The 144,179-nt window shown below is 35.2% G+C and overlaps 6 protein-coding genes and 1 pseudogene across 6 annotated transcripts; 3 read left to right on the forward strand and 4 right to left on the reverse strand.

The window, feature by feature from the left end:
- Positions 1-27,173: 27,173 nt before the first annotated feature.
- On the reverse strand, positions 27,174-37,985 carry LOC108204486 (uncharacterized). The gene is made up of 7 exons (XM_017373953.2): positions 37,390-37,985; positions 35,699-35,777; positions 34,560-34,702; positions 32,934-33,057; positions 32,629-32,814; positions 28,361-28,432; positions 27,174-28,250 (listed from the first exon to the last, which is right to left on the reverse strand). The coding sequence occupies exons 1-7, from the start codon at positions 37,782-37,784 to the stop codon at positions 27,441-27,443; spliced, it is 1,809 nt and encodes a 602-aa protein (XP_017229442.1). The 5' UTR covers positions 37,785-37,985; the 3' UTR covers positions 27,174-27,440.
- Positions 37,986-46,522: 8,537 nt separating this feature from the next.
- LOC108218403 (uncharacterized) lies at positions 46,523-80,786 on the forward strand (annotated as a pseudogene).
- LOC135151193 (uncharacterized) lies at positions 55,313-58,195 on the reverse strand. Its single transcript, XM_064088908.1, has 2 exons — positions 55,490-58,195; positions 55,313-55,334 (listed from the first exon to the last, which is right to left on the reverse strand). The coding sequence occupies exons 1-2, from the start codon at positions 57,505-57,507 to the stop codon at positions 55,313-55,315; spliced, it is 2,040 nt and encodes a 679-aa protein (XP_063944978.1). The 5' UTR covers positions 57,508-58,195.
- Positions 80,787-82,067: 1,281 nt separating the features above from the next.
- Positions 82,068-84,367, forward strand: LOC108205358 (uncharacterized). The gene is made up of 2 exons (XM_017375296.2): positions 82,068-82,225; positions 82,523-84,367. Exon 2 carries the CDS (start codon positions 82,678-82,680, stop codon positions 84,037-84,039), a length of 1,362 nt encoding a protein of 453 aa, XP_017230785.1. The 5' UTR covers positions 82,068-82,225; positions 82,523-82,677; the 3' UTR covers positions 84,040-84,367.
- A 1,957-nt stretch (positions 84,368-86,324) lies between these two features.
- LOC108205359 (early nodulin-like protein 20) lies at positions 86,325-87,099 on the forward strand. The gene is made up of 2 exons (XM_017375297.2): positions 86,325-86,499; positions 86,765-87,099. The coding sequence occupies exons 1-2, from the start codon at positions 86,325-86,327 to the stop codon at positions 87,097-87,099; spliced, it is 510 nt and encodes a 169-aa protein (XP_017230786.1).
- Positions 87,100-94,431: 7,332 nt separating this feature from the next.
- On the reverse strand, positions 94,432-97,554 carry LOC108204589 (trihelix transcription factor DF1). The gene is made up of 2 exons (XM_017374108.2): positions 97,046-97,554; positions 94,432-96,584 (listed from the first exon to the last, which is right to left on the reverse strand). Exons 1-2 carry the CDS (start codon positions 97,345-97,347, stop codon positions 94,985-94,987), a joined length of 1,902 nt encoding a protein of 633 aa, XP_017229597.1. The 5' UTR covers positions 97,348-97,554; the 3' UTR covers positions 94,432-94,984.
- A 40,311-nt stretch (positions 97,555-137,865) lies between these two features.
- Positions 137,866-140,454, reverse strand: LOC135147042 (uncharacterized). Its single transcript, XM_064079316.1, has one exon. It carries the CDS (start codon positions 140,452-140,454, stop codon positions 137,866-137,868), a length of 2,589 nt encoding a protein of 862 aa, XP_063935386.1.
- Positions 140,455-144,179: the final 3,725 nt, after the last annotated feature.

Consider the following 144,179-nt stretch of genomic DNA (forward strand, 5'->3'; position numbering starts at 1 on the left):
TTAGAGACTTTACCAGAGAAAACCTTTATAAATGAATCACATAAAAAGCTCCACTCTTTACGCATATAGCGCCTAAGAATCTGTCCTAAACAAGACAAATCACCATTATAGTGCATATCTCTTAGCATACTGACAATTTCATTATCACTAGGCAACCTATCAGTCGAGTTCTTGGGTAAATGAAGAGCAGCCCTAACAGTTTCACCATTGATATTATAACTAGTACCATTAATGGAAACAGATAGAGTTTTAGAAGTTGAGTCATACCTCCCAGAAGTCCACATTTGTTCAACAATCTCACAGTAGATAGTTGGAGCATGTAGCATAGCATAAGAGAGCTTACACTCCTTAATAAAATCCATCATGGTGTGGAAGGCTGCAGAGTGTTTCCCTTCTTTGTCCACATAGGCTACATGATTGTTCTGCTCATACACGAATCCAGCTTGACTAATGATTTTGACAATAGGCGCCATTGAAAAGAAGGCTTAAGAGAGGATTAGGGCTTGTAGGATTTGAGAGAATAAGAGAGAGTTAATAGTTTGCAAATGCAGGTGAGAGAGGAAATGAAATTAAAGGCAAACTATTTATACTCTCAGTAAAAGTAAATAAAGTAACCGTTCAAAAGTAGCCAAGCGTCACCGATCGATATATACACATATGTATGTATATATCGATTGATAATTAAATTGGGAACAGACGATCGCTATTTTAACATATCAACGGCTAATCAAAATAGCCATCGATACGTCAAAACTTTATTTACTTATCCAGTGATATATGACACACTGTCAATGGCTAAAGAGCGATTGATAAAAGATATCGATTGATGGAACAAAGACTTGTGTATCATGTATCACAGGCTGCATAACAAAGGAAAAAGGTTAACTAGAGAAGTTTAACATACCAAGTTCACTTACTAATCTTGTGAATGTAGATTCATCAAGTGGTTTGGTGAAAATATCTGCTAGTTGCTTTTCACTGGGAACAAAATGAAGTTCAATAGTTCCATTCATTACATGTTCCCTAATGAAATGATACCTTATATCAATGTGCTTTGTTCTTGAGTGCTGCACTGGATTTTCTGTTATGGCAATGGCACTTGTGTTGTCACAGAAAATGGGAATCTTGGAAATAGTCAGTCCATAATCAACCAATTGATTTTTCATCCACAGTATCTGTGCACAACAACTGCCAGCTGCAATATATTCAGCTTCTGCAGTTGATGTAGAGACTGAGTTTTGCTCTTTACTAAACCAAGAAACCAGTTTATTTCCTAGAAATTGACAAGTGCCAGTGGTGCTTTTTCTGTCAATCCTACACCCTGCATAATCAGCATCTGAAAAACCAATTAAATCAAAGCCAGAATCTCTAGGGTACCAAATGCCAAGATTTGGAGTACCCTTAAGATATCTGAAAATCCTTTTAATTGCTATTAAATGAGATTCCCTAGGATCAGCTTGGAATCTAGCACAAAGGCATGTGGCAAACATTATATCAGGTCTACTAGCTGTTAAATACAAAAGAGAGCCAACCATGCCTCTATAACTTGAAATGTCCACTTTTCTTTTCCTTAGTATTCATTTCAAGTTTAGTGGCAGTGGCCATGGGAGTTTTAGCAGTTGAGCAATTTATAAGATCAAACTTTTTCAATAAGTCATAGATATACTTTGTTTGACTTATAAATATGCCATCACTAACTTGTTTAACTTGAAGACCAAGAAAATAAGTTAATTCTCCCATCATGCTCATTTCATATTTACTTTGCATTAGCTTGGCAAACTTTTTACAAAGTCTTTCATCTGTAGAACCAAATATGATGTCATCCACATAAATCTGAACAAGTATACTAGAACCATTAACATTTCTATAAAACAAAGTTTTATCAACAGTACCTCTTGTGAAGTGATTTTCAAGAAGGAACTGTGATAAGGTATCATACCAGGCTCTAGGTGCTTGCTTCAGTCCATAGAGAGCTTTTAGGAGAAGATATACAAATTCTGGAAAATTTGGGTCTTCAAAACCAGGTGGCTGACTTACATAAACTTCCTCTTCAAGCTCACCATTTAGAAAAGCACTCTTGACATCCATTTGATAGACTTTGAAATTGGCATGAGCAGCATAAGCAAGAAATATTCTTATGGCTTCAAGTCTGGCTACAGGAGCAAATGTCTCATCATAGTCTATTCCTTCTTCTTGACAGTATCCCTTAGCAACCAGTCTTGCTTTGTTCCTTGTTACCACACCATTTTCGTCCATCTTATTTCTGAATACCCATCTTGTACCAACAATTGCTCTATCTTTGGGTTTGGGTACCAGCTTCCACACTTTGTTCCTTTCAAACTGATTCAGCTCCTCTTGCATAGCTAAAATCCAGTCAGGATCAAGAAGAGCTTCTTCAACCTTTTTAGGTTCTTCCTGAGAGAGAAAACTGCTGTAGAGGCATTCATCCATAGTAGCTCTTCTTGTTTTGACACCAGCATTAGCATCTCCAATAATAAGCTCAAAGGGATGATCTCTTGTCCATTTCCTTTGTGGGGGAAGATTTGATCTGGATGAACTGGCTTCATTTGTAAAGTCAGTTTCATTTTGAGAGGCTCCCCCTAAATGTGTGGACCTAGAGTTACCAACCATTGATGAACCAGTATTGGATAGATCATTAGCCATTGATGTAGATTGAGTTACATCAACTGCTGTTCTGGTATTGACTAAATTGTTACCCGTTGATTGAGGATTTGTACCAGAATTCACCCTTTCAACACAGTCATCATCATCACTTTCCAGTTCAATTGTTCCTTCAGATTCATTTTCAAATTGAAGAATATCATGAAATCCTTCATCATCTAAGCCTTGAATTTTCTTGTCATCAAACATCACATGGATGGATTCCATAACAATATTCAATCTTAAATTATAAACTCTATAGGCTTTTCCAGCAGCATATCCAACAAATATTCCTTCATCTGCCTTTGCTTCAAATTTGCCAAGATTTTCACTTTGATTCCTTAACACAAAGCATTTGCATCCAAAGACATGTAGAAAGTTTAATGTTGGCTTCTTCCCTTTGAACAGTTGATAGGGAGTCAATCCTTGTGCTTGATTGATCAAGGAGATATTTTGTGTGAAACATGCTGTATTGACAGCCTCAGCCCAGAAATAAGTAGGCAACTTTGATTCTTCAAGCATTGTTCTAGCAGCTTCAATAAGAGTTCTGTTCTTTCTTTCAACCACACCATTTTGTTGAGGAGTTCTTGCAGCAGAGAACTCATGGTGAATTCCTTTATCTTCACAGAAACTCTTCATTACAGAGTTTTTGAACTCAGTTCCATTATCACTTCTGATCCTTGAAACTTTCCTTTCTGGATCAATGTTGTCAACTATCTTGATATGATTGATGATGATTTCACTTGCTTCATCTTTGGAGTGAAGAAAATATGTCCAAGTGAATCTTGTGAAATCATCCACAATCACTAGACAGTACCTTTTCTTTGAAATGGACATTATGTTGACTGGTCCAAATAAATCCATATGTAGAAGCTGTAGAGGTCTATCAATTGATGATTTCAGTTTGCTTTTGAAAGAGGACTTTCTTTGTTTTCCAATTTGGCAAGCATCACACAAACCATCCTTGGAGAATTCCAATCTTGGCAGTCCTCTAACAAGATCTTTTCTCACAAGATCATTCATAGCCTTGAAGTTTAAGTGAGACAATTTTTTATGCCACAACCAACTCTCATCCAAGCTTGCTTTGCTGAATAAACAAGTGAGAGAATCTGCACTTGTTGAGTTGAAATCAGCAATGTAGACATTGCCTTTTCTATTTCCAGTTAGAACCACTTTGTTATCTTTCTTATCAGAAATAACACAGGCTTCTGTTGAGAACCAAACTTGATGTCCTCTGTCACATAGTTGACTGATGCTAAGCAGATTGTGCTTAAGCCCTTTCACTAGTGCAACATTATCAATGATGACATTCCCTTTTGAAATAATGCCATATCCCAAGGTGAATCCTTTGCTGTCATCTCCAAAGGTTATACTTGGGCCAGCTCTCTCCTCAAAATTGCTGAGCAGGGTAGAATCTCCAGTCATGTGTCTTGAGCATCCACTGTCAAGATACCACAGATTCTTTCTATTTCCCTGCACAGATTCAAGATAACTTAAGCTGATTTTGGTACCCAAGCAGTCTTGGGTCCAGTTTTATTAGACACAACCTTAGGTTTAGAAGAGTTATTCTCTTTGGATTTAGAGGATTTAGAGACAACTTCATCCTCAGAGTTAATCTTCTTAACTTTAGGGATTACAGCAGAGTTAGAAGAACCAACATTGGTAGAGTTCACAGAAAATTGATTTGCACAAGCATGATTCATACTATCATGATAATTGGGCATAGCAGGCATGTTAAGAGCATTAAAGAAAGGATTAGGCATGAAAGGCATATTAGCATACTGAATAGGAGTAGCAGGGAACATAGGCATGTATGGCATGTGAGAGTTCATCATAGGATTAGGCATGCAATAATCAGGTAGAACATTTTTGCAATTAACAGCAAGATGATTGACACTACCACATTTGGAACAAGTTTTTCTGACAGCATATTTGTCAGGAGTGTAATCATTCTTTTTGTTGATTCCAACTTTGCCATTCCTAGAGCTCTTCTTCTTCCCTTTTTCAGCCTCCATTCTTACTTCACCATGACCAATTCCTTCTCTTTCAATTTTCTTGGAACTACCAGATTCCTTCACAAAGTTCTTTTTGATGGGCCCATATTTGTTATTCAGTTTTTTGAGTTTGTCTTCATCAACTGCTGTTTGATTCTTCGATGGATAACTTTCATCCATTGATTTAGAATCTATCAATGGATGATCACTATCCACTAAGAGATCAGATTCATCCAACAACTTTTTGTTCTTTCTCCAGGCACTCTTACAAGTTTCCTCAAGAACTTGTGTGGAGCACATGTTCTCAAGAACATTCCTAGAGTCCTTCCATTTAGCAATAATCTCTTGTTCCCTTTCCAATTGCTTTTTGAGAATCTCTTCTCTTTTAAGAACAGCCAACAACTCATCTTTGGCAAGCTCAGAATCCTTTTTGAATTTACCCATTTGGATTAATTCAGTTTCTAGCTTCCCATTTTTCTCAGTAAGCAAATCATTAGCCCCTTTGATTCTAACATTTTCTTTTGTTAGAGACTTAAGAGAGACTCTAAGATTATAGATTTCATTAGACATGTCATCTATGATTTGTTTACATTCAGATTTAGTCAAATCAGATGTGTTGGTTGTTTTTACCTGTCCATTGCTGGTGATAGAAGAATCAGCATCATCTCCAATTGCCATCAAGGCAAGGTTGACATGCTCCTCAGTGTCAGAATCACCTTCATCAGCAGCCCAATCACCATCCTCAGTTATGAATGCCTTTTCCTTGCTTTGCTTGAGTAGATCAAAATATTTTCTTCTGTAATCCACATTATCTGAGGAGGATCCTTTCTTTTCAGCAGAAGGTCTTCTGCACTCATTAGAGAAATGTCCAGGTAGACCACAGTTGAAGCATTTGAATTTTGATCTGTCAACCATACCAGATGGTTTAGACAGATTTCCTCTGTTGAATGGTCTAGAGCTAGCAGCATTTCTTTTGAATTTGAGTTTGGAGAATTTTCTGGCAAGAAATGCTAGATGTTCATCAAGATCATCTAGCTCATCTTGAGCTGAGAGTTCTTCATCTTCCTCAATGGCTTTTCCTTTCTTCTTTCCATCATCCTTCTTTCCATCACAGACAGAGCTGCTTGAAGCTTTTTGTTAGGAATCAATAATTTTTGATGATAACATAAACATTTTTGTAACATGTCTTACTTAGAATCTTTATCAAATTTCAGTTGTAATTGTTACATTTCTTGTCTTTGGGAATTATCAACGGATGGGTAGAATAGGATGGCTAATTGTAAATATCCAATGCCATGTAATTTTATCTAAGTGAAGGATATTCAACTGATGAGATGTAACTGTTCAACTGATAAAGACTGGATGATGTTTCAACTGATGAAAATCAAGCATTCAACTGAAGACAAAGTACTCAACGGATAATGCTGAGGAATTCAACTGATGAGACTGGAACAGCATTCAACTGATGGAGTTTGTAATTCATTCAACTGATGAGCCAGGCATTCAACTGATAAAGTCAATAGCAGTTGAAAGCAACCAGAACCTTCAACTGATGAAGCAAAGAGCAGTTGAAAGTGACTAGAGCTTAAGTCTGACAAATCACATGGATCGAATTACACTAAAATAGACATGGAAGCCTAATTAGGAAAGTAAAGAAGAAGCAGAAACATACTTATCTCATGCAGTGCAATCTGGATCAAATCAAGATGATGGTCAAAGATGAAGACATCTCAGAAAGCATGCATAAGACAAAGTTGTGCAGCATTGTTTTTAGATTAGAGTGCATTTTGTAATCTAGCTAAAAGCATTGTAAAACTTGGAGTATATAACCAAGTTAGTAGCATCAGTTGAACTTGTTCAAATTACTTGAGAGAAAAATTCTGAGAGTTAGAACTTGTTTTGAGTGATGAACCAGCAGCTGTGCGAATTGTAAAACAATCCACAGATTCTTCTATATAAAATCTCACGGGTGGATCATTCAATCCACCCGTATTTTTAATACTTGGTGTTTTCCTGTTTATTGTGTTCTTAGTGTATTATTCTTGAATCTTTTAAATTTGTAAAAGATTGTATTCAACCCCCCCCCTTCTACAATCTTTCTCATAGTTGGTGTAAAATAACAATTGGTATCAGAGCCAGGTTCCCAACAAACAGGGAAAAAGATCAACACTGCTAGAGAAAGATGGGAAAGAAGGATGCTGGAGTGAAGATTCCTGTTCTTGACAAAGACAACTATTTTCACTGGAAAGTGAGAATGCATCTGCATCTGTTGTCCATTGATGAAAGCTATGTGAACTGCATTGAAAAAGGACCTCATGTCCCCATGAAGGTCTGCACAAGTATGGGAGCTGATGGTGAAGACATGGTAGGTAAGATGATTCCAAAACCTATCCATGAATATTCTCAAGAAGATACTGAAGAAGTGCACAAGGACAAGAAAACCATGAACCTTCTGTTCAATGGTTTGGATCAAGAAATGATTGATAGTGTTATTAGCTGCACAAGTGCCAAAGAAGTTTGGGACACCATCAGGACCATCTGTGAAGGAAATGAGCAAGTGAGAGAGAACAAAATGCAGCTTCTGATTCAACAATATGAGTCATTCCATTTCAAGGCTGGTGAAAGTTTGAGTGATACATTTAACAGATTTCAAAAACTGTTAAATGGTCTAAAGCTCTTTGGAAGAGTATATCAAGTTAAAGACTCAAACTTGAAATTCTTGAGAGCTCTTCCTAAAGAATGGAAGCCCATGACAGTCTCTCTCAGAAATACACAAGAGTTTAAAGACTATACTCTAGAGAGACTGTATGGAACCTTAAAAACTTATGAGCTTGAAATGGAGCAAGATGAAGAAATTGAGAAAAGCCAAAGGAAAGGACATTCATCTGTGGCTCTAGTTGCATCTCTGGAGGATACTGTCAAGGACAAGGGAAAATCTCAAGTTGAAGAAACTGAGAAGTTGGTCAAAGAGGAGAACTCAGAGTCAAGCAAAGGAAGAAGAAAGGAGAAAGAAGTAGCTGATTCTGGTGAAGAAAGTGATGGAATTGATGAACATCTAGCCTTCCTGTCAAGAAGATTCTCCAAACTGAAATTCAAAAAGAATTTTAATTCTGCAAAATCTTTTAAAGGCAATCCCAAGTCTGATAGAAGCATGGTAGACAGATCAAAATTCAAGTGCTTCAATTGTGGGAATGCAGGTCACTTTGCAAATGAGTGCAGAAAGCCTAAAGTTGAGAAGAAGTCAAGTGAAAACATTGACTACAAAAAGAAATATTATGAACTTCTCAAACAAAAGGAAAGAGCATTCATCACAAAGGATGATTGGGCAGCTGGAGATGATTCTGATGAAGAGGAGGAGTTTGTCAATCTAGCTCTAATGGCCAACTCCACAGATCAAGAAGAAAACACTGGAAGCAGTAGTCAGGTATTCACTACAAACCTAGTTGAGTTAACTAAAGATGAATGCAATGCTACCATTAATGAAATGTCTACAGAATTGTATCATTTGCATGTTTCTTTAAAATCCCTCACTAAGGAAAATAGTAGAATTAAGGAAGCTAATACCTTTCTTAGTGATAGAAACAGTGTTTTGGAAGCTCAATTTATTGAGTTTGAGAAGCTGAAAATTGAGTGTCAGACAGCCAAGGATGATCTCTTGGTTGTTCTGAAAAGAGAAGAGATCATAAGAAAGCAGCTTGATAAGGAACAAGAGATTATTGCCAAATGGAAATCTGGTAGGGATGTTTCCACCAATATCATCAACATGCAAGGTAGAGAGACCTTTGTAGAAAATGAGTGGAAGAGGAATAAGAAAGTGCTTGAGAAATCTGGGAGCAGTTCAGGTGATGAGAATACTGATGATGATCATCAGTTGAAGAACAAAGTCTCAACTGATGAGAGTCATCAGTTGAACAAAAACTCATCAGTTGACAAGAGTGTTCTCAAGAAGCTTAACAAGAAATATGGTCCTGTTAAAAAGAATTTTGTTAAAGGTGAGAATAGTTCTTCTGAGACCAGTGATAGTGTTAATAACACTCTTCATTCCAGTAACAAGAACAAGAAGAAGTTGGATACTAGTGAGCATAAATCTGAGGAGACTAAAAAGAAGAAAGGAAATAGAAATGGCAAAATAGGAGTTAACAAGCACACCAATTACACTCCCAATGCTAGTGCTCTTAGGAAAACCTGCAGTAAGTGTGGTAGTGTAAATCATTTATCTGCTAATTGTAAAACTGTGGTTGCTCCTAATTTATCCTTGCCTATTCCTATGACATCTGTTCCTCACATGAATTTATCTGCTATGAATATGATGCCTGGTTTATTGCCTCACAATCCTTATTCTCAGCCTAACATGCCATATATGTTCAATCCTTATTTCAATGCCTTTAACATGCCTCAATTTCATTCAAACTTGCATGGAATGAACAATTTATGCATATCTCAAAGGCCTGTGTTTGAAAACAGAGTTGATGTTCCAATTTCTCAACCAAAACCAAAGATTGAACCAATTCAATCCAAGGAAAAGGTTGAGAAAGTGGAAAAGGCTGCTAAGACTAACAAATCTGGACCCAAAGCAATTTGGGTACCAAAATCAACTTGATCTGTTTGTAAAATGTGTGCAGGGAAACCACAAGAAGAATCTGTGGTACTTGGATAGTGGATGCTCCAGGCACATGACTGGTGATTCCTCCCTGCTCACAAAGTTTGTGGAGAAAGCTGGCCCTAGCATTACCTTTGGAGATGACAGCAAAGGATATACTATGGGATATGGCTTGATTGCAAAAGAGAATGTCATCATTGATGAAGTTGCATTGGTGTCTGGTCTCAAGCACAACTTGCTTAGCATCAGTCAGCTCTGTGACAAAGGTTACAAAGTCAGTTTCACTCCTGCAGCCTGTGTTGTCACCAAAGGAGATGACAACAATGTGGTTCTGATTGGACAAAGAAAAGGAAATGTGTATGTAGCTGACTTCAATTCTGTCAAGTCTGAATCTATAACTTGCCTTCTCAGCAAAGCAAGCTCAGATGACAGTTGGCTATGGCATAAGAGATTGTCTCATCTAAATTTCAAAACCTTGAATGAGTTAGTAAAGAAGGACTTGGTAAGAGGTCTACCAAAGCTGGAATTCTCAAAAGATGGACTTTGTGGAGCCTGTCAGCTAGGAAAGCAAAAGAGAAGCTCTTTCAAAAGCAAGACTCTTTCATCAATTGTGAAACCCCTTCAGCTCTTGCATATGGATTTGTTTGGACCAGTCAACATCATGTCTATTTCAAAGAAGAAATATTGCCTAGTGATTGTTGATGATTTTTCAAAATTCACTTGGACTTTCTTCCTGCATTCTAAGGATGAAGCTGGGAAAATCATCATCAATCATATCAAGGCATTAAACAACAATCCAGATGTCAAAATTGGAAGGATAAGAAGTGACAATGGGACAGAATTCAAGAACTCAGTGATGAAAGAATTTTGTGAAGAAGAGGGAATTATTCATGAGTTCTCTGCACCAAGAACTCCACAACAAAATGGTGTTGTTGAAAGGAAGAATAGAACTCTTATTGAGGCTGCAAGAACCATGATTAATGAAGCTCAACTTCCAACCTATTTTTGGGCTGAAGCTGTGAACACTGCTTGCTTCACTCAAAACATTTCACTAATTACCAAACCTCATAATCTAACTCCCTTTCAACTCTTCAAAGGAAAGAAGCCAACAATTAGCTTTCTTCATGTATTTGGATGCAAGTGTTATGTTCTAAGAAATCAAGGTGAAAATCTTGGAAAATTTGAGGCCAAGGCAGATGAAGCTATTTTTGTTGGATACTCTGATGGAAAATCATTTAGAGTATATAATCTGAGAACCAACATTGTTATGGAATCAATCCATGTGGTTTTTGATGATAAGAAGATTCAAGGATTTTCAGATGAAGGATTTCATGATAATCTCAGATTTGAAAATGAAGGTGAAGGTGATCTGTATGACAGTGATGATGATGATGACATTATTCAAAATGTTGGAATTAATCCTGGAATTAATATTCCAACTGATGACCCTCTGGTGCAAGAAACAACTGCAAGTGGAAATTCAACTGAAGCATCAGTTGAAACTACATTGGAGGGATCAGTTGAAACACCTCAAGGATCATCAGTTGAAAGAATGTCTCAAAGTTTCAATCAGTCTAGAAATAATGAGATGTCAAATTTAGGGGGAGCTTTCCAACATGGAAACCTGAACTTCAATAATGAAGCCACATCATCAAGGCAATCACTTCCACCACAAAGAAAGTGGACAAGGGATCACCCCTTTGAGCTAATTATTGGAGATGCAAATGCATCTGTACAAACAAGAAGAGCAACTCAAGATGAATGTTTGTACAGTGCATTCCTTTCACAGGATGAACCTAAAGTCATAGAAGATGCTCTCAAAGATGCTGATTGGGTTCTTGCTATGCAAGAAGAATTAAATCAATTTGAGAGAAACAATGTATGGAAGCTGGTACCCAAACCTAAAAACAGAACTATTGTAGGAACAAGGTGGGTATTCAGAAACAAGGTGGATGAGAATGGAGTTGTCACCAGAAACAAGGCAAGGCTTGTTGCTAAGGGATACTCTCAGTCTGAAGGAATTGATTTTGATGAGACCTTTGCACCAGTTGCAAGACTAGAAGCAATAAGAATCTTCCTGGCCTATGCTGCTCATGCAAACTTTAAAGTTTATCAAATGGATGTCAAGAGTGCTTTTCTAAATGGTGAACTGGAAGAGGAGGTATATGTCAGTCAGCCTCCTGGTTTTGAAGATCCAGAATTTCCAGAGTATGTTTACTTGTTATTAAAAGCACTCTATGGACTAAAGCAAGCACCAAGGGCATGGTATGACACTCTGTCTCAATTCTTGTTAGATAATCATTTTTCCAGAGGAACTGTGGATAAAACACTATTTTACAGAAATGTAAATGGTGCCTTTATTCTGGTTCAAATTTATGTAGATGATATAATTTTTGGTTCTACAGATGAGAAACTTTGCAAGAAGTTTGCTAATCTAATGAAAAGTCAGTATGAAATGAGCATGATGGGAGAGCTCACCTACTTTCTTGGTTTACAAGTTAAACAAGTAAAGGAAGGTATATTCATAAATCAAACTAAGTACATTTATGATCTACTTAAAAAGTTTGATTTATTGGATTGCAAAGAAGCCAAGACTCCCATGCCAACAGCCACTAAATTAGAATTAAGTCCTAATGAGAAATCTGTGGACATCTCTAATTATAGAGGCATGGTTGGTTCTCTTTTATATTTGACAGCTAGTAGACCAGATATTATGTTTTCTACATGTCTCTGTGCTAGATTTCAATCTGATCCTAAAGAATCACATCTTATTGCTATAAAAAGAATATTCAGATATCTTAAGGGAACACCAAATCTTGGTATTTGGTACCCTAAAGACTCTGGATTTGATCTAATTGGATATTCAGATGCTGATTTTGCAGGATGCAAAATTGATAGAAAAAGTACAACAGGCACCTGTCAATTTCTTGGTGACAGATTGATTTCTTGGTTTAGCAAAAAGCAAAATTCTGTATCAACCTCTACAGCTGAGGCTGAGTACATTGCAGCTGGAAGCTGTTGTGCACAATTATTGTGGATGAGAAATCAATTACTTGATTATGGATTAAATCTCTCAAAAATCCCAATATTTTGTGACAACACCAGTGCTATTGCTATAACTGAAAATCCAGTACAACACTCAAGAACCAAGCACATTGACATCAAATATCACTTCATAAGAGAACATGTGATGGCTGGTACTGTTGAAATGCATTTTGTTCCAAGTGAAGAACAGATTGCAGATATTTTCACAAAGCCTCTTGATGAATCCACATTCACAAGGTTGGTAAGTAAATTAGGTATGTTAAATTTCTCCTAATTTAGAGTGAATTTTTCTGTAATTTGGCAGCCAGAAGTTGATTAATTTTGATTTATCAAAATTGAATTAATTCTGGATAAAGTCTATAATATCTCAACTGATGAATTAGTGAAATTGTTTCAACTGATGCTTGAAACAATATCCTCTTGCGTTGTTTTTTATTCAACTGATGACACCAGTTGAAGACGCCTTCAACTGATCCTCATCAGTTGAATAGGAAGTTTAAAGAGGCACTTATTTCATCCGTTGAAAGTATTATCAGATCTGAGCCGTTGAAATTTCTTTTGTCTCTCACCTACTTTATACACACGATCGTGTGTGTAATTTTTGTAGAGATAAATAAGAGTAATTTCTTCTCAACGGTAATTTCTCAGCCAATCACAGCAATTTTCTGAGAAAGTATTTAAGTGTTTTAATTCATTTTTATTTCTTTTCATCTCACTCTTTCGAATTCTCAAAGCTCTCTTCTCTCTCTGTGCAAAAACAAGTTCTAATCTCTCTTCAAGCTTTCTCTGTAACTGCAATGGCACCAATGAAGAAGTATACTGCACCGAGTGGGTTTATCTATGAGAAGAACAACTTTGCGGCATTTGTGGATACCAAGGCCGTGGAGGAGAAGGAGTATCACAGGATGATGGAGTTCATCAAGTCAAGCCAGCTCTCTTATGCTATGACTGAAGCTCCCATCATTTACCATGAAATAGTGGAGGAGATGTGGACCTCTGCAGAGTTTAATAGTGAGAATGAAACTCTAACTTTCTCTATTAAAAATGAAACTCATTCTGTTAATGCTGATATTATGAAAGCATGCTTTAAGATTCCTGAAGATACTGTTTTATCTTTGCCTAGTGATGTTCAGTTGGTTAATTTACTTTATGCTATGAATTATGTTTTACCAACTGATGCCTTAGGTAAAATAGAAAGGAGGGGTCTTAGGAGAGAATGGAGTTATTTATGTGATGCTTTTATTAAGGCATTTTCTGGTAAAATCAGTAATTTTAATGCTCTTACTTCTCAGATTTTACAAATGCTTTACATGTACCTGACTAATGAATATTTCAACTTTGGTGGTTTGATGATCCAAGAAATTGGGGAGAAACTAGGTGATAAAACTGATAGACCTAGGAATATTTATTATGTCAGATTTCTTATGATGCTAGCTAATCATCTCAATGATAAGCTAGTTATTACTAACAAGGAAGCCAAGCTTCCCAGTTTTGTGCAGGAAAAGAGAGTCTTTAAAGACCTCTTTAGGATGAATTTATATCCTTCCTTGGAGGTGGTGTACCTGCCAACAATGGAGGCTGGAAAGCACAAAGAGGTACATGGCTTTCCTACTACTCTTTCTCAACCCTCACCTTCTTTGCTTTCTGCCATCAGGGCTGTTGAAGAGGCCCATCAACAGTCCACACAAGTGGCAAAACCTTCTAAGAACAAGTCTTCTAAACCAACCTCAGATGCCTCCCAAAAGACATCTGTTGTAAAATCCAAGAAACACAAACCTGAGGGGAGTGTGATTGGAGGTTGTGAGGGGGAGGGAAAGGGTGAATATAAAAGAAGCCCTAAGAATAAGGATGGAGAGATGTGTGTTAACCAGCCAAGCCACTCTGCAGTCTCCCAAAAGACTGTAGATGTTAATATGGAATTAAACTCATCCCTGGCAGCATCCTCCCAAAAGGATGTTGCTATTGAAAATAGTCCTCAACCAGGGACACAGTCAAAAAGGGGGAGGGACACCACTTCTTCACCAATAAAAGCTTATGGGAGAAAGAAGCTGAGAAGTGAAAAACTGAAGCACTCTGCACACACACAGGCATCCATTCTGGATTTTATGCCTTTAACTTCTCAAAGTCAGATTGATGTGACTCCAATAAATGTGGAGTCACAGCCCCTCTCTTCATCTCAACCAATCACCCATATTTGTGATCTTACCATTTCTACTCCTCAAACACAATCCCCAACCTCCTCTGTGGATGTGGAATTAATTCACACCACACTTGTAAATTCTCCATCTTTGGATTTCATGGAGAAGCCCCCATCTGAGATTGATCATCATCATTTTGATGATTTGTTGGATCTTTCTCTTCCATTTCCTTCTTCTGTGACAGTGTGTTCTGTGGATTTTCCCTTAAAATCAATCACCACAGACTCAACTATCACAGCTTCTAAACCTATTTCTTCATTTTCTTCAACTGATCTCCCTCATCAGTTGACAAGTGTTTGTCCTTCAACTGATCTGCTTAACAGCGCTCATCAGTTGAATGCCTCTTCTACTCATGTTTCAACTGATGTCTCTCATCAGTTGACAACTGCTGCTACTTCAATTAATTTACCTCTTTCTACAGCAGTTGATCACATGGTAGCACAAACACTTTTAGGATTGAGTGGAGTGAGCTATGGAGTGGAGAGGCAGCCTAGTGAGCTGGCAAAAGGAGAGGGTGTGGAGAGTCTGGCATTTTCTTCTAGCCAGGAAAAAGGAGAGGATAAGAGTGACCCTTTAGTAAGGGTAAGTGAGGGAGAGGTGAGTTGTGTGGTGAGCCAAGGGGAGCCCTTGATGCAAGAAAAGAGAGAAATTGAGAGAAATGCAGGTGTCAATGAAGGGTTTAGTGAACAAGAGTTTCAAGCTGAATACAGATCCATATTGGATGGTGTTTCACTAGACCCTGAGACTTTTACTCATGGGATGTCCTCCATTCAAGACTTTGCCAGATTGGACAATCAAGCAGCTGAGAGGCACCTCAATCTGATTCACACTACATCTTCAATGCTTAGAGCAAAGGAGGCATTAACAGCTCTGCCTGCCAATGCTGGAGATGATTTTCATTATGATGATAGTGATGAAGACCTCAATGATGCTCTTGAGGAATCCCTTGTTGAACAACCTACAACTTCTCTACCTTCATGGCTCTCCATGCAATCTGCAAATGCAATTGTTGTTAGCATGGAGCTGGAAAGGCAAGCCTCCACTCTTCTTCAATCACAACCTGGAAGCTCATCTTCCTCTCAAGCCATCTCTGCCACCATTGCCAGTCAAGCTCTAGAAAACCTCAAGCTTCACAAATATCAATCCCTCCACTTTCAGAAAGAGATAGAGCATCTCAATTCTCTCATTGCCTCTGTTAAGACTGATCTGACCAAACAAATTGATGAAAAGCTTCCAGCTCAGGTCAAATCAGCTCTTTCTGGTTCTGAGCAAAAACAACTGCAATTGGAAAAGCAAATAGAAGCTCTGGAAGGCAATGTATATATCTTAAACTCTAGAATGGATGAGATGTTGCAGCATCAAAGAATTCAGACTGGACTCCTTCAACATCTTCTTCTTGCCTCTGGTGCTTCTCTTCCCAGTCCATCCCTTACACTTGCTGCTAACAAAAAGGGGGAGAAAGGATTACCAACTCCTGCAGAATTAATCAGTCAAATTCCTCCTCCTTTCCACACTGAAAGGGAAAAGCAAAAGATTGAAAGGATGAAAGAATTGGACTCCATTGCAAAGAGAGTGGCTCAACTGGGCAAGAAATCATCTACATCTTCTACAGCAACCACAGCTCAAATCTCTTTTCCAACCACAACCACAATTCTCAGGGTAATTACACCTGAGATTGTTATTCCCTCCAAGACAGAAAAGGGTGAGCCATCATTCTTGAATGAGTTCAAGCCAATTCTGTTTCCAAACAATTGTGGTTACTCCAGGCCTGGAAAAGACTCAAGCTCAATCTACTTTCCACTAGCCAGGCCTGACAAAAATGAATACAAGCTTCTGGGCCAAGAAATCAAAAGTTATAAAGATTGTGCAGATGTGGCCTTAAAAGCTCATTTTGCCATCATCCACAGAGAAGGCCAGAAGCTGTTTATTGGAACTGGCCATCCTCACTACTCATTTGCAAAAGCTGAAGAGGTGGCCAGAGAATGTGAAAAAGAGGAGTTTGAATCCCAACTCTCTTTGAACCAAATAGAGGTGGATGAAAGGTATGCTATTGAGCTGGAAGAGGAGTTGACAGCTGAGCTTTTAAATGAGAAAGGATTGCCTCTTGAATCTTCTCCAAAGAAAAAGAGAGTCAAATCTAAGACTAAGATGCCTGAGGCAGCCAAGAGAAGAGAAGAAGTACCAGAAAAGCCTATCTCAAAGCCTTCTTCTCCAATCAAGGACACCACAGTAGTACATCCAGATGTCAACTTCCATGATGAGCCAATAATGCCAAAGGAGGAGCCAATTGACTTGGAAGATATCCCAATTCCAGCTTTTCTTGTTCAAGAATCTTCCAAGCCAAAGAAGAAAGTCAAGTCTGTTGCTAAGAGGATGGCCAACCCTCCTAAACCTCCAAAAGAACCTGAAAATCCTGATGACTATCTGATCATTGCTAACATTGAAGAAATTTCTGAGTTAGAGCTGGAGCTGGATGATCTTCAAGAAGTGAGAGGAATAGAAGCAACTTCAAAGTTACCTGAAAGATTGGTATTCTCTTACAAAAACAAGGGTGATGTCATCTGGCCTCTTCACAGAGTTCTGAATTCTGAAGGATTCAGTTCTCTAACAAAAATATATGGATCTATGAAGAGGACTGGAGGATTTACACCACCTGCCAAGCAAATGGTACTAAAGAGAATCCTTGAGATCAGGAAGGAATGGAACTCAGATGCTAGTCTACAAAGAAGGCTGAAAATTCCCTACACTGGAAAGAAAATTCATCATGAACCTACTCCAGTCATGGAATTCAGGGACAATCAAGGTGTTAGGAGATTTTTCAGACCTAAAGATCAACTCAAGGTTGCTAGCTTGAATACTCTGAAGACTCTTCAATCCAAGCTCAACAGACAAGATAGTGATGAAGAATGGTTCTACAGGATCTTTCAGAAACAGATCAATATTCTTGAAGAAAAACTTAAGTCCAGAAGAAGAAGATCTTCTAGGAACAAGTAACTGCTCAGTCTAGAGGAGCATAATCATCTGTAATCTTTTCTAACTCCAGTATTTAAATTCTGCATTTTATTTTATTAATGTTTTGTTATCATCAAGTGTAGAATTTATGTCTGCATCTTCTCCAGTCATAAATTGGGGGAGATTGTTAGGAATCAATAATTTTTGATGATAACATAAACATTTTTGTAACATGTCTTACTTAGAATCTTTATCAAATTTCAGTTGTAATTGTTACATTTCTTGTCTTTGGGAATTATCAACGGATGGGTAGAATAGGATGGCTAATTGTAAATATCCAATGCCATGTAATTTTATCTAAGTGAAGGATATTCAACTGATGAGATGTAACTGTTCAACTGATAAAGACTGGATGATGTTTCAACTGATGAAAATCAAGCATTCAACTGAAGACAAAGTACTCAACGGATAATGCTGAGGAATTCAACTGATGAGACTGGAACAGCATTCAACTGATGGAGTTTGTAATTCATTCAACTGATGAGCCAGGCATTCAACTGATAAAGTCAATAGCAGTTGAAAGCAACCAGAACCTTCAACTGATGAAGCAAAGAGCAGTTGAAAGTGACTAGAGCTTAAGTCTGACAAATCACATGGATCGAATTACACTAAAATAGACATGGAAGCCTAATTAGGAAAGTAAAGAAGAAGCAGAAACATACTTATCTCATGCAGTGCAATCTGGATCAAATCAAGATGATGGTCAAAGATGAAGACATCTCAGAAAGCATGCATAAGACAAAGTTGTGCAGCATTGTTTTTAGATTAGAGTGCATTTTGTAATCTAGCTAAAAGCATTGTAAAACTTGGAGTATATAACCAAGTTAGTAGCATCAGTTGAACTTGTTCAAATTACTTGAGAGAAAAATTCTGAGAGTTAGAACTTGTTTTGAGTGATGAACCAGCAGCTGTGCGAATTGTAAAACAATCCACAGATTCTTCTATATAAAATCTCACGGGTGGATCATTCAATCCACCCGTATTTTTAATACTTGGTGTTTTCCTGTTTATTGTGTTCTTAGTGTATTATTCTTGAATCTTTTAAATTTGTAAAAGATTGTATTCAACCCCCCCCCTTCTACAATCTTTCTCATAGTTGGTGTAAAATAACACTTTTCCAGCAATCACAGACATTAATGTCTTCTCCTCTTCCTCTTCCTTTTCTGCTACAAGAGCCACAGATTTCTCCCTTTTGGAGTTCTTTTCCAGTTCTTCATCTTGCTGTATTTCAAGCTCATATGTCTTAAGAATACCATATAATTTGTCAAGGGAGTATTCATTAAAATTCTGAGCCTGTCTTAGAGCAACAGTCATAGGTTTCCAATCTCTTGGTAAAGCTCTCAAGAATTTGAGATTAGAATCTTTGACCATGTAGATTCTACCATACAACTTTAATCCATTTAACAGTTTTTGAAATCTGTTAAATAAATCATTCAGAGATTCACCAGATTTAGAGTGAAAACTTTCATACTGTTGAACAAACAGCTGCATTTTGTTTTCCCTAACTTGATCAGTGCCTTCACATAAAGTTTGAATGGTATCCCATACTTCCTTTGCAGTTGGACAATTGATAACACTATCAAACATGTCATCATCAATACCATTGAACAAGATGTTCATGGCTTTGTTATCCTTGTGCACTTCTTTTTCATCTTCCTCAGTAAACTCAGAAGGGTTCTTAGGCACCTCAACATCTTCAGCTTCACTTCCATCAAGTCTCAGGGCAGTGTTGATTTTGACTGGAACATGTGGTCCTTTCTCAATACAGTTGATGTAGCTAGGATCCAAGGAGAGCAGATGCATCCTCATTTTTACTTTCCAGTGAAAGTAGTGTTCTTTGACCAGCATTGGAATCTTGACTCCTTCATCTCTTCTTCCCATTGTTGATTGTCTTTAGGACCTGAAACTTCTTGTATGTTAGAAGCCCCGCTCTGATACCAATTGTTAATTAGACAATTCAAACAACAAGTTAGATTGTAGAAGGGGGGGGTTGAATACAATCTACAAAAATTCAAATTCTTTTTGTATGACAGATCATATTCAAGATACAAGAGAATATAAAACTAAAACAGAAATTCCAAAGAACAAGGATCTTAAAAATTTCAGGTGGATTGTTTGATCCACCTGAGAGATTTTTATATCAAGAACCTTCCAAGTAAGAATACTTGGCTGCTTACAAAAGAATGAAGAGCAGAAGCTTACAGTTGCTTGCTAATTTTCTCTAAAAATGCTTTGCTCTTCAGTTCTTGGTGTTTGATAATTTACAATGTGAAATCACAAAGTGAATATATACTACTACAAACAAAACTAGTCTGTAAAAGTATTTTCCTACACATTTTCTAGCTGGTACAAATATAGAATTTCTTGGACTTGATACAGCATTTGGCAGCTTGAAATTCTTGTTGCTTTGCCAGAAACGGTAGGCTTCGAGGTTCTCAATATTTGACTAAACTCCTTTTGATTTAGCTTCCAAAGCTGGTGCAGCACCTGTCACATCAACCCATGTGACCTTTGTCTTTTGCCTGATTTTCAGTTGTCAATTGCTGATTATCAATTGATAATTTCATCAATTGATGATGCACTGAAATAGCAGTCGACTGTCTCCTTTGAGTTATGGGATGATCATGATTTTGATGTAGCGATTGATAATCTTCTTTCCAAACAGCCATTGATACTTTATGTCATCAATTGATCTTCACTTCACTTGAATAGATTACATGACTTCTCATATTTACAATTATGTCACCCTATCTAAACATCCATTGATAGATCAACTGCTAATGTAAAAGTATGCATTATTTCTACATCAACTGCTAAAATGCTCCAGCTTTGTTACAGTACCTCATCATCCGTTGATGGGTTAATCTGATCAATTGATACTGCCTTAGCATACTATCAATTGATCAGCTACATTTAATTTTATTCTAAGTAAGAATAAAATACCCTGTATCATCAAGCATCACATATTCCTAACATTTTAATATCATAATTGATGACGTGATATTTACTACAGATCTGCAATGGTTCAACAAATATATTCATATACAAAAATTTAACTAAAATTATAATAAGAGCATCTCCAACCATGAGAAGCTTTTAGCTAAAAGTCTAGGTGGCTTTTCAAAATTAAAATTTTTAGCCAATATTGACAAAAAACACCACTCCAACCACAGCAAGCCCTTGTCTATAATTATAGCCATCCTCCTATGGATGGCTATATTTGTCGAACCACTACAGATCTGTAGTGAATTCCATATCATCTCCCGCAATTTATTTTCCTCCTTCCTGCTGATTACATATAAATTATTACCATATTAAACTGATATATTCTATTTATAACAATCTAAATATTAATAACATACTATTTTTAAGTTATAACCAACCAATATAGCCAATACCATTGAAGAACAATGTCTTACAGGTTCGGCAAATTTTACATAATATTTTACAGATCCAATTTAGCCGACGATTATAGTCAACGCCGTTGGAGATGCTATGATTAAATTGATAATTTTCATGAGATTATCTCTATTTTTTATTTTTAATATACCAACTCTAATTTTAGCTAAACAAAATTCTATGATTCAAGTGGCTCTCAGCCAATATAAAATCCATTTAGAAACACATGATTCGTTTCCTTTCCGATAAAATATCTGAACTGTTCGGTTTAGATTTCGCCTCTACCTTACAATAATTAAAAAGAAAAAAAAAATTCGGCTCATCTTTACAAATTCTTTTGTTTAAACCAAAGGGCAAGTGGAGTTCCAAAAACGTGTGTTATGATCAGTGTTGTAAAAAACGGAAATCGGACAATCGGAGATTAATCGGAGTGATTAATCGTAATTAATTTAATATTATTTTTTAAATTATATATATATATATATATATATATATATATATATATATATATATATATATATATATATAGGGTCGAGTTCTAGGGAGACCTTAGCTTCTGAGAGACCCAAGAGACTCAAGATCAACCGTTGATTAGATCTGTATAGTCTAAAAATCATCAGGGACACGCTTGTCAAAATGATGTGCAAAATACTAAAAACAAATATACATATACGATCCTTGTACAACGGCTATATGGAAAGACTCGACTGTTTTTGGCTGCAAGCGTCAATCATGGATTTTCTTATTTCTGGAAACTCTTGCACAGCTGTATATTAGAAAATACAATACCATTATCATATCAGAGGCGCAAAACAAATTTTCACAGAACCCTAGTATCAAACTCAGAGTGCATCAGCCATGGATGGAAGAAGGTTTCACAGAACCCTAATATGAAATAGTATCCATATTGTTAGACAATCATCATCGACACTCATCGCTGCAACTTATCTTCAAAAGCCGGGTTCGAGAAGCATTGCAGATTCTTGTCATGAAAAAAAGATGAGATGACAAGGTAGGAGAGTTACATGATTCTATTGTATGTTCTTACCAGACTCATATGGATGTGACATTGGGTTAAGATTTGTCGAGATTATCGAAAAAATAGAACATGCTTTCAAAACCCGAAAGTTCAAGACTGGGGTCATTGATGGATCTTCTCCAAAAACACCTAAATAAAAAGTCAGGTTTTGATTATATATTACTTGAATAATGAAGTTGGGTGTTTTTTGTGATCCTTATATTTTTCATAGTTATATAACCTTTTAAGAATCTAAACATTGAACATCTTTCAGCAACGTTTTGTTCGATTTCATGGAGATGGATATGGGGTTGTATTGATGTAGATGATATGGCAAAGCTGAGGCGTCGAGATTCAGTGATGTTGGTTTGGTTTGCTTATAACTTTATGCTTTTCAAAAGCTTGTATGTATCTTCCATTATCCTGATGCAGAGAGTTTGCAGCTTGAATTGGGTAGTGAACGTCTCATTGATTTGTGGTGGTTAGGTAGTCAAAGTAGATTGGTAGCAATAATATTTTTTTCTATTTTTGTTATGTTGCTTTCTTAGAGGTGGTTCCAGAGAAAGTTTTGATATTGTGAGATTTTATTTTTTCTATTATTTTCTCTTCCAAGAGTTTAAAATGTGTTCTATATCGTGTTCTATCTAGTATTCTAGTAACTATCTCTAAGAGTTTATTAAAATACTTATTAGATCAAACACCTATGGAATATTAGAAAAATATTTAGTGATAGCAATAATTTTTTCTCAATTTTTTATGCTGCTTTTTTGGAGATTGTTATGGGAGTTATGATGTAGTGGGATAAACTAAAATTTATAATTCTTAACACTCCATTCACGAACACCTTAATGAATCTACCAATAATTTCTTCCCACCTTATTTTATTAAATATAATACAAGAGATTTAATCGTGAAATTTTTTTGGTGTGCCTAAGGAACACCTTAAAGAATCTTGAGAATTTAAGTTAATAATTTAATATAGAAAAAAAGTATAAGATAGTTAGTAAAATATAATAATAAACACAATATATTTTGGGAAATTACAAGTAGAATCTCATTGATTTCATTGTAATTTTATTTTATTTTGATACTAAAATGTATTTATTTTTATCACTGTTATAAACACGTTATGGAATCTTCATATAAATTAATACATTAAATCATTAATAGCAAAATTTTCAATTCTCTACATAAAATTCTTCTTTAAAGGAAAAAAAGATTTTCTTCATTAAACCATAATAGGAATAAATACAATAGGTTTTGAAGACATTACTAGTAGAATTTTGTTGATACTATAGTAATTTTAATTTTTTTTAATATTAATATGTAATGATTCTTGTCACCTTCATGAACACGTTATGGAATCCCCTGAATAAATTTTTATTTTTTACAAAATGTTGTTAGATTTCTCATTGGAACCTTAGTATTTGAGAACACCTTAGTAAATCTCCATATTAATCAAAATAATAAATCTCTATTAGTAAATTCTAAAAGAACACAACCATGTATTTTTATTATACTCTAACATCTGAAAAATTTAAAATTAGCATGTAAGATTGTAATAAAAGTTCTACTAATAATACATATTACATTAATTCTTTTGATATAAAATTTTTATCATGTGTTTGAGGAATGCCTTAAAAAATCTTGTGAAATTAAGTTAATAATTTAATATAAAAAATATAAATTAATCAATATAATATAGTAATAAATACAGGAGATTTTACAGATATTACCAGTATAGCCTCATTCATATCATTGTATTTTTTTAATATTGAAATGTATTTATTCTAATTACTGTCATGAACACGTTATGGAATCTCAATATAAATTAAAACATTAAATCATTAATAGCAACGTGTTCAATTCTCTACATGAAATTTTACATTAAACGGTAACAAAAGAAAGCAAGATTTTTTTCTTTAAACTATAATATGAATAAATACAAGAGGTTTTGCAGATATTACTAGTAAAACTTTTTTGATATTATTGTAATATTAATTTCCTTTAAATATTAATATGTAAATATCACCTTCATGAACACGTTATGGAATCTCCGGTATAAATTTTTACTTTTAAAAAAAATGTTGTTGAATATCTATATATAGAATCAATAAGAAAAAAAATAAATTTGAAAATATAAATTATTCAGTAAATTGTGTTATATTGGTGAATAACTCATTGATTAATATAATTCTTATTGAAATAGTTTAAAATATTTATACTTTGTCATCGAATTTTTAATAAAACAAGATATTTAATATTGAAGTTTTTATCCTGCGTGTAAGGAACATCTTAAAAAATCTTGTGAATTTTAATATTAAAATAGTAATAAATACAGGAGATTTTGCGGACACTACAAATAGAACCTTATTGATATCGTGATAATTTTTATTTTTTGATTTTAATATTAAAATATAATTATTATTATCACTTTCACGAACACGTTATGGAATCTCCATATAAATTAAGTGTTTCACTAATATATTATGTTTCTAATTTTTTAACATTAAAAATATTTATGCTATATTAATTATTATTATATTATTCTCTAACTACATTAATATTCTACTAAAAAATTTATTAGATGTTCCGGAAATCGGTCATATATAATATTTAATTTTGTAATGTGTTCTTTTCAATTAAAGTTGGATTTAATTTTAAATAATTTAGTGATTCATTGTTAAAGATTCTACTAAGTGAGACATTAAACTTTCTATGTAATGACAAATTTTTAATAATATTATTAAAATTGTAATACGGGTTCTACTATGAATAAATGTTACATCAATTATTGTGATATAAAATTTAATGTGTTTTTCAATAAATATTTTGATTTTTAAGTTTTATGCATTTTCACTTATCTTATAAAGACTTATTTTGGTGTTCAACTATAAAAATTCATTTAGATATTATAGTATGAGATTCAACATTTATTATCTTATAAATATAAAGCGTATTATTTATTTAAAATAAAAATTCTATTAAGAGTATAAAATATTTAAAATAATACAATTCTAGGTGTACTTATGAACTCAACGAAGAACATTAATAAGAACACTAAATCCTATCACTCGTGTGATTTCCAGAGTCATATTTTGGATTCAATAATCACTTTAAGAACACGATCACTTAATTGAGCATTTTATCTTAGTCATGTAGCATCATCAATTTATTAGAAAAAGTAACTGAAACAAATTATAAGGTAAGTAATTAATGACATTAATGAATATAGCTAATATATGGGAAGCCTGATATATGCAAGCGATTGCTTGAGCTGGTGAATCTTTGTAATCATTACAAATCTTATAAAAAAGGAAATATACTGATTGGATACATAAATTGTATACAAAACAATACGTATACTTTTGGTTTCACTATAGCTGTATTAAATGAGAATAAATAGAAGTTAATATTTGATTTATCTGGACCACAGGATCAAATTTTCATCAATGGTTAGATTCAGGTCTCTCAGGTCTCTCGCTGGTATCCGGTCTCTTTTGAACCTCCCCCTATATATATATATATATATATATATATATATATATATATATATATATATATATATATATATATATATATATATATATAGAGTCCTACTCTAATAGAAACCAAATTAGCCTAAAAACTAAAAACCAGTTTCTGGACAATTTTTTATCACTATATTTAACTACAGAAATCACTAATTTGTACATAACATATCACTAATTTATATATAGCATATCTCGCGAATATAAATATATATATACACATATATGCAACGTATATGACCATCATCTTCACACAAATCGTAATAATGGACCTCTTACCACCATTACCAAATGTTTCTATGACTTGCCACCATTGTCTATCATCACCAATAGTCACATACACTTTCCATCATAACTTACAAAATTAACAACTACTTACCATCATCATACAACTTCTCTTGCGGTTTTTTACCTCCAAGAACCTTCCTACGGATGAAATTAATGATCTATACTCGATTATCAATAATTTAGATAAGTAGATTTTCTCAATTTTGATGATAAAAATCGTTGTTTACATACTATATAAAAACAGTGATTAGTGCAGTATAAATTAGTGATACCCGTAGTTATAAATAGTGGTAGGGAAACTGGTTTCTAGTTTTTATTTTAAGAGTGGTTTCTATTTGATCATGAGCCTATATATATATATATATATATATATATTATATATATATATATATATATATATATATATATATATATATATATATATAGGGAGGGTTCTGGTACAAACTTACAAACTTACAAACTTTTTTTGTTCAACACATATATAACTTGAGTTCAACATTTTTTTAACATATTTTGTTGAACATCGATTAAAATAGTGGTAGAGAAGTACATAAATCAACTTTTAAATGTAAGAACTAAGGTAAACATGTTATATAACTAATATTTATGTTTCTAGACCCTACCCAAACCGCAGAAGTATAGTTTAAACATCTTTTTAGATATATTCAACACAATGATAATTAGTGTTCAACACCCGATGTTGAACCTCAGTTATAAATGTGTTGAAAACGCGATTTATTTATGCGCTATTTTTAAAAATTGTGATGTTTTTTGAAAAATTTTCAACATGGATACTTTATATAACTAAGGATTAACACGATGGGAGAATAAAAAAAAAGTTTGTAAGTTTGTAACTTAAAAAAGTTTTTATTTGATCTTATCCCTATATATATATATATATATATATATATATATATAGTATAAATTTACAGTCATATAAAATCAAAAGATTGATGATTTCTTATAACACAAAACATGATAAAAGTCCAATCATCTCATATATAAACTTGAATTTGATTGAATTTGCGAAGTAAGATATTGCAAATTTATGTAATTAGAGTTTATAAACTAATATTGAAAGAGTGAAAGGTAATAAAAGCAACTTTAATTTATGTGTTTTGTCAATTCCATGCCTTTTGTTTTATTTAAAATTAAATTTAAAATTTAAATTTTATTTTTTACTTTTTATTTGAAATTTTTTTAAATTCACTAAAACTTTTTCCAAGTAATCCCTACTTTTGACCGATTAATCCCGATTTTGGTCGATTTTCAGAAAAAACGATATTTTTCACCGATTAACGCTTAATCGAGACGTTGGCCGACCGAACAGCGATTAATCGGCGATTAATCCTGATTAATCGCCGACTTTTAGAACACCGGTTATGATATGATATTCGACACCAAAACTTCCCTGATCAACCAAGAATGTGAAAATGCAAAATGATTTTACATATTTCTTACAACAATTCTCTCACCGGTAAATAAAAATTTCTGACAAACTAGACATTATTACATATGCCTAGATGATGTATTCTATGCATGTATTTTGGAAGAAATTGAGGAAATGAAAAAGAGATACTCTGTCCTGGCTAGGTTCAAACTAAACTTGGTCACTATCTTCCACCCAGCTTCATCCCCATTCACGTCTGAAATTTGTGTCCCTCGACATTAAATATAATCAAATGAAAAAACCAACTAAACTATACTTGGCGAGTCCCCTTGCCAGTTGCAAACCGCACGTGGCCAGCGTGTTCTGATGCAATCAACTAATGGTGCATGCTGAGCCGGCTCAGATTTAGAGACTTCAATATCTTTGTCATTTGTTGCAGAGGCAGAGGGCCCATCAGCCATAAATTCCTCTGGAGTCCATCTCGGGGGAACTGAAACTTTCAATCTTGTGAGTCTGGGTCTCTGTATTGGAATCTCTCCTCCAAAAGACCCTTGGCTACCATTGGGAACTGATTTTGCAATCCCATTGAAATGGTAAAGGTCAAATACCTTCTTCCCCATTAACCCAGTTGAATCCTTCACGCCCCCCAAGTTCTTGTCTAAATTCAAAAGAACCTGCCAAAAATCATTCCACACGATAAAACCTGCACCGCTTAAATTTTCAAGTTTCTCGCTTGGAAGGTTAATATTTGTTTCCCGGAGGACTTGATGTAAGCCTTCTACGCTAATAAATCCCCCGCCACCACTTTGATCTTGTGCATCAAAAGCTCTACGAATCTGTGTTTCTCTACCCTCGAGTTCATTTTCCTCTTGGACTTTAGTATCAAGAGCAAATAAGACCGTGTAATGGGATTCACTACCAACTACCCATATTGGCCATTTTGGGCATTTAAGATGCTGACCTACTTTACAAAAGTTGAGGGACTCTAAAAGAGTAAGAAAACCAACTTCCACATTTGTGGAAATGCCATTCACAAACATCCCTCCACCTAAGTCCATTCTACCATCGAAGACGTTGGCTACAGCTTGACCGGAAAGTAGTAGGTTAACAATCTCCTGCTCCACGACAATATTAACAATTACAATTACTTAACTAACAAATAAATAATCAGTCAACCATAATGAAACAAATGTTGACAAAATCAGATGCTATGAATTTAATATACCTGAGAAGCATGCCCAAATGGAGCGGTGACTAAAGGTTGACTTGGATCATCCCTGTCAGCTTGAACAAATTCCTATAGTATAACAATAAAAGATCCCGGACCAACGGATCAAAAACTTCAATTAGAACACATCTTAACTAGCAAATTGCACAAGTAGGTGAATAGATAAACCAAATAAAACATAAAATACATTAATTCAGAGTAAACAAGTACCAATCATTGGCAACATATTACATTTCTAATGACATGAACCTCACGTCAGAAAAATTGTCTTTCAGCTTTAGCATAAGGTACCTGCCTATATTCACAACTTACATTGCAAACACTCTATATTGATGAGACAATGACTACTGGTACTGTTATATCTCAGGGGGTGTTTGGTTCATGGTTAATGCAGTGTTATTAAAGCCAAAAAGCGCAGCGAAGCGCAAGGGGTCTCTTATAACTTAAGCGCGAAGAACAAAGCAAAGCGTGGGCTTTTGTAAAGAAAGCGCACTTACTGATTAATTGATTTATACACACACACACACACACATTGGGGACGGGGATGCGCACGCATTATTATGCTCTTGTAAACTATAGTTCTGTAACTTATTTTTAAGATTATTCTTTTCTGAATAAAAGTTTAGATGTTAAATTTTTATTCAGAAACAAAAAAATCTTAAAAATAAGTTATAGAACTATACTTTATAAGAACATTGAAATGCGTGTCGAGCATTAAAATGTACAAAATTAAATGGGACAGAGGGAGTATTTGGTTACTGGCTATCAACTCGAAAGAAATACTAGACCCTTAGTACTACTCGTACATACATACTAAGAAACTAAGAAGTGGAATAGTTGATAAAATTTATATTTCTGCATCAACATCTTCTTCGCTTTCAAGATAATCGAAATCATCATCAGAATTGGTATCATGATGCTTTGTTGAGGATGTGAGAGGATGACTGATGCAGCTACGGTTTTTTAGGTGTATATATGAGTAAAAGTGTAATGCATATATTGACTAAAGGTTTTATTAGGCTCTAAAGCAAGCCCAATAAAACAAAATATTGACCCACCTTTTACAATTTTGACCAGATCTAATGAAATACCTATTAATACAAAAGCGCGCTTTTTATAGCTTTTTTGAGCTTTGGGCTTCAGCAAAAACCACACTTTTTCCGGGGCTTTTGTAGTTACTCCGCACTTCAAAAAAGCAAAGCCCATCAGTTGCGCTTCGCTGTGCTAAAAGCGCGCATTTGATAACCATGGGCTAATGAGACAAGTTAACGTCAATCGTAACTTCAAACCCATGTGTTTGGTGTTTGGATTAACAATTTGTTGTATGGAATGGGAACCCCATTCCCACTTGGTGGGTAAATCATTCCTTCTATACCCCTTGGGATACCCATACCCTTCATTCCCAATCCCGATTCCCATTCCCATCTTCCATCCAAACGACCCATCAATATTTCTTCATAATAAATCATACAATATGTATAAAATCATCCTGTGATATCCTCACCAGAATCTGACACCAAGTATCAACTTTAATTTGCTAAACATTTAGTCAAGTATGAAACTCATTTTTTGTTGTTTTGCTGTATCTTCCTATTTTATTCATTACAATCACATGGCTACATAAAATTGCACCTTTCAAAGGGCAAAATACAGTCTCAAGTCAGTTTTGCCACAAAATCATATTCTATAATTAATAATAGGCAAACACCACGGGAAGAAACAACGGGAGGGGTTCTTAAAACTGTCATTATTCCAAGATTTCTCGTAGTACAGTATGGTACTTAATCCAATGCATCGATGTAAGGTTCTCCAATTAAAAACAAATGTAGATCACGTTATCATCATTTTATCAAGACATGGTTTTCCTGAGATAACCTACAAATTTAGCTTAAGGAACATAAGTCCTACTGATGGAACAATTACAAGCTCAAAGAATAATATTGACAAATAGCTCTGAAATTATTCTAGTTTAAAAAAGGTCAAAAACCATAATACTGCAAAGGTGTTCAGGCAGAATACTAGAACTTAAGTTTGCACTTTACATATATATATTATATTTGCTACCAGCAAAGTGATTCACGAGATCTTACATATATTACTCCAACTAAATTCACGTTGTCCATGACAATAGATCTAATCCGCAGGGACCACACACAGAAAATTACCAGTAACTACCTGATTAGGAGGTCGTTTGGGTGAGCTTATGACTTATGGCTTAACGTAACTTATGACTTAACGTGACTTATCTGATAAGCTGGGAGTTTAAAATGTCTGTTTGGGTAATTTTGACTTATTAACAGCTTATGGGTTATTAAAAATATAATAATAATAATAATAAAAGTGTTTCATGAGTAACTTATGACTTACGGATAATTTTTATCAAAAAAAAAGTTCAAAAAAATTAAGTCACTGAAAAAAGTATCTCAAACTAGCTTCTGACTTTAAGTCGGCTTCTGGCTTATTTCTGACTTTAAGCCGGCTTCTGACTTATTACACAAACAGACATTTTTCAGTTTAAAGTTGGAAACAGCTTTAAGCCCCAGCCTAAAGCTGCCCCAAACAGGCTCTAGGACCAAACATGTTAATCGAGAAACCTATGCATTTTAGGTCCCAATCTAAGCCTGTATGTGTAGGATAAAATTCTCTTTAGGTGAGAAATAAACCACAAGTTCGCACAATAATCCCTAAAACTAAACTGACAGCCTGACGCCTAAATTTTAGCTGCATGATTTCCTACTTCCAAAAACATAGCCCACTACTGCCACTAATTGCTAATAACTAACAGACAGCTAATTATTAAAAATAAAACAAATAACATATACTCTGTGTTCTCACGCAAGTCAATCTGTTTAAATTTATCAATATACGCCTATTTCATTCGATCCTTGTCCTCAAGGTTCAACTTCAAAAATCTCAGTGGTGTCGCATGTGAAACTGACTTTGCTTACACTAGTAGGACACTCTTCAAGCAGCAAAAGCTGTGATCCTCGACACCTATCACCTATGGCCACCGATAAATTTATCATTGCAATCAAAACACAGCCCTAGAGCTCTTCATTTCTGCATTTTGTCCTGAGGTAGTCACTTCATTGTGGTGTCTTGTTATCATTCAATTTCAGGTGGGTTAGTGAGCTCTGATTGTCTTTGTGTCTCGTGAGTGCTAAAGCTTACGGCTTCTTCCAATGATTTGCGTTTAAACATTGGTGCATTCTGCAATCTCAGATCTGAGAAGGTTCCCACCAATGCAATTTTGGATGAAAAGATTGGGCGATTCCCACAACATCCTCTCTAATTTCCTCCTTGTTGAAACGAGATGGACCATTTCGACTAGAGTTGTTGTTCCTTGTTTGCAACAAAAGCTTCACACAACTTGTGATAGTTTCTTCCAGGTGGTGTACCTTGTCATTACATCAAGTTCCATTCTGCTCGGGCCATCTTAAAGTCCAAGTGCAGCCTCCAAGCTCTCGACTCTTTCCTTATTCAATGTCATTGTTAACAAAGCTCTGACACCGAAGTTAGATCCCAATCGAAGCCGGTATATGTAGCATAAAATTCTCTTTTAAGAAAGAAATGAACCACAAGTTTGCAAATTATTTCTCTCCTTCTATTCATGCATAAATCTCTTACATTGATTACACAGCAACACTAATAACTGATACCTAAAACTGACTCCTAACTTTAGCTACACGACTTCCTACTTCATAAAACATTGCCCACTACTGTCACCAACTAACAGACAACTAATTATTACTAAACATATAATATTTACTCTCAAGCAAGCAGTCTGTTTAAACTTATCACTTTTGTCATACTTTTGCAGGGATCATCAACTTTCATAACTTCTCCTAAAATTTATGTTAGCAAAGAGCTATTGCACAAGACTGAAGGCTCTGATTAATTAGTGGTCAAAACAGAAAATTTCCCACATGCATATATATCTACAATTTAGATTATATCAGGAAAAAATCTTTCATACTAGACATTCATAAAAACATGTATAAAAAGCAAAATTCACATGCTATCTGTACTTCAGATAAAATCTTGATGAGGTGAACAGAGTACTGGAATACTCTAGCTTCGAATCTTATGATTAACTATGTGAAATTCAGAAACCATAGACATTAGCTACATAGTATTTCAAATTCTTTACGTTTTCCGTAACTCAAGGGGAAAAGGGAAACCCTAATTAAAGGCCAGGACAACAAATAAGAAAGGTTAAAAAAATTGCACCACAGAAAAAGTATTCTCTCAATTGAGAACCATACCAGTCCTCGAGAAAGCAAAGCAGATATTAAAAATAACATTGCCCCCATACGGCTCTGAAAAAGAGGAATCATTTCCTCTATCCTTCGAACTGCAGTATCCATTGAGGTGTATGTTGTTACTCTAAGAACTTTCTGAAAATCAGAATCTGTCTCTAGTGAAAGGCCTTCGAGTGCTTTTCCAATGATCTGACAGATGTGACATGAAAATTGGCAAAGAACATTTATTATTTCAATTTGTAAGAATTATCCTGGTTGACTGAAATAAATTAACTTCTAAAGACAAAATTTAATTTAATTATATTTACCTCGTCCTTCGGAATATTGTTAGGCCCCTTGACTTCAAAATCAAGAATACTCAGTGATGCAATTGCAGCATGTTTGTTATTTCCACAAAGAAACAACATCTCAGCTAAACTTCTGATCAAGGCTCTATAAACCATGATAAGACATTGTAAGAATCTCATTAGACACCATCAGAACTAGGCCTGTCAATGGACCGGAGCTCCGCTCCAGAGCCTTCTTAGTGGATATGGATTCGTAAAAAAAATCCTATCCGATAATAAATGGAGCGGATATGGATTTAAGATGATCAGATCCGTTAATGACACAATCCGGTAGAATACACACACACACACACACATATATTATGAAAAATATTTTTAATTATAGTAATTATAATTTAGAATTAATGAAAATGTATCAAGATTGCATCATGGTGTCTTATTTAATCTTGTCATTTCCGAACTCAAAGAATCGTCAGCATGAATTTTTCCCCCCTTCTAAAATGATTTTAATCTATATTTAAACTTCTAATATTATGTCAGGAGTTTGTGTTCTAAACTTTATATATTGTAATTCAGTTACTTCGTTTTTGATTTCAAGACATCATATAATTGTTCACTTTTTAAAAGACTTCCAAATGTAAGTTAAAAAAATCAAAAAAAGTTAAATGAATCTGAATATCCGATCCGTGATCCGATATGGATAGGCTTGTAAAAAATCCGCTCCGGATCCAATCTGAATCTATTAAAATAAATGGATATGGATATGGATTTAGGCTAATCCGATCCGTTGACGGGCCTAATCTAAACACCAAAAATTAATAATATATCTGAAAATCTTCTTTCATATAGAAGCCATATTATTCCTCAATGACAGCATCGAGACGCTTCGCTCGAAAGAAGCAAAACCAAACTTCTAGTCCACCTCACATCAATTTTCAACGGAAAGATCTTATGAACGTCAAAATTTTATAACTAAAAAGGTAAGGCATGTACAAATAATACAAGTTCACTAACTACGTGATTTTAAGAGCTATAGCACAACCAATACAAAATATTAAAAGAATGGCTTGCATAAGTGTCATGATTACTCTTGTTTTAGACACAAATTTACAAAATCATTTATTGTAATTTCTTTGTATGGAACAATTTTTAACACTGGTCATTTAGTTTTTTTTGTGGAATATTGACAACTAACGTGTGCCATGTAACTACCAAGACTCGACGGCACAATTTATCAACAGTAGAGGAGTCACACCTACCAACTAATTATATAATAAGGACCAAAGATCCCCAACTATCAGAAAGGGGGTCTCACTTATAGACACCAAGGTTCCCACATAATTAATTATTTATAATTTATAACGCAGCCCGGATAGGCCTCAGTAACAGTACATCTTCAGGTTTTTCATAAGTTAGTTACTTGAGAAGACATCAGAGCTCAATTTAGAAATGGGTTTGAAGTTGGGGTCCAACCCCCATTTGCTTAATTTAATCATCTGTTGACTGTTCCTCAGTTCAATCATACGGTTGACAGGGACCATTGAATAAAATATGATCCTATTAAGACCTCCCTTTTAACACCTTACGTTTTTAGATGAGTTAATTACTAAACAGTAGACGTATAAGGTATTGTGTCAAGATACTAACCTTAACTTCCTTTCTTCCGTTAGAGATGCAAATATGTCTGGATCGACACACTGAATTCTCCTTGATTCAAAATCCGTTGACACATTTAATGTCGCCTGTCCAAGATCCTCTTGAGCGAACAGAAGATGTTTGAGAAGAAACGCCTATACAAGTAAACATAATTTCAAATGGGATATTAGATTATGACATCCTTAATATTGATACAAACTTATACATCACATTTTTACTTTCAAGCTCATTGGTTAGTCCCCCTAACACACTTCTAACTGTGTCTGATTTCACGATTGTACAAACTATTCAAACACAAGGTTTATGATTTATTTTGTTTCGGTTTGTAAAATACAATTTTCAATCCAATTACGCCTCCTTAGTAACAGATCTTTGATTTGAGCCTCCACCCCCAATTGTTTAAACATATGTGTGCAGATTTGTTTGTCCACTCATAGTGGAGACTTTAACATGATATAGGATCCATATATCATCCAAAGGTTTTGAAGAGCTCGAAAATCGCAACTTAACGTAGATGTTCTGGTAAACTTGCCCGGGGCGAAATTTATGCACTTCTATTCTATTAGGATATTGTGGAACTTTAAGTAACACGGACAAATGTAAATAACGACACTTATCTAACTATATCTAGCACACTAAAAATGGAACATAGAGAATGGTCAAAGTGTGACAACCAAGCTGGAGAGCATAAGATTTCCTTTTAGAGCATTGTTTACTTGCAACTTCCACTTTTAAAACTGACCTTTAGAAAACATTGAATGCACATCTTTACTTGCATTGATAATTAAAACTTTCAGTTGTATAAGAAACCTGCAATCAAATTTTTTAAAGGTAGATTCCTGTTGCATTTTGAACATTCTAAAACGTATGAAAACATGTCAAATAGAAGTAAGAAATGGGAAATAAGGATAGGCAGATGTCTACGATAGAATCTCTTATCAATAACAAAAGCACTCAAACCATCAATGCTACACCCTACTTGTACACAAAGAATAAAATGTTATACACTTGTACTTCACAAAATATACTCGTTTTCCTAGATCAAGGATGGACAAAAACCCCTGGTCCTGTGGTTCAACCACTGCATTATACTATATGCATGGGAACTAAGAGATGTGTAGAAATTTTACTTGAATAGTTGCCAACACACCACAAGGTCCGCCTTCATGTTGCACCAAACCCATAGATGTTTCGGTATCAGAACTAAACCTGCACCAGAATAATCACATCTTAGCCATTATAGTAACAATAACTACTTTATATACAGTAACTTACTGGTGAAGACATTTAGAGACAAGGTGATAAGGCATTTATTCATTAGAACACTCTTTTTGATAATCCTACATGAAGGAAAAGAATGAAGGAAAACATTTCTTTTTAAATGGGGAGGTGAGCAGTCAGTTTATGTTTAATTAACCTGGTAAATGGAATCAGTCAATCCCATGTGTAGTGTTTGTATGAGCAATTTGGTTGACTGGAATGCTTACTTCATTCCCCATTAACAGTGGACAAATTATTCCATACATATCCCCTGGGATTCCAAATCATTCTCATCAGTCCATGGTTAATAAACCGCTTAATGAGAATTGGAACCAACCATGTATAGTGTTTGTATGAGGAATTTAATTGACCGGAATGGGTACTTCATTCCCCATTAACACTGTATAAATCATTCCATACATAAACCCCTTGGATTCCAAATCATGCTAGTAATGTAGTTCTCATAACCTTCATTGATCATTCACACTCCCCATTACCATCAACCATCCAAACCGCCTCTTATTCTTTCTTCGCATCTATCCCGAATGAGTTTTAAATGATTATTAACCTTAATTAGAGTGTACAACTGGACATTCAAATTTTTGTGTTTAAAACTTCGAGCCGCCTCATGTTAGATCAAAATTGAGTGTATAAGCACAACAGCACTACATAGGCAACAGAAAACTGTACTTATTCAATACATGCATTTCAGCTATATAATCAAAAAAAAAATGTAGAGATAAATTACAATTATCAGTAATAAAAATCACAGCTTCAAGGTGGTAGAACTAATAACCTACTTCAAGGTGGTAGAACTAATAACCTACTAGAATTACAATAACAGTTAAACAGTCAATTGTCATATTAATTATGTTGTTCAAGAATTACAGAATTGTTTCAATTACGTTCATAAGTTTCTGCTTGTCAGCAACTGTACATAGTAAAAGCAAAAGACCCCATGCAAGTATTTTATGATCTTCGATAACACAAGAGAAAAAAAAAACTAAAAAACAATGAGAGTGTCAAAATAATACAATTTTGCTCGAATTTATTTTTTGTTTCGCTAATTGAGAAGCTTGTAATTTGTTGACTAGTCCATCATAAGTTTATAGACAATAAGTAGCAATAAAAAATTATAAAACGCCCTACTCTATAGCATACCAAACAAGTATTTTTGGTGCATTTAAGGCTTTAAACTCATCTGACATATCCCCTTTTACTAACCCATCAACATATGTGTTTAAACCCAATATAATCTCCACTTGCAACATGCATTACACTTTTCAACAGCATTGAACACTATACTAGAGCTTGAACTACATCTACAGAACAATCACTATACTTAAAAATCCAAAATCTAATCCTCTAATACGATAAAAATGTTATCTTTTGTTTTTTGCTAAATGATAAAAACGCTATCTTTAAACCTCTAACCATACACAATTAACGCAAAATAAACAACTTATGAGAGTACCAATAACACATCACATAATTCAATGATCACGAAAACCAAATCAACCAAACAAAAACCAGTACATTATCAAAAGCTAATAATCCGTACCTAATCCCCTGATTACTCCACTGAGCTAGAATATCCTTACTCACTCCCTCCCCAAACACCATCGAAAACAACATTGCCGCCTCCGCCGCACTAATCTCACTCCCGCACACCACACTCTCCTTGTTCCCTTCCACTCGAGCACTCGAATTCGCCGCACTCTCACTAATCTCCGCCTTCTCGACTTTCGAAATCAAAGCCTCTCGAGACTTCTCCCCTCCTCTCGCCGCCATCATCCGCTTCTCCGCCGCCGCCGCCATCAGCTCCCTCGGCGACTTCCGGCCACTCTCCGGCGAGTCTCCGGCCGAATTCTCCCGCGGCTTGCTCCGCTTCGGCTCCGGCGGCTCATTCATACTCATCCTCAACGCCATCTGCAAATCCTCATCTTCATGATCCATTAATATATGTATGTAAATGTGTATCTATATATCTAGGGTTTCAATAACTCAATTCAACACTCAATCACAGTGAATCATGTATATATACACACAGCAAATGTATATACATACGTATTTTGTGTCTGTATATAGAAGTGAATTGATTAAATTAAATTAGAGCTTGGAGAAGATTGTGTATACGTACAGAATTTGTATCTATACAGGAAACCAAATCGTTCAAGTTTACGACATAAATCAGGGTTTATTCAAACGACAGCGTTTCATTAACCTCCAGTGTGAAAAGACTGATTTGTTCAGTGCTGTTGCTGGTTGTTTGTAAGAGAAGAGTAATTTAGAGGATTGTGAGGGGTAGGTTTGTAATTTGAAGTGAAGTACCCGGAGATGCTTGGCTTTAACGGGGAGGAAAGACAGAAGAGGTGTGTTTTTTACAGTTTAGATTCGGAGTAGCGTAGCTGGACTGAATCTAGTGTTGTTAATTTATGTTTTTTCTTTTTTTTTGGGTGAATTTTTTATTATATTAATAAGGGATAAATGATTAAACTAGAGACAATTTTCCGTTGAATGCACCCTATGTAATAACACCCCTGCATATTCATCAAAAATTTAGGCTTAAACCGTCTAATTGTTTTTTTCGTTGACAGTATGCCCTGATATTGAATGTCCGGATCCAGACCCTACCTATTACATTTGAATATATGAAATGAAAATCGAGCAATATCACTAAATTCATTAAAAAAAATAAGAAGAAGAATATGACAATTGTAGGTTATGTCGAACACCGTAAACAAGTTCATATCAACTTTAATATTTAGCTCAAATCAGGGACTAATTGGAAAGAGCTAGTTATAATAACTGGAAATACTAAAAGCACATAATTTGGTGGAGATTATAATGACTAGTATTGTAGAGTTTCCTAATCAGAACCTAAAATTCAATAATGATTAAGGATATATTTAATTCCATAAGTATACCTAAAGTTTTGAATATACGTAACTCTAAATAAGTCTAGGCAGGAATCAAGGAAAAGTGAAGTAAGTTGATTCTCGATAACGTAAGAAGGAATGTCCGAGTGAAGTTGAGCTATAATTTAACAAACGTCACTGATTATACTTACAAATTTAATAGCTGCAATTTTATTTAAAAGACATGAAATGAAAAGCATAGTTTTCTCTATATCATTTAACCAAATATAAGTTTATTTACAACGGGTAATATTTTGTTTCACGAGTAAATTAGAGTCTTTTTAGGTCAGGGAGGTTTTAAAAATTTTAATCATGGAATAACACATATTCTTGTTTATAAAAATAATTGGCTAAATCTAGTGACTAGAACTAAAAAAAAAGGTATTATAAAAGGAATACAAAATTGTGGGTTTTAAATCACCAACTAATAATCAGAATACAAAACAATTATGCATGTATGTCTATGCATCGGGTTCAAGGTTGTATACGTTTTCAAAGCATGCAGTTGTTACTAGTTTCACTTGACGATTACATTATTTATTGTACAGGCGCTGTTTGCTTCTCTGCAAGTTGTTTTTTGAATTCATAGGCCTACAGAACTCATCTCCAAATTATAATCTTTCATCTTGTCAAATAGTCTTTTATTAACTTTGTTTCAAATTTTTGTCATTTAAAAAGACTTTGTTCCAAATAAATACATATATGCATGGCATATAGGAGTCTCAACTTTGTATCAATTAAGTTTATAATATTTCATAGGCTAAAGTAATTGGTTAAAATTAGCGTCTCCTATACTCCAAGGCTACATTGTTCGATGCAGGCAAAATAGAAAACTTTGGACACCAAAAAAGGTATTTCTTTGTTGTTTTAAATTCAAGTCACTTTGGATTTTGTCTTGTTAGTTTTGTTGCTTCACTTACTTTGTATTTAGTTCCTATCAAGATCTTATATGTAGACTGAGTTTGAGTACTTTATATACTGATTGTAGTTTTGGCCTTATCTTGAGTGGAAATATGTAGACTAAGTAGATGAAGTTTTGAGTACTATTTAGATGTTTAAACCAAAGGATTTCCTTTGGTTTGGACCTCTATCCTCAATATGTGTACACTATGTCTTGTTTCTTTTATTTTTTAGTTTTCCCTATAATTATCGCTTGTCTTTTGTTTATATATAAAATCCTTTGTTAATCGGTGAAAATGTAGATTATTTGGTCTTAATTTGCTATTTCTAGATCACTGAGATTTGACACTTTGTGTTTTAATTTCAGGTTGCTGAGAAGAAAGGTGCTTTCTTATCGGACATTAAGGTTTTATTATCAAAATGTCCCCGGTCATCTTGCATGTCCGATGGTTAGATGATAAGCTTTCTTGAATGAAAGGAACTCCTCAGTCAAGATCTTACCGAATCTGCTCGTTGAGATTTATTCTCATTTTTAAAAAAATGATTAAATTGTGAGTTTTAATTTGGAAGAATCGGTGGAAAGTGGTAATTACAGCTGTGATTCGGTGGTGTTATGCAAAAAGTAATGACATAAAAGTTAATCTCTATTGATTTATAGGGGTGCATTTAATTAGAATTTTAACGGATTTTTTTCATTCTTGAAATCCGAGGGTATTCGATTAGGATTGTTTAAAATCCATTAAAATCATGTGGTATTCAATTGGGATTTTAAATTATACTTCAAAATCTTGTGGTATTCAATTAGGATTTTAAATTATACTTTAAAATTCGAAAGTATTCAATTGAGATTGTTTAAAATCCATTAAAATCTGATGGTATTCAAATGCCGACGGATTTTTTGGATTTCATAAGATGATAGAATTTGTGAGATTCTTTAGTGTAATTTAAATTTTTTGAAATCTCATCAGACTTCATGAGATTTTGAAGCATTATGCTTAAATCCTAAAGAATCTATATCAACTTTACGACATTTTATCAAGAATCCGCACAAAAGCAAATTCACATACAATCCATTAAAATCCATAGACTAAATACAATCCATTAAAATCCCAATTGAATACACCCCCGTTAGCGTATAATCCCGGGAAGTTTATCATGCGAAATGTTATTTTCTCGTCTAATTATTTCCTTTTAATTGAGATTTCAGAGCCACAATTTATAAATTATTCAGATTCCGGTATATAAATTTTTAAAAAATATTTAAAAAATGTTCAAGGAAAAACATTCAAAATATCATTGTATAAATATATTTTTAAAATAATATTGCTCACGTGTCTTGTTTTTAGAATCACATTTTCATTACCTGTATGTCTACCTCCTTTAATTAATGAATAATATTATATCAGAATACATGAAAGCGTAAAGTTGTGTAATAATTTTTAAAATTATCATAATCATCATTAGGAATTTTGATTTCCAACTAGAATGTAAGACACGATATCTATTTAAATGTTATATTTTCACACTAATTTAGAATGCTTTGTTGAAATCAAGTTCAAGAAAATTGGTGAAAATATATTTCCATACTTCAAATAAGGGTTTTTAAAAAGTAAAAACAACAAGGTTTAATGCTCATAATACAAGTCGTTTAATTAAACTACATGTGAAATTGTACAAATCCTCCATGTCCATTACTAGCATAGGTGTGATATACTTCTAAAATTTTTCTCCAAAACAAGCTTTTAAGAAATTTGTTGAAACCGGACATATAGCTCTTCTACTGTCAATAGGGATGAAACACATAATAACAATGGGAAAAAACATACACATCAAATCCATACTTGATTCCATTTTCCTTGTAAAAAGCGAATATAAGAAATTGTTTAGCAATTAGTATGATCTTATCATAACCAGGTTATTAATACCATAATCTTTATATTAAGTCGCATGCTCATGGTGTTCATGAATCCATGATCATGCTAAGAACTTGATATAAAGATTTGTTAAATTAATCATTGTAAGAGAATCATATAAAAATGTGAAACAATAATGTGCCATCATGAAATTTTTTTACTAAAATCACACAAAACAATTTACAAACACCTCATTAAAATGCATAATATATGTACACATAACAGAATTGTAATCCAGAATTGGATATATGTAACATTGTTTCCTTTGTCGAGTATGTGATTGAAGGATAGCCTAGTACGTGATTTCTTTATATCTACATTATTATATTGTATTTATTGTTGAAACCACATCGATTTTAAGAATTTAGCAAGGCCAATTAATTTACACTATTAGAAGTCATGCCTATTACGAATACGTGAACCTTGATGATAAGTCAAAACATATATTGTAATTTTGCATAAGTCAAATGTACGTAGATGATTAACGGATAGGATATTATCCGTAGTATCCGTTAATCAGGTAACCATCAACGGATGAAGTTTTTATAACAAAATATGTACTTTACCGTATAGTTGATGATTAGATAAGTTGATCAACTAATATATTTGTTGATCTATCAACGGATGTGTAATTAGGATGACAAATTATAAATATTCCAAGTCATGTAGATTACCCAAGTGAAATGAAGATCACCTTCTAAATCTAAACTATCTACAAATAAATAATAAGGATTCATCAACTGCTATTCAAACCCATCAACGACTAGTGAAAATAAGCTATCAACCGATAAGATAGAAGCCATTAACGACTAGTCCAGAAAGCTATTAAAGGCTACCCGAATGACTTCTCAACGGATGTTAATTAACAATTCAATTATATAAGAAGATTGTAGAAGAGGAGTTGAATACAATCTTTAAAATCTCTTGCAAGTAATCATATGTATTCAATATAAAGCAAGTAAACACAAGTGAAAAATGAAATTCAAAATAAACAAAAGCTCTTTCAAAATTTCAAATGGGGATTTCTTCTCCACCTGAGTAATTTTCTATACCAAAGAACTCTTTTGTGTTTCTCAACCTGCTTACAAAGATTGAAGAGCTAAGTGTCACAAGATATTTCTTTTCTGCACTAGGTTGCTCTTATTATCTAATTCTAATATAACTTAAAATGACATATCAACACTTGGTTATATATCCCAAGTTTACAGCTTTTTCTAGTCTAAGAATACAATAAAATAACTATTCTAGAAATAGCTGTCATTCATACTCTTTTTCTTGGTTACACATTTATGGAAATATTTATCTTCTTGATAAAGTAGCTTTGTTGAATATTTTCATGTTATGTAGCTTGAAGTGGTAGGCTTCGAGTTCATCAACATAAGACTAAGACTGTTTATAGCATAACTTCAAAAACAGTTTGTACTTTTTCTGTTCAACCCATGTGACTATTTTCCTTTCTTTGTGATGTAACTGTCAATTGATAACCTCCAAATTTAGCAATTAATGAGTCAATAAATAGCCATTGATAGCTTTATGGACTATTCATTGATGGCTTTTTGATATATCAGTTGATAGTTCATTCTTCACTAGTTGTTGATGGATTGAGTAACAGTTGATGAATCTTTTTTTGCTCATCCGTTGATAGATTGATTTAGCCGTTGATCTTCATTTCACTTGTGCAGTTTACATGATTTAGAATATTTTTAATTCGACATCCTAACTACACATCTGTTTATAGACCAAAAATCTAATTAGTTGATCAACATATTCTATCATTTATAGACCAAAAATCTTATTAGTTGATCAACATATTCTATGAATTGTTAATATTATGAAGTACCTATTTTGTTACAACACCTCAACCATTGATGGATTATCTGATCAACAGATGATACATATAGTATGTTATATTTGATCAGCTACATTTTTAACACAAGTAAAAATACACTAATGCCTGTTTAGAAACAAGAATTTCAGAAATTCTGGATTTGATCAAATAACTTGTTTGGGAATTTGGATTTGGATTTCATTTGAAATCCAGACATTCAAATACTAGTATAAATCTGAGAATTTGAAATGACAACTCAAATTCTGTCATTTGAAATCCATCATTTCAAATGAAATGAAGGTTTCCAAACGGCCTCTAAGTGTTTTGACTTACCATCAATATTGACATATTCCTAATAATATCCCTTTATTTATATCTAATAGAATTTCTGATATAAATTTGGGTCCTTGATGACAACAAAACACTTACACACAATTACAACATGAGACATCATAATTTACTTGCATAAAATTGAAATATTAACATAGAGTTGATAACTGAAGATTGAAAGATGAGTTTAGAAAAATACAGAGAAGTTAAGTTGCTCTTCTAGCCTGAGGAGATCAATTTATTTTTCTTTTGCTTTCCATATCTTCACTTCTCTGACTTCTTATTTACCTCACTTATCTATCCAACTTGATGTTAATGAACCTATGTGGACTTCTAACGAATGCATCTTCTTCCACATTTGTTGGATCTAGTTTGGACTGCATGAACTTGAGTGGGTCTATATTAGCTTTAGAAGCATGATCCTCCATTCTGAAAAATCTTCCCACACCTTTGAAATCCATGAACTCCAACAACTGGTATGGTTGAAGATGCACACTTCTGCTAGTATTTGGAAAGCTGAGTCTTTTAGGTAAGCCTTTTGTAAAATTTCAACTTTTTTATGTTGCAGATTTTTGTTTTGTCTATACTTTTTTGTGTAAACAGATCTAAAAAATTGTAGTCTTGATCAAACACTCAATGTAGTGGCCATTGCTTTCTATATCCTCCTTCGTAATAGAATTCCAACCTCTCAGACAATCTTCCCTTAGGTGCCAGCCTTCTAACCATGTCAAGTTCACTTATATACAAGTCTATCTTTGGCTGATCTAGATAAGTGAACTGCATAAGCATAGTCAGAGTTAGGCTTCTTTACTATGTCTGGAACTCTAGGGATTTCTATGGGCTTTGATGGAGTTTGCACTTGAGTAGGACCCTCCAAATCAAATCTTCTACAATTACCACGACTTTTATTCTTATGGATGTAACCTCCTTAGATTTAATGGTTTCACCTTTAGTCTCCTTCTTCTAAGACTCTTTCCTTATTTCTTCTTTTGACATAAAGAATTTTGAAAAATGAGTTTTGAGATGTCAAATTTAATAGGCTCTTCTTTTGGCATTTTGGGGAGCACATCTTCAAAAATGATATTTTGTAGAGTTGACTCATTTGCAGGCAGCTCTTGCTTGTTGGACTCTTCCTCTTCATCCAATCTCTCTTTTCTTTCATCTTTTGTTTTTTTCTTTTTCTTGGAAGCCTTTTTCTTCTTCAAATTTTTATTGACATCCAGTAAAAGCTGTTCTTGAACCTCTATAGGATTCACATTCTCTACACCACCACCAATCTCATCCTGCAATTCATCCTCCAATTCAAATGCTAGCCTTGCTACTATTTTATCATCTGCACTAGGCCCTCTAGTCCTGACTTCTTCTTCTTTGACTTTAGAGTATAGAGGGTAACCAGAAAGCACACAAAGGACAACTCCATTCCTCTCTATGAATGGATTTTATCTTCTTCTAATTTTGTCATCAACAAATGTTCCAAAAGTAACATTGATGTCTTCCTTTTTCCTCCCAAATTTGCCCTTGTCTATTTTAGAAGTTGAAGCCACCACACTCACAACAGGCATCCTTATTGCTCCTATACCTGTATTTCTCTCAATATCTCTCTGTTCTTGCATTAGGATCTCACCCTGACTCACTACACACTCATTTTCACCTACTAAGGTGATACTCACAATCTCTCCTTTTGTCTGGGTGGAAAAAATACGCAGCCTCTCACTTTCTATCTCCCTTTTACCTACATTAAAGGCAACCTTTTCTCAACCTCACTTGCACTCAATCCTAAAAGGGCAAAAGCTATTATAATCTCACCGATAACGGCTGATGTGACTGTTAGATGTTCAAGCTGAACATCAACTACTATGAAAAAATCATTCATCAATGGCTGTGAGATAGTCATGCAGGGTTCACTTGTAGCTATTAATAGTTAATTTTTGTTAAGCTTGTCTGTTGATGGTTCTGCACATGTCAACTAATGAGAGATATCGGTTGATGGATTAGAAGGAATAACCGTTGACATTGTAATTGACTTCACATTAGAGTATTGGGAGATTGATTTTAAAGATGTAATCACAGGCTCTACCACTGCATCAGAAATGAATATTTGGTGACCCACCAAAGCTTGAGAAAGTTGATCACCAATTATAGAAATTGGCTCCTCCATAAGATGAAGAGATAGAGAATTTGGTTGGGGTTTTTGTAAACTAAATCAACATCCCCTATTTGGATGTCTGGGCTAGGAAAGATGTTTCTGAAGACTTGAAGGGGGCTGATATTCCACATTTACAGGAGCCACATGAATCCGAATTTAAGATGACACTAACACACAATCTGTGATCTTCGTCTGTGTAGTAGTGTGTGACTGGTGTCCCTTTCTTGGCTCTCCTTTTATAGACTTGGGGTTGTGTTTGGCTAGTAGTGTCCCTTACCCACTTGTGTTGTTATCAAGATTGGGAGCTCTTTTCAATAGCAACATATTTTTCACAAGATGTTGTTAGGGATGTGCTAATTTTAATATTATTCACCCACATCTTTTCGAGAAGATGTGTAAGTGGTGGGGGGCTCGCTTGGGCCCCCCACCACTTACACCCTTCCCTTAGGTTATGTATGTTTTACCCAGGGTCGGTGATCAACCGGTGCAGTCAGCCCAACTGCACTGGGCCTAAAATTTTTTGGGGCCCCCAATTAATCCAAAAGGCCTAGTTATATATATATGCATCAGATAAAACATAAATTAGTTTAGGAGAAAAGAAAACACAGTACACATGCACAAAATAGAGACACGGAATAGACGCAAACTTCTTCTCCCTCATGAGTCGTGAACATGGCTGGAGCTTTAATCATTCTCCTCCTACTTCAATTCACAAGGAACGGTAAAAAATTCTCTCCTATATATACAATTTATAACCCATATTATTTTCATTATTTACATCTCATCGTAATCTCACTTTTATATTTCTCTTCTTCTCAATTGCTTACAGTGAAAATCTCTACAAGAGTCAATTAACAAATAAAGGTTTTTCGGATTGGGGTCATGTTGGCATGAGACTTAAAGAACACGAAATAAGCATAGATCATGTAAAAAATATGGTCACTTGGTATGACTTGCGTCTAAGATTTCAAAAAAATCAAACTATTGATAAGACGGCCCAGAGATTAATTGAGAAAGAAAAAAAAACATTGGAAGAAAGTGTTGGAAAGAATGTTATTTAGATAATACAAACAATAAGTTAGATTGTAGAAGGGGGGGGGGGTTGAATACAATCTACAAAAATTTCAACAACTTTTGCACAACAGATTATATTCAAACTACAAAAGAACATAAAAGCTAAAACAGAAATTTAAAGAACAAGGGTCTTAAAAATTTCAGGTGGATTGTTTGATCCACTTGAGAGATTTTTATATTAAGAACCTTCCAAGTAAAAATACTTGGCTGCTTACAAAAGAATGAAGAGCAGAAGCTTACAATTTCTTGCTAACTTTCTCTACTGCTTTGCTCTTCGGTTCTTGGTGTTTGGATACTTTGAAATGTAAATTACAAAGTGAATATATACTACTACAAACAAAACTAGTCTGTAAAAGTATTTTCCTACTCACTTTCTAGCTAGTACAAATATAGAATTTCTTGGACTTGATACTGCATTTGGCAGCTTGAAATTCTTGTTGCTTTGCCAGAAATGGTAGGCTTCGAGGTTCTCAATATTTGACTAAATTGCTTTTGGTTTAGCTTCCAAAGCTGGTGCAGCATCTGTCACATCAACCCATGTGCTCTTTGTCTTTTACCTGACTTGTAGCTGTCAATTGCTGATAGTCAATTGCTAATATTATTGATTGATAATATTCAAAAATAGCAGTTGATAGTCTTCATTGAATTATGGAATAATGGAGTTGATGTAGCGATTGATAGTTTCCTCCAAATTAGCCATTGATACTTCATAATTAGCGATCGATCTTCACTTCACTTGGATAGATTACATGACTTCTCATATTTACAATTATGTCACCCTATCTAAACATCCATTGATTGATCAACTGCTAATCTAAAAGTACACATTATTATTACATCAACTGCTAAGATACTCCATCTTTGTTACAGTACCTCATCATCCGATGATGGGTTAATGTGATCAATTGATACTGCCTTAGCATGCCATCAATTGATCAGCTACATGCAATTTTTTTCTAAGTAAGAATAAAATACTTTGTATCATCAAGCATCACATATTCCTAACAATCTCCCCCTATTTATATCTGTAAGAATTTCAGATATAAATTTGAGGTGCTTGATGATTACAAAACACACAATAAAGAAAACATATATCTTTGCATTAAGAAAAGAATTTTAATTGCTGAAAGATAAGAGTTTTACAATGATTGGATTTTGCTCCTCTAGTCTGAGCAGATGTTCATGGTTTCTTTTTCTTTTGTCTGACCAGTTTCTTGTTTATCTCCCTCTCTAGATCTTGAATGAACTTGGCCTCTTCTGTGATCTTAGAATTGAGCTTGTTCTGCATTGCCCTCAAGATGTCTACATCAGCATTTCTAGCATGATCCTTTAATCTGAAAAATCTCTTAATGCCTTGATCATCTCTGAAAGTCATCAGTCTTGAGGGATGATTGTGAATGCAACTACCAGTGTCAAGAAGAGACAACCTTAAAGGGAGATCAGAGGGTTCATTCCATTTCTTCCTTATATCTTCAATTCTTTTAAGAATTTCACTCCTGATTCCTTGTGAATATGAGGTTCTGTTGTCCAGCTCCAAGTACACTGTCCTCAAATCATTGTAGTCTTGATCCAAGATCCTTTCTAGTGGCCATGCAATTCTTGCTTGAGATGAGTAGTGGAATTCCAACCTTTCTGGAAGTTTCTTAGTCCTTGTCAAGGCCTTTACACTTAGTAATTCATTCAGATACAGCTCAATTGGAGGCTGTTCACTGATATGAAATGCATAAGCATAAGTAGATTTAGGGACCTTGACAATCTCTAGCACAGGAGGATTCACTACTTCTCTTGAGGGAGACTTGACCTGAACAGGTCTAACTGGATCATGCTGATGTGCTAGAAATATTACCTTTAAATCGCAAGCGCACGATCTTCGTTTTAATATTTATGATTCGTCCACAGAGATTAAAATTATTTTTCGCTAACCTTTTATTTTTAAGTCTAGGCGAATTAGAACATTAATTAGTGAGGAGTGTATATTTTTAAAACTAATTGTGATTACTATAAATTATGATTTAGAACAAATAATCTAATTTACCCTAATTAACCAAAAGTAATTACCAAATTGATTATAAAATTAAACTTAATTAAAAGATCAAAGTGGTCGGCTAAAACAAGATTTTAAAACAGAAAATTAATCACAGAAGGCAACCAAATTTGTTACAAACGAATACAACCACATGCGAACTAAACATCCTAATCCAAAACTACAACCATGACTCTGAAATGAAGCAGTTTAAAACAAAACAGCGGGGCCTCTAGCACAGTCGCACTACACTGCAGATAACCGAAACTCTAGGACCAAAACAAACTGGCTAGGATTTCGCGACCCAGGGAAGACTCCGCAAACAACTTCAAACAAAACCCAGCAGAAGACAACTCGACAAACCGCAGCAAATTACTCAAACTAGCAGTAAACTCAAAACCAGAACTCAAGCAGAAACTACAGGAACAATTCGACGGAATACCAGGCAAACAACTCGCAACTATACAGGCTTGCAGTAAAACTCGGTGGCGACTCGGCAGTGAAAATAGACTTAAATGAACGCTAAAACTCAGCCAAGGACTCGATTAAAACTCAGCTGCAGACTCGGTTTAAATAACCCGACTCAAAAAATGACTCGACATAACACACTCGAAAACACTCGAAAAAGACAGCATCAACCCAGCCACTTAACTCGGTGCTTGACTCAGGAAAAAGAAGCAAAAACGCAGCAAACAAAATAGAACACTGGTCTCTTGAATAAAAACATACAACTAAACTCAGTAACCACAAACAATCGACTCGACAGTACAAAACAAACCCAGACTCGGTCTGAGGCTGCGACTCGGTCAGAACTACACAAACTCAGAATACTCGACTCAGTGCAGAAAACAGGGGACTCGGGACAGGGGTTTTCGACTCAGTACTACTACTCAGCGAGCTCGGACAAAACTCGGATAAGGGAAAGAAAACGCATCAACTCAACAAAATACGAACACATAACTCGGCGAAATGAAGAAAACAGAGCTTTGGGGTTTTGTGTTTAAACTAAATACCAAGGAGATGTGTTTGTATAAAGGAAGACAGGGGAACAGTGGTTTTGTGATTATTTTAAGAAAACGAGAAACAAGTCCTGTGCATTTGTTTTAACAAAAACTAAGATAAGCATAGTATTGATAAGAAAGACAAAGAGCTGCTAATAAACAAAACAAGTGCCGAATTAACAAGGTTGAAATCTGGAAATATAAAGCTTAAGCCCCTACACAAATCATCTTTTGTGCTAGAGCTTAAATTTCTACTAAAAATTAAATCTAAAAAGTAAGAGATCTACACTAATCACAAGCTTAATGATTCTTCATTTCCCAAAAGCTTAAAAGCATGTGGTGGTACTTAGAAAAAATCATTCAACTTGAAGAACATAAATTAAAAAGACAATACAAGATTAAACTAAAAGAGATTTGCATAGAAATTAAAAAGTGTATACAAGCTTGGAAAGGAACTTGGGGCTAGCAAAATATAAATCTATCTAAGATACTAACTATAGAAATGACTAGGTAGAAAATGTGGGTAGGTGGCTAGGTTACTAGGTTGGTAGGTTGGTGATTACAAGTAAAAGAAGAGGGGTATTTATAACTAAAGAATTAGGGTTTAGGGGTAGGGTGGCTCCATCTTGACCATCCATGTGCCTTGTGTGTTGGGAAGATTGTGGCCCTCCATGTGTCCCTTAGTTGCCAACTCTTTTTTTTTTTCTTTTTCTTTTCCCTTTTCTTCTTTTTCTTGCATTTTCTCTTCCTTCTTTATTTATCTACAATTTCCTGAAATAAAATAAATAAGCGATTAATACTACGAAAATAAACAAAAAATAGGCACTTAAATATGCAAAAATATGGACTAATCAAACTTCCCCATACCTATCTTTTGCTCGTCCTCGAGTAAAAATCAAAAGAAAAGAAATAAACTAAGAAAACTAAATGCGATTCATAGGCTCCTTTTCGTAGGCGTGACGGGTGATTTTAGGTTCACCAACCCGTTAAACTCGTAGACGATCTCTACAAGAGGAGTTTTGTCTCCTAAGGGTTTACAGAAGATATACCCATAAAATCTTTGAGACATTCTAGCAAGTGTCTACTCGACTCTACTCTAATTTCGTTGGTGTTAACAAAAAGCGTTTTTAAGGAAAATACGACTTAAAGACTCTTTTACTAATAATTAAGATACAGTTGTCTCTAATCTACTTGACTCGACACAAAAATTTACTAGAAATCCAAGGAGTGTAATGAATTTAAGGCCTTTGATGGATCCTAATTGTCTAAGAACATTTTCTCTTTTTCAACCAATTTTGAACTGACCCAATCTCTATCGAAACAAATATCTAGCCAAACTTCACAAACTCTTATTCTTCTTCTTTTTTTTTCCTTTTTTTCCTTTTTTTTCTTTTTTTTGCATTGACTTTATTTTGTCCGTTTTCTTAGGCAAACAATGTTACCCATGTAGCGAGCTTTAGGTCAGTGACTCCCAAACCAAACGGTCTTAGGGCACTAGGTTTTAAAATCCCCCTACGGACTTAATTGCTCGAGTAACAAAGGCCACAAAACGAGACTAGTCAATCTACTTTTGCCCATTTATCTAAAGATTTTATCTATAAAGAACAATGGGTATTGAAGTAGTTATTCCTTTTTTTTTTCTTTTTCTTTTTTATTCGCAAAGGTTCGATTCGACATTGTTTCAACATGTGGGTTCTCTCTCAGGTATCGAATAATATCACTAGACAATCTCTTCATCAAAGGTCTCGTGCAAAGTGTGTGCCAACTTGGAATTTAGAGTACAAATCGGTCGATACAAGTTTCAAAAAGACAACCTTACTCAACTACGTTCAAATTATCTAAAAGACACTACATATATATATTTTTCGAAAACATGCTAACACCAACTACTCCTAAAGTTCGAGTGAGGGAAAGACAACTTAGCTAAAAGAATCTCTATTTTTGGATTTTTCTAATTTTTCAATTTTTAGGAATTTTCATTTTATTAGCATTACACTAAAGCCCTCCCCATACCTAAATCATGCATTGTCCTCAATGTATGCAAAAGAGAGAATTGAAATGAGAGAGTGAAGAGGAAAAATACCTGAATAGGAGATGAAGGGATTTTTATTAACTACTGAAGCAACTTACATGATCAAGGGTCGATGAGGTTGATGACCTCTTCCTCCGAATCAACAGGCAATTCTAAAAATGGTTTAAGACGTTGACCATTAACTTTAAAAACATTACCATTTTTAGGATCCTGAATTTCAACAGCACCGTGAGGAAACACAACTTGAACAATGTAAGGACCGTCCCATCTAGAACGCAACTTACCGGGAAACAAATGAAGCCTAGAATTGTAGAGAAGAACTTTCTGGCCGGGAGAAAAGGATTTTCTCAAAATGGTCTTATCATGGAATGCCTTAGTTCTCTCTTTGTAAATTTTAGCATTTTCGTAGGCATCATTTCTAAGTTCGTCCAACTCGGTCAATTGCAACTTCCGATGACTACCGGCGGTGGGTAAGTCGAAGTTCAATTCTCTAATGGCCCACATGGCCCTATGCTCTAACTCAACCGGCAAATGGCAAGCTTTACCATACACGAGTCTATAAGGAGACATTCCTAAGACGGTCTTAAAGGCGGTCCGATAGGCCCATAAGGCATCTATCAACTTGGTGGACCAATCTTTCCTATTTGAGTTGACCGTCTTCTCTAAGATTTGCTTAATTTGCCGGTTTGACACCTCTACTTGGCCACTAGTTTGAGGATGATAAGGGGTAGCCAACTTATGAGTGATGGAGTACTTCTTAAGAAGTGACTCGAATTGACGGTTCTTAAAATGCGTCCCTTGGTCACTAATGATAGCCCTAGGAGTTCCAAATCGAGAAAAGATATTCTCTTTAAGGAATCGAAGGACAACTTTGTTGTCATTGGACCGGGTCGGGATGGCTTCTACCCACTTGGAAACGTAATCAACCGCGAGAAGGATGTAAAGGTGGCCAAACGAACTAGGAAATGGGCCCATGAAATCTATGCCCCACACATCAAAGAGCTCTATAACAAGGATTGGGCTCATAGGCATCATGTTCCTCCTAGTGATTCTTCCTAGATGTTGACACCTACTACATGCGGAACAATACTCGGCGGCATCCTTAAACAAACTAGGCCAATAAAAACCGCATTGGAGGATTTTAGCGGCGGTCTTCTTCGCACTAAAATGACCTCCACATGCTCGATCATGACAAAACGAGAGGATGCTATGAAACTCACTATTTGGGACACACCTCCTAATGATTTGATCGGGACAATGTTTAAAGAGATACGGGTCGTCCCAAAAGAAATGTTTTACTTGAGAAAAGAACTTGGCTTTATCATTCTTGGACCATGTCGAGGGAATGTCACCGGTTGCTAAGTAATTGACTATGTCGGCGAACCAAGGGAGAGTGGAAATTGAGAGAAGGTGATCATCGGGAAATGACTCGCTTAAGGGCAAGTCGTTAGTGGATTCAACCACTAATCGAGAAAGATGATCGGCGACGACATTCTCACAACCTTTCTTATCCCTAATCTCTAAGTCAAACTCTTGGAGCAACAAAATCCATCTAATTAAGCGGGCTTTTGAGTCTTTTTTAGAGAAAAGGTACTTAAGAGCGGCATGGTCGGTGTAAACAATGATTTTAGACCCGATAAGATAAGAGCGAAATTTTTCTAAGGCAAAGACTACGGCTAGAAGCTCCTTCTCGGTGGTAGAGTAATTGAGTTGGGCATCATTTAAGGTCTTACTAGCGTAGTAAATGACATGAGGCCTCTTATCTATTCGTTGTCCTAAAACCGCTCCTATGGCATAATCGGATGCGTCACACATGAGCTCAAAAGGTTGGCTCCAATCGGGAGACTTCATGATCGGGGCCGAAGTCAATTTTCTCTTAAGGTCTTCGAAGGCATGAACACACTCGCTTGTGAACTCGAATTTGACATCCTTAGCTAGAAGGTTGGTCAAAGGTCGGGCCTTTTTGCTAAAATCTTGGATGAATCTACGATAAAATCCCGCATGTCCAAGGAAAGAACGAATTTCCTTAACGGACTTGGGAGGAGGGAGATTAGCTATTAGGTCGACCTTAGCCTTGTCTACTTCGATCCCTTTTTCAGAAATTTTGTGTCCTAAAACGATTCCCTCCTTAACCATAAAATGACATTTCTCCCAATTTAACACTAGATCCGTTTCCTCACATCTTTTCAAAACTCGATCTAGATTGTTAAGGCATTGGTGAAAAGATGGACCAAAGATGGAGAAGTCATCTATGAAGACTTCTAGAAAGTCACCTATCATTTCCGAGAAGATGCTAGTCATGCATCTTTGGAACGTGGACGGGCCCGTGGTTAGGCCGAAAGCTAAGCGTCTATACGCGAAGGTTCCAAAAGGGCAAGTGAAGGTGGTCTTTTCTTGGTCCTCGGGTGCGATTGGGATTTGAAAATATCCCGAGTAACCATCTAAGAAACAATAAAACGCATGACCCGCTAACCTCTCTAGCATTTGATCGATGAAAGGCAAAGGAAAATGATCTTTCCTAGTGACGGCATTGAGCTTCCTAAAGTCTATACACATTCTCCAACCGGATTGGACACGGGTTGGAACTTGCTCATTGTTCTCATTGGTTACCAAAGTAATGCCCGACTTTTTAGGCACTACATGGACCGGACTCACCCACTTGCTATCGGAAATGGGATAAATGATCCCATTGTCTAAGCACTTAAGGATTTCTTTCTTAACTACCTCCATCATAGGAGGATTCAACCTCCTTTGAGGTTCTCTCACGGGCTTTGCATCTTCTACCAAATGAATCCTATGTTGGACAATCGCCGGGCTAATCCCTTTAATGTCCGAGATGCTCCACCCTATGGCTCCCTTATGCTTTCTAAGGATTTCTAAAAGTTCTTCCTCTTGTGACGTAGTCAAATTAGAGGCAATGATAACGGGATAAGACTCGTTAGGGCCTAGAAAAGCATACTTAAGAGTGTCGGGAAGAGGTTTGAGTTCTACTTCCGGCGGTTGTGACTCAACGGTTTTCTTAGGTAAAGGCAAATGCTTGGGTTCAACATCACGCTCTTGACTTGTTGTAGGAATGGTGGATTCTAACATTTGGTTGACCTCATGTGTGTAGTCGGAAACATCCCAATCCTCTCCAAAATGTTTTAAGCAAAATTCAAGGGCATCTTTGGGATTCATGAGATCTTGATCAACTATTTCATCAATTAGGTTGACGTCTAAAGGTTGATCATAGAAATCATCGGATTGTTTCCCTACATGAAAAATGTTGAGGTCGATTGTCATGTTACCAAATGTTAGCTTCATTAAGCCGTTCCTACAATTAATCAACGCGTTGGATGTAGCTAAAAAGGGTCGTCCTAGGATGATGGGAATTTGATTCTTCGGGTTCCTAACCGGCTCGGTCTCTAGGACGACAAAATCTACGGGAAACACGAAATCACCTACTTTAATTAGTTCCTAAGGGAATGATCGAGGATGTGCTAATTAAAGTGTGACATTGGTTTGTCGGAGCTCCCCTAAACCTAAGGCTTGGTAGACAGAATATGGAAGGAGATTAACACTAGCCCCTAAATCAAGTAACGCCTTATCCACAAAAGTTTCTCCTATGACACATGAAATTGTAGGACAACCGGGGTCCTTGTATTTCACGGGAATTTGGTTTGAGAGAATCGAACTAATGTGAGATGTAAGGAAAGCTTTCTTAGGGACATGGTTGGTTCTCTTATGGGTACATAACTCCTTAAGACACTTAGCATAGGAAGGAATTTGTTGAATTGCATCTAAAAGGGGTATGTTGACCTTGACTTGCTTAAACACTTCCAAAATCTTCTCCATTTGAGCCGATTGCTTCGGTGAAATAAGTCTTTGTGGGTAAGGGACTCTCGGTTTATAGACTACTTCACTTTGCAACTCGGGTTCCGGGTTTGGGTCACTCGACTCCTCACGGGCTTTTGAACACTCGGGTTTGTCATGATTAATGGTAGTGCGGGGTGGACTTGGGTTAGAAGTCGAATCCCCTTTCTTACCGAGGTTCTCACCAACTTGGGTATCAACTTGTTTACCCGACCTAAGAGAAATGACCGAATGCACATTATCCGGGGGTCTTTGATTAAGTGGAAATTTTGGGTTCGGCTCCGGTTGACTTGGGAATTTGTTCTTTTCTCGTTCACACAACGTGCTTGCTAATTGACTCAATTGGGACTCTAACTTAGAGACGGCTTGCACATTAGAATGCAAAAGTTGCCTATCTTGAGTTAAAGTTTGCATGAAAGTTTGTTGGGATTGGGTCAAGTTAGTTTGCGATTTCACTAAGGCCTCTATGCTCTTTTCTAAGGAATTGAGTCTCTTATCCGAATCATTAAAACCGGGAGGATTTAACGGAGCTTGACTCGGGTTTTGATAATTCGGAAAAGAATTGGGATTGGGCCTAGGGAAATTAGGTTGTGGAGTTTGAAAATTTTGCCCTTGGTTCCACGAGAAATTCGGGTGATTCTTCCACCCGGGGTTGTAAGTAGGTGCAAAAGGATCATTTCTAGGCTTGGGTTGGAACATTGCGTTCACTTGCTCAAAATCGTGAGATTGTTGGATCTCGGGATGGGGAGCATTATAGTTCGGGAACATAGGCAAAGATGAGGGGCCACTATGAGACTCTAAAGCCTCGAGTCGCTTAGTAAGGGTTGCTAATTTGGCATCGGTTGCCACATTGTTTCCTATCGAGTGCAAACCCCTAGAGCTAGACGCCTCGATCGACTTTTTAGGTTCCCTAGTGGACTCCCATAACATTGTTTTCTCGGCTAAGTCCTCGAAAAATTCCCACCCTTGGTCCTCATCTTTTTCCATGAACTTGCCTTGGCACATAGACTCTAACAAAGCGGTTGTTTGACTATCTAAGGCCTCGTACACAATCTTACAAAGTCTCCATTTCTCTATTCCATGGTGGGGGCATTGTGATAAAAGATTTTTGAAACGATCAAAAAATTTCCAAAATGACTCATTTTCCCTTTGATGGAATTGATTTATTTCATTTGTAATTCGAGTCGTTTTATGGTTTGGAAAATACTTTTTAAGAAACATTACCACAAACCCCTCCCAAGTGGAAATAGAATTGACGGGTAGACTATACAACCATTTTTTAGCATTTTCTTTTAAAGCAAAGTTGATTAGTCTAAGCCGAATGGAATCTTCGCTCAATTGTTGGAGTTTTTGCAAACCGCAAACCTCCTCAAATTCTTGAATAAAAAGATAGGGATCCTCACCTTCACTCCCTAAAAATTTAGGCAACATACTAATGTGATGTGCCTTAATCTCGAAATTATTCCCATTAACAGGAGGAAGGGTGATGCACGAAGGTTGAGCGGAACGGGACGGGTAACATCGGTCTTTAAGAGACAACGCCATGTTTACTATCGGTTCGCTAGCTTCTATGGGTTCGGAGTCCGAAGAGGACGAAGAAGGAATTTCGATGATCGGTCTAATTAATCTAGAAGATTCGTTCCTAACCCAAGTAGTTCGCATAAACTAGATAGTAAACACGTAGCAAATAAGTGCGAAGAAATAAAACAAACAAAAGAAAGGGTGTAAAAGTGAAAGAAAAACTTAATTCTAGGGTTCCCTAATAAAAATGAACTAGACCTTGCTCCTAACGTTAAGGACCACCAAAAACTCGATAAATCCAAAATTATTCGGACCGGTCTGGCCAGTTTGGAGCAGGCATTGCCAAGAGGCCAATCTCCGCGCTTAGACACCAAACCTTAATCGGCCAGGTAAGCTTTCGCTTGCCTTAGACACCGAAGAGTCGGAATAATTAAAGATTACCTCGTTCTTTAGGTACCTTCCTAATTGAGCGCGAAACCTAGGGGCTAATGTCTAATTCAATTTTATTAAAAGGCTAGGGAATGCAAAATGAAGGATTAAGTCGTTGTGGGCCAAGGAAAGAGTGATGAAATCCCTTCCCTTATCTTGTGAGTGGGTTTTGCCCTTAAGATTTATTTAAAATGATGCACCACACAACGAGATAATAAAAGCTATAAACAATTATGGATGCTCTAAACTACGTGTTTTAATCTAGAGAAAAGAAAGAAATTAACGCACCTTAGGGTCCTCCAGCGATCACCACAATTAAAGGTACGAAAATTTAAAAACAAAAATTAAAATCTAAATGATGTGCCCTAAGTGTAAAAATGCATGATGCAACACATAAGTAGTTCTAACTAGTATTTTTTGGGATTTTAATTTTTTTGATTTTTTTGTGTTTTTCAAATTTCAGATTTGTTTGTGATTTTCTAAATAAAAACGAAAGATAAAAGTGGAGAGATACGAGATACCAAAGCAAGCTTCCAAATCCGAGCAAAATTTGTCCACTTTACTCCGTGATTCTCGAATATTCCTCCTCGAAATAAAGAACAAAAAATAGTGAGAAAACAAGCTAATCCGAAAGATTAAAAATAAAGGAGCGAAAAATTAATTTTAATCCCCGGCAGCGGCGCCAAAAACTTGATGTGCTAGAAATATTACCTTTAAATCGCAAGCGCACGATCTTCGTTTTAATATTTATGATTCGTCCACAGAGATTAAAATTATTTTTCGCTAACCTTTTATTTTTAAGTCTAGGCGAATTAGAACATTAATTAGTGAGGAGTGTATATTTTTAAAACTAATTGTGATTACTATAAATTATGATTTAGAACAAATAATCTAATTTACCCTAATTAACCAAAAGTAATTACCAAATTGATTATAAAATTAAACTTAATTAAAGGATCAAAGTGGTCGGCTAAAACAAGATTTTAAAACAGAAAATTAATCACAGAAGGCAACCAAATTTGTTACAAACGAATACAACCACATGCGAACTAAACATCCTAATCCAAAACTACAACCATGACTCTGAAATGAAGCAGTTTAAAACAAAACAGCGGGGCCTCTAGCACAGTCGCACTACACTGCAGATAACCGAAACTCTAGGACCAAAACAAACTGGCTAGGATTTCGCGACCCAGGGAAGACTCGGCAAACAACTTCAAACAAAACCCAGCAGAAGACAACTCGACAAACCGCAGCAAATTACTCAAACTAGCAGTAAACTCAAAACCAGAACTCAAGCAGAAACTACAGGAACAATTCGACGGAATACCAGGCAAACAACTCGCAACTATACAGGCTTGCAGTAAAACTCGGTGGCGACTCGGCAGTGAAAATAGACTTAAATGAACGCTAAAACTCAGCCAAGGACTCGATTAAAACTCAGCTGCAGACTCGGTTTAAATAACCCGACTCAAAAAATGACTCGACATAACACACTCGAAAACACTCGAAAAAGACAGCATCAACCCAGCCACTTAACTCGGTGCTTGACTCAGGAAAAAGAAGCAAAAACGCAGCAAACAAAATAGAACACTGGTCTCTTGAATAAAAACATACAACTAAACTCAGTAACCACAAACAATCGACTCGACAGTACAAAACAAACCCAGACTCGGTCTGAGGCTGCGACTCGGTCAGAACTACACAAACTCAGAATACTCGACTCAGTGCAGAAAACAGGGGACTCGGGACAGGGGTTTTCGACTCAGTACTACTACTCAGCGAGCTCGGACAAAACTCGGATAAGGGAAAGAAAACGCATCAACTCAACAAAATACGAACACATAACTCGGCGAAATGAAGAAAACAGAGCTTTGGGGTTTTGTGTTTAAACTAAATACCAAGGAGATGTGTTTGTATAAAGGAAGACAGGGGAACAGTGGTTTTGTGATTATTTTAAGAAAACGAGAAACAAGTCCTGTGCATTTGTTTTAACAAAAACTAAGATAAGCATAGTATTGATAAGAAAGACAAAGAGCTGCTAATAAACAAAACAAGTGCCGAATTAACAAGGTTGAAATCTGGAAATATAAAGCTTAAGCCCCTACACAAATCATCTTTTGTGCTAGAGCTTAAATTTCTACTAAAAATTAAATCTAAAAAGTAAGAGATCTACACTAATCACAAGCTTAATGATTCTTCATTTCCCAAAAGCTTAAAAGCATGTGGTGGTACTTAGAAAAAATCATTCAACTTGAAGAACATAAATTAAAAAGACAATACAAGATTAAACTAAAAGAGATTTGCATAGAAATTAAAAAGTGTATACAAGCTTGGAAAGGAACTTGGGGCTAGCAAAATATAAATCTATCTAAGATACTAACTATAGAAATGACTAGGTAGAAAATGTGGGTAGGTGGCTAGGTTACTAGGTTGGTAGGTTGGTGATTACAAGTAAAAGAAGAGGGGTATTTATAACTAAAGAATTAGGGTTTAGGGGTAGGGTGGCTCCATCTTGACCATCCATGTGCCTTGTGTGTTGGGAAGACTGTGGCCCTCCATGTGTCCCTTAGTTGCCAACTCTTTTTTTTTTCTTTTTCTTTTTCTTTTCCCTTTTCTTCTTTTTCTTGCATTTTCTCTTCCTTCTTTATTTATCTACAATTTCCTGAAATAAAATAAATAAGCGATTAATACTACGAAAATAAACAAAAAATAGGCACTTAAATATGCAAAAATATGGACTAATCACATGCCTTTTTGGATTTCCTCCTTTCTTCTTGATGTTACCAGGCATATGTTTGGACTTGCTTCCAGTTTTACTTTTCTTTGGCCTCAAAGAATCTGCCAGCTCATCCTCTTTAGTCACAAAGATTTTTGGAAAGTTCATGGATGAGATGTCAAACTCTACTGGCTCTTCTTTTAGCTCTTCTGGATTTATAATTGGTTCCGGTTGAACAGTAGAAGTAGGGGGTGGATCCTGTCTTGGAGACTTGACTTTTTCTTCTTCATGCACCACAGTCACATTTGGTACATTTTTCTTCACACCAGCCCTAGACTTCTTTCTAGCTTTCTTCTCCAGATTCTTCTTGGCTTCATCCAGAATTTGTTGCTGAATAGCAATGTTGGACTCATCATCAGCCAAATCACCAATTTCTTCATCCAGTTCTTGTAAAAGTTCTGCAGCAAATTTTTCAATACCTGCATCTTCATTTGCAGAAGGCCCTTGGGTCCTCTCTTGTTCTTCTTTGGCCTTAGCATACAAGGGGTGTCCAGGGGGAACACAAATAATTTCATTGTTCCTTGTAATGTAAGCAAATTCAGATCTCCACACAGAGTCTTTGGCTTCTTGTTCAGCTCTTTCCTTCTCAGCCTTCTCTCTTTCTCTCTTTTCCTCCTCAGTTTCATCCCACTTCTTGCCAAATTTACCCATATGAATGGCAAGACCAATTAGCTTAGATTTGTCTGATTTTGGCATTGGAAAATCTTCAGCTAACTTGTTCTTACCATGTGGCTTTCTTGGAGATGGAGGATCAATCAGACAAGGTCTAAACTCATTGACTTCAGATGACTCACCTTGACATCTTATACTTTTGACTATGACAGTCTTGGCTTTCTTAGGTGGCATCTTCTTCTTTGAAGCTGGAGGAGCCTTGGGTTTTGGGACTAGAGCAAGTTGCTCCCCCTTAGTTGTAGACTCCCCCTCAGTTGTAGGCACTTGATCTTTGGAGAGTAGAGGAAGAGTTGTAGGATTTTCAGGAATGGTTGATGGCAGAGCACTAGAGGTGGCAATGACAAGTGTAGATGGAGTTGATGATGGTGGTGTAGTAGAAACCTTTGGTGGCAGAATAGAGGTTGTAGTTGGAGCAGTAGTAGAGATAATAGCTTTTGTGGACTTCTCCCCCTTTTTGGAATCAGCAAGCACATCACTGGGAATGGGAATGTTCTGAGCTTGGAGGAAAGTGAGAAGTAACTTCTGTTGAGTGTGTTGATTGATGATCACTTGATTAAGCTGACACTCAACATCTGAGACTCTCTTGTCTAGAGCATCAATGGAAGCAGCCATGGGAGACTCTTGATGCAGCTTGGATCTAATGTTGGCCATGGTGTCATAAGAAATTCTAGCTTCCATATTTTTCTTGTTATCTTGTTTGACATCTGACACAGCATTGTGAAGATCCCCAATCTCTTGCCGGAGCTGAGTAAGATGAGATTTATGAAGTCTCAAGTTATCCTTCACAAACATAGACAGGGTTTTCTTGATGGGATCTGCATCTTCTGCCCACTCCATAGCTCTCTTATACTGCCTTAGAATTTCCATCTTCGTGTCACCAAAATTAAAGCTTTGACCGAACACCCAATCTGGCATTTCAGAAGGCCCAGCTACTTCTTCTTCTTCATCATCATCTTCATCAGCTAGGGAGTCATCATACTTGAAATCACCCTGTGTAGAGTGCATGCCCTTAGGAACAGCAGCATGTGCAAGTTGTGCTCTCTCCAGTGCTTCAGATGTGTGAAGCAACCCCAAAGTCTGTAGGAACAATCGGACCTTGGCCTTGCGTTTTATGATACTAATTAAAAGCTCGAATAGAATATTAACCTTAATCGCTACGGCGCAAGCGATTCAAATCCACGTCTTCTACTGTATTCTCTGATTCTCCTTGGACGAAGTGTGGCCTTCGATCTCCCAAGGTGTGCCTCTCCTTAAAGCTCCGAAAACCCAAAACCCTAGCTGTCTCCTTGAGAAAAACGTCTGCCTCTCTCAAACTCTAGGATGAATTCCTTTTGGTGTGTCTTTCAGCTTTTGGAGAACGAGAATATATATAGGCTACAGTAGGGATCATGGACCATTAGGTCAGGCCTTCCAATGACATTCCGGGCCAGGCCCAATGTCATTAAATATTAATTCAATCCACTAAAGAATTAATATTTGCACTACCTTTCCTAATTCCGTAAATTAATTATTTAATTCGGCTCCCATATTAATTGCTTATAAATTCCCCATGTTTAAGATATCGCATGTCCATTAATTAAATTAATTTCTGACAATTAATTTAATCAATATCTTTTATCCTTGATCATCCACTCAACCTTATAATTATGCAAGAACAAATCTGCCTGCAGGACTAAAGCATAATTATCTTTATGAGCTTTCAGGAGGACATCATCACCCGAATATATTTTTCGGACACGGTTTCCTTCTATAGTCAATATCCCACTCTGTATATAATGTCATTGCCCAATACATAAATTCGTAATTTAAAATAAATTACTTATCTTATGAGTCAAGGCATGTGCATTAAATACAAGTGTCAATCACTATATCCGGATTAAGAACCTAAGCATTAATAACATCATAGAATCTTAGTTCTTTATTGTCAGAATTAAAGAAACAATTATTCTACTATTTTGATCCCGTTCAATATACACAAAGTATACAAGTATTATTCAATAGTCAAGATAAACTATTTTCAAATAATACTTCAGCCGTTCCAGTGGTTTGTCTAACACCACCTCGACTGTGAACCTTTATTATATTATATAAGGAACTCGACAATCTAATCCTCTGCTATCCCATTTGATACTAGATTGTCTACAATATATAATATACGGACAATGTGAAAACATGCATTCAAGATTCTCAAATAATTGTTATATACTTCAAATGAATATTTCAGTATAACCCTAACAATCTCCCACTTATACTCAAGATATTCTTTGAGTATATCAGTGTTTATTACAAGCAATCCACTACCAACTATAATAACTATGTGACCAAGTATCTGACTCCTATCGCTTCCACGTGCTCCTGAAAAGCCTTAGCTGGTAAGCTCTTCGTGAAAGGATCTGCCCGGTTATCCTTCGATGCTATGTCAGCCACAATGATATCTCCTCGCTTAACGAACTGTCGTATGAGGTGATACTTAAGCTCTATGTGTTTCGCTGCCTTATGGGCCCGTGGTTCCTTCGTATTTGCCACAGCACCAGTATTATCACAATAAATCGTGATTTGCTGAGGCAAATTAGGAACCACATCCAAATCCAGCAGGAAGTTTCGGAACCATATAGCCTCTTTGGCTGCCTCAGAGGCTGCCACATATTCGGCTTCCATGGTTGAGTCTGCATTGCATTTCTACTTCACACTCCTCCATATTATGGCTCCACCTCCCTAAGTAAAAACACATCCCGAGGTGGACTTTCTCTTATCCTTATCTGTTTGGAAATCCGAATCGGTATATCCCAGAGGCAATAAATCAAAGGACTTGTAAACTAGCATATACTCCTTAGTCCTTCGCAGGTACTTGAGTATTGCCTTTTACGGCACTCCAATGTTCTTGTCCTGGGTTTGACTGGTATCTGCTAACCATGCCCACGACAAAGCAGATATCAGGCCTCGTACATAACATTGCATACATTAGGCTCCCACATGCCGAAGCATAGGGAACTGCCTTCATGTTCTCTATTTCCTTAGGTGTCGAAGGACACTGCCTCTTTGATAGAGTAACTCCATGTCTGAAGGGTAAATTGCCCTTCTTGGAGTCCTGCATGTTAAAACGAGCTAATACGTCATCTATGTAGGGCTCCTAAGATAAAGCCAACATCCTTTTCTTGCGATCCCTTATAAGTTTGATCCCAAGGATGTATGCTGCTTCACCTAAGTCCTTCATTTCAAATTGTTTGAACAACCATGCCTTTATTGAAGACAACATCTTAACATTGTTTCCAATGAGTAAAATGTCATCAACATAAAGCACTAGAAAAACCACTGCATTTCCCTCACATCTCTTATACACGCATGCTTCGCTTGGACATTGATCAAATCCGTACGACTGGACTGCCTGATCAAAGCGAATGTTCCAATACCTAGAAGCTTGTTTAAGTCCATAAATAGACCTCTTCAGCTTACACACAAGATGCTCTCGGCCTTCTTTAATGAATCCCTCTGGTTGTTGCATATAGATGGTTTCCTCAAGATTTCCATTAAGGAAAGCTGTCTTGACATCCATTTGCCAAATCTCATAATCGAGATGAGCTGCTATAGATAAAAGAATACAGATTGACTTAAGCATGACTACTGGCGAAAAGGTTTCCTCATAATCGATACCTTCTTTCTGAGTATACCCTTTCGCAACAAGTCTTGCTTTCCAGGCTTTCACCTTTTTGTCTGATCCCCTCTTTTTCTTGTAGACCCACCACTTACGTCCAATAGGTTTTACACCTTTGGGTGGTTCCAAGAGCTCCCAGCCTGATTAGAATACATTGATTCCATCTCAGAATCCATTGCCTTTTGCCAAAGACTTGCATCTTTGTCTTGTATTGCCTCTTCGTATGTCCGGGGATCATCATCATGTTCACCAGAGACCAAGTCCGAAGACTCTCCCAAAAACATGAATCTGTCGGGCGTTCAAACAACCCTCCCACTACGACGAGGAACTAGTGCGATATTAGTAACCGGTTGCACAGTCTGCTGTGGTTGTTCTACTTGTACTACAGGTTCATTATTCGTCCCTCCCACTAGTTCCTCTAAAACGATACTACTCATGGGTTTGTGATTCATTATATAGTCTTCCTCTAAGAATCTTGCATTGGTGCTAACAGTGACATCCCGATCCTTAGGACTATAAAATAAATAACCTTTTGTTCCCATGGGGTAGCCTACAAACAGCTTTACTTCTGTACGGGATTCTAGCTTAGTCGCGTTCTTGTTCAGCACATGTGCTGGACAACCCCATATCCGAATGTGTCTTAGACTCGGTTTGTCCCCGGTCCACAATTCTAAAGGGGTTTTAGGAACCGACTTAGAAGGTACTAAGTTCAGAAGATAAGCTGCTGTCTCTAAGGCATGTCCCCAAAATGACTTGGGTAAATCCGAATAACTCATCATCGATCTAACACTCTCTAAAAGAGTCCGGTTGCTTCTCTCTGCTACACCGTTCTGCTGGGGTGTGCCTGGTGCAGTCAACTGGGAATCTATCCCATTCTCTGATAAATATTCCCTGAATTCCCCAAGCAAGTATTCGCCACCACGATCAGATCGTAGTGACTTGATACTTTTATTATGTCGCTTCTCCGTTTTAGCTTTGTACTCTTTGAATTTCTCAAAGCACTCAGACTTACGGCGCAACAAATAAACGTACCCATATCAAGAATAATCGTCAATAAAAGTGATGAAATACTCATAACCACCTCTTGCTTGGATATTCATAGGTCCACATAAATCAGAGTGAACCAATCCTAACACTTCTTTGGCTCTATTCCGCTTTGCCTTGAAAGGCCTATTGGTCATTTTACCTTCCAAGCAGGATTCACAAACTGGAAATGGCTCCACTGCCAATGAGCTTAAAGGCCCGTCTACTACTAGTCTTTGATCCTCCTCAAGTTAATATGACCTAATCTCAAGTGCCAAAGATATGTTTGGTTCAAACTCGAAGGTTCCTTTCTTTTATTAGAGGTAGAAGATGTGTTGTTCAATACCCTATGTTGTAGTTGCAGTGCGGGTTGACTAGGATTAATTATATACAAATTGTCTTGCAATGTACCAGAACATATAATCCGTTTATTCATCATAATAGAAATATTACGATCCAAACAAACATTATAACCATCCATAGCAAGTTTAGAAACCGAAATCAAATTCCTTCTAAAAGAAGGTACATAAAGACAATTGTTCAAAACCAAAATCCTATCAGAACCAAAAGATAAATGAATAACACCTACTGCAACTACTGCTACTTTCGTAGCATCTCCCATGAACACATAGATCTCACCATCTTTAAGCATTCTGGATTGCTGGAACCCCTGCATAGAGTTACAAACATGATCAGTGGCTCCAGTATCTACACACCAAGTGCTCGTAGATATAGCCGCTACAAATGTTTCTGTAACTAGAGAAAGAGACATACCAGTATCGTTTGTCTTCTTAGGAAGAGGACAATCTTTTTTCCAGTGACCCGACTGCTTGCACCGGTAGCACTTCCCCTTAGGCTTTTTCACACCACCTTGAACTCCCACTGCCTTCATAGCTTTCTGTGTCTGAGCCTTTTTCTTCTTCTTATTGCCTTCCGGCTTAGAGGAAGAAACTTTCTCAGCCACATTCACTTGAACACTCTGGCGAAATAATCCTTCAGCTGCCTGAAGTTCTGTCAGCAGTTCCTCAAGACTATACTGCCTCTTGTTCATGTTGTAATTCAAGCGGAACTGCTCAAAACTCTTGGGCAAGCTCATAAGGATAATGTCAATCTGGGTTTCCCCGTCAAGCTCAGCACCAAGGATCTCTATCTCATTCAGATGTGACATCATCTTGAGAACATGATCCCTTACAGGTGTACCTTCAGCCATCTGAGTGTTCATTAAAGCCTTCATGGCTACTTGCCTAGCAGCCCTATTCTGATCTCCAAAAAGTTCTATCAGATTAAAGAGCATATCCGAAGCAGTGGCCATAGCCTGATGCTGATGCTGCAAAACACCTGACATTGCTGCCAGAATGTAACATCGCGACATCTCATCAGCCTTTATCCACTGCTTATAATACTCTTTCTCCTCATCAGGAGCATCAGCAGCGGGCTGCTCAGGCTTGGGTTCATAAGTGCAAAACTTGTACTCCTCAGCAGTCAACACAATGTCCAAATTACGTTTCCATTCAATATAGTTAGGTCCGGTAAGTTTGTTATCCTTAAGTATGGTGAACAGTGGATTAAAGCCCATTTTATCCTGAGAATCATGCATGAAAAAATCACATTACACATAAAGAAGGGTGCATTAAAAATTAAGACCTATTGGTTCCTCTAACAATTATTAAAATTAAATGCACTAACGTTTAAACACCATAAGTTTCTGGTACGTCACGATGGGTGACATGTATACCACCTAAATTTGTTTAAACGTTACTTCGGTCCTATTACTAAACAATAAGCCACGTTGGGGTGGTCTATATTATTTTTCATAGCTAAGTGTATACCATCATCAAATCTTAAATTATCCGAAACCTATGGAACTTGGTACGCCACGATGGGCGGCATGTATACCTTCCAATATTCCTTGAATAGAATACTTCGATTCAATATTCGTGTCTGGTTTGATTTCTAGGCAGTGGAGGAGTCACATCGGTCTCACTTAATACCCATAAGCCTTAGAAATCGTCCCAAATCAGAGATAATGAAAATTCGTATCTATTCGTATTAATTTAAGAAGTTTGTTCCAGTAATATCTATAACATTCTAGACACCATAAATTACATGCCACGATGGATGACGTATACATAATTTATATTCGTCTGTATGTTAAATTACATACAAACAATGATGGAGACCATGGGATTTAATATCATATTAATTCCCTCTCCCACTTAGAATTTACTTTGAGGATTTTAATCTAGATGCATCGCCCTATGTTAGTTCTTCGAAGTCCACATGCATACTATCATGGTCATAGCAACACAAAGAACACATAACATGGCAGCATACTATCATGATTAACGCATTAATGGAAAACATCCTTATGTCCATGTCATTCTAGCATGCGAAGGGTTAGTATCACTTGGCATAACAACAAAGACAAGAAACACATAATGACAATAATCAAGGATTATGTAAATCATAATAAAACACATCCACTATTATGGCCCCGGAAAAATCAGCTTCGAAGTCATCCTTCGAAAGATTCCAGAAGACTTCGAGAGCCCGTTTGGAGGCCTAAACGGCCTAAGAATGCCTCGAAAAATTCCGAAAACAGCCTCGAAAACACCTCAACCAAGCTTTGCCGGGTTATAACTACCTCTGTCTCGTTCTGCCGTCTCCGAAAAGTGCTCGTTCGCCCAAATCGGACATCCTATGCAAAAGTTACGGCCAAAACAGTGCAGCACCCCCCGAAACCCTAATCGCAGCAGCGGAAGATCCTTGTTTCTTGCAGCCCCGTTGATCAAACAATTACATACAAATTGTACAGACGAACCAGCCTATTCTATTACAACAGATCATAATCTAAAACAATTACAAATTGAATTACAAGATCAAAACTATCACGATCAACCCTCGTGATTTACAACAGCCACGATAAACCACGTGGAATCCAAACATAACAGAATAACCACGATAAACCACGTGGGATCCAAAACACATAATTAAAACATGGCCATAATAGTGGATAACAACCTGCATCACCGAACCACTACATACATGCATATATATAATCATGACATGGACTACATATCATAAAACGCAGAACCGCAACCTCGCTCTGATGCCATTGTAGGAACAATCGGACCTTGGCCCTGCGTTTTATGATACTAATTAAAAGTTCGAACAGAATATTAACCTTAATCGCTACGGCGCAAGCGATTCAAATCCACGTCTTCTACTGTATTCCCTGATTCTCCTTGGACGAAGTGTGGCCTTCGATCTCCCAAGGTGTGCCTCTCCTTAAAGCTCCGAAAACCCAAAATCCTAGCTGTCTCCTTGAGAAAAACGTCTGCCTCTCTCAAACTCTAGGATGAATTCGTTTTGGTGTGTCTTTCAGCTTTAGGAGAACGAGAATATATATAGGCTACAGTAGGGATCATGGACCATTAGGTCAGGCCTTCCAATGACATTCCGGGTCAGGCCCAATGTCATTAAATATTAATTCAATCCACTAAAGAATTAATATTTGCACTACCTTTCCTAATTCCGTAAATTAATTATTTAATTCGGCTCTCATATTAATTGCTTATAAATTCCCCATGTTTAAGATATCGCATGTCCATTAATTAAATTAATTTCTGACAATTATTTTAATCAATATCTTTTATTCTTGATCATCCACTCAACCTTATAATTATGCAAGAACAAATCTGCCTCCAGGACTAAAGCATAATTATCTTTATGAGCTTTCAAGAGGACATCATCACCCGAATATATTTTTCGGACATGGTTTCCTTCTATAGTCAATATCCCACTCTGTATATAATGTCATTGCCCAATACATAAATTCGTAATTTAAAATAAATTACTTAACTTATGAGTCAAGGCATGTGCATTAAATACAAGTGTCAATCACTATATCCGGATTAAGAACTTAAGCATTAATAACATCATAGAATCTTAGTTCTTTATTGTCAGAATTAAAGAAACAATTATTTTACTATTTTGATCCCGTTCAATATACACAAAGTATACAAGTATTATTCAATAGTCAAGATAAACTATTTCCAAATAATACTTCAGCCGTTCCAGTGGTTTGTCTAACACCACCTCGACTGTGAACCTTTATTATATTATATAAGAAACTCGACAATCTAATCCTCTGCTATCCCATTTGATACTAGATTGTCTACAATATATAATATACAGATAATGTGAAAACATGCATTCAAGATTCTCATATAATTGTTATATACTTCAAATGAATATTTCAGTATAACCCTAACAAAAAGTCTCCTCTGCTTGGACATTGGATTGGCCAGCCATAACTTGATAGGCTGACACTGGATGAACAAAGTGAGAAGCATCCAAGAAGTCCACAGCAGCTTCTAACCATATGTCTCCTGTACCTGCATTGCTCTCATTTTCTCTATTTTCTTGCATCAGGGTCTCACCCTGGCTCACCACATGCTCACCTTCAACTTCTAAGGTGGAACACACAAGCTCTACTTTTGCCTGGGAGGAAGAAATTCCCAGCCCCTCACTCACAGCCTCTCCTTTTGCCTGTCTGCAAGACAGCCTCTTCTCTAGCTCACTTTCTCTCAATACTAAGAGTGCAGTAACAATGATAAGTTCTTCACTAGCAGCTCTTGTGACAGCAAGATGATCTAATTGAGTGGCATCTGCTAGTGGAACTTCTTCTATCAATGGCTGAGGAATAGCCATTGATGCTACATTGTCATTCATCAACGGCTGATTGCTGTTAAGCACATCCGTTGACAGAATTGCACTTATTGATTGGTGAGAAATACCGATCGATGATGTGAAAAGATTAGCAGTTGATGCATTAGCAGTGACAACTAGAGAGTCTGTGAAGAGTGAGGGATTTGGTAATTCCACAACTTCACTAGTTGTTAGAGAAGGAACAGATTGATGACCCAACAAATCCTGTGAAGGATGATCATCAATTTTAGAGATTGGATTCTCCAAGTGCAGAGTTGGAGAATTTGGGTGGGGGAAGTTGTATAGTAAATCAACTTCCTCCATTTGGAAGTCTGTTCTTGGAAAAAGTGTTTCAACTTGAGGGGGCTGTGACTCCACATTTGCTGGAGCCACATCAAACTGAATTTGAGAAAGGTTTTGTACTGTCACAAAATCTGTGATTTTGGACTGTACAGAGGTGTGTGTGTCAAGTGCCCTCTTTTTGGTTCTCCTTGAAAAGGTTTTGGGAGGTGTTTGGTCAGTGTCCCTTCCCCTTTTGTTCTGTGCTCTTGGAGGAGAGCTCTTTTCAATAGTGACATCTTTTTGGGAAGATGTCACCAGAGATGTGTTAATTTCCATATTAATCACCACATCTTTTTGAGAAGATGTGGGATGGCTTGGCTGGATTTCACTTACCTCACCTTCCTTATCCTGGGGGCTTCTTTGATGTTCACCCCTCCCCTCACCACTTACCTCCTTCACACTCCCCTCGGGTTGTGTGGTAGTTGTTACAACTGGTGTCTTTTGGGAGACACCAGAGGTGGGTTTCTTAGATTTGGATTTAGATACTTTCTTGGGTTTGACAGCTTGGGTAGGAAGTTGTGGGTTCTCAACTTCCATTGCTGCACTAAAAGTAGAAAAAATTTGAAGACTGGAGGAAGTAGTAGGAACAGAAGGTACCTGCATCGGTGATGGTAATGACAAGGGTACTTGATCATTAGCAAGTATCCTCATCAAATCACTGCACACCCTCTTGCTTTGCACCCAGCAATCCAAAGTGTTGTCTGGCTGTGCTATTGCTAAGTTCTTGACAAGATGGTTAGCCATAATCATCAAGAATCTAGCAAAATAAATATTCCTAGGAATGTCCTCATGAGGACCTAACTTAGCTACAATCTCAAATAAAACTAAGTCACCAATATTGAAATATTCATCAGTTAAGAGCATATGGAACATAGTTTGCATAGACATAGTAAAGGCATCATAATTAGATACTTTACCAGAAAACACCTTAATAAAGGAATCACAAAGAAAACTCCATTCTTTGCGCATATGGCGCCTAAGAATTTGTCCTAAGTTAGACAAATCACCATTATAATGCATATCTCTAAGCATCCTAACAATCTCATCATCAGTAGGCATTCTATCAGTGGAAGGAAGTTTAAGAGCAACCCTAACAGTCTCACCATTTATGTTATAATTAACATCATTAATCATAACAGTGAGGGTTTTAGTTCCAGAATCATACCTGGCAGAGGTCCACATTTGCTCCACAATTTCACAGAAGATAGTTGGAGCATGAAGCATAGCATACGAGAACTTGCATTCTTTAATGAAGTCCATTACAGTATGAAAGGCTGCAGTCTTGTTGCCCGTCTTGTCGACATACGCCACATGATTATTTTGCTCGTAGATGAACCCAGTAGCACTTGTAACCTTCACTATAGATGCCATTTGATGAGAGAACTTGAAGAGAAGATTAGGGCTCGAGAGAGATTAGAGAGAGAAGAGAGTTAAGAGTTTTCAAATGCAGATGTAAAGTGAAATAAAATTAAAGGCAAACTATTTATACTCTCAGTAAAAAGTAAATGAAGTAACCGTTCAAAAGTAGCCAAGCGTCATCAACTGATATATATACACACGTGTATGTATATATCGATCGATAATTAATTAGGAACTGGCGGTTGATATTTTAATATATCAACGGCTAAATAAAAGAGCCATTGATATGTCAAAATTTCATTCACTTATCCAGTGATATGTGACACACTATCAATTTCTAAAATAGCGATTGATAGTGGTCATTCAGATTAAGATAACACAATATCCCATATGTCACATATCACAGGCTGCATAAAATAAAGTAAAAAATTAACTAGAGAAATTTAACATACCAAGTTCACTTACTAATCTTGAGAATGTAGATTCATCAAGTGGTTTGGTAAAAATATCTGCTAGTTGCTTTTCACTGGGAACAAAATGGAGCTCAATTGTTCCATTCATCACATGTTCCCTAATGAAATGATACCTGATGTCAATGTGTTTTGTTCTTGAGTGCTGCACTGGATTCTCAGTTATGGCAATAGCACTTGTGTTGTCACAGAAAATAGGGATTTTGGAGATTTTCAATCCATAATCCACTAATTGATTTTTCATCCATAAAATCTGTGCACAACAACTTCCAGCTGCAATATATTCAGCTTCTGCAGTTGATGTAGAAACTGAGTTCTGCTTTTTGCTAAACCAAGAAACCAGCTTATTTCCAAGAAATTGACACATGTCAGTGGTGCTTTTTCTGTCAATTCTACACTCTGCATAATCAGCATCTGAAAAACCAATAAAGTCAAAACCAGAATCTCTAGGATACCAAATGCCAAGATTTGGAGTACCCTTGAGATATCTGAAAATCCTTTTAATTGCTATCAAATGAGATTCCCTAGGATCAGCTTGGAATCTAGCACAAAGACCAGTGGCAAACATTATATCAGGTCTACTGGCTGTTAAATATAAAAGTGAGCCAACCATGCCCCTATAGCTTGAAATGTCCACTTTCTTTTCCTTAGTATTCAATTCAAGTTTAGTGGCAGTGGCCATGGGAGTTTTAGCAGTTGAGCAATTTATAAGATCAAACTTTTTCAATAAGTCATAGACATATTTAGTTTGACTGATAAATATGCCATCACTGACTTGTTTGACTTGCAAACCAAGAAAGTAAGTCAATTCTCCCATCATGCTCATTTCATATTTACTTTGCATTAGCTTGGCAAACTTTTTGCAAAATTTCTCATTTGTAGACCTAAATATTATGTCATCCACATAAATCTGAACAAATATACTAGAACCATTAACATTTCTATAAAATAAAGTTTTATCTACAGTACCTCTTGTGAAGTGATTCTCAAGAAGAAACTGTGATAAAGTGTCATACCCTCTAGGTGTTTGCTTCAGTCCATAGAGAGCTTTCAAGAGAAGATATACAAATTTTGGAAAATTTGGATCTTCAAAACCAGGTGGCTGACGTAAGACTTCTTCTTCAAGCTCACCATTCAGAAAGGCACTCTTGACATCCATCTGATAGACTTTGAAATTGGCATGAGCAGCATAAACAAGAAAAATTCTGATTGCTTCAAGTATGGCTACAGGAGCAAATTTTTCATCATAATCTATTCCTTCTTCTTGACAGTAGTCCTTAACAACTAGTTTTGCTTTGTTCCTTGTCACCACACCATTTTCATCCATCTTGTTTCTGAATACCCATCTTGTACCAACAATTGCTCTATCTTTTGGTTTGGGTACCAGCTTCCACACTTTGTTCCTTTCAAACTGATTTAGCTCCTCTTGCATGGCTAGAATCCAGTCAGGATCAAGAAGAGCTTCTTCAACCTTTTTAGGTTCTTCCTGTGATAGAAAGCTGCTGTATAGACATTCATCCATAGTTGTTCTTCTAGTTTTGACACCAGCAGCTGCATCTCCAATAATAAGCTCAAAGGGATGATCCCTTGTCCATTTTCTTTGTGGGGGAAGATTTGATCTAGATGAACTGGCTTCATTTGTAAAGTCAGTTTCATTTTGAGAAGCTCCCCCTAAGTGTATGTACCTTGAACTACTAGCCATTGAAGGACTAGTATTGGATAAGTCATTAGCCATTGATGTAGACTGAGTTACATCAACTGCTGTTCTGTTATTTGGTAACTTATTACCAGTTGATGGAGGATGTGTACCAGAAAATCATGTTTTCAACACAATCATCATCATCACTTTCCAGTTCTATTACTCCTTCAGTTTCATTTTCAAATTGAAGAACATCATGAAATCCTTCATCATCTAAGCCTTGAATTTTCTTGTCATCAAACATTACATGGACAGATTCCAGAACAATGTTTAATCTTAGGTTATAAACTCTATAGGCTTTTCCAACAGCATATCCAACAAATATACCCTCATCTGCCTTTGCTTCAAATTTACCAAGATTCTCACCTTGATTTCTTAACACAAAACATTTGCATCCAAAGACATGTAGGAAGTTCAATGTTAGCTTCTTTCCTTTAAACAATTGATAGGGGGTCATTCCTTGTGCTTGATTTATCAGAGAGATATTTTGAGTGTAACATGCTGTGTTGACAGCCTCAACCCAAAATTAAGTTGGCAACTTTGATTCTTCAAGCATTGTTCTAGCAGCTTCAATAAGAGTTCTGTTCTTCCTTTCAACTACACCATTTTGTTGAGGAGTTCTTGCAGCAGAGAACTCATATCTTCACAGAAACTCTTCATAGTAGAGTTTTTGAACTCAATTCCATTATCACTTCTGATCCTTGAGACTTTTCTTACTAGATCAATGTTGTCAACTATCTTAATATGATTGATGATGATTTCACTTGCTTCATCCTTGGTATGAAGAAAATAAGTCCAAGTAAATCTTGTAAAATCATCCACAATCACAAGACAGTATTTCTTCTTTGAAATGGACATGATGTTGACTGGTCCAAACAAATCCATATGAAGAAGCTGTAGAGGTCTATCAATTGAGGATTTCAGTTTGCTTTTGAAAGAGGACTTTCTTTGATTCCCAATTTGACAAGCATCACAAAGACCATCCTTGGAAAATTCCAACTTTGGCAGTCCTCTAATAAGATCTTTTCTCAGAAGGTCATTCATGGCCTTGAAATTCAAATGGGAAAATTTCTTATGCCATAGCCAGCTGTCATCCAAAGTTGCTTTGCTGAACAAGCAAGTGAGAGAATCTGCACTGCTAGAGTTGAAATCAGCTATGTAGACATTTCCCTTCCTATTTCCAGTTAAAACCACTTTGTTATCTTTCTTATTAGAGATAACACAGGCTTCTGTTGAGAACCAAACTTGATGTCCTCTGTCACATAGTTGACTGATGCTAAGCAGATTGTGCTTAAGCCCTTTCACTAATGCAACATTGTCAATGATGACATTCCCTTTTGAAATTATGCCATCTCCAAGAGTAAATCCTTTGCTGTCATCTCCAAAGGTTATACTTGGGCTAGCCCTTTCCTCAAACTTGCTGAGCAGGGTAGAATCTCCAGTCATGTGCCTTGAGCAACCACTATCAAGATACCAAAGATTCTTTCTTCTTCCCTGCACAGATTCAAAACAATTTAAGTTGATTTGGTACCCAAGCAGTCTTGGGTCCAGTTTTGTTAGACACAACCTTTGGTTTAGAAGAATTAATTTCCTTGGATTTAGAGGGTTTGGAAACAACTTCATCCTCAGAATTAATCTTCTTAACTTTAGGCATCACAGCAGAGTTAGAGGAACCAACATTAGTAGAGTTCACAGAAAATTGATTTACATAAGCATGATTCATGTTATCATGAAGATTTGGCACATCAGACATGTTAAATGCACCAAAGAATGGATTAGGCATATTAGCATATTGAATGGGAGCATGAGGAAACATGGGCATATAAGACATGTGAGCATTCATCATAGGATTATGCATGCAATGATCAGATAGAGCATTTTTGCAGTTAACAGCAAGATGATTAACACTACCACATTTAGAGCAAGTTTTTCTAACAGCATTTTTGTCAGGTGTGCAATCATTCTTTTTATTGATCCCAACTTTGCCATTCCTAGAGCTCTTCTTCTTTCCTTTTCCAGCTTCCATTCTTACTTCACTGTGACCAATACCTTCCCTTTCAATTTTCTTGGAACTACCAGATTCCTTCACAAAATTTTTATTGATGGGCCCATACTTCTTATCCAACTTCTTGAGTTTGTTGTCATTAACTGCTGTTTGATTTTTCAATGGATAGCTTTCATCCGTTGATTGAGTATCTATCAATGGATGATCACTATCCACTAAGAGATCAGATTCATCTAACAACTTTTTGTCCTTTCTCCAGGAATTTTTACATGATTCCTTAAGAACTTGTGTGGAGCACATGTTCTCAAGAACATTCCTAGAATCTTTCCATTTAGCAATTATCTCTTGTTCCCTTTCCAGTTGCTTCTTGAGAATTTCTTCTCTTTTCAGAGCAGCCAGCAACTCATCTTTGGCAAGCTCAGAAGACTTTTTGATTTTATCCATTTGGGTTAATTCAGTCTCAAGCTTTCCATTTCTTTCAGCAAGCAAATCATTAGTCCATTTAATTCTAATATTTTCTTTTATTAGAGATTTAAGAGAGACTATAAGATTATAGATTTCATTAGACATGTCATCAATGATTTGTTTGCATTCAGACTTAGAGAGATCAGATGTGTTGGTGGTTTTAACCTGTCCATTGCTGGTGGTGGAAGAATCAGCTTCATCTCTAATTGCCATCAAGGCAAGATTGACATGTTCCTCATTGTCAGAATCTCCTTCATCAGCAGCCCAGTCACCATCCTCAGTTATGAGTGCCTTCTCCTTGCTTTGCTTGAGTAGATCAAAATACTTTCTTCTGTAATCCACATTTTCTGAAGAAGATCCTTTCTTTTCAGCAGAAGGTCTTCTGCACTAATTAGAGAAGTGTCCAGGTAGACCACAAGTGAAACACTTGAATTTTGATCTATCAACCATACCAGATGGTTTGGATTGATTTCCTGTGTTGAATGGTCTAGAGCTGACAGCATTTCGTTTGAACTTGAGCTTGGAGAATTTTCTGGCAAGAAATGCTAGATGCTCATCAAGGTCATCTAGCTTATGTTGAGCTGAAGATTCTTCATCTTCTTCAATGATTTTTGCTTTCTTCTTTCCATCATCCTTCTTTCCTTCACAAGCAAAGCTGCTTGAGACCTTTGCAGCAATCACAGATTTTAATGCCTTCTCCTCTTCCTCTTCCTTTTCCTTTTCTGCTACAAGAGCCACAGTTTTCTCCCTCTTGGAGTTCTTTTCCGGTTCTTCATCTTGCTGTATTTCAAGCTCATAAGTCTTAAGAATACCATAGAGTTTGTCAAGAGAGTATTCATTAAAATTCTGAGCTTGTCTTAAAGCAACAGTCATAGGTTTCCAATCTCTAGGCAAGGCTCTCAAGAATTTGAGATTTGAGTCCTTTTTTCTACCATACAACTTTAATCCATTTAACAGTTTTTGAAATCTGTTAAATAAATCATTTAGAGATTCCCCAGATTTAGAATGAAAGCTCTCATACTGTTGGACAAACAGTTGCATCTTGTTTTCCCTAACTTGATCAGTGCCTTCACATAGAGTTTGAATAGTGTCCCACACTTCTTTTGCAGTAGGGCAATTGATAACGCTATCAAACATATCATCATCAATACCATTAAAAAGAATGTTCATAGCCTTGTTATCCTTGTGCACTTCTTTCTCATCTTCTTTAGTAAACTCAGAAGGATTTTTAGGCACTTCAACATCTTCTGCTTCACTTCCATCAAGTCTCAGGGCAGTATTGATTTTGACTGGAACATGTGGTCCTTTCTCAATACAGTTGATGTAGCTAGGATCTAAGGAGAGAAGATGCATCCTCATTTTTACTTTCCAATGAAAGTAGTGTTCTTTGACCAGCATTGGAATCTTGACTCCTTCATCCCTTCTTCCCATTGTTGATTGTCTTTAGGATCTGAAACTTCTTGTATGTTAGAAGCCCGGGTCTGATACCAATTGTTATTTAGACAATACAAACAATAAGTTAGAGTTGTCAATATTTGACTAAATTGCTTTTGGTTTAGCTTCCAAAGCTGGTGCAGCATCTGTCACATCAACCCATGTGCTCTTTGTCTTTTACCTGACTTGTAGCTGTCAATTGCTGATAGTCAATTGCTAATATTATCGATTGATAATATTCTGAAATAGCAGTTGACAGTCTTCATTGAATTATGGGATAATGGAGTTGATGTAGTGATTGATAGTTTCCTCCAAATTAGCCATTGATACTTCATAATTAGCGATCGATCTTCACTTCACTTGGATAGATTACATGACTTCTCATATTTACAATTATGTCACCCTATCTAAACATCCATTGATAGATCAACTGCTAATCTAAAAGTACACATTATTATTACATCAACTGCTAAGATACTCAAGCTTTGTTACAGTACCTCATCATCCGTTGATGGGTTAATCTGATCAATTGATACTGCCTTAGCATGCAATCAATTGATCAGCTACATGTAATTTTATTCTAAGTAAGAATAAAATACTTTGTATCATCAAGTATCACATATTCCTAACAAAGAATCTTCTCAGTTTTTAAATTTTTAGCTAAGAATAATTTGTCATTTCATGGTTCCAAAAAAAAGATTATATGAAAAAAGCAATGGTAACTTTTTAGGTTTAATTGAAATGTTAGCTGAGTATGACCCAATTATCCAAGAACATGTTAGTCGTATCACTAATGATGATATTTATATTCATTATCTAGTTAACTCAATTCAAAATGTGTTGATAATTTTGCTTGGTTCTGCAATTAAAAGTGAAATCATTAGAAGAGTAAAACGTGCAAAATATTTCTCTGTGATACTTGATTGTACACCCGATGTAAGTCACCAAGAGCAAATGTCTTTGATATTAAGATATGTGAATGTCTCATCGAATCCTATTACTGTTGAAGAATCTTTTTTAGGATTTTTTGGATGTGAATGATACAACTGGACAAGGACTTTTTGATGTTTTACAAAATGAATTAAAAATGCTTATACTTGATGTGTGAAGACAAGGTTATGATAATGGTTCAAATATGAAAGGAAAACATCAAGGAGTACAAAAAAAATTATTGGAAATTAATTCTACAGCTTTTTATACTCCTTGAGGTTGTCATAGTCTAAACTTGACATTATGTGATACGGCTAATACATGTGGTAAAGCTAAAGATATTTTTGGAGTTATAGAACGCATATACACAATTTTTTCATGTTCTACAAAAAGATGGTAAATTTTGAAAGAAAATGTGGGATTGACTTTAAAGTCATTATCATCTACTCGTTGTGAGATTCGTGTTGAGAGTGTCAAAGCTATAAGATTTCGAATGTTAGATATACGAGAAGCTTTGCTTCAAGTAGCGGATATTGATAATGATTCAAAAGTGAAGAGTGAATCTAAATCGTTAGCAATGAATGAGCTTGGTGATTTTGAATTTTTAGTTGCAATTATTATTTGGTATGAAATATTACATGCTGTTAATATTGTGAGTAAATTTTTGCAATCAAAGGACATGCTTGTTGATGTAGCTATTGAAAAAATAAAAGGGTTAGTATCATTTTTTGAGGACTATAGAGAAACTGGTTTTAACGATGCTTTAAATAGTGCAAAAGAACTTGCTACTGAAAGAATGTTGATCCTGTATTTCCCCAAAAGCGTGAAATTCGAAGGAAAAGGTTCTTTGATGAAAATTTGGACTCATCATCAAGTGCTCCATTATCCGCAGAGGAAAAATTTAGAGTTGATTATTTTCTTAACATAGTTGATCAAGCGCTTAGTTCTCTAAATAGAAGATTTGAGGAATACAAAAATTATGAAAATATTTTTGGGTTCTTGTTTACTTATAAAAAGTTTAAGTCATTGGATGATAAGAGTTTGAAAAATTCATGTGTTCAAATAGAAAATGCACTAAAAAATGATGAGTTATCTGATATTGATGGGAATGACTTATATATGGAATTGAAATTGCTTAGAGACTTTCTTCCTGCTGACATTGTAGGAGCTACTAATGTTTTAAAATATTTGAAAGATTTGATTGTTTCCCCAATGGGTTTATTGCTTATAGAATTTTATTGACTATTCTTGTGACTGTTGTATCTGCAGAGAGGAGTTTTTCAAAACTGAAGTTGCTGAAGACTTACATGCGCTCCACAATGCTACAGGAAAGACTTAATGAATTAGCGATGATAGCAATTGAAAGTGATCTCTTACAATATGTAGAATATGAATATTTAGTTGATGATTTTGCATCGAAAAGTTTTCGAAGGATGTCACTTTTCAAATAAAATATGTAAACTATTGTGAAGTTATGATCAATGTAATAAAAGTTTGATATTTCTGTTAAGAATGCAGTTAATTTTTTGGTTTAGTGTATATTTTTTTTTCAATAAATGGGCCCCAAATTTAAATTTAGCACAGGGCCTCTTCTTTGATTGAGCCGGGCCTGGTTTTATCATAGGTATCTTTTGGGAGACACTTAAGGTTGGTTTCTTAGATTTGGACTAGACTAACCAATGCTAGTATACACTTTCGATATTCGAATTATATTGTGTTAGTACGATTTATATCATGTTAAAATGAGTTAAATAAAGGTCTCTTTGTACTATGAATATGTTTTTACGGGAAATATGGATATTATTAGTCAGTTTTCATAATAAAATAATATTTAAAATTAATAAAAACAGATGTATCATCAAAAATCCAAATTAAAATATTAACTAAAGTAAATAATCATAAAATATATTTTTATAAATGACAGGTTCTTATCTCACACAGTTGTAACGTTGGTTCATATCGCACAGGTTTCAAAGTTATATGCTAATTATCATAATAATAAATGATAACGTGTATATAGAATTTTGGTTTAGGATTTCTTGCATTTTTTTCAAAATTAAAACATGAATATATAATCTTTTATCATCAAAGATTATTATGAAAATTTTAAATATTTTACGGATTAAAGACTACTTATTTTCAAATCAAATATTATTATCTACTTTTAATTTTTATAGAATTAGACAATATATTTACCAAATTTTGAGATTGTAAGGAAATCCAAGTAACACCGTGCAAAATCCATGATTACGGGGTTGTTTGTTTAAGAGAAGCAGACGCTGCTTCTGACTTCTGCTTTTCTTGACCCGTTTGTGTAAATAAGCAGAATCACTTTTAAGAAGCTGGAAATGTTAGCTTCTCTCTCAGAACTTCTGCTTCTTTTCCAAACATTTTATTCACTTATTTATTTCTCACTTCTTATTCACTTCTGCAGTTTAAGCAAAAAGTCACCTTTTTTAAGTTTGCCCAAACGGCCCCCGCATCTTCCAACTTTTTATTAGTACCGCAACTGCAACTGTGATACATATTGGGCTGTACACTTTTGTGTTCCCCTATGTTTTTGTTTCATTCATGTTCTTGAGTGTAGATATACACCAGCTTTTGGCCTCTTCTGCCTTTCTTCTGTAGGTGTTTCATTATAAAAAATTGAACTGGCCCCATCAAATCCTCCCCATTCATTGAATCTGCATTCTCATTTTTTTTCATCCGTACAATCACTTAAATATATAATACTATATGATATTAATATATCACAGAATTTTCTTATTTTCTCCATCTTCTCTGAAGCTCTGTACTTTTTGGTCTTCACCACACTCTTGGAGCTTACTTTCAAGAACTTGGCCTTGATTGTTTCTCAGCTGTCAACTTTTGTGTGCTTTTACTGATCAAGGTTATTTCTTTCAACCCTTTAAATAGCTCAACTCAAAAAGGCTCTTTTTATATATATAAAAAAAGGAAAGGCACCTTTATAATTTTGCAGTTATAAAGATTGTATCTTTATATTCTTCATGTTCCTCTTTGATTTTTATTGATGATTGTGGTGTGTGTTTTGGTGTTTGATTTAGAGGGGTCTTTTTTATGTTGCTTTTTTGCATGATTGATATGTTGCTTGATTCTAGAATTGTTTCTTGAAAATGAGCTTATGGTGTAGGAGATGAACTAGGTTTTGATTGTTTGTGCATTGTAGATTGAATAACTATATGGAGTTTTGGATTACATGGATTGGAGATACTGGTGATTGATGGGATTGTATGTATTGGCATATAGTTCTGTCAAGGTATTAGATTAGGCCTGAATTAGGGTGGTTGTTTTAAGTTTGTTTCTAGTCATTGGGGGCGAGAAATGGAAGGGAATTTGCAATCAGGAAATATGTTTTCGGGAATGGGGGCTTATGGAGGAGGAGGGGGACTTGACTTGCAGGGGTGTTTGGGAGTACACCATCATCAACAACCATCTTCACTGCAACAACATCAGCAGCAGCAGCAGCAACAGCAGCAGCAGTCTGATTGCGGGCAAGGGGGCATTCCTCATCCATCAATCCATGACAATTTTCCCCACGCAACTGGAGGCAGGCAAGACTATGATCAGACAATTTCAATGGCTGAATATTCTAGGGGCAAGCATTCCGCAAGTGATGAGGAGCCCAGTTTTACAGATGATGCTGCTGACGGTCACAGTTATGGGAGTAGAGGAAATAATGTCCCGCACTGGCATCGTGTGAAATGGACTGATGTAATGGTGAGGCTAATGATAACAGCTGTTTCGTACATAGGCGAGGAAGTGGCTGCTGAGTCTGGTGGTGGGGCAAGAAGGAAATATGCCAATTTGCAGAAAAAAGGTAAATGGAAATCAGTTTCGAAGGTCATGGCTGAAAGGGGCCATTTTGTTTCACCTCAACAGTGTGAGGATAAGTTTAACGATCTTAATAAAAGGTACAAGAGACTGAATGAGATCCTTGGGCGGGGAACAACTTGTGAGGTTGTTGAGAATAACTCACTCTTGGAGGTGTTGGATCACATACCAGAGAAACTGAAAGAGGAGGTTAGAAAGATTCTTAGTTCAAAGCATTTGTACTATGAAGAGATGTGTTCTTATCATAATGGGAATCGCCTGCATCTGCCTCCAGATCCTGAATTGCAATATTCTTTGAGGTTGGCTCTTAGAAGTAAAGATGATCATGAGACCAATGAAGCAAGGAAGCACCCACACAATGACATTGATAATGATGATCAAGACATTGAGATGGAAGAGCAGGCTAATTCTCTGGACAGGCATGCATCTCAAGGGGAGCGCAGGGAAACATATGGGATCCCAGGGGCTTCTATGAAGAGAGTAAAACAATGTCAGGGTCATGAAAGTAATGCCTATGGTAATTCCCTCACTTCTTTAGATTGTAACAAAGGTTTCAGCTCTCAGGCACAAATTGCTCCTGTTGATATGAATCAAGTATTACCACAAGGTGTGAATGCAAACTTGTCGCAAAAACAGTGTATGGAACATCACTCGATGCAGATTGAAAGACAGAAGCTACAGATTCAGGCGCAGATGTTAGAATTGGAGAAAGAACGGTTCGAGTGGCAAAAAACTTGCAGGAAAAGAGACAGGGAGCTGGAGATGATGAAAATGGAAAATGAGAGGATGAAGCTCGAGAATGAGCACATAGCACTAGAACTGAAGCGCAAGGAGATGGGCGCAGACAACTGATTGCTCAGTAAAATTCAAAATTTTCGACTAGTTTGTGAGGTTTTAGTTTTATTATGCTGACATTTCAAGTTTCTCTGATTACAGAACATTGGTTCTGAGACCTTGTTGAGTTTATATCCGTACTTGTGTTGCACATGATAAATCATGGTTGAATCTGGCTTGTGCTGCAGTGTTTGATCCTAAAATATGAATTTTTGATGTGCAGTACTTGGCCCTCTTTTTCATAGACTAGGTTCTGGTGTGACACTTGAGCATGTTATCCTAGACTATGATTTTTGTTTGACGGTGTTTAATTTTGACTTGATCCTTATAATTTCTTTTCTTTGTACTTGAATTTGCTTTGCACATCCTCTCTATTGTATGGAAATAATGCGTATTATATGACTACCTCAAGGGGTACAATCAGTGTTTGGTTGTCTATAAATTATATACCTGTACTTGAAATCATAAAAATTTTATGATTCACCACATTAAAATCAGGTATCTTATAATTATCTTGTTGAGGTGAGCGGGCAGAGCACAACATATCAAGGCCTCAAGTACACTAGCAGGTGTTTACCTGGTGATTCCAGTTTCATTTGGAAAGAAAAAGCACTTACCTGCTAGCATACGTGAGACCCTGACATGTTGTGTGATAGGGACTTCTTGCAGTAAGAAGCAACTTAGATGGTTGCAGGGCCGGGTTTAGTTTGTTATAGGGCTGACCTATTAAATTTGTGCAAATTTGCCATGCATCCACTATTCTTAAGCCTGCAACTGCAAATTAAAATCGTGGAACAAGGTTTCCCAGATATATTAGTGAAGTGTTTTTATCATCTTTCATCCAGATAGTTGTGTGCTGATTTTATGTTTATCAATCCATAACAGTTTCCAGAGAACTCTTACTATCAAGCATTGTGCAAACCAGTAATTACATTCTTGAGTTCTAAATCATGCAGGAGTGTTGATGTAAGTCTACTTCACTAATAGGTTGCGGACATTATACTCGTTTCTGGTTGGTGTACCAGATACGATTTGCATTCGTTCCATCCTGGTAATCACTGATAAATGTCTTGATTAGTTTAGGAAGAGTGCCTTGCCCCTTTTGGATGATCTCTAAACCATATATCTCTACTGTTCCTTTCTTCTCTTATAAACTTTATGTAGTTTTTGGCTGGGCTTTTAAGGAGTTTATAATCTGAAAAATGTATGTCTTTTTTTACTCAATAATATATTCTCTAGAGCTGTCCTCCATTGGTTGGGGATAAAACTATTTGCGTATTCAATACTATTTCTTTTGTTCGCTTGAAAGGTTTTAAGTATGCATAAAATCCAAATAAAGCTTTAAACTTGAATATTGCTTTGAGCTCTTCACAATGGCTATATACTGGTAGCTTTGTTGTAGGAATATAAAGGAAAGCTAGAGCCCTCTGCACAGTCTATTTTGTTGAAGCTGATGTGATACATCATGAATCAAGAAGTAGCAGTCCTCATATGGGTTTCTTATTGATTACTGGTGTTAACCCAGACAACCTTTGTTTAGGTGTTCTTTTAGCGGTAGCTGCTGGCTTGGTTTGTAATCTTTTGATGCCCACAAGGTAGTCTCTTTTGAGGCATCTTTTAGGAGGTTTTTGTCTTTCTCGTTGTTCGCTTCAATATCATCTCAAGTCTCAACCGTTTATCTATGTCGTAGTTTTTTACAACATGAGGACTGAGACGGAGAATGCTGTGCTTTTTTTGCTGTTCGGTTTATTGACAAGTACTTCATTAAATATTCATGTATATGGCTTGCTGTCTAGATACATAAATCTTCCTACAATAAATTTGCCGCTTTATAACATGCTCTGTGCGTCAATATTGTTTGTGCCTATTTTATAGAAGAGTTTACAATCTGAGCAAACCCTGTTTGATTAATGAGTAATTCCTCAAAGAGTTTGCAAGCTGAGCAGCTGGTTCCATTTGTACACTGGGTAGTTCTGAAAGTTAGACTTGGTTCATACCTACTGGATGAAGTTGTATATAGAAAGAAATTAGGTGATAAAGTAATTCATGCAGAAATAGTAGATTAAACAGAATGGCAAATTGGCAACAAAGGCATGAGTCTGTTTGTAACAATATTGGGTCTGTACTGTACTTGTGTGTCAGCTCAAACTTCATCACTTAAGATGTGATATTGCTACCAGTTAGGCAGTTAAATTATTGGTAATACATAGTTTGAGTAGATAATAGGGTAACTGATATACATTTCTCTGGTGTTAGAAAGATAGACCGATATTTTTAGAGAGTGATTCACTTACAAGTTACAGATGAGGTGGAATGGAGTAATGTGGTGGTTTATGGTGGCAGCTGTAGTGGCAACGACAACGGGGGGGAAAGAACCAGAGCTGCACAGGGTGGGAGGCAAACGAGGGTGGACTGATCAAAATGTAAATTACACAGAATGGGCAATGAATCAGACTTTCTATGTCGGCGACTGGCTCTGTAATTATCTCTTCCTCACTGTATCTAACTTGTTTTCCTGGCTTCATAATAATTTAAACAGTCTTTGTTTTTATACCAATACATACATAGAAATTTTATTACATCTGCATGTCAAGTGTTTGTTGACTATGATTTGATTTGAGTGTTTTGGGTCTCCAATAAAAAACTTTGAGTGTTATATTCCTTACTGCTATGGTTTTTAGTGACTCGAATTCTCAATGTTGCTTCTTGGACTCCATAATTACTGATGTCGATGTATGGTTAGATTTTGGATTTGACAAGCGCAAATACAATGTGCTAGAGGTGAACCAAACAAGCTATCAGCAATGTAATGACAAAGGTTTTATCAAGAATATTACAAGGGGCGGCCGTGATGTTTATAATCTCACAGAAGCGAAGCTATTTTACTTCCTCAGCAGCGGAGGCTACTGCTTTCATGGCATGAAATTAGCTGTCGATGTTGTGGAATTTGTGCCCTCTTCGGAAACAGTTCTGTATGACAATGGCTCTCCAGTACTAATGGCAGCCACAATAGGCAAGCCGTCCCTCTTGCATTTGATCTGCTTTGGTCTTACACTTAGAAGAATACTAAATTATTAGTAGTTGAACAGAAGCTACTCAGCTTACCTGGTTTTGGTCATAACTTATGCAGTCATTTTAGTCTGAATGACAATAGTGTGTGATAGTAGACAAAATTCAGTCTGAGTGCAAATTACTACTAGCATCATAGTTCTGTTCTGTAAGTAGTTTTCGAGGAACCTGCATTATGAATCTGTGGAGTTTCATCACTTGAGACGAAATGCAGAATAAACCTTGATACGTTCTTCACGGATACATGCTGATCCTCCATGCTAATTTGAAACCAGAAAAATACTATTTAAGAATTGTTTTGTAATCTTTGTAATGATCTTCTATCCTACTATCATAAAAGGGCCTAGAGCTTATTGAGCTTGCTTAACATTAATCATGCAAATAGATTTGCGTTAAAGATGTTGTGCATTGCTTAGTCTCTTTCCAAGCTTTTAGAGCTATTGTCAGTCTGTCTGGTTTGTCATATCTACATTTTTTGTGGCTTTCAAGTCTTTCTATTTGAATGTGTTTTTCGATCTCTGAGTGAAGAGAACATAGACACTCAGTCTAATACGTAATGTTTATATGTTCTGATGACTTGCTTATGCTTACATTTATGGAAGATGATTAACTATTAACCAATAGAGTGCCCAGTAACATTTCCACATTAATAGTCCTTCACTAAGAACTGGCCTTGGCTCTATGCTGTTATGCCTGATATTTTATTAATCTCTACTTCTTGGGACCAAATAGGTCAATACATTGCCAAATTGCATGTACTTACCACCAATGCCCTTAGCATAGAAGCCTTATATTCACATTTATCTTTCTTCGGCGAAAGTCAACTCAAATAGTGAAGCCCTCGCCCCTCGACTCAGGCTCAACCTCTCGTTACCAAGAGAAGAGGATATCCGCGCAATATACACTTATCGCGCTTGTTTAAAATGTAAAATGGTCACAGGTGAGCATAACTGAATACAGTCTGCTTCAATTTGGATCTGTCATTTCTTATGATTGGCAGTAGTAGACTAGTAGTATGAGTCCCACTGTTATGTGGTCACAGTCCTAACTTGCAGATGAGCAGTACATGGGCTTCTATATAACTACACATCAAATGTGTCAACTATATTTCTGCACCTGCATCTCCAAATCCCTATATGAATATGTACTCGAATATATTATTTTAACTTATCCATTTAATTGCATGAATCATGAGGCATGTCCTTCATTTTGTTTTTAGGCTGATGATAGTTGCCCACAATAATTTAGCATTAAATTTGACTCTGACCTACTCACACGCAGAGAGACATGGCAACTCTTGTTGGTCTGATATGGAAAAAAGAAAAAAGAAACAAATTTTTTAATTTTGGTTTTGGCCAAAGTGGATAACTACTTCTGGGGATGCTTGGATTTCTCTTACTATCTTGTCAAGTAAAATAGGCCGACCCCTGAGTGCACAGATGCTCCTCCTTTTTTATTATTTGTTCTTTTCACTTTTAACATACAATTTTAGGTCTTTTAGTGCATATCTGATCGTTTGTTATAAATTAAAAAAATTTCAAAGCACCTAAATCACCGAAAGTCAAGATGTTCAATTTCTAAATAAAAAAACAGAGGGTGCACATAATTTTTCCAGGAAAATGGTATTTGTTGAGCCGTTCTTTCTGTTTACCGGAAACTTTGTACTCCCTCAGTCCTCGTTTACGTTCACTCTTCGTACGCATTTTGACACTCGCATAAGGTATAATTTTATAACTTTTTTTCAAAAAATTTCTTTTTTTATTTTTTTTTTAATATTATCTCAATAACTATTATATATAATATATATTAAGTACTCCGTATTTTTTGGTTAGGATTCCACACCCGGCTCTAACTATTACAAATCATTATAATCAGTATCATCAAAATTCAAAAAATTTACAAATTTTACAAAATTAAAAAAAAATTAAACACTACCTAATATAATATCCAGTGTTGTGAAAAGCGCAAATGGGTTCTAAGCGGTGAAAAGACCTTCAAGCGATAATGCGGACATTTAACCGGAAATTTAAACGGATTAATAAAACATAATTAAATATTTAGTTAATGTATCAATATATTTAAAAAAAATATCATGTTGTAGTAAGAATTTAAAATTTTAATATTTTTAATAAAATATTTTTTAATTTTTTAATATAATTATACTCCCTCTGTCCCAGTCAATTGTATACGTTTCTTTTTTACTGCTCGACACGCTTTTTAAGGCACTTATAAAACATAGTTCTACAACTTATTTGTAAGATTTTCTTTTTTTGTATAAAAGTATAAATGTTATACTTTTATACAGGAAAAAAAAAATTTAAAAATAATTTACAGAACTATACTATATTGAAGCATTAAAGTCCGTGCCGCGCCCCCGTCCCCCAATGTATACTATTGACTGGGACGGAGGGAGTAGTTATATTATAAAAATTAATATTTTATAATTAAGAAATTAGCAAGTCAATATCACTCATACCATTTAATTACCGCTTAACAACTGCTTAATCCGTTTGATTTTTAGAAATACTTAATCATCCGTTTAGTATAAAATCAAAAATGTTTTATGACCGATTCTGGTTAGACGATTATAATCATTTGGCCCTCCTGAGGATATACAAGGTGCATATATCGCCAAATAAATTTTAGAATATAAATCCACCCTTGCGACATCTAAACTGGTTGATGTGAAATTATCTAAAGGAAAAATGAAGTTAGGCCGATTATTAAGCATTATCAACAAATTTATTGGCATCAAAGTAAGAAGATAAAAAGGCTCATCCTTAGTTGATACTCCCTCCGTCCCACCCATTTCTTTACACTTTCCTTTTTGGGGCGTCCCATCCAATTCTTTACATTTCAAAACTTACCAAAAATAGTCAATGGGTCCCAGCACTTCTCCACTTTTCTTTCCTTTTCACACTACTTTTACTCCACTATCTTCTTTTTATATATTAAAAATCGATGGGTCCCACCATTTTACCCACTTTTCTTCCTATTTTCCACTACTTTATACATATTCCTTAACCTCCGTGCCCAACCCATTCGATAAGAAATGGGTGGGACGGAGGGAGTATATATAGGGAGACCCACGTCATGGAAGATGAGTATCTCCTTTTATAGTATTTGACAAGGAAAAGTGTTCAAAATTAAAATTTCCACATCAAGAAAAGTTTAATCAATCTAGCACCCAGAAAATTGCTTAATTACTGCAACTTGGTAATTAATCTTAAGAAAGAGATCTGTAGTTTTTCTAAAAAGAGATCTCCGGTGATTAAATTAAACAAAAAAAGGGAGATTTATGTTATGACAAGTATGTTTAAATTAAAAGAAATTTGGTGATCCAAGGCAATTAATTAAGGGAGGAGGAATCTACATGTGGCCATAATCATTTTTATTTGTTTGTTTAACATGCACACATGCTTTCATGTTGGTTGTTAATCTGGAGATTATATAACTATAAATATACTGCAATGAATGAATGTATATCACTTGTAGTAGAGTTGTATATTACTGTTGGTGATGTGCTTATGCTAATTGAGTATAAGAATACAAGTACAGCATCAGATTATTTAGCTTTTTGACTTTCTTTAAGCGATTTATAGATTCCCAGTGAGTTCTCACTGCTACTTGCTTAGGAGGTACAACATCATGATACACAGCATCATTCATGTTGCATGTGTGTTTCAGATACATGCATGTGTGTTAGACCAGCAGATCAAAGAAAACGATCGGACGAGGATATATATATTCTTTTTTTTTTCCCGCTAATTTGGATATATATATATATATTCTTAGTATCGTAGTCCAGTAGAAATCGATCATGTCTTGATACCAAAAATTAGATGATTGAAATAACAAGGTAGGTTTTAAATGTCTAATTGAATCATATATTGCTCAATACTTCACATCAAATTAAACACAAAGCAAGATCCTTTGAGGAATAATTGAGGTCATGTTTAATGTATATTATATTTCTAGACACAAGTTATTCATTTCTAAACAATACATAAATATGTAATTATTTGATATTTATGCAAACAAGAAATATTAAATACGTAAATATTTTATATTATCTAAATATAATTTGTTTTTTCAAAATAAATATTTTATTTTTGTTCATTAAGACCGGCCAAACCTCCCGACTTATGTATCATGTTAATTAACTAAAGTATCTGGAATATTAAGAACAGCCGAGCATTGCCTATGATTTAAGATTGTGACAATATTATCTCAGTTCGAAGGAAGCAAAACACCCCATATGAAGTGTGTAAAACTATCTGATTATTTCAGCAACGCCCCCACAAAGCCATGTTATCTGGCTTTATTAGCTAGTGCATATATAAAATTATATCTCAGATAGTTTCCGTTTTGGATGTGTTGGCTCGGTACTGAGTAATATATTAAGACAAGGTCTGTGGCTGGCATGCATCACTAATCTCATTTTTATTTTTTATTAAACCTTTTCCAGTGTTATTTTAGGTTATCTCGTAAATTGACAAGAAATTTGGTAATGAATGTTCTGGAGTCTTGTTTATTAATATGCATAATTATGCTAATACTTTATTAAGTAAAATACTAAAAAAATAACAAAATATGCTCCTAAAATAATTCTATAGATGTTATAGGATTTATTATAATTATATTATTTTCTTAACCCTCTTTGTTATTCTGGAAATGTTTTTAGTCGAGTGAATCAATACTAAAGGAGTTTGTTTTAATTTTAGAAAATAGTGAGAAGTTATTTATAATTCGAGTGAACTAATACTAAACAAATTTGTTTTAATTTTAGAAAATAGTGATAAGTTATTTATAATTAAAATAATTTTTAATTTATATATATGAAAAAGTTTTTTGATATTTACAACTTAGCAGTTATACAAATCATTAATATAATAATAAATATTATAAATTATTTTTTTAAATAATTTTTACATATTTGTAATATCAAATTTTAAAAGAAAAAATAAATCACTACAAAGACTAGGATTGCAACTTTTCAAATATTGACTTATAAATCAGAAGTCGATTTATAAATTTTTACACAAACAAACTTGTTCTTTTATGAGTTTAAAAACTCCACCAGCATTTTGTTATTTTTCTCGGCTATTAAACTTCATTGTCTATTTAATTATATATTTTCCAAATTTTGTATTGCTTTTCACAAAGTAAACAAATTTACCATATAATGTAGTAAATTAATTTAATGTGAGCAACTTTCTTGAGAGAATGAAATGACAAGAAAGGAATTATGAAATCAACATGGAGGAGTATCATATACAATTCTCAATTTTTCTATAACTTTATAATAATTAATTTTTTATACGAGTATGAAAGAGTAAGACGTAACATGAAAGATAATAGAAAGTTAATGTTTATATTTCAATCTGCAAATTACAGAACAAAGAAAAATTGCAGGAACAGTGAAAGTTGGTCCCATTTTTTAAAGATAAGGAGAGTCCACGAAACAATTACATTGATTTTATAAACTTTGCAGTAGAAATAAAAAGGCAGGCCAGTGACATTGAGATATGCATTACATGTTTCTTTCTTCGGTATAGCGATAAGTTCAAACGTAGAGAAGATAAGGCTTTTTGTACAACAGATGTGATGGTAACAGGAGCTTCAATGTGTCCTTTTAATATACAGATTACAATATAATATTACATATACCTCTGTGACATGAATCCTGTTTCATATATTAATACTTATATATTAGCAATTTTAATTTTAAATATTCGTCGAGAATTAGCGATTAAGTGTTAGCAGATTGAATTACATATTTTGACTAGCTGATTAAAACATTTTGACTAGCGGACTAGCTGATTAAAACATTTTGACTAGCGAATTAAATTAGCAGTTTCTTGTAAATGTGTTTGATAAATAGCTGATTCATTAATTTTTTTCTGACCCAATCATAGACCTCTAACCTAAAACACTCCTCAAATTAGTTTTTTTTTGAAATTAATTTTTTGGATCGAAACCTCTATTTCAGTCACCTAACTTGGTAACTTTAATATTAACATATTTTAGTGGTTGAACTCTAAACACCTTAAACTTTTAATTTTGTCCAAAACCTCTAACTCCCAAACGAGATCATTATATTTTATAGTAATTATTTAATATTACATAAAAAATTCAATAACAGATATGTTGTAACAAATATTTATTTGACGAAATTTAGTAGCGGACATGTAATGGTAAACTGTGATATCTATTCCTCATCCACAAATCTGCACCACTCAAAAGAAAGATGGACCCAGAGGAATAGATGGAGAGACAAAATCATATGGGTTTCACTAGTCATATGTAATGGACCATATGGGTGATGAAGCAGCAATTCCCAAAAGTTGTTTATTTTATGAATTCCTGGCTGTCACCATTCATCAAAGTTAGGGATTACTATTAAAAGAATGGGTTTACAACTACAATGATGATTATATGCTCTACAATAATTAACACCAGTTTGTTTATGTGGAAAGTCAACATATCCTACTATTATTACTATTGTTTTCTTTTCTTTTAAATCAATACTTCAATTATTATATTTTGATTTCAACTTGGAAGCTCCTTGGTAGGACCTCACTTAAAGCTATTCATGTGATGTTGCCAAATTGTGTGGGTGATCATGGCCCCACTTCTTATTAAGCAAATCACACACTTCTACGTTCCTCCGGTTTTTGCTAATTTCACAGCTAATATTAGTACGTAACTTATCTCAGGTGTCCGCAAAATTTAAATAATATATGAGCAGTATAATAATTAAAAATTCAAATAATATTCTAAATGGTGAAAAATAGTTTTGTAAGATGAGGATAAAATTCAGTCATCTATTTTAGTTCTTCGAGAATATTACCAAAAATGTAATTTATTCGTCAAAAATAAATAACACGTTATTTAAAGAGGTAAATTTGTTCAATAACGCGGTTATTACTAAAATTTTAGTTCATACTTAAAAAAATAATAAGTACGCCTAATACAAACGGAAACTACATTCATACACAAAATTACAAGAGAAAACGCGGTTAACTAATTTTAATTACTATTTAACTATAATATATTTAAACAGGTCGGTGTTCTATATTAAAAAACAAAATGATTGCACCAACTTTATCATTCGACTACGTGCCTGCATTATTTGTGCATTCACAGTTGTGAAAATTAGAAAACGTTTATTCAAAAATCACGTCCTTTTTATTTTAATAATTCGTTAAAATACTTTACGGAACACACGCGATAAATAAATAATTTTTCACTGCATGCAACCGAAAAAAAAATAAAAAATCAATCGAATTCACCAGCGTGTTTGAAGTGTGTGAGAGAGTAATAATTGGGTACCAGAAATGATGAAACTTTGAAACAATTCTCCTTTGTTCATTAAAAGAAACAAAACATAAAAAGCTAGTAACAGAATTCTGACATTTACAACAAGAACAAAATAAAGAACAAAAATACACCAACTATAAATATCCCCCCTTTTTTTATCAACTAATTATTATTCTTTGATGCCCCAGTTTCCCCCTCTTATCCCTCACCCACCCCCAAATTTATTTATTTCGAAAATAATAAATAAAATATAATCTTTTTACTGAGAAATTGAAAAAAAAAGTTTGTGATGATAAAATTATGGAAATAAAGAAAAAAGACAAACATATAGTATTACCACTAGAGATATCACCTTACACCCCCATGTGAAAATGTTCAGTATTTCAAATTTTCACCACCGCCCCACCACTCTGCCGGAGCTCTCTGTCCCACCACCATTATTCCGTTCGTCCTTCCGTCGAGACCCCACCGAACCGCACCGCATTTTCGAAAACTCGTAAAATTTAATGTATTTTCAATGTCACAATGCATGGCCCTTCTGACGCTACCTCTCTATATATCATGTTTAGTCTCATTCAGGTCTTGTTTGATCCTGTTGTTGCTTGTTTGTGTTGGTGACGATCTCGAATGCAGCTCCGTCGTCGTCGTCCTCGTCGTCCTCGTAGTCGTCCTCGTTCATGTTGTCGCTGTCGTGGTCATCGAGATCTTTGGGCATCAGCTTGTTTTGTTGGAGAGGCCATTGTTGCTCAGGCTGAGCCATAATAGGCAATGCAGCTGGAACTGGGGTGGAGTTGAATGAGAGGTTGATGTTGGAGCCGGAGGTTTCGGTTTTCGCCTTTTCTTTGTATAAGGCCTCGAGCTGGTGGAAGTAAGGGCAGGTCTTGGCATCCTCGGGCCTTTTCTTGTTGCTTTCTTTCACCTTCTTGTAGTATTTGTTGATGTTCTCCCACTTCTCTTTGCATCTCTTGGCATTCCTGTTGTATCCAATTTTACGCATGGCTGCGGAGATTTCCTCCCAGAGAGGGCCTTTTGGACCGTTTTCGTGGTACTTTGTGTCAAGAGTGGTTCTGAAGTTGATCAAGGCTTGGATTTCCGCTTTAGGCCATCTCGAAGGACTTGGAGACATGAAATTCGAATTTTCTGCTCCTCCATTGTAGTTTGATGATTGTGCATTCATCTCGTCTCGGCTTTTCACTGGAGTCGGAGCTGGAGCTGGAGCTTGAGGAGTGAGTATAACCGGTGCTGGTGCTTGTGTCGGTGGCATTGGATGCGGTTGTGAGACTTGTACAAGAGGCTGTGGAGGCGGAACAACAGGCAACTGTGTTGGCGGAGGCTGGACTTGGGCTTGGTTGGGAGAATTCTGCTGTTGCTGCTCAGTGATCTTTTGTAGAAATGAAATAACCGCAGCATCTTTAGCCGCAGCCATGGATCTTTCTTGAAGTAAAAGCTCATGTTCCCGGTTCATTTTCGCCATTTCTTGTACCCTCCAAGCTTCCTCTCTAGCTATCCGCTCCTTCTCTCGTTTCTCCAATGTGTCCAAAAACTTCTGCTGCAACTCATCTTGTTTCTGGATCACCTCCGTCATCAGCCTCCCGAAAAAGTCCTCCCACTTCCTCTTCCTCTTCCCGTATCTCTCAGGCTGCTCATCCGAAGAAGTAGACGACGTTGAATTCGACAGGAAACTCATATTCGGGTTATGATTATTCATCAATCCGATGGGCTTCTGAGCAGGAATTGAAGGATTCATCGCCACCGGAGGTTGAGACGAAACATTATGAGATGAGATGTTGATGGGGTGAATTGCATTACTAGGAAAAACAGTAGAAATAGGGCTAGGTGTTGATGAAACAGTAACATTGGTAACCACTGGTGAAGAAGTCACAATAGTATTCATATGAGCACTATTATTATGTTGTCCCAGCATTGTCGCCGCCGTGACTACTGTGGTCGGATGAGCTGAAGGTGGCTGTGACTTCATCGGAGACGACCACGACATGAGTGACAGCGAAGGATGAGTATCCAGAGCCTCTAATTGCTCGAAAAACCGATAGGTCTTGCCATCATTTTTTGTATTCCGGCCATCTTTGGTCCTCTTGTGATACTTGTAAACATTCTCAAACTTCTCTTTACACTTCTTGGCGCTTCGATGATATCCAAGCTCCGAGAGTTTCCTGATAACAACAACACTCAAATCATCATGACTCACCCCGATTTGTTTTGCATTGATCTCATCTAGAATTCATCAATAAAACAAATCCCCGACTTAAAGAAACATAAAATAAGCATTAGAATTAACACTAGTCATCAAAACAAGAAGAGAAGAAATGAAAGCTTTTTTGTTAATGTCAAACAAGAAAGACAAGAAAGCTAGCTAGCACATCAAGGAACTCCAACTTGAATCAACTAGTTTATTTTTTCTTTTTCAATGGAGTTAAAAAACCATCAAAATCATTGAAAATAAAGGTACATGACTTTGAGAGGAGAGAATTGGGTAGCTGAAATACAAAGAAAATAAAGATTTAAAAAGATTCACACATATTTACCAATAATCTCGATTTAGAACTGAATTTACTCATCAAGACAAACAAAAATTACAAGTAGATCTCAGATAACATATACTCTATGTATTTACCTGGAGACTTCGTCCCATAATGGGCCTTTAAGACTGGAGTCTCGGAAGGCCACATCCATGTCAGACCTGATTTTCAACAAAGCAATCGTTTCTTGTCTCGGCCACCGGCTGCCACCGGAATTTCTCTCGCTTTCTTCACTCCTTCCCTTTTCTTCCTCGTTCATTCCGCCGCCACTGCCACCGCTTCCACCGCCGCCGCCGCCAGGCTCACGAGCTTCCGGTGCAGCAGCAGCAGCCACAGTAGTATCAGCAGAGCTGCCTATAAGACCTGGAGCAGCAGCGCCACCTTGTTGCAACATCATGACAAGGAGGAAGCAAGAGATGATAATATTACAGCTGAGAAGCAATGAAAATTAGAAAGATAAAAATACAAGTAGAAAAGATGGAGTACTAGTAGCAGTAGTATATATCAAGTTTTATCAAGCCAAAAATGATGGTGAATTCTGTGGGTTTTTATCAAGAGATGGGGTTGTATGGTGAAAATTATTTAATTTATTTCGGTGGGATCTGCCTGTCAATCTCACACCTCTCAAATTTATAAAAATCACCCCTTTCTCTCTTTTTTAGCTGTGTGAGGAATCTTTTTAATCTTTTTCTTTTTTTGCCCCTTGCTCACATTACTTAAAGAAATCTTTTTATTCTCTTTTTTATCTTCCTTTCTTCTTTTCCTTGTTTTGTTACATCCCCGATTCGATTATCATCAACTTTTCTAATTTTACCATGCTTCAGATCTAGGAAATGATTTGTAGTTTTCTATTTAAAATATAGTTATGATTAGTAGGATTTGTGTAATTAAATTTGAAATTTTCAAATAGAGGTGAACCGGATACATGAACGGGATTCAAATATAAAAAGTACAGTTTTGAAATATTTTTAATATGCATCAATATATCTATATAACAATGTTGAAATTGTGATACACACGTTTACGGGTAGGGATATGAAATGATCGTGAAATTTATGATTATGTTTACGTGATCAAAATTGAAATTGTGAATCATATATTTACTCATACAGTTGTCAGTTACGAGTTTTTAATATTTATTTACGTAATCAAAGTTGAAATTGTGTCGTATACATTTATGAATACAGAAAGACGTTAGATTAACATATATAAATTAACATATATGAAATTCATATCTACGTAGCTGGAGATATATAGATATGGATGTCCTTATATCGGGGTGGTTGGGGGTTAAATGAACTTGTAAATTTGAAACCGTCGAAAATTAAATTAACCAGATGGATGTCAGTATCTCGCAACGGATTATTACGACTATCATAATAATATATCGAATAAACCAGAATGAAAATGTAAAATTACTTTGCCACCCTTATATATGATTTATAACTTATTCTATTTCTTAATATAATTAAATAGGATATAATAATTTGGAATAAAATAAAATAATTGTTATTGTTTTCTTAATAAGAATAAATAGTAATTTGCATCCAACTTTTTTTGGACGCTTTTTGGATTTGATATCAAACTATATTTCTTAACTCATTGCACCCTTGATATTTAACGCACATCGATTCATACTATTTAAACCGAATTCCGTCCAGTTTAACTCTTAATGTTAGTTTAAGTAGGCGTAGAAATGGAAAGACTTATTTAAGTTTATTTAATAATAGAATGCATTCCCATATTTTTAAAATTTTGACAGATTTTATAATAATAATAATTATTCAAAAATCAAGACATAATTTGAGATTACACAGGAGAAACACTTAATAGAAACATAGCTTGGACGGAATTCGGTCAAAAATGTATGAATCAAAGTGAATCCTAAACTTAGGGGTGTAATGTGCCAAGAAACATAATCTGAGATTGAATAGAAAAAATACGTAAAAATAAGAGGTATAAAGTGCTACCTACTATTTAATAATAATAATTTGCAACCATACTTGCAATCTCAATGGGGCCGATTAACTGAAGTTGCATCGGTTGCATTTAGTTCCGGATCGTATTTTATCAAATTCTTTCCGAAAAGTTAGTGTTTTTGCAAATATTTTCAAAGATAGTAAAATCGCAAAAAACAAAAAACTTCGAAAAAGTGGAGTTTTGGTAAATTCCCATAAGAATATAGAGTTAGTTGTCTCCAAATTTTAGAAATTTATGTTACTTCTCATAATTAAAAATTTATAGAATGTTTTTGAAAAATTTGGACCGTTTAACTAAACATTTTTCTTAATTAAAATTTTATCAATCCTTTAATTATATTTATAGAGCATTTATATATATAATATAACTATACAACTATATAATTATATATATGTGTGTGTTAGTGTTTAAATACAAACTACTAAATACAAATTTTGAATACAAATTAAAAGAGAGTGTCAACATGACATTAACCACCATTCAGATGTCATCACACACTCCGTAGATCAGAGGGCTACAGACAAGTCTTAGGAAGGCTCTACTCAGTATTTGATTCCACCCTTATCAAACTAGATCCCACCCTTTTCAATAAGTCTCATTGTATCTCTCTATTCTGTTCTATTGATTTGTATTGTAGTTTTTATTTAGTAGTTTCCTAATATTATACGCACACATATATACGGTCTTACTTCAATAGAAACCGCCAAATTAGAAACTAAATAGAAACAATTGCGATTAAACATAATGATGTTGGTTTTGGGACGGGGGATGCACCCCGAGATGGGCCTAGACGTGGTCTAAGTGGGGCCTAGTGGGGCCGGGTCGGGGCCTAGTGGGACCATGGTGGGGCCAAGTTTTGGTTCTTTATGACTGTCTGGAGCCTGTCCAGAGCCTGTGGAGGAGTCTTGGCGAGACCCTAGCGGGCCCGGGTGGATTGAGTGGGGGTGAGTGTGGGCTCTAGGTGGGTGATGACATATAGGGGGTGTGTGAGGTCATTTAAGTATATATATATATATATATATATATATATATATATATATATATAGGTTCCTACTCCAATACAAACTATTAGGATATAAACTAAATAGAAATCAACGTGATTAAGTAGAATGATGCGGGTTTTGGGACCGGGACGGACCCCGAGATGGGCCTAGACGGGGATTAAGTGGGACCTAGTGGGGCCAGGTCGGCGCCTAGTGGAACCATGGTGTGGGGCCAAGTTTTGGCCTTTAAGACCACTAGAGCCTGTCCAGGGTCTGTGGGGAGCCTTGGCGAGGCCCTAACGGGCTCGGGGGTGGATTGAGTGGCGGTAAGGGTGGGCTGTAGGTGGGTGAAGTCATTTAGGTATAGTTTCTCTTGGTTTCTATTTTAGTTTTTATTTTCATAGTTCGTATTTGAGGAATTATATATATATATATATATATATATATATATATATATATATATATGTATGTATGTATGTATGTATATGTATGTATGTATGTATATATATGTATATATGTAATGTGGGAGAAAAAATAGATGTCAAAAACTAACATAATTCTTCAGGCCAAAAAAGATTATTACCACTACTTTAATTTTATATTCTTTTAAACAAATTTGTCCCACAATAAATATTCATTAATTTTTTGACAACTATAAATTAATCTCTCTTTAATAATTTACATCACCCAAAAACATTTCCATGATAGTGAAAGTATTCACGAGGATATTACTTATTATTTTTGGGTTAGGTATCAAATTGGTCACCGAGTGAAAATCATATATCACTTGTTTCATTAATCTTTTAGAAGTATTATTTTTATCACTAAATTTGTATAAAATATCAAATTAATATCTCTAAATATATGTCGAGAAAGTAAATATTTTTTTTATTAAGTTCTACACATTTTTCTTCAACGATACTATAATCGAACGAAAAGTGGTGAGTTCTTATATTTTAGATAATATATTTAGATTTTAAATAAAAATATTTATGATATAAATTTATAAAAATAAGATTAAATAATTATAACATTCATAGTAAATAATAACTATTTTTTAAATTTTACAATTAAATTTACAGATTCCATCACTTACGCCGGTTACGAGAGAGAACATAATTAAGTTTTAGAAATATTAATTTTAATATATTTTAAAATAAAATAAAATATAATATAAATAATAAATATTTTTTAAAATGTTACCATTAAATTTACACACTCCATCGCGTACGCCGGTTACGAGAGAGATAATAATTAAGTTTTGTTTTATTTTCTAGAAACAATGAATTTGAAGTTTTGAAAGGTAAATATAAAGCGGAAAAGGATAAAAGAAGAAAGAAGGTGGGGAAAGATAGAGATGAAGGTGATAATAAGTTAGTTTTTGAGTGTCCAGCTAAATTTAGTTAAAAGCCGGCCCCTGTAGGTCACCCTTGCTGTTTTGTGCGTTTCAATTTTATCACCATCTCCGTTTCCGTTACTATCTTTTACTTGAATTTATATTTTTACCCTTCGTATTATATTTCTCTTCCAACTTGCCCCCATTATCTTTGCAGCCCTGTCTCTGTTATATCAAGTACAAATCGTTATTAGTACTTATATAATGATTTATTATTTCATGCAATAATGAAATCAACAATATACTCAACTACATCAAAAGAAAAACAATATACTCAACCAGGGGGTGAAGAAAAGGGTAATATTTTTTCATATTTTTATATCATTTAGTTTTTGAAAGTTTTTCTAAAAACCTTATCAAAATTGATATTTTACTTTATTAAAACTACTTTATATTTTTTAAAAAGAATAAATTTTTTCGATTGTCGAGCCGCATAAAGATTTATATATTTTTGTGTGATTGTCTAGCCGCATCAAGATATAACCTTTACTTTAGCCTTTTTAACCTTTTTCTAATTAAGAGGTTGGTTAGTAATATATTTTCAACTAAGCATATAGATTGGTTAAAAAAACTAAGTATATAGATTCACATTTCTGCGATAAATAATGCTAACAACGAAATGTCTGGGTAAAATTTAAATACACACGAACAATAAACGAATTACGATATAGTAAAAGAAATCGAAATTTAAAAGTTGAGAGTGGTGCGCATGCAACCACGTAGGTAAAAATCAGTAGGCCCTACTCAGCGATCTGTTTGGCATTTGTTTTGTTTATTTATATATTGTTAGAGATATGTAGTCTCGTGAATGTGTGTATATAAATGTGTACATGTTCGAATCGAAAATAATAATTAAGTGGAATTAACTAGTTGGATGCAGGTCATATTATTAGGCAAAGCCATTTATGAATAGAATAATTAAATGGTGTCAAATTCTGTTAGGTTGTGACCTACCGTAATAAATAGTTCTACTACTTGCATGTACTTTCAACAAATAATAGTTCTTTTAAATCGTTCTTGATTATTTTTCATATTTATTTATTATATAAGCACCTCAACTCTTTATTTACTAGTGATTATGTTGGGGGGTTCTATACTGTATATATTCTTCGAGGAATCACATTCTTGTGAGCATGAGCTGTAATGTGTATGCAATTTGAGAGATGCTTCTCTGTTATATTTTTTATTCTGAATTTAAATATTATGAATGAAATTTTCCACTTTTTTTTTATCATGTGTAATAGGATGGAATGCGAACTTGGATACAAACTATTGCAATTATGTTAATTTTGTCTAGGGTTATTGCACTTTACTTAGATTAGCTGGAGGATTAGATTTGTTTAGGACATTTTAACGAATACAGTTAAATGTCGTTTTACAAAAATTGATGAAATCAACAATTTCAATGCTACTATTAAATCTTAACCGATAATTAGTTGTATGATTTAAATTTGTAAATCAAAGAGTTGTCCCACATGGTGGCGCCAAGTGCACACCACGTTTAGCATTCGGTAACATGGTATTCCTTTATCCATTATTGTATTTTTGAAGATATATAATTTATTGTAACTTTAGTTATCTTCCGAATTATCTGATATTTATTTATTCATGATTAATTTTTCAATAGAAATATACGTTTGTTTATAAGAGGAACTCTTTTGATTCACATCATAAATAAAATTATCTCTACACTATTGGCATTCGATGTCATAAGTCATATTAATTTTTAACTAATATTTTAATTTTGAGATATAATCTTGATCCCATCCAAATAACACGTAGCAGCTGAAATTTTTTTGGTTTATTAAAAACTCTTGATTTAAAAAATATTTAATTAATTTATCTTATTTTGATTTGATTAAAAAACTTTAATTTACGAAACAAAAGAAAGCAGTTGGCTCTTCCTGCACCCATGCATAAAGAAAGGGACGGACTTCATCTCTTCTATTCCCTTCACTTATTCAGATAAAATTTTAAATTAATAAAATAATTTATTAATTTTCATCCCCGGTTTCTCCATGTAGCATAACCATAACGAATAGGGATGGCAATCGGGTCGGATCGGGTCGGGTTTCATGAAATCCATATCCAACCCGTTATATTTCGGATCGGATCGGGTTCGGGTTTGGATATTAAAATGTAAAATCCAAATCCAATCCGTCGGGTTTTTTCGGGTTTCGGATCGGATTCGGGTTTCAACCGGATATCTTAAAAAATAATTAAAAATTATAAATCTGTCTGAACTATGATAATTAAGTATTTTTTTTCAAAATTAAGATTATTGGATTGGATTCTATTGGTTTAAATTAGAATAATATAAACTTAAACCATATTAATTTTCATTATTACCAATATACAATATATTTTATACAATATATTATTAATGAAGTATTTGTCTTAAATAGAAACCCTTATTCCTTTAACCTAGTCTATTGATATTGAGAGTGTTATATTATATTCATCCAAATAATTAAATATAAATATGTTATATATAGACACACACACACATTCATATTAAATTATTTATAATATATATATATATATATATATATGAGTCACACTCTATGGAGAACCACCTTATATAGAGTCTAGTAGAGAACACCTATATATACACATAAAATTTTTGTATCAATCTCATTATTCGTAAAATATATAATTAGTGAATCAAAAAATAAAGTTTCATTATTTTTTCTTCAAAAAAACGTTGGAAATTAATCATAATATACAAACTGGTTCTACAGTAGAACCATATTCATCAAGAGTGATTCTACAGTAGAACCAAATTTAAAAATCAATTTTTTTTACTTAGATTGTATGTGTTAAATTGTTTATACATGTTATGTATGATTAGTATTCTACATTAGAATCAAAATTTATGCATAAGTATGTCTAATTTTAAAATTATTAATGAAATTTTAAAGTAGAATCAAATGGTTCTCCACGGGACTCCATATAAGATGGTTCTCCATGGAACAATAGCCTATATATATATATATATATATATATATATATATATATATATATATAATATTCGGGTTTTTTTCGGGTTTCGGGTTCGGATCGGGTTCGGATAGGATTTCGGGTTTCGGATCGGGTTTCGGATCGGTAGAGGTCATATCCATATCCAAATCCAAAAAATTTCGGGTACAAAAATCAAATCCATATCCAAATCCAAATCCAAAAATTCGGGTTCGGTATATCCAAAAATTCGGGTTTCGGATCGGGTATCCATCGGATCGAATTATTTTGCCATCCCTAATAACGAACGAGAAAGATTTGTGGTGTGAAACACAAGGTGATTGCGTAAGTAGAAGAATAATCTCAATTGACTGCAAGTTGTGATAGTTGAGGAAAAGGCACAAATAAAAATAAATTACACCAAGAAAAATAAAAAATATAATTGAAGGGCCCCCTCAACACTACCCTATCAATCAGTAAGTCAATAAATGCAGAAATCAAATAATTACTCAACTCTCACTTGTAAACGCTAAACCGTTACCACGGCATGTCATTCTCAATATATTATTATTTTTATTTACAACTATGTATATCTATAATTTACGTGTACAAAAGAGATAAGAAAGAACATGGGGTCTTCAATAATGCTACGGGGGTGATTTTGTCTAAACAATAAGGCAGGTAAACACATCAAAATGCAATGGGAGAGTGAACAGGACGTAACTGTAATTACAACACTAATCCCACCTTAATTACTCTCTCTTTTCTCTGTTGTGTACGTCTAAGATTGAAAATTACATTTATTTACGCACTTGTCATTTTTCACCTAGAAATTTAAGGATGAAAAAAGTTAATCTTTTCTCTCCAGCCTCTTATGAGTAAAATTTATTTCTACTTCTTTTTTGATGTGGGATGTGTAATATCGTGATGTTAGAAAAGTCGTCTTGCCTGTTGTATACTCGAGTGAATCAACGGTTTATTTTATTTAAAAATATTGAAGAAAAAAACATGGTATGGCCGCAATCTCTCTAATATAAATATAAGAAGATTTAACAGATTTTTAATCACGGCCGTGTTAAGTCGACTAAGACATGCATTGAAATTTATTATTCTCTTCCAAGACCATCACAAGTTCTAATTCCGATCTATGTATATCTTGATGAACACGTCTAACAAATTTTACTTCGTCTCTACACATTCTAACACAAGAAAACAACTTAAATTCATTACTAGAAAAACTGCATTAGCCACCACTCTTTTAATATCGCTACCAATGTGAAAAATGATTTTATGACAACAATTTAACAGGATAACAATGTTTCTTTGTTTTCTTATAGTGATTAGTATTATTTTATAATTCAAAACTTTTTACTTGTTTAAAACTCATACGTCCCATTTTAGTTGAATCATTTTTTGTTTTAGACGTTCCCAAAAAAATATACCCAGCCCTTTTGTGGAATAAATATTTCATTTATAACATCTATTTAATATTATTACATCAATTACACATTTATACAAATCACTTGTTTAACATTCATAATCTCAATTTATGTGTTCAAATTAAATTAAGACATTCATTTTGCACAAAGTCAAACTGATTATGTAAAATAGGGACGGAGTGTACAACCTATTCAATACTTGGAAATTTACGTATATGTGTTAACACCAGTGTTGTAATCAATTTAATATTATTTTTTAAATTATATATAGTATAAATTTATAGTCATATAAAATCAAAAGATTAATGATTTTTATAACACAAAACATGCCTTTATATACATTGTTATGTCCAAAATTTGACTATGAGTATATATGAAAAGGTACGGCCCTCTAGAGGCTTGACCTCTATGGAAGGGCGTAGCCCTCTAGAGGCTTGACCTCTATGGAAGGGCGTAGTCCTCTAAATGCTTGACCTCTATGCAAGGGCGCGCCCTCTTCGGAGGTGACCGAGGGGCGCGGCCCTTGTAAGAAATTGACCATGAGATGAAGATCAAGGGCGCGCCCCTAGCGGGACGATCCCGTGGGTGCGGCCTTCGGATATTAGAAGACAGGTCTGACCTGTTGTTGGGACAACTGAAGGAACGAGGCAACGGAGTTCAGGGCGCGCCCTCAGGGGTCACGCCCACATGTAAATATATTGAATGAGAGGATGAGTGAGTCTCAGTGACGACCCTTCCGAGGGATACGAAGACCTACCCCTCAGGGGGATATTGAAGACCTACCCCTCCGGGGGATATGACGACCCTTCCGAGGGAAATGAAGACTAGTGCCGGGCTCATCTGGTAGTTATCAGGCTCATCTGGTAGTTCCCGGGTTACGTCCGGGCGTGATCTGTAATCCTCAATCCTGCTATCTGCCGGGTTGTCCTCGTGCGAGGGCTTGAGGTGATCATGATTGTTGAAGGCCCTCAGGGGTGACATGAAGGCCGATCATATGTCTGGGTCCTGTATTCTGGTGAGTTAGCCCTCATTGGAGGACTGAGACGATCGTGTAACTTGGCTCCTCAATGGTCTTACCTCTTAGTGAAAACCTTCACTAAGGGGTAAGGGCGCGTCCCTACGCCTCAAGGAATAGGTCACAGCTCTATCAGACGTCTCCTCCATGCTACGAAAAGTAGCGGTTAGTGTTATCTCTCGTAGTGGAGATAATGTCGTATCTGTGATGTACTTGGACTAGGAGTCTGAGGTAGTTGGCCTCAAGGCTTAATTCTAACTTGAATAGGACTCTGAAGGCGTTGGACGTCTAAGAGATAAGTCACCACCTCAGGGTTGGTCTTATCCCCAAGAGTCCTAGTCCTGATCAAACTAGGAGTCTTGGTTCAATAGAACTACGTACGGCTTGATACCCTATAAATATAGGGGTACGTAGGCATATTGGGGGATCATGAGTTGCGAGCACGTGAGACCAACTCAAAACCCTAATCTCAGCCACCCCCTAAAACACACAACCACCGCACTCCGGTGACCAAAACCACCGTCACAGATCTTGATTTCGGCCATGAACCTCATCTTTGTTGATTTCGAAGAAGGCGCGCCTCCCCCTGACAAATTGGCGCTAGAAGGAGGGGGCTATTCAAGATCTACATCTATGGAGGAAAGATGTTGAATCAAATCTAATGTTCTAAAGATTTTCATGGTGGACGTACAAGAAAATTCATAGGGATTGTGCTACAAGCATCACCAACACCGTTTTGGTCATATCTTGAGTTCTAGACGTCCGATTTAGATGATCTTACAGCCCACGCGAAGCTTGTCAAATTTTGGTTAATTCAGAGGTGGTACCATCAGGGAAAAATGGCTGATCTCGGTCTGAAAATAAGGACGAAATACAGTTACGAATTTTCACCCAAGAATCCTATTCAGTTTCGAAAACCTATTGCTAATCGGTTTAGGATGACACCTAAACCCTATTCAGAGAAGGAGATGATGATTAAAAGTAGAAAATTACATGAAGATATGAAGATCATATGATACTCTCAAAGTTGGAAGGAGTTGAGGCTAATTTGGCCTAAACAAGATGAAATTCGGATTTGTGGGAGAGTCTGCGCAACAATCACGGTTTTGGCTATAACTTGAGTTCCAGGTGTCAAAATTGAGTGATTTTACTGCTCACGCGAAGATAACAAAATTCTCTACAATCCAGGAGTGATTTGGTATTCTACTTTCAGGTCAAAAGACACATAAAAGGGTCTGAACATACACGGTTTATGAAAAAAAGAGCTGCATCTCAATCTCTTAAGGCGCGCCTCCACCTGACAGGGCGCGCCTCTATCGTCAAATTACCGGGAGCTCAAAGGAGGACCATCTTCAATGAAATTCCAGGGGTAACCTAAGCTGTGAGCAGGGTTTTCCGGAATGGGGAGTCAGCGAAGGATGCGATTTTCAGAGACCTGATACGTTCGGATGGCGCGCCACTCCGGTGACCAAAACCACCGTCACAGATCTTGATTTCGGCCATGAACCTCATCTTTGTTGATTACCAAATTACTCCATCAACATACATATATAAGTCCACTCATTTCATATACAAACTTGAATTTGATTGAATCTGCGAAGAACGATATTGTAAATTTATGTAATTAGAGTTTAGGAGCTAATATTGAAAGAGTGAAAGGTAATAAAAACAACTTTAATTTTTGTGTTTTGTCATTTCCATGCCTTTTGTTTTATTTAAAATCAAATTTAAAATTTTTGAATTTTTTTACTTTTTGTTTTTAAAATTTTTAAATTCACCGATTTTTGACCGACTTTTTCTGATTAATCCCGACTTTTGACCGATTAATCCCGATTTTCATAAAAAACGATTTTTTCGCCGATTAACGCTTAATCAAGACGGTGGCCGACCGAACAGCGATTAATCGGCGATTAATCCCGATTAATCGTCGACTTTTAGAACACTGGTTAACACTCGTTATATGAAAAATCAGTAATGTATAAAAAATATAAAAAATATGTTTATTATTAATACAACAGTAATAATTTGAATTTAATGATAAAAGTAATGTTAGTTTACACAGACTTGAAAAAAATTGTAGAGGGGTTGAATACAATCTTTTAAAAATTAAAAGATTCAAGAGTGTAAACACAAACAAATTGCAAAAAGGAAATAACGTCAAGTATTTAAAAATACGGCTGAATTGTTTGATCTACCTGTGAAAATATATTAAGAAGAAATCTATGGATCTTTTGATCTTTTACAATTCTCACAGCTGCTGGTTCAACACTAGAATTCACAAGAATGCTCAAGCTTTTTTAATATTTCGAACTATTCTAATGTTGTTTCTAACTTGATTATATATTCCAAGTTTACAAAGATGGGTTTTGGTCCCTGACAACTAATTGTCAGGGAGGCTTTATCTAACACACAGCTCCATTACCATCAGATTTGTATTTCAAGGGTCTGGATTGAAACATTTTTTTAAGTATCCGCTATAATTTTCGGCGGATAGGAACTTTTCCTATCCGCAGATACTAAAAAAAAAAGTTTAAATCTGGACCCTTGAAATATAGATCCGACGCCCCTGGAAGTGTGTGTTAAATAACCTGTCCCTGACAACTGGTTGTCAGGGACCAGGACCCTACAAGATAACTAGAATACAAATTTGCACTCTAAACTATAATTTGGTGCACCACATTTGTCTTATGCAAGTCTTGTGAATTGTCTTCATCTTTGACTGATTTTTTTTCAAATAATCCAGGTTGCATTGCATAAAACAGATGTGTTTCTGTTACTTCTTTATTGTCCCAAATAGGCTATCATGTCCAAATTAGTGTAATCTACCCATGTAATCTGTCAGAATTAAGCTTCAGTCACTTTCAAAGGCTTCTGATTAATCTGTTGAAATGTGACTCATCCGTTGATTGATTTACAGACTTCATCTGTTGAGTACTGTACAAGCTTTAGCCGTCGATAGTTCTTGAGATTCATCCGTTAAAACTTGTACAGACTTCATCAGCTGAGATGCTGATATTCATCCCTTGATCATCCTTCACTTAGATAAAATTACATGGCATTGGATATTTACAATTAACCATCTTATTCTACCTATCCGCTGATGCATCTTAAGATTGAACATATAACATTTACAACTGGAAAAATGATAAAGATTCTAATTGAACATGTTACAAGGTGTTATGTTATCTTCAAAACTTATTGATTTCTTAAAATCTCCCTCAATTTATGACTAGAGGAAATGCAGACATAAATTCTACACTTGATGATAACAAAACACAAAAAATACTAAAGTAAAAAGTTTAAATACAAAGGATAAGAAATTTACAGATGAGAATGCTCCTCTAGTCTGAGCAGATCACTTGTTCCTAGAATATCTTCTTCTGGACCTAAGATTTTCTTCATTTATCTCTATCTGTTTCTGAAGGATTCTAAAGAAGCAAGCTTCATCACTATCTTCTCTATTTAGCTTGGTCTGTAGAGCCCTTAAGGTCTTGATACTATCCACCTTGAGTTGATCTTTTGGTTTGAAAACTCTGAACTCCATAATTGGAACTGGTTCAAGATGAATTTTCTTTCCAGTGTAAGGGATTTTCAGCTTTCTTGGTAGACTAGCATCAGATGCCCATTCATTTCAAATTTCTTGAATCCTCTTCAAAACCATTTGCTTAGCTGGAGAAGTAAATCCACCAGTCTTCTTCAAAGCAGCAAATATCTTAGTGAGAGTGCTGAATCCTTCTTGCAGAACTCTATGAAGAGGCTAGATGACATCAGTTGTGATTCTGTAGACAAATACAAGTCTTTCAGGCAATCTTGAGGTAGAATCTATTCCGTTGACTACATGAAGATCATCTAGGTGAAGATCAAGTTCTGAGAATTCTTCAATATTTGAAATGAAAAGATAATCATCTTTGTTTTCAGGCTCCTTTGCTGGCTTTGGCGCATTTACCATCTTCTTGGCCTTGATCTTTCCTTTCTTTTTAGGAGGATCTTCTTTCTCTATCAGAAATGATGGTATGAGAATGTTGCTGAACTCTATTGATTCTTCTTTTGGAATGATTAGTTCCTCAAAGAAGTTGACATTTGGATGGACAACAACATTCTCCTTAATTGGAGAAGAAGGCTTTTAGAACTTGACTGGTTCTTCTTCCTTTAGCTTCTTTAGGCATCTTTGATTTGGCTTGTAACCTTGTTTTCTTTACAACTAATTTTTTGCCTATTTCTTCCCCATTCTTCTCTTCATTTAGCTCATCTTCCAATTCTTGCTCTACCTCAATTGCATACCTTTCATCCAATTCAGTTTCTTTCTTAAGAGCAAGTTGTGATTCCATTTCTCTCCTATCACATTCCTTGGCCACCTCCTCAGGTTTAACAAATGAATAGTGTGGATGGCCAGTACCGATGAAAAACTTCTGACCTTCTTTGTAGATGATGGCAAAATGAGCCTTGAGAGCATCATCTGTAGTATCTTTGAAGCTTTTGATTTCTTGGCCCAGAAGTTTGAATTTGTCCGGCTTGGCAAGAGAAAAATATATGGAACTGGATTCCTTGCCAGCTTTAGTGTATTCAGAGTTGATTGGAGTGAGAAAATGAGGCCTGAACTCATTTTTAGCAGAGGGCTCACCTTTCTCTTTTATTGATGGAATCACAATCTCATGTGTGTAACCTTGAGAATTGTGGTAGAGGTTGGAAATGAGTTATAAGAAATTGTGGCAAGAGGTTGAGAAGAGTTGGCCTTGGCTGCTTTTTACCTCCTCCTTAGTTGCTTTGATCTCTTCCACTCTTGATTTTATTGACTCCCTTCCCTTTTAAGACTTTCAATTCACCAGGATTATAATAAGGAGGAGGAATTCTGGAAACCAAATCAGCAGGAGATGGAAGAGGCACCTTCTCCCCCTTTTTGCCATCATCAAGTGAAGGGGGTCTTGGCACAGAAACACCAGATGCAAGAATAAGATGTTGAAGAATCATTTTGCACTCTCCGATGTTGGAGCATTTCATGCATTCTCCTATCCAACATATGCACCCTGGATTCAAGACTGTCCAGCTTGTTCTCAAGCTTCTCATGTCTCTTATCACTTTTGGATAAGGAAGAAATCAACTTCTTTGGCAACTTTTCATCAACTTGCTCCTTAACTTCATATTTAAGTTTGGTAATAGCAGAGTTGAGATGCTCCATTTCTTGTTTGAATTACAGAGATTGATATTTGTGAAGCTTGAGATTGTCTAGAGCTTGACTAGCCATAGTAGAAGAGATTAAAGGAGATGAACTGCTAGCTTCAGAAGAGAGTAATGTTGTGGCTTGCCTTTGCATCTGAAAGTTGATAATGGTGGCATTTGCAGTCTGACAAGAGAGCCAAGCTGGAAGATTCACAGTTGATGATGAGGGTCCTTCACCTTCCCCTCCCAAAGAAAGCTCAATGGAATCTTTCAATTCTTCATCACTATCATTATATTAAAAATCTTCACCAGCTGAGGAAGGCAGAGTTCTTGCTATCGCCGAACATGAAGGAAAGGTCATTTATACCGATACTGACAAGATCTTTTTATCGGGTAATGGAGATACTCTAAACATTCCATTAGTTATGTATCAACGTTTCAACAAAAATACTTGTATGCATCAAAAACCCCAGGTTCAGAGGGGTAAATACATTAAAAAAGGACAAATCTTAGCCTATGGCGCCGCTACAATTGGTGGCGAACTCGCTTTGCTATAGCATCTTGGCTCTCAACATTGATTTTGTGGTATAAATCAAGTTGAGTGACCTTTCAGCATCCTGATTATCCAGCCTAACAAAAGTCTGATAGGCTAAAAAACCATGAGTAAAAGTCTCAGGCTTAAGTGAGATACTATCTATAATAGACCTATATTCTTGTTGTATCTTCATCATACTTGGTCTCTCATTGACACCTGCATTTCTTTCAATTTCTCTCTGTTCTTGCATCAAAGGCTCCCCTTGGCTCACCACACACCTCAGCTCTCCGTCACTTGCTCTTTTTAAAGAGCCACTCAAATCCTCTCCTTTTTCTTGGCTGGAAGAAATAGCCAGACCCTCCACTTCCTCTCTTTTTGCTAGCTCCCAAGGCTGCCTCTCCACTTTTTCACTCCCTTCCCTAAATCCTAAAAGTATATGAGCTATGATGTGATCAACTGTTGTAGTTGGATATAGAAATTGAAGTTACAGCAATTATCAACGGATGAGAGACATTCGTTGAAACACTCAAGGTAGTAGCTTTCAACTGATGAATGCTGTTAAACAAATCAGTTGAAGGACAGACACTTTTCAACGGATGAGAGAGATCCGTTGAAGATGTTGAAGAAAATATCTGTTGAAGCTATAACAATAAAATATGTGGAGATTGATTTTATGCTCAGTGCCACAGAGTTCATTGTTACAGAAGAAGAAGTTGTAGAAAATTGATCCAAAAAAATATCATCAGAAAAATGATGATTAATTTCGGAATTGGGCTTCTCCATGAATTCTAAAGATGGAGAATTTACTTGAGTGGTGTGAATTAACTCCATATCCACAGAAGAGGTGGGGGATTGTGTGACTGTGAAGTCAAAAATGGTGGAAATAAAGATGTTTGAGGTATAAAGGCTATGACTCCACATTTGTTGAAGCCACATCAAGCTGAATTTGAGAAGTCTCAACCATAAAATCTATGATTTTAGGCTTAGAAGTGTGTGAAGAAGTGTGCATAGGCTTGGTCTTCAGCTTATTTCTTTCATAGGCTTTAATGGGTGAAGTTGTGTCCACCCCCCTCTTTGACTGTGTCCCTGGCTGGGGACTATGTTAGATATAATTGATGATTACTAATGTTCTTAAAGTTTGTTTTAGAACAGGAGTGATCAGAGTTTAAGCTGGAAGCTGATCAGAGTTTAATAAAGTCTGACCAGAGTTTGATAAAGTCTGATCAGAGTTTACATAGTCAAGACTCATCAGAGTTTACACGTGGAAAGAGCTCAGAAGCGGATATACTTCAAGGAAGGATAGAAGCGGAGGAGTGATTTGCTGACTATGGAAACCAAACAGAAAACAGTAGCAATCTTTGATTGATAGAATACATAGCTGATTTATAGGATATCAAATCAGAGATTGATTTTGTAACTGTGTCTATATAAACACAGATTAGGGTTACTCTATAGGAGTAGAGTTATCGAGTATATTTTACAGAACCCTAGCAGCTCTTAGTGATAATATATAAATCACTGAGAGAGTTTTTGTAACCATTCAAGCTTTGTGAATAAGAGTTTACTGCTTTCAATCTCTTATATAATCATATTGTGTTATTGATTGTGTTCACTATATAAGTTAATATAGTGAGTTTATAGGACCTAACAAGTGGTATCAGAGCCAGCTCTGTTAAGATAACTACAGTGAGATCTTAATCACAATCATGTCTGAAAAATCACAAGCTTCGTCTTTTAGAGTTCCAGTCCTTAAGGCATCTGAATATCCAGTCTGGAAAGAGAGAATGATTATATTTCTAGACTCTGTTGATCCAGAATACCTTGACAGGATCTATGATGGACCACACATGCCCACCAAGCTCTCTGTTGGGATTGCAGATGAACCTCAGAAGATGGTCCCAAAAGACAAGAAAGACTATACCCCTGAGGACATCTTGTCAATTGGTAAAGACTCAAAGGTGAAACACCTTCTGCACAGTGCCCTTGATAATGCAATGTCTAATAGGGTGATTGGGTGCAAAACTGTTAAACAAATCTGGGATGCTCTGGAAACCAGATGTCAAGGAACTCAAGCCATCAAGAAGAACAGGAAAACCATCCTTACACAGGAGTATGAGCACTTTGACTCAAAATCTGGTGAGTCCTTGACAGATCTGTATGACAGATTTGTCAAACTCTTGAATGACTTATCTCTGGTGAACAAGGAATATGATCTTGAAGACTCAAACCTCAAATTCCTTCTGGCTCTTCCTGAAAAATGGGATTTGAAAGTCACTACAATAAGAGACAATCTTGATCTTGGAGAAATGTCTCTTGATGATGTTTTTGGAAGACTGAAGACTCATGAACTTGAGATGGAGCAGAGGAGCAAACGTCATGGAGGCAAATCAAAGTCTATTGCTCTAAAAGTTCAAGAGGAAACTGCTAAAAACAAGGGAAAAGCTCATGTCACAAAGTCTGACATTGAGTCATCAAACTCTGATGACTCAAACTCTGATGTTCCCTCAGACTCTGAAGAAAGTGATGATGAGATGATGCAGTTAGCAGCATTGATGGTGAAAAGCTTCAAGAAGTTGGCTGACAAAAAGTTCAACAAAGGCAAAAGTTTTTCAAGGAAAGACAGAAACTCTGACAGAGTTTATGATAAGAAGAACTTTAGGAAGAATGAGGGCAAGGAAGGAAAAGCTGGAAAAGCTGACAAGTATACCTGTTTCAACTGTGGTGAAAAGGGTCACTTTGCATCTGAATGCAAGAAAGCCAAGAAAGAAAAGGAAAAAGCCTTTATCACCAAGAAAGGAAACTGGACAGATACATCTGATTCAGAGGAAGAAGTCAATTATGCTCTGATGGCAAACACTGACAACAACTCTGAATCTACTACTAAGGTACCTCATTCTACTCTTGCTTTTGATACTGAAGATATAACTGAGTTAAGATTGTTTCTTAAAACTTTGCATATCAGCTTTAGAGATCAGACTTTAGAGAATGAAAGATTAAAATCTGAAACTCTAAGTGTAAAGAAAAGGAATGATTATCTAGAAAAAGAATTAGTTCAGATGTTAGAAGTTCAGAAAGAAAGAGATGATGCTGTCATTGTCAAAGATGAACTATTAAAGAGGTATGCATCTCTTCAATCAGAACTTGCTAAGGAAAGGGATATTATTAAGACTTGGACTAATTCAGGCAAAACTACTCAGGATATCTTAGGTAGTGGAAACTGGAAGAAGAGACTAGGTTACACTGATAACTCAGAAGCTGAGTCATCAAAAACAGAGTTTGTTAAAACTCAAAAACCTAAGGTTAAACCTGTTAAATTTGTTGCTGAATTCTCTAAGTCTAAACAGAGTAGACCAGAATCAGAGATTAACAACAATTTAAAATCTGATAAGCCCAAACAGGTTAACATAGGACTGATGACTCAGAAATAGCTTAAGCATAAGCTTAAAGAGGTAAAGTCTGATAACAAAAACAAGGAGCCTAGGAAAAATAGAAATGGCAAGGTTGGAGTAGACAAGAGTAATAACTACATGCCTATTCCAAATGCACCTAGGAAGACATGCCATAACTGTGGAAATACTAATCATCTTGCTAATTTTTGCAGGAAGAACAAGGACATTAACTCCTTACCTACAAAGTCTGGAGTTAGAAAAAGTAGTATTAGATATAAACCACAAGATCCATGTTTTCATTGTGGTAGTTTATGGCATTCTATTTATACTTGCAAAGAATATCATAGTTTGTATTATGATTATTATCAATTGAAACCTTCTTTGAAAAAGGTTAATAAAAACTCTGCAAGTACAAAATCTGTTTCTAGTACAAACTCTGTTCCAAAGTCTGTTAGCTCAAACTCTGATAATGATAATTCCGCTGCAAAAGCTAACAAACTTAATAAGGCCAAGGGATCCAAGCAAGTCTGGGTCCTTAAAACTAACAATTAGTGGTCTTTGTGATTGCAGGGCAACAGGAAGAATATCCTAGTCTTGGACAGTGGATGTTCAGGACACATGACTGGAAACAAGGCCCTGCTGTCAGAGTTTGTGGAAAAAGCTGGCCCAAGTGTTTCTTATGGAGATGGCAACATAGGAAGGACTCTTGGAAATGTCATCATATCAAATGTAGCTCTTGTTCAAGGGCTAAAACACAATTTACTCTCTGTCAGTCAGATCTGTGACAGAGGATATCATGTTGATTTCTATGAAGAAAACAGTGAGATAGTAAGCAAGTCAACAGGCAAGGTGGCAGTGATTGCTCACAGACATGGAAATATTTATGAAATCCACTTGCCTACAAACTCTGAAGGAAAAGCAATTTGCTTATCTACAAGAATCTCTGCAGAAGAAAGTTGGAAGTGGCACAAGAAGCTCTCACATCTCAATTTCAACTCCATAAATGAGCTTATAAAGAAAAATCTTGTGAGAGGACTCCCTGAATCACTACTCACTTCAGATGGTTTATGTGATTCATGTCAAAAGGCCAAGCAGAGAAAGACATCCTTCAAAAGTAAGACTGAATTCTCAATAAAGAAGCCATATCATCTTCTACATGTTGATCTATTTGGACCAGTTAATGTACCATCCATTGCAAGGAAGAAATATGCTCTTGTCAATGTTGATGAGTATACTAGATACACTTGGGTATATTTTCTTCACTCTAAAGATGAAACAGCTTTGCATCTGATGGATCATGTGAAGCAACTAGACCATGGATCTGAAGACAAAGTAAAGATCATTAGAAGTGATAATGGAACTGAGTTCAGAAATTCAAAAATGGAAGAGTTCTGCAAAGAAAGAGGTGTAGTGCAACAATTTTCTGCACCTGGAACACCACAGCAAAATGGTGTAGTTGAAAGGAAAAACAGGACTCTAATAGAAGCTGCAAGAACTATGCTTGATGAGGCTAAATTACCTACTTATTTCTGGGCAGAAGCTGTTCAAACAGCTTGTTTCACTCAAAATGCAACACTGATTAATAAGCATGGCAAGACCCCATATGAGATGGTGAAGAAAAAGAAGCCAAATCTGAAGTACTTTCATATATTTGGGTGCAAATGCTTTGTATTGAAGACTCATCCAGAACAGCTTACCAAATTTGATTTAAAAGCTGATGAAGGCATTTTTGTAGGTTATCCTCTGACAACAAAGGCCTTCAGAGTCTATAATCTAAGAACCAAAGTGATCATGGAATCCATACATGTGTCATTTGATGACAAGAGAATTATGGGTTTAGCAGACCTGGATGATCATGAAGAACTGCATTTTGAAAATGAAGAAATATTCTCTGATTCGACAAACTCTGATGAACAGTCAAACTCTGACTGTGAGCAAAATACAGCAAACTCTGGTGAAAATTTACAAGTTCATGATGATGAAGCAAATGTGAGGGGGAGCATCAGAATGTTTCAGACTCTACCCAAGACTCAAACTCATCAGAGAATGCTGACTCAAACTCATCAGAGAATACTGATTCAAACTCTGATAGCACAAATTTAGGGGGAGCTACAGAGAATGATCAACAGAATCAAGAGAGCATGGATCAAGGGGGAGGATCCAATGATGAAAATGGCCAACTTCCACATGCTAGGAAGTGGACAAAATCTCATACACCTGATTTGATAATTGGAAATCCAGAAGCAGGTGTGCAAACAAGGTGTTAGGTCCGATACGAGGTTAATTAAGCTAGAAGGGGGGGTTGAATAGCTTAATCACCAATTTAAAAATTTATGCGGTGTAATAAAAAGTTTATCGCCTTTTTAAAACTTGTATCGAGAGATGAGCAGTATATATGTGCGGAAGCAAAGAGCAAAGAAAGTAAAGTACCACACACAAGGATTTATCCTGGTTCGCGGTGGCTAACTCAACCGATGGAGTCCACTCACCCCTACTCCAGTCCCCGAGCTCCTCCCCGGACTCGAGATTTTCTCTACTATAAAGATACTCCTTTACAGTAGGCGGAGAAGCCTTTACAAATATATATCTTGGAGCGTAACTTCCCGTTACCTCCTCACTATAAATGTAAACTTACAAGACTCGTCTTGGAGCGTAACTCCCCGTCACCTCCTCAAAGTCGTTGTACCCCGGGTGTAGTCTTTGAACTTCTAAACTTTTGCGGGTCTTGGACAAAGGTCTTAGGTCTTGGGTCTTTCCTCTTCCTCACGGCGCGAAGACGACTAACTCCCCGTTAGCACGCCTAGGACTTGGGTCTTGAAACGAAGATCACCTCACTTCACTTTTCCTCACTACAAAATTCAGAAAACAATATCTACGACAAATAACTTGGGTTTATAAAAAAGGTTTTGGACTAGAAATGTCTAGGCCGAGTGTAGTAATATTCAACAATGAATATTTATAACTTGTATACTTTTCGAGTGATAAATATTAAATCGAAGTATACGTTATATCTTACTCCAAAAATAAATAATATATGTGTGGAGTAAAAGTATTCTTTCTTTGATAAATATACGATCTTGAAGAATCAAAGAATACTTGTATTTATAAACTCCGTGTAGATCGAATAAATTATATTCGGAGTTTTAAGTCGATTTAGGCTCGATGGCACAAGACTTATATTATTACTTCGTTATATGAAAATACGTCTATTTTCGAAGTAATATAATCGAGAAGACTTTGCTTCTTTTCAATATAACTCTTCTCTTTTATAGTCTTTTGAGACTAAATCAAATCAATTAAAGTTTGTAGAGAGAGTTGAGAGTTTCTTTTAACTTTAGCACAAGCCAATATAAATTCCGCAAAACCAACAATACAATATTTATACACTTATAATAATAACAACTATAAAGTGCAGAAAGTATATAAATACGTATAGTAGGCCTATCCGGTTATTGTTCCCACGGAGCGCTAAAGGGGCTAGTAGGATGTTAACCAGGCAACAATAACAAGTAAAGTTAATTGCGGAAAGTTAGATTAGATTAGTTGGCAAGATAAGTGCTAAATAAACGTTAAAGAAATAACTAACTATTTAGATCGTTTCCTTCCCAACGGAACACAAGGTGCTAGTAGGGAATTAGATCAAGCTTTACTAAATCGATTTGACCGTCGTCAAATATAATCCTCTTTTTCGAGGTGTATAACGAAACTTTAGTTCGTATACAACATAGTACGAATCGATGTTCGTTTGTGTATTATATATTTGAGAGAATATTAGATCGTACGATATAAAACTTGTTCTTGTATAATAAATCTCAAATATATCACGAAACTTTAGTTCGTGTTAGTATATTTCGAATACAACGAATCTTTAGTTCGTGTATGTAATTTGTTCGAAATAATAAATCTCTTTTATTAGAGATAAGAGATGAAGAGCTTTTGTAGAGAGTAGATCGATGATAATAACGAGCTCTTGTATAAATAAAATGGTCGGTTAAGACACGGATTTATGAAGCTAAAAATATAACCACTTACGAGAACGATCGGAAAGTTCGCCGGAAAAATTCGCCGGAGGTTCGGTAGGACTATTAGCACACGGACGAATTTGGGCAGCCCTTCGGGAGGCTAGATGGTAGTGGTTAAAGAGCTAAAGTGGTGAGACAAAGCTTGGTTGGATGAACAAAAGCTTGTATAACTAAAACCTTGTGTATATATGTATATATATATAAGAATGGAGGTTTTAGAGAAGAAGTATTTGTAGAGAGTGTTTGTAGATGAAAGAGAGAGTGTATACTTCAAAAATCTCAGCACTTCTATGGCTTTTAGCTTGAGAAAAATGGGTGGGGGTGGGGGTTTATTTATAGGAGGGGTTAGGTAGAATGGAGGGTTAGGATTAAATGAAAGTGTATGGTGAGATTGAGAGAGATGTGGTCAATTGTGAGCCAAATTTGTTGGTTGGTGGAGAATTCAAGCATGTGCCACTATTCTCATCAGATTTGAATTAATATTAAACAATAGAAACGCTTCGGTTTTAGCGAATAAATGCGTATCACGTATCGTTTAATAAATATGACGAATTTCCGAAAGTCTTCAATAAATTCAACCAAAAATATGATAAATCTCCAAATATTGGAAAATGAAATTCTGTGAAGTTTGGTGATTTTTGGTCAACTCTAGCTTGGTCAAATGCTCACTCGAAATTCGAGACGACAGACAGAAAAACGCTACGAAACGAAAGTTCTCGAAAAATTACGAAACTTTTACCTAACATGCCTATACATATAAAAATGACATCCCCAAAGTTTCAAGTCATTCTAGCAAGTAGAAGTATTTTATCCGGAATTAAAACGATAAAAACCGCTTTTCGAGATACGATAAAATACGAAAATTCTTTTGACAATTTGTAAAAGGAATTAGACAAAGCTTTTGACTTGAATAAATACTATAAATATATTCCCTCGAAGATAAAATAGTTTGGAGTGTTGGGAAGTATATTTGAGTATTTAAAATAATTTCCTTTGATAAATAAGGAAATATATGAAAACCTGAAAAATTAGTATTTGGTCAAAACGAGTAGACCCTTGACTAATTTTTGAAACCAAAATACTTAGAATATTAAGATTCATGATAAATCATGATTTTGATAATTTTGGAAAGCATTCTAAGTATTAAAATATTTTTCTCCGAAAAATAGGTAATTTGAGAGACCGAAGAGGAAATATTTCACAAGGTTGCAAAAACGGATATTAATATTTGTAAGGCCAAATATTAATGATATGAGAGAGTAAATCTTTCTTTTGGATAGAAAAATTATTTTTGGAGAGAAAGATTTATTTTTGAGTAATTAAAGTCAATTTATCCCTTTAAATAAGAAATTGATAAAATAGGGAATAAATCACTTTAAATACTAGATTTGGAAAATAATGTTACATGAAGCTTTTAAAGAATTTCAACATGTGAAAATCCTTTTTCCCATCTTCATGTCAATTTGATTTTGCAATAGTAAGAAAGAGAAAATCGTAGAATGGCGATATTCCTCAGCATGGATATTGCACAGAAAATCTTAAAAAATTTTTGACACGGAAATCATTTTTCAAATCACTTGCTAAAATTAACCTTTCACTTAGAAATAATCATTTAAATTAAATGTCCTATTGGGAGGATCTAGGTGATTTAAATTTTACGTTTATTTAATAAATACCAAAATAAATCAATATCGAAGATATCCTTTCAATCTTCCCCTTTTTGGTATTTATCAAACAAACCTAAAATTTAAATTTTACAAGTGTGTGCTTCCCCTTGATGTATGCATGAATTTAAAAAATATTTTTCACATAACATATAAAGAGTTTAGGAAGTATACTTGTAATCCTCACAATGATTTCTTGATTGCGTATCGAAAAGTCCTTTGATTATTTCCTGAAACAAAAATAGTTAGTAGAAATTGAAGTTTTAATGTTCTCGCATTTTTGTATTGGATTGTGCATTTAAGTTTTAAAATTTTTATATGCACGTCTTCTTCCCTTTTTGTATACTAAAATTTTAATTTTGGATCGTGCAAAAGAAATGGAAATGGTACTTGCACGTCTTCTTCCCCTTTTGGTTGATAAAAACCAAAAATAATTTAAAAGAGATTGGCTTCCCCTTAATTTTGCATTAACATTCTCTTTTTGAGAATTTTATATAATGATGTAAACAGTGCATTCTTTAAAAGATAGAGAAGGAGTATAACTGTAAGGATTTATTGTCCTTTTATGATTAAACTAAAAAGATGGCTTGACTTATTATATAAGTCTAATGTTTTTATATTTGGCTTAGTTGATTTGCACAACTGTTTTTGCAAAGAAGTCCGTTTAACACTGATTTTATAAACGAAGTAGAAGCTTTTGGATTTCGTTTACAGCTTCTCATTTGGTTGAATGTGAAATCTTAATAGTTTTTCTTTTAATTTCCATAACTAGTCGAATTTCGACTTTTGATTAGTAATGAAAACATAATTGCTGTAGTATCCAAACTGTATTACTCGATTTAGAAGTGATCTCAATTAATCGAAGTAAGTTACAGTTTCTCTTGTTCTTTTCTTTAATTTCGAAAAGTAGTATCACATTTGGACTAATATTGGTGTTTAGTCGAAGAATTGTAATCCAAAGAGAGTCTTTTAAACTTTTAATTATAAACTAATCGAGAATTCATTTGTATAAATCGAATTCAATTTCTTTCGACCTGATTTCATTGAATCGAAAGCAGCATATTAGTTAGAATTTGTAATTCATATGTCAAACTTGGACATGAAATGTACAGACGAAATGTCAAAATTGGACATTTTATATATAAATAATTTTGATTGTCAATCTTGGACACAAAATTACATAAGATAGTCGACATTGGACTAGAATTGCAAGACATAGTCGAACTACGATTAAAACCTGTAAGCAACCATACAATTTTAATTGAATAAAACCAGCAAAGAGTGTCACAGAGTTTTTATAATCAATGAATCATCAGATAACTAAATTTGATGCACACTCAGCAGATCAAGTATATGAAGGACCAGTTTATACAAAATAATCATGGCAAACACATAAGACCTGAATGCATATTACCAGAAATTATCAAACATTTACTAGATTCATGTTTAAACCAATTGACCATCAGCTCATCTATACTTAAAATTAAACATTTAAACTTATGTGAATCTCAACAGATTTAAGCAAGTAAAATGAATCCAAGTATTGTACAGGAGTAAAGCCAACTCAATTTCCAGAGAACACAAGTACTTAGAGTAATCATTTTTCAGCACAGATAGTCAAGAGAATAAGTATCACATAGTTTTTCATAAAAACATGATTATTCAAGTAAATCACACTTGATAGTATTTTAAAACATCACAGGAGCCATACATGTTAATAAAGTCACATAGAATTATATCTCATTCACATAAACTGCAGAATTTCATATATATATATATCAAAATTAGTTCCAACTAAATCAATTACACATATTGATTCAAAAGGAACTTGAATCCTGCAAGTACAAGGTAAGCTAGTTCTCTATGACTAGCCAGAAGCATCCAACCTGAAACTGGTACAGAGATTTTTAGAACAAAAACCTTGAAAAACATAACAAACAACTAACAGACATTACAAACAGCAGCAAACAACACAACTGAAGCAGATTCTCAGCATGATCACAAAACCAGAAAGCTTCAAGTCTCAACAGGCTTTTCCACAGTCACAAAACCAAGATCCTCAGGCATATCAGTGAGATCAGGAAGGGGTTCAGTTTGAACTCCAGCATCAACCATATCATCAACTAGACTTTCATCAAATAGTCTAGAAATCCTTTCACTAACACCTTCATTTTTACCATCAGTAGAATCCTCTTTGTTCCTATTTTCCAGTTCATTAAGCCTAGCCAGCATTTTCTCTTGATTTTCTTTAAGAACCTTAACCTCAAAGTTTAGAGTCTTAATCTCTAACATGTTTTCCAGATTATTCTGAGGTGGAGGGATCTTAAGCAACACAGCAGGGGCTAGCTTAATTCTAACAGCAGGAACAGGATTACATTCACTTAAAGGAACTTGATTTCTAACCAAACCAGCCATATTCAAGTACTCTACTCTTTCTGCTAATATTCTAGGCAAAGGGATGTGATAAAGCTCAAATATAGCAGTAAGCAGCAGACCAAATGGCATAAAATCTTCTTGAAAACCATAAATCATGTTGAGAAGGATCACATAGCATATATTAAACTCAACTTGATTTGTAACCAACTGGAACATGACTTTAAGATCAACAAAGTCAAAGAAGTGTGCTTCTTTTGGTTTTGGTAAAATATTTGCCCTAATTATAATGGCAACTTGTTGGTAAATAGGTGTAAAGTGCCTAAAATCAATAGCACATTCTTCCTCAAACAAACCAACAGGAACATCAGAATTGCAAAAGAAGCCCACAAACAACTCAAACTCATTCTTTTGAAAAACAAATTTTTCAAAAATGTTAATACAAGGCTGAAAAGGAGTTTGTAAACCAAGTTTTAGTGCCCTTGCAAAAGTGTTAACATCCACAAGCATATTTTTCCCATGTACCACAGTGTTGAGCAAAAAGACATCATCAAGACCTTTTTGAACAATCATATTTGCATAAAATTCACCCATCAAATAGGTATGATAGTTTTGACCCCTGTAGAAAACCATATTATCCCATTTTCCAGCCATAAAAATACCATGAACTACCCCTTGTTGAGGAATTAGAGGCATCATCCCAGGTTGCACACTCTTTTTCATTTTCTCTAATTTTTCTAAGTTTATGGGGTTGACTAGAGTGCTCCTAGGGGGAGAGACAGTAGGCTTGGCTATGGGTGCACTCTGAGTGGTATATGGACCACCATATTGAGTGTTAGGGTTTCTAGGGTTTGTGTTTTTGTTTCCAGGGTGTTGGTACAGGTTCTGTGCATGGTTGTGTGCATGGTTAGGCTTCTGTTTCTTATTAAAAGATTTGGAAGGGTGCACATTGTTTCTGTGAACTGGAGAGGAGGGAGCATTTTTGTAATATTTTCTCTCCATATTGTTTAGAAGAGGAAGTGTGTGCAGTGGTTTGTAACTAGGGTTTGGAAGCTTTTGAAAATCCATGCAGGAGTGAGTGCAGAATAGGTTTAGAAAAGTAAAGTTATAAAGTATGCAGTGCAAGAGTATTCTATTTATAGTATAAAGTAAGGTGCTGTTTGGATATAATAGTGTAGTACCTTGAGTATAAATTGAATGAAGTGCACTGATTTGAAAAAGTGCATAAGTGTGTGAGTTTTTAGAAAAGTTAGAAGCATTTAATGTTTCCAAACTGATGTCATACTACAAAAGGTGCAGGGGAGACAAGTAGCACACAATTTTGTATAAAATACAACTTCCAAGGCTTAGGGTCAAATCAAGTAAAGAAATGAGCATGTACTTATACTCAAAGAGTTGAAACACTCTATATGATTGATTGACAAGGGTCTGGTCAGCTCAAATGCCAAGGGGGAGTTTCTATTTATACAAATCACATACACCAGCCAAGCAAGCATACATATACAAGCATATATACACCAGAAAGCATTCATTTTATATCCTAAAACTAAGTGGCCGTGGCATATCAGTGATCCAGATACCAAGGAACTCAAGGGGTTCCCGGGCCAGGTCTTAATATGAGGGCTTTGTGTGTGTGTGTGTCTTATTTCTAAATAAAGACAAGTTGCACATGTATACATACATATATATATAAACTAATGGTGCACATGAATACACATAAAGGCCACGTCACTGCCAAGTATCACATACCAGACAACAATTCAACACTGCAATAAAATATTCATGACAACTGACTTAGCATATAAGCAAATATACATATATATATCAGTCAAGACAGCCACAAACACATCACATATCACCAAATTTCAACATCCAGCAGTCAAAATAATAAAAAATTCGAGAGTTTAGAGATTACCAGTGCACAAGGCTTCGGTGACTTCTTGGGACTTACCTAATCCACACAATTTCGAACTGATTTTTAAACTTCAAAAATTCAAAGCGCCAAAATCCAATTCATATCCAAAATCTTTTCGCCAATTAGCCAGGTAAGTCTTTATACCTGCAAACACTTAATAATCGTGTCAGTAAGACAAAAAAAAACAAATAAAAGATTAGGGTTTTGAAATATACCTGAGCTCGAGGTCGATATTCACTCGAGACTTACCTACATATATAGATCGAAGCCTCACTCATATAATACATAAGTCACGCGCTCGAACTCTATGAACCCATATCTGACTATGGAGAGTCACTTTAGACAAGCCAAACACCTTCAAGTCATCATATTTCTGCAAAACAACTCAGACATACATTAAATCTTACCCAAAATTCATCGATTCAAAATTTAGGGTTCCGAACTCAATCGAACAAATTTGGGGGTTTTGAAATATAGCACTGAAACCACAAAAACATCAGTGTATAAAGTGATTTTAAGGCGAGAAACACTCGATTTAGAAGTGAAAATCAAATCGGCGCTTAAACTCAATCACCGAAATTAGGGTTTTTGAAAATCGATCTTAAAAACGTGTTTTGAAAACATTTTTAGGCTTAAAAACAATGTAGATTTCATCAGTAACCTCAGACATCAATTGATCGATGTCGAGATTGGGTGATGAGATCGCATTCTTGTACCAAACCCAACATGCAAGTCGATTCGAACTCAAAAACGATGAGATAAATCGAGAGGAAGTAGTATCTGAGGAGAAATCGAGTTTCCGATGAAGAAAACGAGCGAAAAAGATCGGAAACATGTTAGGGTTTTCAGAGAGAACGAGAGAGACGAAAGAGACTCGAGAGAGGCTGCGAGAAGAGGCGGTGATAAAATGATGTAAGCAGCTGTAATTTTTTTTTTATATTTATGAAAACCAACGGCTCAGATCATCCAAACCGTTTAGATGAATGGCTGAGATTAAACCAGATAAGTTGGGTCGGGTTTGACTCATATAAATGGGTATTGACCCGATTTTAAAACAGATTTTTGTGAAAAAAAATGTTTTTCGAAAATGTTTTATAAATACATAAATAATTTTGAAAATCGAAAGTAATTTTTCAACATTTGAAAATAATAACTGGATTATTTTTGAAAAGAATTGTCCAAAATAAATTATTTTAGTGAGTTGGACAATATTTCATATTTATGAGACTATCTCAGTTAGACTTTCGAAATAGCTTTAAATATGAAAATATTAATTCAAAATTTTGTTTGAATATTTTAATACTATTTTGTCCATTACAAGGTGTAAAATATTTGAGCATAAATGGACAAGTAAGAGATTTTCAAATATTCGAGATTTGAGATTAATTCTCTTGAATTAAATTCTCGAAATATTTAAATATTCATAAGTCATAAATTATCCTCAAGATTTGATTACTTGAATAAATTGGATAATATATAAACAAATATTTGATTATGATTTATTTCCACTAAATCATGTATGTGAATATGATTTATTAACTTAGATATAAGTTTGTCCGTGGATAATATATCATTGATGTGTGAGGACAAAAGTATATTCATATTCGCACAGAAATGTATTTTCTCTTTTTAAAGAGATTTTGTCCACATAAATGAAATTTATAGTAGTTTTGATGGACAAAAATATTAATGTTATAAATATAATTAATTTTGGCATAATATTTCATGAATAATTCTCATACTTAGATATCTCACAAATATTACTATTTGCTTGTACAATGAATATAATTATAATTATGAACTCCCAAATTTTGACTCAGAAAAATCCGATCAATAAATTTCTTTATTGACAAATCTGAACTTTTAGAGTATACTTGAAAGATCCGAATTAATAATCATATTTAAAGTACATGAAATATCTGAAATAATGAGCATTACTCATTTATTATTTTATAATAAATTTTGCCAAAATATTATTTAGCCGGTTCCAACATTCCTAAATCCAATCGTAATTTAGCGAATCTTTCGGAACTTAATGGCTTAGTGAAAATGTCAGCTATATTAAACTCAGTTTCAACATGAGTCATTTTTATGTCGCCTTTATTGACATGATCACGTAAAAAATGATGTCGGATATCTATGTGTTTTGACCTTGAGTGCAGTACAGGATTTTTACTTAAATCAATAGCACTTGTATTGTCACATAGAATTGACACAACATCAAATTTAATATTGTAATCTGCCAAAGTTTGTTTCATCCATAATATTTGAGCACAACACTTTGCGGCAGCAATATATTCAGCTTCCGTAGTGGATATAGATACGGAATTTTGTTTCTTTGAAAACCACGAAACTAAACATCCACCTTAGGGTTGACTAGAGTGCCCTAGGGGAGAGACAGTAGGCTTTGGTATGGGTGCACTCTGAGTGGTATATGGACCACAATTGAGTGTAGGGTTTCTAGGTTTGTGTTTTTGTTGTTCCAGGTGTTGGTAAGGTTCTGTGCATGGTTGTGTGCATGGTTAGGCTTCTGTTTCTATTAAAAGATTGGAGGGTGCACATTGTTCTGTGAACTGGAGAGGAGGGACATTTTTGTAATATTTTCTCTCATATGTTTTAGAAGAGGAAGTGTGTGCAGGGTTTGTAACTAGGGTTTGGAAGCTTTTGAAAATCCATGCAGGAGTGAGTGCAGAATAGGTTTAAAAAGTAAAGTTATAAAGTATGCAGTGCAAGAGTATCATTTATAGTTATAAAAGTAAGGTGCTGTTTGGATATAATAGTGTAGTACCTTGAGTAAAATTGAATGAAGGGCACTGATTGAAAAAGTGCATAAGTGTGTGAGTTTTTAGAAAAGTTAGAAGCATTTAATGTTTCCAAACTGATGTCATACTACAAAAGTGGCAGGGGAGACAAGTAGCACACAATTTGTATAAAATAAAACTTCCAGGCTTAGGGTCAAATCAAGTAAAGAATGAGCATGTACTTATACTCAAGAGTTGAAACACTCTATATGATTGATTGACAAGGGTCTGGTCACGCTAAATGCCAAGGGGGTTTCTATTTATACAAATCACATACACCAGCCAAGCAAGCATACATATACAAGCATATATACACCAGAAAGCATTCATTTTATATCCTAAAACTAAGTGGCCGTGGCATATCAGGGATCCAGATACCAAGGAACTCAAGGGGTCCCGGGCCAGGTCTTAATATGAGGGCTTTTGTGTGTGTGTGTGTCTTATTTCTAAATAAGACAAGTTGCACAGTATACATACAATATATATAAACTAATGTGCACATGAATACACATAAGGCCACGTCACTGCCAAGTATCACATACCAGACAACAATTCAACACTGCAAATAAAATAGTCATGCTTGCACAACTGTTTTTGCAAAGAAGTCCGTTTACACTGATTTTATAAACGAAGTAGAAGCTTTTGGATTTTCGTTTACAGCTTCTCATTTGGTTGAATGTGAAAACTTAATAGTTTTTCTTTAATTCCATAACTAGTCGAATTTCGACTTTTGATTAGTAATGAAAACATAATTGCTGTAGTATCCAAACTGTAGTACTCGATTTAGAAGTGATCTCAATTAATCGAAGTAAGTTACAGTTTCTCTTGTTCTTTTCTTTATTTCGAAAAGTAGTATCACATTGGACTAATATTGGTGTTTAGTCGAAGAATTGTAATCCAAAGAGATTCTTTTAAACTTTAATTATAAACTAATCGAGAATTCATTTGTATAAATCGAATTCAATTTCTTTCGACCTGATTTCATTGAATCGAAAGCAGCATATTAGTTAGAATTTGTAATTCATATGTCAAACTTGGACATGAAATGTACAGACGAAATGTCAAAATTGGACATTTTATATATAAATAATTTTGATTGTCAATCTTGGACACAAAATTACATAAGATAGTCGACATTGGACTAGAATTGCAAGACATAGTCGAACTACGATTAAAACTGTAAGCAACCAGACAATTTAATTGAATAAACCAGCAAGAGTGTCACAGAGTTTTTATAATCAGATGAATCATCAGATAACTAAATTTGATGCACACTCAGCAGATCAAGTATATGAAGGACCAGTTTATACAAATAATCATGGCAAACACATAAGACCCTGAATGCATATTACCAGAAATTATCAAACATTTACTAGATTCATGTTTAAACCAATTGACCATCAGCTCATCTATACTTAAAATTAAACATTTAAACTTATGTGAATCTCAACAGATTTAAGCAAGTAAAATGAATCCAAGTAATTTTGTACAGGAGTAAAGCCACCTCAATTTCCAGAGAACACAAGTACTTAGAGTAATCATTTTTTCAAGCACAGATAGTCAAGAGAATAAGTATCACATAGTTTTTCATAAAAACATGATTATTCAAGTAATCACACTTGATAGTATTTTAAAACATCACAAGGAGCCATACATGTTAATAAAGTCACATAGAATTATATCTCATTCACATAAACTGCAGAATTTCATATATATATATATCAAAATTAGTTCCAACTAAATCAATTACACATATTGATTCAAAAGGAACTTGAATCCTGCAAGTACAAGGTAAGCTAGTTCTCTATGACTAGCCAGAAGCATCCAACCTGAAACTGGTACAGAGATTTTTAGAACAAAAACCTTGAAAAACATAACAAACAACTAACAGACATTACAAACAGCAGCAAACAACACAACTGAAGCAGATTCTCAGCATGATCACAAAACCAGAAAGCTTCAAGTCTCAACAGGCTTTTCCACAGTCACAAAACCAAGATCCTCAGGCATATCAGTGAGATCAGGAAGGGGTTCAGTTTGAACTCCAGCATCAACCATATCATCAACTAGACTTTCATCAAATAGTCTAGAAATCCTTTCACTAACACCTTCATTTTTACCATCAGTAGAATCCTCTTTGTTCCTATTTTCCAGTTCATTAAGCCTAGCCAGCATTTTCTCTTGATTTTCTTTAAGAACCTTAACCTCAAAGTTTAGAGTCTTAATCTCTAACATGTTTTCCAGATTATTCTGAGGTGGAGGGATCTTAAGCAACACAGCAGGGGCTAGCTTAATTCTAACAGCAGGAACAGGATTACATTCACTTAAAGGAACTTGATTTCTAACCAAACCAGCCATATTCAAGTACTCTACTCTTTCTGCTAATATTCTAGGCAAAGGGATGTGATAAAGCTCAAATATAGCAGTAAGCAGCAGACCAAATGGCATAAAATCTTCTTGAAACCATAAATCATGTTGAGAAGGATCACATAGCATATATTAAACTCAACTTGATTTGTAACCAACTGGAACATGACTTTAAGATCAACAAAGTCAAAGAAGTGTGCTTCTTTTGGTTTTGGTAAAATATTTGCCCTAATTATAATGGCAACTTGTTGGTAAATAGGTGTAAAGTGCCTAAAATCAATAGCACATTCTTCCTCAAACAAACCAACAGGAACATCAGAATTGCAAAAGAAGCCCACAAACAACTCAAACTCATTCTTTTGAAAAACAAATTTTCAAAAATGTTAATACAAGGCTGAAAAGGAGTTTGTAAACCAAGTTTTAGTGCCCTTGCAAAAGTGTTAACATCCACAAGCATATTTTTCCCATGTACCACAGTGTTGAGCAAAAAGACATCATCAAGACCTTTTTGAACAATCATATTTGCATAAAATTCACCCATCAAATAGGTATGATAGTTTTGACCCCTGTAGAAAACCATATTATCCCATTTTCCAGCCATAAAAATACCATGAACTACCCCTTGTTGAGGAATTAGAGGCATCATCCCAGGTTGCACACTCTTTTTCATTTTCTCTAATTTTTCTAAGTTTATGGGGTTGACTAGAGTGCTCCTAGGGGGAGAGACAGTAGGCTTGGCTATGGGTGCACTCTGAGTGGTATATGGACCACCATATTGAGTGTTAGGGTTTCTAGGGTTTGTGTTTTTGTTTCCAGGGTGTTGGTACAGGTTCTGTGCATGGTTGTGTGCATGGTTAGGCTTCTGTTTCTTATTAAAAGATTTGGAAGGGTGCACATTGTTTCTGTGAACTGGAGAGGAGGGAGCATTTTTGTAATATTTTCTCTCCATATTGTTTAGAAGAGGAAGTGTGTGCAGTGGTTTGTAACTAGGGTTTGGAAGCTTTTGAAAATCCATGCAGGAGTGAGTGCAGAATAGGTTTAGAAAAGTAAAGTTATAAAGTATGCAGTGCAAGAGTATTCTATTTATAGTATAAGTAAGGTGCTGTTTGGATATAATAGTGTAGTACCTTGAGTATAAATTGAATGAAGTGCACTGATTTGAAAAAGTGCATAAGTGTGTGAGTTTTTAGAAAAGTTAGAAGCATTTAATGTTTCCAAACTGATGTCATACTACAAAAGGTGCAGGGGAGACAAGTAGCACACAATTTTGTATAAAATACAACTTCCAAGGCTTAGGGTCAAATCAAGTAAAGAAATGAGCATGTACTTATACTCAAAGAGTTGAAACACTCTATATGATTGATTGACAAGGGTCTGGTCAGCTCAAATGCCAAGGGGGAGTTTCTATTTATACAAATCACATACACCAGCCAAGCAAGCATACATATACAAGCATATATACACCAGAAAGCATTCATTTTATATCCTAAAACTAAGTGGCCGTGGCATATCAGTGATCCAGATACCAAGGAACTCAAGGGGTTCCCGGGCCAGGTCTTAATATGAGGGCTTTGTGTGTGTGTGTGTCTTATTTCTAAATAAAGACAAGTTGCACATGTATACATACATATATATATAAACTAATGGTGCACATGAATACACATAAAGGCCACGTCACTGCCAAGTATCACATACCAGACAACAATTCAACACTGCAATAAAATATTCATGACAACTGACTTAGCATATAAGCAAATATACATATATATATCAGTCAAGACAGCCACAAACACATCACATATCACCAAATTTCAACATCCAGCAGTCAAAATAATAAAAAATTCGAGAGTTTAGAGATTACCAGTGCACAAGGCTTCGGTGACTTCTTGGGACTTACCTAATCCACACAATTTCGAACTGATTTTTAAACTTCAAAAATTCAAAGCGCCAAAATCCAATTCATATCCAAAATCTTTTCGCCAATTAGCCAGGTAAGTCTTTATACCTGCAAACACTTAATAATCGTGTCAGTAAGACAAAAAAAAACAAATAAAAGATTAGGGTTTTGAAATATACCTGAGCTCGAGGTCGATATTCACTCGAGACTTACCTACATATATAGATCGAAGCCTCACTCATATAATACATAAGTCACGCGCTCGAACTCTATGAACCCATATCTGACTATGGAGAGTCACTTTAGACAAGCCACAAGCAAGCCGATTTAGCCATAAACCTGCGAACACAACTCAAGAATCTATCAAATTAACCCAGAAAACAACGATTCAAAATCTAGGGTTTCGAACACAATCGAACAAATTTGGGGGTTTTGAAATATAGCACTGAAACCACAAAAACATCAGTGTATAAAGTGATTTTAAGGCGAGAAACACTCGATTTAAAAGTGAAAATCAAATCGGCGCTTAAACTCAATCACCGAAATTAGGGTTTTTGAAAATCGATCTTAAAAACGTGTTTTGAAAACATTTTTAGGCTTAAAAACAATGTAGATTTCATCAGTAACCTCAGACATCAATTGATCGATGTCGAGATTGGGTGATGAGATCGCATTCTTGTACCAAACCCAACATGCAAGTCGATTCGAACTCAAAAACGATGAGATAAATCGAGAGGAAGTAGTATCTGAGGAGAAATCGAGTTTCCGATGAAGAAAACGAGCGAAAAAGATCGGAAACATGTTAGGGTTTTCAGAGAGAACGAGAGAGACGAAAGAGACTCGAGAGAGGCTGCGAGAAGAGGCGGTGATAAAATGATGTAAGCAGCTGTAATTTTTTTTTTATATTTATGAAAACCAACGGCTCAGATCATCCAAACCGTTTAGATGAATGGCTGAGATTAAACCAGATAAGTTGGGTCGGGTTTGACTCATATAAATGGGTATTGACCCGATTTTAAAACAGATTTTTGTGAAAAAAAATGTTTTTCGAAAATGTTTTATAAATACATAAATAATTTTGAAAATCGAAAGTAATTTTTCCAACATTTGAAAATAATAACTGGATTATTTTTGAAAAGAATTGTCCAAAATAAATTATTTTAGTGAGTTGGACAATATTTCATATTTATGAGACTATCTCAGTTAGACTTTCGAAATAGCTTTAAATATGAAAATATTAATTCAAAATTTTGTTTGAATATTTTAATACTATTTTGTCCATTACAAGGTGTAAAATATTTGAGCATAAATGGACAAGTAAGAGATTTTCAAATATTCGAGATTTGAGATTAATTCTCTTGAATTAAATTCTCGAAATATTTAAATATTCATAAGTCATAAATTATCCTCAAGATTTGATTACTTGAATAAATTGGATAATATATAAACAAATATTTGATTAATATTTATTTCCACTAAATCATGTATGTGAATATGATTTATTAACTTAGATATAAGTTTGTCCGTGGATAATATATCATTGATGTGTGAGGACAAAAGTATATTCATATTCGCACAGAAATGTATTTTCTCTTTTTAAAGAGATTTTGTCCACATAAATGAAATTTATAGTAGTTTTGATGGACAAAAATATTAATGTTATAAATATAATTAATTTTGGCATAATATTTCATGAATAATTCTCATACTTAGATATCTCACAAATATTACTATTTGCTTGTACAATGAATATAATTATAATTATGAACTCCCAAATTTTGACTCAGAAAAATCCGATCAATAAATTTCTTTATTGACAAATCTGAACTTTTAGAGTATACTTGAAAGATCCGAATTAATAATCATATTTAAAGTACATGAAATATCTGAAATAATGAGCATTACTCATTTATTATTTTATAATAAATTTTGCCAAAATATTATTTAGCCGGTTCCAACATTCCTAAATCCAATCGTAATTTAGCGAATCTTTCGGAACTTAATGGCTTAGTGAAAATGTCAGCTATATTAAACTCAGTTTCAACATGAGTCATTTTTATGTCGCCTTTATTGACATGATCACGTAAAAAATGATGTCGGATATCTATGTGTTTTGACCTTGAGTGCAGTACAGGATTTTTACTTAAATCAATAGCACTTGTATTGTCACATAGAATTGACACAACATCAAATTTAATATTGTAATCTGCCAAAGTTTGTTTCATCCATAATATTTGAGCACAACACTTTGCGGCAGCAATATATTCAGCTTCCGTAGTGGATATAGATACGGAATTTTGTTTCTTTGAAAACCACGAAACTAAACATCCACCAAGGAACTGACACGTACCACTAGTACTTTTTCTGTCTACCAAATGTCCGGCATAATCTGAATCAGAAAAACATACTAGGTTAAATGGTACACCTTTTGGATACCAAAGGCCAAGGTCAACGGTGCCTTTTAAATATCGCAAAATTCTTTTTACGGCGGATAAATGAGATTCCTTAGGGGCAACTTGGAATCTTGCACATTTACAAACACTATATTGAATATAGGGTCGGCTAGCAGTTATATATAATAAACTTCCGATCATTCCACGATATTTCTTAGTGTCAACGGGTATTCCTTTAGGATCTTCCGTTAATTTATCCGATAAAGACATAGGAGTAGAAATGGGTTTAGCATTTTCCATTTCAAATTTCTTGAGCATTTCTTTACAATATTTTGATTGTGAGATATGAATGCCCTCATTGGATTGCTTTATTTGCAAACCCAAAAAGAAATTTAATTCTCCCATCATACTCATTTCGAATTCCTTACTCATATTTTCAGAGAATTCCTTGCAGAGATTATCATTTGTTGATCCAAAAATGATATCGTCTACGTATATTTGGACAAGTAATATATCATCTTTTTCTTGTCTCGTAAATAAGGTTTTATCGGCAGTTCCCATCTTAAAATTATTTTCTAATAGGAATTTGCTTAACCTTTCATACCAAGCTCTTGGAGCTTGTTTTAATCCATATAGAGCCTTGTATAATTTATATACATACTCTGGATTAACAGAATCTTCAAAACCGGGCGGTTGTTTTACATAAACTTCTTCTTCAAGAATCCCGTTTAAGAAGGCGGATTTAACATCCATTTGATATACTTTGAAACCTTTATGACACGCAAATGCTAAAAACATTCGAATTGATTCTATTCGTGCCACTGGGGCATAGGTTTCATCGAAGTCTATACCTTCCATTTGAGTATATCCTTGAGCGACTAATCTCGCTTTATTACGAACTATCGTTCCATTTTCATCAAGTTTATTTCTAAATACCCATTTAGTTCCAATTATGGAAGTATCTTCGGGTTTTGGAACGAGTTCCCATACTTTACTTCGAGTGAATTGGTTTAATTCATCTTGCATTGCAGAAATCCAATCCTCGTCAAGTAAAGCTTCTTTAGCAGTCTTAGGTTCTATTTGAGATAGAAAACTAAGATGATTCACAACGTTTTGAACTTGTGAACGTGTTTGAACTCCTTTACTTAAATCACCCAAAACATTATCTAATGGATGACTCCTTATTATAGGAATTTCTTTAGGGAGTTCTTCATCTTGATTTAACAATTCTAATGGATTATTAGGAGGGGAAATCCCAACGTCCAAATTTTCGAATTGTCGAATAACATCTTCAATCCCATCTTGTTGTGCATCTTCTTTATCAACAAGATCAATATACTTCGAGGGTGGTTTTGCTTCATCGAAAGCAACATTCATAGATTCTTCCACCACAAGAGTTTTGAGATTGAATACTCGGTATGCTTTACTATTAGTTGAATAACCGAGAAATATACCTTCGCTTGATTTAGGATCAAACTTTGTAAGGTAATCTTTAGAGTTTAGAATAAAGCATTTACATCCAAAAACTCTAAAATAACTAAGTTTAGGAGTTTTGCCAAAATAAAGCTCATATGGAGTCTTTTGAGTTATAGGGCGTAACAAAACTCTATTTAGTATATGACAAGCAGTAGACATAGCTTCGGCCCAAAAATATTTAGGACGACGATATTCATTAAGCATAGTACTTGCCATTTCTTGTAATGTTCTATTTTTCCTTTCAACAACTCCGTTTGATTGAGGAGTATAGGGAGCGGAAAAATTATGAGTAATTCCATTTTCTTCACAAAATTCAGTGAAGTTAGAATTTTCAAATTCTTTACCATGATCAGTTCTTATGTAGACTATGGTATTGTTTTGCTGATTTTGAATCTTTTTGCACAAGGACGAGAAAGATTCGAAAGCATCACTTTTGGCTTTGAGAAATTCCGTCCACGTATATCGTGAAAAATCATCAACAATAACCAAAGTATAAGAACATCCTCCGAGACTTTGTACGGGTACAGGACCAACTAAGTCCATATGTAATAGCTCGAGAGGTCTAGAGGTAGATACCATGAATTTAGATTTGTGAGATGCCCTTATTTGCTTGCCAATTTCACAAGCCTCACAAGTATGATCTTTTTGATAATTCAACTTTGGTATACCTCGAACATGATCATTTGTTGATATATTCTTAATCAACTTCATATTAGCATGTCCTAATCTTCGATGCCATAACCATGGGTCATCTTGAGTAGTGATTAGACATACATTATTGTGCTTGCTTATATCACAAGTATACACATTTTTACTACGAGGACAAGTAAGAACTAATTTTCCATCCTTATTAAGAATTGAACAATGAGATGGATAGAAAATTACCTTATAACCATTATCACACAATTGACTTATCGAAAGTAGGTTATACTTGAGTCCCGTAACTAGTTGCACATTGGCAATCTTAAAATGTTCATTTCCAATGTCCCCAATGCCAATAATATTACCTTTGCTGCTATCTCCAAAAGTGACGACTCCAGCGGTTACCTTTTTAATGTCGTTCAAAAGAGATTTATTTCCCGTCATGTGCCTTGAACAACCACTATCGAGGTACCACATGTTTTGCTTAGCAACAAGGCATTCCTACAAAATAAATTAATTAAATTTATAGGTACCCTTTTGTCTTGAGGGTCCTGGGGTTAGTACTTCATAATAAAGATAGGGGTTTGAAGTAGGACGAACATTTCTGGTAGCATATTCATTTCTAGGTGCATTGTTCCTACCTTGATATCTTGAGTTATCATAGTACCGTGTATCTCTCGAATCATATTTGTGAGAATTTGCATATTGATACACATGATTTCTATTATTTGGATAACGCATTGTATTTTGAGAATAAAGATCATAACTTGGTACATGATAATTTCTAGAGGATTGACCATTTGGAAATATGTTGTTCCTTGTATTTCTATATTGAAACGGTATAGGCTTTTGATGATAATTAAATCTTGGTTGCCTTAGCTCATGAGAAACATTTTTGTATGGTACATATTTTTCAACCTTGGGATTTTGTTTTGTTCCTTTACGAACCCATATATGCTTCCCCTTAAATTCACCATTCTTGAATTTGCAACTTTGAACGTCATGTCCATTTTTATTGCAATATGAACACTTTAGTATAGGTGAACTAGAAGCCTTTTGAAAGATTCGTTCCTTTGGTTGAACATTGTTCTTTCTTTGAGCATTTTTATCATATCCCAATCCTTCATGATTATAGGATATTTTAGAATGTACCATTCTATCCAACATTTCATTACCTTTTGTAAATCGTTGAATCGTTCGTTCAAGATCATTTTTGTCATTGATTAAGGCATCAATCTTAGCATTTACGATTCTTTCTTGATCTTTGCATTGTGCTAAGATGTTGGAATGTTCATCCTTGATTTTGCAAGTTTCTATTTTGAACTCTTTTTCTTTTTCTTCAAGGATTTGAGCAATTTCAGTTTCGAGACTATCTTTTAGATAACTCGTAGTTGATCTTTCTTGAGTTAGCGACTCATTTTGGATTTTCAAATTTAATAGATCAACATGAAGCTTTTGAATATTTTCATTTAATTGAAGCTTCTCATCTTTTATTTCTTCCGTTTCTAATATCAAGGCAACGTTCTCAATTTCCAATTTTGTAATTGCATCCTTGGATTTTATAAAGGAATCTTGAAGATTTACCATTTCTTCTTCAAGTTTAATTTTTGATTCCTTTATCCGAGAAAACTCTTTTTGTTGAGTTTGATATATATCTTCAAGCTTTTCTTTCTCGGACCAAGTAGTGAGGAACAATTGATCAAGATAATCATAACGAGTATTTACTTCAACTAATAGCTTGATCAACTCACCTTTTTCCATATTTAATAAATTCAAACTAGAGAGTTTAAGAAAAGGAATATCAACTAAAGTTGGTGAAGAAGAACTTACCTCTTGGTTAGTAGTGGAGATATCCGTTGATGTAGAAGCATCCTCGATTGCCATCAAACATAGATTAACCACTTCTTCACTTGCTTCGGGAGATTCCTCATCTTCACTTAAATCCCAACCGTTTTCGGCCACGAGAATTCGACCCTTAGATAGTTTAGGACATTCTCGTTTATAGTGACCCGGTTGTTTACACTCAAAGCATACATCTTGTGTTTCCTCCGGATTTAGTTCTTTTGGTTTTGGAGGAGTGTAAATATTATTGTTGCTCGTGTTGGCATTATTATAGCCATTCGGACTTTGATTATTTTTGCCTTTATAGCCCGAGTTGGTAGGAAAATTACTCTTATAGTTAGGAGAATAATTTTGAGAGTAATTAGGCCTTCCATTAGAGTTAAAGACTCTTTGTTGATTATTTGATTTAAGGAAGCCTTTTCCGTACCTTTGAGCTTTGCTTTGAAGCACACGACGAAGTTGTCTCGTGAGTAAAGCAATTTCGCTTTCATCAAGATTTTGAATTTCCTCGTTTAAATCTTCGTCATTTTCATCTTCATCGATTAATATGGATTTTAATGCCATATTTTTCTTCTTGTCTTCCACCTTGGGAATTACAATATCCGGAACATTATCTTCCTCGTAAGCACGAAGGTTTCCGAATAGATTATCGATGTGATAGTCATTGAGATTGTGCATCTCTTTAATAGTAGTGACTTTAACTTTCCAACTCGGAGGGAGAGATTTAAGAACCCGACGATTCTTTTCATTTTGAGTATAGTTCTTCCCGAGTTGAGATAATTCATCGATTATACGAGTAAATCTTGTTTCCATATCGATGATATTTTCTCCATCTTGGAGTTTAAAGTTCTCGTATTCTTGGATCAAAGTATCCATTCGAGAATCTTTTATATCCGTAGTACCTTCATAGGTTACCACTAATTTGTTCCACATTTCTTGTGCCGACTTGCAGTTGTTTACTCGTTTATATTCTTTTTCTGCAAGTGCACTTGTGAGAACCATTTCCGCTTTAGCGGCGATATTCATTCTATCTTCTTTTTCATGAGTATACTCACTTACTTTCTTTTCGATAGTAACATCGTCGACAATTTTAGTCGGAATAATAGTACCATCTTCTATGGCCATCCAAACTTTGACTCCTTGAGATCTTGCATATATTCTAAATCTCGTTTTCCAAGTAGCAAAGTTTGTACCATCAAATAGAGGAGGTCTAGAATTTGAGAGACCTTCACTACATCCAATGGCGTTTATATAAGCCATGTCGGATCTACTTTTTCTTGTGCTTGAAATCTCAAATAGCACGTTTAAAAGCAACTGCTCTGATACCAATTGTTAGGTCCGATACGAGGTTAATTAAGCTAGAAGGGGGGGTTGAATAGCTTAATCACCAATTTAAAAATTTATGCGGTGTAATAAAAAGTTTATCGCCTTTTTAAAACTTGTATCGAGAGATGAGCAGTATATATGTGCGGAAGCAAAGAGCAAAGAAAGTAAAGTACCACACACAAGGATTTATCCTGGTTCGCGGTGGCTAACTCAACCGATGGAGTCCACTCACCCCTACTCCAGTCCCCGAGCTCCTCCCCGGACTCGAGATTTTCTCTACTATAAAGATACTCCTTTACAGTAGGCGGAGAAGCCTTTACAAATATATATCTTGGAGCGTAACTTCCCGTTACCTCCTCACTATAAATGTAAACTTACAAGACTCGTCTTGGAGCGTAACTCCCCGTCACCTCCTCAAAGTCGTTGTACCCCGGGTGTAGTCTTTGAACTTCTAAACTTTTGCGGGTCTTGGACAAAGGTCTTAGGTCTTGGGTCTTTCCTCTTCCTCACGGCGCGAAGACGACTAACTCCCCGTTAGCACGCCTAGGACTTGGGTCTTGAAACGAAGATCACCTCACTTCACTTTTCCTCACTACAAAATTCAGAAAACAATATCTACGACAAATAACTTGGGTTTATAAAAAAGGTTTTGGACTAGAAATGTCTAGGCCGAGTGTAGTAATATTCAACAATGAATATTTATAACTTGTATACTTTTCGAGTGATAAATATTAAATCGAAGTATACGTTATATCTTACTCCAAAAATAAATAATATATGTGTGGAGTAAAAGTATTCTTTCTTTGATAAATATACGATCTTGAAGAATCAAAGAATACTTGTATTTATAAACTCCGTGTAGATCGAATAAATTATATTCGGAGTTTTAAGTCGATTTAGGCTCGATGGCACAAGACTTATATTATTACTTCGTTATATGAAAATACGTCTATTTTCGAAGTAATATAATCGAGAAGACTTTGCTTCTTTTCAATATAACTCTTCTCTTTTATAGTCTTTTGAGACTAAATCAAATCAATTAAAGTTTGTAGAGAGAGTTGAGAGTTTCTTTTAACTTTAGCACAAGCCAATATAAATTCCGCAAAACCAACAATACAATATTTATACACTTATAATAATAACAACTATAAAGTGCAGAAAGTATATAAATACGTATAGTAGGCCTATCCGGTTATTGTTCCCACGGAGCGCTAAAGGGGCTAGTAGGATGTTAACCAGGCAACAATAACAAGTAAAGTTAATTGCGGAAAGTTAGATTAGATTAGTTGGCAAGATAAGTGCTAAATAAACGTTAAAGAAATAACTAACTATTTAGATCGTTTCCTTCCCAACGGAACACAAGGTGCTAGTAGGGAATTAGATCAAGCTTTACTAAATCGATTTGACCGTCGTCAAATATAATCCTCTTTTTCGAGGTGTATAACGAAACTTTAGTTCGTATACAACATAGTACGAATCGATGTTCGTTTGTGTATTATATATTTGAGAGAATATTAGATCGTACGATATAAAACTTGTTCTTGTATAATAAATCTCAAATATATCACGAAACTTTAGTTCGTGTTAGTATATTTCGAATACAACGAATCTTTAGTTCGTGTATGTAATTTGTTCGAAATAATAAATCTCTTTTATTAGAGATAAGAGATGAAGAGCTTTTGTAGAGAGTAGATCGATGATAATAACGAGCTCTTGTATAAATAAAATGGTCGGTTAAGACACGGATTTATGAAGCTAAAAATATAACCACTTACGAGAACGATCGGAAAGTTCGCCGGAAAAATTCGCCGGAGGTTCGGTAGGACTATTAGCACACGGACGAATTTGGGCAGCCCTTCGGGAGGCTAGATGGTAGTGGTTAAAGAGCTAAAGTGGTGAGACAAAGCTTGGTTGGATGAACAAAAGCTTGTATAACTAAAACCTTGTGTATATATGTATATATATATAAGAATGGAGGTTTTAGAGAAGAAGTATTTGTAGAGAGTGTTTGTAGATGAAAGAGAGAGTGTATACTTCAAAAATCTCAGCACTTCTATGGCTTTTAGCTTGAGAAAAATGGGTGGGGGTGGGGGTTTATTTATAGGAGGGGTTAGGTAGAATGGAGGGTTAGGATTAAATGAAAGTGTATGGTGAGATTGAGAGAGATGTGGTCAATTGTGAGCCAAATTTGTTGGTTGGTGGAGAATTCAAGCATGTGCCACTATTCTCATCAGATTTGAATTAATATTAAACAATAGAAACGCTTCGGTTTTAGCGAATAAATGCGTATCACGTATCGTTTAATAAATATGACGAATTTCCGAAAGTCTTCAATAAATTCAACCAAAAATATGATAAATCTCCAAATATTGGAAAATGAAATTCTGTGAAGTTTGGTGATTTTTGGTCAACTCTAGCTTGGTCAAATGCTCACTCGAAATTCGAGACGACAGACAGAAAAACGCTACGAAACGAAAGTTCTCGAAAAATTACGAAACTTTTACCTAACATGCCTATACATATAAAAATGACATCCCCAAAGTTTCAAGTCATTCTAGCAAGTAGAAGTATTTTATCCGGAATTAAAACGATAAAAACCGCTTTTCGAGATACGATAAAATACGAAAATTCTTTTGACAATTTGTAAAAGGAATTAGACAAAGCTTTTGACTTGAATAAATACTATAAATATATTCCCTCGAAGATAAAATAGTTTGGAGTGTTGGGAAGTATATTTGAGTATTTAAAATAATTTCCTTTGATAAATAAGGAAATATATGAAAACCTGAAAAATTAGTATTTGGTCAAAACGAGTAGACCCTTGACTAATTTTTGAAACCAAAATACTTAGAATATTAAGATTCATGATAAATCATGATTTTGATAATTTTGGAAAGCATTCTAAGTATTAAAATATTTTTCTCCGAAAAATAGGTAATTTGAGAGACCGAAGAGGAAATATTTCACAAGGTTGCAAAAACGGATATTAATATTTGTAAGGCCAAATATTAATGATATGAGAGAGTAAATCTTTCTTTTGGATAGAAAAATTATTTTTGGAGAGAAAGATTTATTTTTGAGTAATTAAAGTCAATTTATCCCTTTAAATAAGAAATTGATAAAATAGGGAATAAATCACTTTAAATACTAGATTTGGAAAATAATGTTACATGAAGCTTTTAAAGAATTTCAACATGTGAAAATCCTTTTTCCCATCTTCATGTCAATTTGATTTTGCAATAGTAAGAAAGAGAAAATCGTAGAATGGCGATATTCCTCAGCATGGATATTGCACAGAAAATCTTAAAAAATTTTTGACACGGAAATCATTTTTCAAATCACTTGCTAAAATTAACCTTTCACTTAGAAATAATCATTTAAATTAAATGTCCTATTGGGAGGATCTAGGTGATTTAAATTTTACGTTTATTTAATAAATACCAAAATAAATCAATATCGAAGATATCCTTTCACAAGGACAGCTACAGCAAATGAGTGTTTACATCATTGCTTTCTGTCACAAACAGAACCTAAAAAGGTGGAGGAAGCTCTTCAAGATGCTGACTGGATTCAAGCAATGCAAGAAGAGCTAAATGAGTTTGAGAGAAATAAAGTCTGGACCCTAGTACCAAGACCAAAAGATAGATCCATAGTTGGTA

Source organism: Daucus carota, chromosome 1 (genome assembly GCF_001625215.2).
Source record: "Daucus carota subsp. sativus chromosome 1, DH1 v3.0, whole genome shotgun sequence".
Classification (NCBI taxonomy): Eukaryota; Viridiplantae; Streptophyta; class Magnoliopsida; order Apiales; family Apiaceae; genus Daucus; species Daucus carota.

What these genes read in the sequence shown, in the direction of transcription:
- LOC108204486 (XM_017373953.2), bottom strand. Translation starts at nt 37,784, where the DNA reads ATGGATCATGAAGATGAGGATTTGCAGATGGCGTTGAGGATGAGTATG. An exon ending in GTGTGTTGGCAACTATTCAA is followed by an intron (nt 34,703 to 35,698) that starts GTAAAATTTCTA and finishes TTACTTGTATAG; the next exon opens with GCGTTTCTTCTCAAACATCT. An exon ending in ACAATATTCCGAAGGACGAG is followed by an intron (nt 32,815 to 32,933) that starts GTAAATATAATT and finishes CACATCTGTCAG; the next exon opens with ATCATTGGAAAAGCACTCGA.
- LOC135151193 (XM_064088908.1), bottom strand. Translation starts at nt 57,507, where the DNA reads ATGCGAACTACTTGGGTTAGGAACGAATCTTCTAGATTAATTAGACCG. An exon ending in GGGGAGCTCCGACAAACCAA is followed by an intron (nt 55,335 to 55,489) that starts TGTCACACTTTA and finishes GACCCTTTTTAG; the next exon opens with CTACATCCAACGCGTTGATT.
- LOC108205358 (XM_017375296.2), top strand. Translation starts at nt 82,678, where the DNA reads ATGGAAGGGAATTTGCAATCAGGAAATATGTTTTCGGGAATGGGGGCT.
- LOC108205359 (XM_017375297.2), top strand. Translation starts at nt 86,325, where the DNA reads ATGAGGTGGAATGGAGTAATGTGGTGGTTTATGGTGGCAGCTGTAGTG. An exon ending in CTATGTCGGCGACTGGCTCT is followed by an intron (nt 86,500 to 86,764) that starts GTAATTATCTCT and finishes ATGTATGGTTAG; the next exon opens with ATTTTGGATTTGACAAGCGC.
- LOC108204589 (XM_017374108.2), bottom strand. Translation starts at nt 97,347, where the DNA reads ATGATGTTGCAACAAGGTGGCGCTGCTGCTCCAGGTCTTATAGGCAGC. An exon ending in TTATGGGACGAAGTCTCCAG is followed by an intron (nt 96,585 to 97,045) that starts GTAAATACATAG and finishes TGTTGTTATCAG; the next exon opens with GAAACTCTCGGAGCTTGGAT.
- LOC135147042 (XM_064079316.1), bottom strand. Translation starts at nt 140,454, where the DNA reads ATGGCTTATATAAACGCCATTGGATGTAGTGAAGGTCTCTCAAATTCT.